The following is a 144,179-nucleotide window of genomic DNA, read 5'->3' on the forward strand; positions in this document are numbered from 1 at the left end:
AACACATACCTGCTAAGCTTGACCATGACGTACAGCAAAACCCATTTGCTCCAGGGAGCAAGATGTATACAGCAAAAACTAATTTAGGGAGCAGAACACTGCAGCTGGAGGACAGTCACTGTCAGAAGCTCATATTAGTCCAGCAGAGAAAGATTGGGCTGTACAACACAATTATGCCTCTGTCCCTTTCACTTACTATTTCAAACTGGAAAAGCAAGCCGTATGTTCACATCAGTGGTTAGAATGAGAAGGGGAAAAGGGACACTTCAATGTGGTCAACAATTAACTTGACTGCATTAAACCAATCTGCTGCAATGATAGCTTCAGGTGTTATCACTATTGTGACAAATACCCTAAAGCCAAGTCACCCAATGCTGACAGAAGACACTTCTGTCTATACAAGTACTGCTCCTCTTACACTGCTCCTCTTACTCCTCATGTCTATCAGTTTAACATTCTTGTTGTTGAGGTAGCAAACCCCTTAGCTCAGGAAGCTTTGAAAGCTCTGTGCTGCTAGCCACCTGACCTTGCTCTTACAGGGGGTGGGGGGGAGCCAAGTTGACAAACTCAAAGGGAGCTTAACCCAAACTGTTCAATTGTCCGTCTTTCAAAATGAAGCACGCCCTTGAGCAAGCAGCCTGTAGAGGAAGGAGGGAATGCAGCTGGAGAGGAACAGTTACAGCTTTTAGTATGTGCTGGGAATGTGGCTGTTCCCATTGGCAGATGCTGGGAGAATTTGGACTGCTCATCTGTACCCTGGTGTGGTTGTTATGGCACTGTGTCCTGTGCTGAGAGCTGTAGGCATTCTGTCTCATCTGGGCATCCTTCAAGGTCATTCCTACGAGGCCACTAATTAATGGCCTCCTGACAAGGCAGCTCTTTCTTGGGTGGAGAAAGTCTTTAACAGGAGTATTTTGCTTAACACATGACTTACAGGCAGCCATAGGGAAGACAAACTAACTGCTAGCCAAAGAGTTGGAGTGGAGGAGGGAAGGAATAAAACTTGCCACTTGGGCCTGAGGATGGGTCATTTAATCCAGCAGCAACCATTGTGAAAGAGCATCAGAAACAGAGCAAGTACAGTGCACTCTTTGCTAGCTCCCAGAAAAAGCAGCTGGGAACAGTGTGAGTCAGATACTGGATTTGGTTCAAAACCTACCAATGGACCTAACTTTACAAACTTGTCTGTGTTACAAGTATTGCTTATAATCGTCTCCACAGTACCATGTAACAGCAAGTTCCATGATTTAATCATGTTACATGAAATACTTTTGATTCTAAACTTACTACCTGACAATGTTGCTGAGGGCTGCTGGCTCTTCCAGTATGAGAACAGTAAATAATGACTCTTCCTGGTGATTTATCAGTTTGTAGTTTTCTCTTGTCCCTCCTCCCCCCTAGTCGTTTTTCTTCTCATCCTTTTGGTCTCCAAACAGCACATATAGGCCACAATAACATCAATGTCCTACCTTGTCATGGACTGAAGCAATGACAAGTGATCTTGTGTTTAAATACTGTGTTATCTTGAATCTTTCATGCTGGGAGGCCTGCTTGGATTCTACAAGAGAGCCTACTAAGATCAGAGAGTCCAAATAAATACAGATTAAGATATAACAGCCTTGGGTGAAGGTGACGCCGTGGATTCTGAGCTGAGGCAGAGGTTTGTTCCTTCTAGCCAAATGGTGCCTTGGGTGAATGTCAGTCCATTTTTACTCACTGTAAATGGCATTACAAGGTGGCTGGTACATTATAGCCTTAAGGCTAACAAGTGTCTTGTACCCAGCTGTATGGAAGAGTCACTGCATATGCTCTTCGTGAAGCAGCAAGTTAGGATTACCTGAAGACAACAGGATCCATAAAGCTTTTTAAGATCTTAAAGCAGGAAGGAAAAGGGAAAGGGAAACAACAACAGCCTCATTCTTGTCTCTAGAAGTCACGGCAACTGTGTCTGTACTTCACAAGACAGCCATACAATCTGAGAGGCAGTTTCAAGTAATGTCTGCATAGAGGTCTGAACATGACACAAGCAGTGCTCCTGAGATGGTGAGTGCAACAGCAGAGTAAGCTGTGACTAAACACTGCCATCAAGACAGTTCTGCTTCCAAGCTGCCATTGCTGAAATACTAAAAATTAACAGGCAGATTTTTTTTTAAAGACTCATTACTCACTTTATAGTACCAGCCTCTTCAAGATCTATAAACTCTTAACTTGTACCGTCCATCCTTGTTATCACAGGACCTTTTTTTGAAAGTAAGTATAAAATGCCAGATGGGTGAGCACAAAGGTAAAATGTAGTTAATGAAGCTCTAAAGGCATCCACAGAGTAGCTTCACTGATTTAATACTTCAGCATAAAGACAAAGCAGTCTGTGCAGGGACATAAGGTGGGACGAATACCTGGCAGCTAACACAGAGCAAGACTTCTAATGACATCTTCGCCAGACTTCAGAGATGCCATTGTGCCTTTTAAGCCTCCTTATCTGCTGCCTGCAACCTATTATTACTGAATGAGGCTCTGGGAACGTGAGTGGAAATAACCACCTACACAGGCTGGCCTTTCTACCTTCCTGCAGCTCACCTCACTGTCATGATGCTTCTTAAATGTGTGTAAAAGAATGACCCAGCATTTAACCCCTGGAATCCTGTACAGCTGCTAAGAAACTGCAGAAACAGCTGAAGATCTTTATTTTACTAATCCTTCTGGTAAGAGATAGATGCTTTTCCTCTCTGCATCAAAAACTCTCCAGGAGTTATGCTGGAACATGGTTCAGCAGCTCTGATCTAGCTGATTAGCAGGTAAATCTTAAAGAAAAAGACCAGACATCCAGTTCCTCAGACAATAGAAGCCCATAAGAAAAACATGGCCAAAGCTTTCTTATTACTACATGATAGTAATTCAGGGACTGGAAGTTAGAAAATATAGCATAATAAAATCTTTTCCACTCAAGTCACAAGTTGTAAAGGTAGGATTTTAACAGAAGTTTCTTTTCTAACATCTCATAACTGTGACTGGGGAAGCAAAGTGGTTATTGTGTATGTTCAGCTTGTAAAAGGTAAAGGTTGAATATTAAAAAAGAAGTCATGTACATAAACCCAGTTTCTATTTCTAATAAAGTCTACTGTTCATTAATTCCCCACACACCACTGCTCTTACATTTCATACTGAAAACAAGATTAAAGAACTCTGAAAATAACAAAAATTGGAATTCTCTGAGGAAACCAGAAAAGGCAACCTGAACAAACAAACAAAAAAAAAGAGGTAAAACTCCCCAAATCTCTAAGATTTAAGACAATCTTGAGCACCAGCATGGCCTGCATGAGATTACTTGGAACAGCAGCACCATCTGCTGCCCGCATGGCAAATGGCACCACCTGCAGCAACCACCACTCCGGTTCCATCTGGGAAATGGGAATGGAACTCACACCACAACACAACGAACTTCTTCACTGTAACGGTTCCCAATCACTGGAATAGGCTCCCCAGTGAAGGGTGGTTGAATCCCCATCCCTAGAGGTGTTTCAAAGCAGCAGAGATGTGGTGCACGACTCAGTATCAGCCTTGGTAGAGTTAGATAATGGTTGTACTTGATGATCTTAAAGGTCATATCCAACCAAAATGATTCTGTGATTCTATCTCCCAAGGCAGCACTCACACAAACATGGGCCACAGATTTTACTATTCACAGAGAAAGCAGGGGTGGTCAGACTCTGTTTTCTCTGATTAGTTCAAAAGGGAATTTCAAACACTTTGGCACCATTTCTGTCTCAAATATTCTATGTACAGTGGGTTTAATTTTTAAGTAGCTTCTCTGCATCTGGATTCTGCACCAGTCTCCCTCATGGACAAATAAAAGTGGAAAAGTTATGATAAAAACTAATGTTGTAAGGCTCCTGTAATCTCAGGTGCAGTTTGTGACCACAGGCACTAATCCAGAGCAAGCCAGTTCTCACCCTGCACATATTCCTAGACCTTCCCTCCACCAGTAGCAGTCCTCATCAGATGTCCCAGAGGTGGCACTAGACAGCAGCTGCCTGGATGGATTCTGCCAGTCCAGGAACCTGGGTCAGGTCACCCGAAGAGTCAGGAGGCAGCAGAGGTCTGACCAGGCTACCTGAAGAGGGCAGGGCAGAATTACAGCAGCACCATTAGAGCACTTGAAACCATGATGAGATGTAGAACACATCCATGCCATCCTCCCATACAACAGTGAGAGGGAAGGATTCAGCAAACTATCCAGGAGGAGCAGAGGAAAACACTTAACTCAATAATTTAAATTGATCAGCAAATACAACCTGTTCTGCTGGTTTAAAGTCTGTAAATCTTACATTTGGACAAGAAGCAGGGAAGAGTAAGAGTGCATGAGCAGGAAAAAGTGAGAGTATGTGTGGGAGAGAACAGAAAAACAAAGAAGGCTGTAGAGTGGATTAGGCTTTAGTTAGCAAGCTTACTCATAAAAAGAGCTTTTATATTATACATTGGAAACCAAAGGCTTGTTGTCAAAAGATTGTAACAGTAACAATGCAGAATTGCACTATAAAAAATTAAAACTCTACATTTTTTCCATATTAAAGTTTTAAAGCTCTTAATAATCTGTGAAGAATCAATTTCAAGCACACTATTACAATGTGCAGTTTCTACAGCTGATGTGTGACTAACCAATCAGCTAAATTTAGAACCATGGTGTTTAGACTTAAAATGCACGAAACAGGAGTCTCTTTATTCTCCTTCACACACATCACTTGAACTTTCAGAGCCTGTCATAAATGCTGAACTAAAGCAGTGAATTTAAGGCAGCCTCCAGAACAGGCAGGTGCTTCTCTCACTAAGCTTTCCCTGCTAACCTGATGAGAGTGCTGCTGCAACCATCTTCTTTGCACCAAGTATCCCTGAAATACAGACCACTGTCTTCTTCACCTGCTTCCATCTCAGAAATCTTCCACTGGTCCTGCAAGTGAAGTGTATTTGCTCTGCTTCAGCACTGTGCAAACAGCGCTCCTTCCTTCCCCCAGCTTCGGAGAAGGAAAACAGAAAGCAGCACAAAATGAGAATGCAGTGCCCAGCAAGTACCAGTAACTCGTTATTCCAGCTATAGTGAACAGCAGCATCACCACAGCACCCAGATACTAGATGGCACAGCAAGATGTAGAGCTGCAAACCATCATACACACTTCAAAAGCTGCATAAAAGTAGGAAAAATGAACGATGTTTGAAGCAGTGGAATCATATGAAAGGGAAAACAGATCTTTTAAAAGAGCCATTAAAAACCACATACAACTGTGCTGAGAGGGAAAAAAATTTATTGGTCCTTCAGATTTGCAATGATTCCTTGCATTCTGTTTAGCAAATTCATTCAAATATTACATACCAAGGACATCTTTTCTTCATTTGCAGTGTTAAAGCTGGCTTAACATTCAGTGGAAAGGTAAGGAATAAAAGCAAGTAATAGATAATCTTGAAATATTAGTAAAACACATGATTTTTTTCCTTTACTTCCTATTTCAGCAAAATACGTGCAAAGAACGGGGCTCTGTGCTCAGTACCCATCTTCCATAATGATGGCTCTCACAAACAGAAGGCACTTGAAATTCCTGGAAGTTGGGCTGTCAGGAAGAGGAAGGATCAGCTATTGCCTGGATAACAATATGCTCATTTTAATAAGTGCAAGTATAAATCCAAACAGCCACAAAGCATTAAGATACAAAAACTTAGCTAGACATGCTAACTGACGGGCTGCAAAGCCAGAGTACAACAAATCCTTCAGGTCACCGTCACCGTTACTCATCGTCTCCGCCACAGAGGAGCAGGAGTGCTTTCCTGTAGTCCCCAGATGTATCTTTCTGTTAATACAACAGAGCAGTCACCATGAGTCACAGCCACAGAAATGAAAACAGCAGCCAAGGAGGACTCCACAGATTATGTATGTCCCACCCACAGGAAATCCAGTTGGATGACTCTCCACTCAGGAATGATGCAAGGAAATTCTCTGTCTCTTATGTTAGAGCTGTATTTACACAGACCTTCAGAAACACTAAAAAACCTCTGAGAGCTCTACTAGAACTTGAGCATCCCATTGTTTATTAGAAAGCATTTGTCTGCAAGTTGGAAAGTCCAGACAAAGGAGAAGCCCAAAGCAGCACCTACAGCAACAACGTTTAAGGTGCAATGTATGCTTGGCTGGCACTTAGAGAGGCCCCAGCCCAGCTCCCTGTAATTAGTGGAAAACACTGCTGCTAATCCCACAGGACAGATGCATGGGTCCCACTCAGAGTCAAAAGCAACCCCACCTAGACTATTTAAGAGACCATGATGTCAGGAATGGTAACAGAACATAGCAAAAAGCAGCAATTTAAAATAAAACAAAGCACCCAAAAAAAAAATCCAAGGAAGAAACACATTTTGGCTTCAACTCCACAGCAACAGCTGGCTCTGGATTTCCTGCTGGCTTTCCTCTCCTGCTCCTTCCCATCCACTCAAAGGAGATTATGATTCAGATGGATTCCACACTGAAATGCTTTCCACTGTGAAATGGTGCGAAAGATTCCACACCACAACCTAAGATATAAACTCCAACCTCACAGTAATTCACTCTCCACCCCAGAGTTTCTCTGGAGCCAGCACCCTCGGAAACACTGAAAATCAGAAGGAATCCAGACAAGAAAAAGGAAATGAGGCAATAGCTAAAAATGGTGTCTGAGTAACTGTAATTTCAGAAAACCACATCTGCTCTCCCAGTGATCACTGGAAAGAAACCTTTAGCTTCTCATAGGAAGTGCCCCCCTGAAATGACACCATGTTGTACTTCCCAAACTGCAGACCAGCCACCCCTGCCCTCAGTGCGTCAGGCTGTCCAGCTTGACCCACACCCAGCCCCTCCTGTAAAAATAGTGCAAGCAGTGACACCTCAGTCACCCCCCTTTTCCCTGACAACAGAACAGTCGCTTTTACCTGAATCATGTGATGCAATGATTTTGCAAAATTCTTCCTGAACTCCTGTCTGATATCCAACAGATCAATTTCACTTCTTGAAACCATGACTCTGATCAGAGTATCATCATCAGTGCCAGCCCCCTGGAGAGAAAAAGTTAAATAATGTTAAAGAATGAGTTTGTTCTGGACAAAAAGGTACAAACAGGGTGCAACACAAAAGCACCAGGTGCGATATGAAAGCACCAAGTGCAGCAAGTGGTGTGGCAAACGCTCCTGAGTTGCATTTCCACTCCAAAACAAAGGCAGGATTCACAAGACAGTCACACTGCAGTGTGGAGAACCAAGATCCACTATGCAAGGTACACTAATTGTTGGACTTCTTTGAAGTGCCATCTGGTCAGACCTCTAATTTCATGTTTTATCACTCAGGATCCAGTCATACATGTCCATACCCATTTAAAATAATCCAGTTCCAAGATGACACAGCAGCAGTAGCTGTGCACCACAATCAGAACCACATCCAAATCACCTTTCAATGTGGTCTGAGACTACAGACTCACAATCAGCTCTGGAGCTGGGTACATAAACCCTAACAATGACTAATACAGAGCATATCACACCATACAGCAGGACACAGGCAGAGCGACTGATTCCACAAACTATCCAGCTGTTTATTATAGAGGCAAACTTCATAAACCCTTCCCAGCCATGCAAACACACTCCTCTTTCAGTCAATCCTCAGTCTGGATTGACTGTTCTAAACATCTCAAGCTGCCGTGCTGGCAGGCTGTGCCAGACTAATGTCCTGATCCCTCCTGCTCAGACAAGTCAGACTCTGCACAAGCTGAAGCAAGACACATTTTCACATGCTGACCTGCTTATGCACCTCAAGGAAGGACTTGGCAGAGCCCCCACGATCATCTTCAGCCTAATGTCCTTTCAGTGGTTGTTAATATTCTTGGATTACATCTAAAAATGCCATAAAGCTGCTCAAAAGTGATGCCATGAGTCTGTTGGTTTCCAAGTAGGATATGACATTAGAATCTGGTAAAAGCCAGGCTGTGCCCTGCCTAAAATAAACTTTGTCACTCCACATAGATAAATTAGAAGTGCAAACTCTTCTGCCAAAGGAATAATTAACGAAAGACTTCCTTATTTGAAGTGTTAAGGACTTCTATTTATACTTAAACATGTAATTGTGAATCTCACCAGCAGACGTTAATCAGACCCCTTGTAACAGAAGTGTAAAAAGACTTCAAAAAATATTTTCTACTGCATTATTTAGAAAATAAAAAATAATTAGATAAATAAGAAAAAATAATCCTGCTCATACAGCTCAGCACACTGATACAAAATTTTGTATTTTCCACCTGAACCTTATTTGAGACTAGTATCTAGAAAAGCAGTAAAGCAGCTTTGAAAAATGAAACTGTCACTGCTTCTCCTGCAGATACCTCATCAACACAACCATCTGGTGACAAACTTACTTCAGTGCTTTTCAGCAAGAGGAAGGGAAAATTCTTCAAGGGAAGCCAATAACTTGCCTGAAAACAAGAGACTACCTGCCTCAGTTTTAATTGCTATTAGCCATTGTGAGTTAAGAACACAGTTCTCCCTGCTTATCTCTTCCCATCCAGGAGAAGGTGAACCCAACAGAAACAGCTGTGTCACTGATGAGTTTCCCCCGCAGAATATTTCATCACTCCTTTTTCTCCAACGAGTTTTCCTTTTCAAAATGGGATGGATAGTCATCAAAACGTGTTTCAAAGCTAGCTACACCTTCAGCCTGTAAGTATCAGACCCAAAATGAAAAGCACTAAATCTGTACAATCTATAATTAAGTTTTTGGTTATCTTTACTCCTCAACAAAGCTAAAGACACTAGTTTTTATTTAGCTGAAGGTACCCAGTGGATCTAGCCAGACAATTTCCAATGTAACACGACCAAGTCCAAAAGCAGCTGATGAGAGCAGTGTTCCCTGTAAAAGATTTATTGTCTGACAAACTTATGATGAACCCTGAGAAAAGCTCATGAATTGCTAGTGTTCTCTCCCAGCTCTGCATTCCCCCAACTTTTTGCAGATGCTCAGTGATACAGTATCCTGTTGGCATTCACAGTGACAGAAGAAATGAAGAAGAACTGAAAGGAGAGGAATTGCAGCTGCGGGAGCTGGAAGGTGCTGTATGGAGGGCACATACATACCTTCATGGAGTAATAGAGAGTCTCAGCAAAGTAGGCAGGCACGCTTCGGATGCATTTCACTGCAAAAGGCAAAGGATGCTGTTACTGGTTGTCAGTCAATCCAGGACAATCTTACACTGTGTCAAGACAGGATATGTGACACTGGAGAATTCTCTCCAGTGTAGACAATTAAGTACAAAGCTGTCAGCTAGCCTGTTCCACTCCAACAGCTCTTTGAGTCCTAGGAGCTAGGATGCACCACAGATTTAAGAGAAAAGAGACTCCACTAGTCCAATTCTACTCTGTTACAAATCTACTGTGACACTGTCCTATACAAGATACAAATCAAGGCAGAGTTTTGCCTCACTTTCCGATAGGGTGCACATGATCTACCAAAATGCAGGTCAGCTCCACCCCCTGAGCCCACTTCCCCCATGCCTCCTTATCTCTTAAAGGAAGAATAAAGGTCTGTTTTCCAGATACAAAACCAGATCCCAGGTAATCAATTTTACAAAGGAACCATGCTTTCATGACACTTCCTGTAACAACTGCAATTTCAGGAGTCCTGGCACTGAGTGAAGAGCAGTTCAAGATCTGTTAAGATTTCATTACCAACTGCCAAAAGCAGCTTCTCCAAATCACCAGAGGTTTCACGGTCAATGGTCTCTTCGATTTGGAAGCCAGAAATGGTCATGTATTTGTCAAACACTGCAAAAGAGAAAGTGTGCTCAGTACCTGTACAGCCAGCATCCTCCTCAGCACAAGTTCCTGCCAGCTCTGTTGGGTTCATGCCAGCTCTGCCACATTATCCACAGCTCAAACGATATCTTCTGCTCACTTCTTGCCTCTGTGCAATTTTAAATACCTATTTCCTGATGGATTGCTACTGTACATCTTCCTGCACATGCTGTACCCCATGCATCCAGGACATGCTGGGGGTCAAACAGCAAAGGAGCTGGGGGTCCTAGTGGGCACCAGGTTGAACACAAGGCAGCAGTGTGCTGGTGTGGCAAAGCATCAAATGATGTCCTGGACTGCACCAGGAGGAGTGTTGCTAGCAATCTGAGGAAGGTGATCCTTTCCCATCCGCTCAGACCTGGTGAGCCCACACCGGAGTGCAGGGTCCAGTTCTAGGCTCCCCAGTACAAAAGAGATATGGAGCAACTGGAGCAAGTCCATTGAAGGGCCACTAACACGATCAAGGGACCAGAGCATCTGTCCTATGAAGAAAGGCTGGAAGAGCTGGGAGTGTTCAGCCTGGATAAGGGAAGGCTCAAAGGGGAAGCTCATCAATGTCCACAAACACATGAAGGGAGGGCGTAAAGCAAATGGATACAGGCTCTTTTCAGTGGTGCCCAGATTCAGGACCAGAGGCAAGGGGCACAGGAGGTGCCCAGGGAGGTCATGGAGCCCTTGGAGATGTGCAAAAGCCATCTGAACACAGTCCTGGCCAACCTGTTCTAGGCAGCCCCGCTCAAGCAGAGTTAGATAAGACAACCTCCTGAGGTCCCTTCTGCACCCAACCATTCTGTGATTCTGTGAACACATCCAGGGAAAGTGTGCAGGGAGAAGAGGAGAAGTTTTAGGGGATGGCAAGCGTTCTTCCCAGGGTGCAGCAATCATTTAGCCTGAATCTAAGATCTGTCTACACTGGGCTTCTACGTAAATAAACTTCACACAGACAAACTGGCCTGTTGCCAGCCTATTCAAGTCTGTGTTCATGAATGTCCTTAAGACCTGAGTTTCCTACAAAATCTTCCATTTCTATCATGCTAAGTAACTCTTGGGTGAAGAAAAACAGACTTTCTACTACAAGCTGGGTAATAGTAAGACTTCAGCAGAACTCTTCAAGCACACATGAACAATGCTACCTACCCCTCCTTAAATGGGAGACACTTCGGGTTCCCAAGATGGTGATGAACTTTTCTTCATCTGTTCCCCATTTCAGCTCCCCAGCTCGAAACAAAACCTGTTTTAAATTCCAGAGTTCAAAACAGCACCATTTGCTATGTGTTCACCCACCCTGCTGCAAAGCTCTATGGGTCACACTCTACGTAGCATTAAACTTACCACCAAGCTACAGCTGGAGAAAAAATAAAATTAAAAAAAAAAATTAAATAAAATAAAAATTAAATGGCCAAGCCCTGAGCTGACAAAGGAACAAATCATAAATTTTGAACCTGACTGTGGAAGCATTTACATGAGCAATAGTGCTTACGGGCCTAAAACTGTGCACACACTCCCTTTGCAACCCTGAAATCTTTTGAAACTGCAAGAATACAGGAGTTAAAAATTCTTCCCCCAAACTCTTATTTTCTGCCTTTTTTTTCTTCCTTTCCCATTTTCAAATCAGACCAGCAAAACTTTATTACATGATGACTCACAGCAATGGGAGAACCACACTAACTTGGCCCAGGACGAAGTTTTCCAAAAAGAAGAGGAAAATGCATTTAGAAGTTCTTGGAAATGGGTTTGAGGGCTGCTAAAGTCTGAGTCATACAAAACCAGATTTTAATCCTTTTAGCATATTCATTGCTCTTCAGGCAAGTCTTTCTTCACTGCATCAAGCGAGGAGAAAGGCTCATACATACCGTACCATAAAGTATTTTTCCTCCCTCCTGTCCTGTGAGCAGAGCACAGGCAGGCAGGTTTCCACCTACCCTCAGCCAGTCAAGTATCTCTTAAAATCCACACACAGGTAAACCTGCTGCACAGCAACACTGCTGGTCATCTGTCTGTCCATGCTGTAAAACCTGAACAGGGGTTTAGGAATTTCCCATTTGTTTGTCCCACAATCCTTTCCAAAACACATCTGTGACTTGCTGCATGCTCTTTTTCATATCAATGGTACAAAATACAAAAGGACAGGGTTAAAAAAACCCAACCAAACAAAACAAACTGTTAAGGTACTGCAGGGAGATTGAGTTCAAATAATATATGTCAAGCTCTTCAAATAAATACCAGCACTCTCCCTCCAGTAGAAAACATGACATTCCAGCACAGCATTCAAAAATAGTAGGAATGCATTTATTTAGAGACACTCAAAGTTGTGCATGACATTTCTGTGAGGTCTAAGTTCTTACCTGCCTTACTGCTGTGCAATACCCATAACTTTTTAAAAGTGAGGGTCACAAAATCTCTTCCAAAAAAGTTGAACTTCCTCCTCCAGGCATTTTCAGAGAAGTTTTGCAAGTTCCCTGCATATTCATGCTATCCCGCGCTCATTCCTCAACAGCTTTGGATTTATATTTGGCAGCCAAAAATAAATAAAAGTCACCACTGGGCAAAAAGGTTGCCCTCTGATGTATCAACTCCTTCCCAGAGTATCACATTAATTAAGAGAAACATTTGGAAGCCAAAAATAGTTTTACATATGCAGCCACACACCTCAGTCGTGACCATCTGTACCTGGCAATAAGAATTAAAAAACTCTCTGAATCTGTTCCAGTTATGCTAAATGTTGAGTGTAGAGATATCAACAGAGAAACGTAACAGAACACTTTTCTGTCTGGGTCCCAGCTCAAGCCAAATGTATGGAACAAACCACAGAGACCATTTAGAAAACCAGACCTTTTTTAAATGTTTAGGTATGGTGCCTCCTAAATGTAGATACTCAATTGAACTCAATGAAAGAGGCCAAAAAGAATCTATCTACCTACCAGGGCCTGTGGTTCATGGGTTTCCTCAATCACATAAGCTCAATTTCATGAAACAGTCTAGCTTATGATTCAAACATTTGCCTCACTCATTTTCAAGCTCCAGTTTCCACAGAATTAATATCAGGAAAACAACGCTTTCTGAATTTACATAACAAAGGACAGCCCTGTGCCAGTAAAACACATTTTGACAGTCTGTCTTGCTCTGCCATCAGGAGAATGTTTTATTGATCTGGCATTCTGCTTTTGCTCCTTGTCATTTGAACAACCCAAATACTCTCATCTCAACTGACAATTTATGAGAGGAATATGTCTAGCCCAAAGTTATCTGAAATAACCAAGAAGAAACACTGATTAAATGAGTTCTGTAATCTAATTTCTAAGATGTTGGCCCTCACTACAACCCAAAGAGCTATCAGCAGCCAGTAAGAGACTGCACCAAGGATACCAATTAACAGCTGGCTTTCCTTTTCCTGAGAACAGGTTTGGTGACCAGTGACAATGTCACAATGGACAATACTCACAAAGGGCAATACCTGAGTCCCTAAAGGCAATTCTTAGGCTGTCATCTGGTTATGGAGTATTTTCTCTTTTTTTTCACATTTCACCCTCTATGGAGGCTCTCTCACCAAACAGCATTAACATTCTGCTATGACACACACGTGACACAGACGTTTGAGTCAGTTATGAAGGACCCGTTAACATCTCTGAGTTTTCCAGCAGTGGATCTCTCAGCAATCACAACTCTCTCTTCCAGTGATCTAATCACTGTTCAGTTCAGGCACCTCATCAAGCCATAAGCAAAATAAGACATTTCACACTGAAATGTGAAAATGCCAAAAAACTTCATCCCAATGTTTCAGGTTTTGACACTTCAGAATGTATAAAAGCACAGAAAAAAAGATTTATAAACCCACACAGAGAGAACCTTAAAAATTTGTCTCATGTCAATTCTAGCTGCATTGTGTCTGTGCAAGACAGCTCATAGAAATGTCCCAAATCCAAGCCATTCACCCACCTGAGCATCCTGCTCAACAAGAGCATCATCAACTCTGCCATCAGGATCTCTGTTGGCCTAAAGAGAATTTTTAAAAGTTGTTAAACTGAAGAATCAAACATTGAACCAAAATCCAAGCTTATCTGTTATATTGTGCCAGTAAGAGTTACTGTAAGAAGTCATGACCTAATGCATCTTCATAAAATCACCTTGTTTCTCCCTTCTGCTTGCACATGTCTTCATGAAATAAACATTGTCTTCCTCTATTGCCTCCAAAATCCCATGTAGCAGGCCTTCTGCTATACCTATGAGCACTGCAGAAGGTTTTCAGTTCAGTATGTGGAAATGACCCATAACAGAGCTCCAGACTGATGCTGCAAGTCAGGGGAGGCAACCTGAACCAATCGTGCCTATCATCAGGTCTATCTAGAATCCCAGCTTAGGAAGCAGAAGTGAAAGCCACACACATAGCTGCATACAGAGGGATACTGACCTGCAGCAGGACCACCAGCAGTCTCTGAAAATGGCCTGATGTCTCTCCTGTGATCTTATCCTCCAAGTTAGCCTCATACTCTGCAAAAGAACAACACCCATTCACCACTTTGCAGACCACCTCACTATTTTGAGGAGAAAGCAAGGAAAAGCAAGAAATTATTTTGACTCCCAGCTTGTAGAATCATTTCTCTGAAACAACTTTAATAATTAGGACGTATTCTGCTCTCACAACCTAACATTATTGTAAAAGAGGTGAAACGATAACATCTCACACTTAGCACCAGGAGCAGATTACTCAAAATACTTTGAAATACAAGGTGATATGCACAGATTCGCCTCTTTAAGGATCTAAAGAGCATGCAGATCTGGAATTAAGCTAAAACGTAGCAGTCTCACAACTGTACAACAACTGTGAGCACAGAAAAATCTAACTATGAAGTGAAAACCACGAAAATTTGTAGTCATAGTCCTGAAATAAAAGCTATTTTAACTTAAAATCCAAACTCTAGTTTATTTCAACACGAGGTTTCATGACAAAGCAGAATGAAATCCCACTTATTGGGCACTTCCATCAGTTCAGGTCACCCTTATTTGCAAGATAAACTAACCCCATATTAAGAGAACCAAAAGGAGACTCTAGAACTGTATTTTATACAGAACTTTACCTTGCTGATAAACCTGTTTAATATTCTGTACTTCTGCAGGTGTTCTGGAGGCAAGAATTTCAGTCAACACTTTCTCATTGGTTCCTGCTCCCTGCAGGGGTGCAAGTGGCAATCAGTTGATGGAATAAAAAGAAAACACTAATTCTCTTTAACAATCAAAAGCAAGCATCAGCTTGCTTACATTTGGACCAAATAAAGAAAAATTATTTTCTTCTTTCTGATATATTGGGGGTGTTTGGAAATAATTTCCAGTTCTGGCTTGACTGTTTTCAAAACCAAGCCAACACTCAATAAAGGCTCACTGCTGCAGGAATCAGATGAGTCTTTCCATGTTCAAGCACACCCAGATATGTTTCAGTTCTCCACTATGACACACTCAGTGACCTCAATATGTGAATGAATGGATTAACAGCTCCCATCTTATCACTATCCATACACTGTCTTCCATCAATCAGCACACAGATAAACAGCCACTCAGCAATGATCTTTACCATTCTATGAATCGTGTTGTTCAATCCACTCTCTCTTCTACTTCAAATACACACCTACAAACAAAATTGCCAGTCCAGACAGTTTAAGCTGCTGCACTCTAGTTACAGCAGGCACAACAGGCACCTTTCACTTTTACAAAGTTAAAATTAACAAAAGCCAAGCCAGTATCTTGTTTCCACAATTCTGAGTTTGCTTTGCCTGTAAGAATAAGCCATTGCTCTTTACACTTCCCAAGGAGTCATTTCACAAAAGCAGCACTGAAATACAACACTCTGCATTTTTCATTTCTGTGTGTTACTTCTGACCTTTCCCATAAGGAAAATCCAAATGCTGGCTGCATACAAAGATATGCCACCACACACCAAGATATCCAAAACCCCAGTCTGCCAGGTTACATGTGGTAATTCTCAAAATACAGACTGTTTCAAGAATATGTGTGCAGGTATATTGGTTCTAATCTAAACAGCAGCAGTGAAAATTGATAGGGATAATCTTCAGCACAGACTCAGTGCTCTTAGCCAAGCTGTTATCTTGCACTGAAGTCTCTGCTCTCACATCTTCTTTACTGGGCTCCCCAGTTCAAGAGAGACAGAGACCTGCTGGAGAGAATCCAATGGAGAACCATGAGGATGCTTAGGGGACTTGAGCATCTCCCCTATCGAGAGAGACTGAGATCCCTGGGGCTGTTTAGTCTGGAGAAGAGAAGGCTGAGAGGGGATCTGATCAATGTCTATCAATATCTGGGAGGTGGGTGTCAAGTGGAGGGGGCCAGGCTCTTTTGGGTGGTTCACAGTGATAAGACAAGGAACAATGGGTTCAAACTTGAACATAGAAGATTTCACCTCAACATGAGGAGAAACTTCTTTACAGAGCCCTGGAACAGGCTCTCCAGGGGAGTTATGGAGTCTCCTTCTCTGGAGACTTTCAAAACCCACCTGGATGCATTCCAGTGTGGACTATCCTAAGTGATCCTGCTCTGGCAGGGGGGTTGGACCGGATGATCTCTTGAGGTCCCTTCCAACCTCTGATATACTGTGAGACTGTTGCAGTCCACCTTGGCTGAACTGCAGCTGGTATCAACATCTTCTCCTGGGCAGACTCCTTCTCTGACACCCGATGATTGTGTGTTTAATATCATTCTTTTAAGTGACGAGAACAAAACCACTCCTGTTTCACTATCTCTACTTCTCCTCCTACACGCATCTGTTGTGTCATTTCCTTCTCAGTCTTTGACTCCTAAGGCAACAAGAATAGCTTGGGAATACAGCTTTTCCTTTTAGTCACCGAGGCCTTTATCAGTTTCTTCATCAGGTACTATCTCCCCTTCCACCACTGCATATAAAGACATCACAGAAAGTTCCCAGAATTGATGTTTCTGTTGTCTGAGACACTATTTACTGGGTCACCAGCCTGCACTGTTGACTAAAGCCTACACATTAACCAGCTGGTCCGCAAAGATCTCAGGAGTTTAAGTATCACCCAACCAAGCACTACCTGACACTAGTTCAGTTCAGTGTCCTCTACTCTGATCAACAGATTATGTGAATAACCCAGGAAACATCCAATTCCTCCATTTGCACAGACTGATATCAGATAGATGTCATAGAGGAAAAAATAAAATAAGACCACCTGGAAGAAAACACACTAAAATATTTACACAAACAGACTGCAAGTGTCTGTTTACCTGGCCTTCCCAGAAAGGCACTGTGTTCAGTGAACTAAAATTATTGGAAAGGTAACACTGACAGGGCCACCAACTCTTCCCTCTGTGTTACTGGAGGCAACTTTTAGGACAGTCCATTCCACAGATAATACCTGTTCATAATTTTGGTGGATACCAGTTTACACAAATATGCTAGTCCATTAGTTTTGGAGTTGTACTGTTAATCTGTCAGGGGCAAAACACTCTCTGACTTAAATTAACAATCGAGAAGAGACATAGAAATTATATCACACTTTAATGAAATGCCTTGAAGTAATTTGCAGCCAAGGCATACAACTGTTTAAGTATAAAATAGCAGCTATGCTGCTCACAGTAGAAAAATCTAGTGTCTACTGGGCTCTAGCACTGCACTTGAGCAGCTAAAAGAATTTCAATTTCAAAGCAACATGCACATCTACTCATGCTATTTAAATCAGAAGGAACAAGTCTTGTACTGTAGAGATTTTAATTTGCATCTACAGCAATGCTGTTCTCCAAAGATAACCTAGTTTCTCATTAAAATAATTTCACATAAAACGTTACACAGACCAGGTTTCTAAAACAGAAGTTCATTCCTAAACAACAATGTAAGCGCAACAATCATTTCATATGCTGTATTAATTCTTTCCCCTCACTCCTCTTACCTTGATGGCATGCTTCAGTGCATGAGCATCAAAAATGTATGTTGGTCTCATCAAAGATACCATCAGTGTTTCGAATTTGCCAGTGAGTTCTGATTTCAGGTCATCAACAAGATCCTACAGCAGAACAAAGAGTGCTGTAAAGAACAAGGACTAACCATTTTAAACAGATGTGTGCATGTCTGCAAACTGGAAGACTCTGAAGACTCATCAAAAAGACAAGGAAAGGGCTCTTTTTGTTTTAATTGGTACCTAAACCGAAACAAATGTAGCCAAGTAAGGCAGGAAAAAAGGTTATAGTGACATTTGGAAAACCAGAAAGAAACTTTTCTTTTTTTTTCAATACAGGAATTCTTTAGACACTAGTGGTTCACTGCATTTGCTATTTGCAACACAAGTTACCCAACCACAACACTGAAGGATCCAACAATGCTGGAAGTTAGAAGCAAGCTCTCTTTGCTTTGAACTGCCTTACAGTTTTATCCACCAATCTCTTTGGGGTTGTTCTCTCCTACAGTATTCGGCTGCTTTATTTCTGTCACGTTTTCCAGATCAGGAAAATTCTGTTCCTGCTATCACCTTACATTGCAGACCTTGCCTCAAAATACTTGATAACTCTTTCCATACTGAGCATGAAGTCAGGACTAAAAGCAGACTAACAGGAAGCTACAGGAGCTTTTACACACAGACCCATCTAAGACATATTGGACTGAAAGACAGGAAAAGGAAGTAAATTCCTTGTGCCTAACCAAAAAGGAATATTGTAACCCAGCCAACTATTACTGCTATGGCTGGGTAGGGTAAAGAAGTAGAGAGAAGCAAAACTAGTTTTTTTTCAAAGGAATCTTTTATAGGGAGTGTGATCAATGTGCCTCACTTATAAGTCATCACTACAAGCCACATTCAGCTCATTTTTAGAGATATTTTTCATCTTCTCACCCTGCCAAATAACGTTTTAAAGGCAGATGCAATTTCTTGACGCTGACTGTTATTTCTGCTGGTAAGGATCTTCAGAATAGTTTCCTCATCAGTCCCTGCAGTTAGAAAGAACAAAGAGTTACAAACACACTCTACAAAACAAACAGCAGTGGCACAAACTCAAAAGGCGATGAAAGATTCTTTGAAAGTAATGGTCTGCTGACCAACAGCAGAAGCATTTAAACAACAAATGTCATGACAGCCCAAGCTGAAGCACCAACTCTGGTGTTCTGCTGTTGCAAAAACATGACTGGAGACCTACATATTATTTGTTCTCCATCAGTGTTCTGTTCCAGACACTGCTCCCAGCACCTCAGGCTTAAGCTGTAATATTTAGCCACAGTCTGTATTATACATAAGAGCCTTTGGGCTCACCATGGGATTTACTTTAGAATAAACAATCTGCCAACTCCTTCCAAAGCTCAGTCTAGTAACCCCAAACACTCCAGAATGCAGAAGAGTGGAGCTGTTGTTCATTCTATATATGGTAGTTCACACGGTAGCCCTCACAGCACAGCACCTTACTGAATTTGCCAGCAGGCTGAGGTGTATCACACTGCCCTTCTTCACGGCCCTCGGCTTCTTCCCGCAGGTGGCCTCATAGGAAGTATCAAATTAGGATTTGTTCTGGGAAGATTTGGGGTGGAAAACTACAATGTGAGCTTACAGATCACTTGTTAGCCTGCACAGGCTGTGTGCTGGTATGCTTTGCTCACAGTAACTGTCATGTGCTTATGCACTTCAGACCAAGGGGGCTGCTGTACATTTTTACAGGCAGCACAGAGCTTCCACTCATAACTTTCCACATGATAACTTTCCAAGGCTGTCACCTGTAAATACCCAGTCTAGCTCCCTCTGCACTAGAACTCCGGGTGGAGAAGCCTATGGAGTATCAATCTTTAATGGGGCATGTGCAAGCCACCTTCTTTTTGCCTTATGCTAACCCAAAAATAAACACCCTTGAGAGCAGCACAGTCAAAAGCAGGACACACCCAGACTGGTGCAGTGCTGGGGTTGTCATTCCATGGCGTGTGGAATCATGTCCTATTCTTAACTGCTAATACTAAAAAATGAGTTCAGAAAAGATATTTCTCAAAGCAGTGAAAGCCCTTTCCTTTTCATAAAATACATTACACTTACCCATTCCCTTCATGGCCTTACGGAGAGCTTCTGCATCAGCTCTGGCATCAAAAGGAGAGAAGGCTGTCACGGTGCCTCTTGTGTACTAGCAGAGGGATAAGGGATGGAGGAAAAGGGGAAAAGCCATGAAATAGAAGATAGCATCTTTCAGTTCTCCATACATGAGCTCAGACTACATTTGAATCCCCAATCCAGAAGATGATGGCATTTTTCTTGCAACTTTCTGACAAAATAGCAGTCAGTGGGTATTTAAGCACAGCTGACTCTAAAGGTGGTACTACAGTTTTACTCAGCAGTACACCAGGTAAGTTCAGGTATATTCACACAGTGGTAGTTTGCAAGATGGGTACTTACAACACCAGAGCCTGACTGCAGGAAAATGACTAAGAAATCATCATTTTTTGAAGTGATTGGGGTAACTAACCTAACAATCACATACGCTAGAAAAACTGCACAAAGAATCAAGAAAAGTTTGGAAATGAGGACCTCCTCTCCTTAAGAAAATCCTACTGGAGCTCTCAACCAGTATCAGATAACTTTTTCCATCAGGTTGTAAATGACACCTACTGAATTCTGCAACAGTCTTCCATTTTTCATCACTTTTCTTTTGACATGAGCAACTTTTTAGCCAAGTGATTCAGTTACATTCCTCATAGCAGTTTACAGCCAAAAAGAAGTAAAAGTTCAAACACAAGGATAAAAGATCAGCTTGTCAAAACACAAAAATAATCTCTCTAGATTTCCAGGGAACATTGCTCTTCAGGGACTTCCTCTTCGGTTCAAACGCAAAAGGATATTCATTGCCCTCATGGAAAAATTTTGCCTTTATTTAAACTGACAGTGCAAGAACCTGTATGTGTGCAGCAGAGTAGGTAATTTATCAGCTATAGAAGTCAAGCAGTGGCCAAAAGGGAAACAGCTGGGGTCTGGGAATAGGGAGGTTTTTACAACAGTTGGAGAAGGGAAATTTCTTGTAAGCATCACTGTACAGAAGTAGTAAGCAGGGCATTTTTCCACTCCCAAGGTGTATGAAAGGAAGTGCCAAGAGACCTACTGAGACTGGCACCAGCTTATTCCAAGGCAGCACAGCCACCTGGCCTCTGTGATCCAGCCTTTCTCTCAAGACAGCAATTTCAGCCACACAGTGCTTTCATTTCAAGTCAGCTTACTTATCCCAGACAGGTCAGCCAGAAGAGCACAGAAAGAAAAGAGCAGGCCAGCACTAACCAGAAACTGCCCTGAAGCACTGCTGCCTCCCAGCCACTTGTGTCCTACTGCCATCAGAGCCTATCCACTCCTCCCACCCCAGAAGCAGCGAGGAGTCAGGTTTAACTCAGCTGTATTTCAGAAAATCAGAACACCAAGTATCACAGTGCTTAATAGCAACAAACTTCTGGTAGATGCTTGCCAATACCCAGTAGACTTCAGAGGCATGACATTTCCCCTGAAACATTCTATTTTTCCCATTACAAGGAAATTTTTAGGCAGTACTTGAAATTTAGGCACAGTAATATGTACTTAAATGTCATTTCCCCAGTTAATTCCAAAGGTTATAATGAAAAAATCTCAGACTTGGGACTCAATTTTATAAACTTAATTTTGTAAAGCAGATAAACTGAAAATCCTTTGTATTCATCCTCCTCCCTTTTTACAATACCAGGGATTATTTAAAAGTATTTCCTTCTGCTTTGCTTTATATCATCTTAACGTAATTAATACTGAACTACCACAATTCTCCTTTGGAAATGGCCAAAGGTCAACAGGTCTGAGAGGAAAGAGATATGGATCTAAAAAGCTAGCTTTCCTTTGCTTATCTCTTCAGAAGCAAGTGGAATTCCCCTTCACAGTTCCTAAGTCTTGTGACAACCACCCAGCATTCCTCTGTGGCTGTTTCAGACAATACATGCATGAATTCCAAGTGCTGGATTAAATCTCCCTCTACATCGTCCTTCTCATTTTTGTTAACTATGAAGAATCCTTCCGTAACTCTCTTTTCCAAAGCACACTGTGGAAAGCCTCAACACAGACTAAACTCAATGAACAGTTCCTGAAATTATTCTGGTGCCACTGCAGCCTAAAAGAGGTATCTTGGTGTCTGGCCACCATGTGCATTTCCCTTCTGGACAGTGTCAAGCCATGCCTAACTTTTACTCACACAGCTTTTAAGTGCACTGCAGTTTGGACAGGTGATCAGGGTATGGCAGCAAATACTCAGCCACACCATGTTTAACAACCACAAGCCCATCTAAACCACCCCACTGTCCAGAAGAACCCTTATTAGCTATTCCAGTCCCCAGTTCTCGTTTGCACATCAATGAACAATGGCAGGGAACCCTGCAGGGGTAACAAACTCAGTCCATGGAGGGAAAAGCTGCCTCCTCCTTCCCAAACATGGACCTTCTGGCCAGAGAAGGAGAGAGCAAGAACCTGTTCTACACCACCATCATCACCGGAACTGCTGAAGTCAACATCATTCGGGTAAGGAGAATGAGAAATAGGAGCTATGAGCCAGACATTCCTAACAAAATAACAGATCCATACACAAGGGTTTCTGACCAGACCCAGACTTTCATTTATGTTTCAACATACATACAAGCTACAGTTTCAACATAAAGTAAAGTTTAAACTTTACTGAAACAACCTGGTTCTGACAGATGGATCACAGCATCTGGCAGATGGATCACAACATCAGGACTGCTACATCATCCTGACCTAACATGGAGAACAGTGAACTGAAAGACAACTATTTAACACTCGTTTACAAACTTCATTAACTTCTATAGAGGTAAATAAATTATCTTGATTTTAGTATCTCTAAAAATGTTCCTTGCCATTTATGCAGACAGATGCACCACAGCTTGTTTTTCTTTTGGTTACTAAGTTTCTCACCCAAGCACAAAAATGGCAAAGAGAAAACAGATAGTCATTGAAATAAATCCTTTTGTAATCTGGAGTGATCCTATAGTAAAGAGTAACACCCTGCCCTGGGCAGTAGAATGTAAAGAGAAACACAACAGGCGAGACCTCAGCACAAAGAATATCACAAGACTGTAACACTCAAACTTTTTCTTTCTGTATTTTTCAGGACACTATTGTTAAGCAATCATGTAGTGCAAGTAGAATCTGAGATTATATACTAGAAATAAACAGCAGCTTCCCTTTTCTCCAGGCACCTACCAATGAGACCAGTGAAGCCCCCAGAGAGACAAAATTAACACAGAGAAAGGTAGAGGGAAGAAGAAAAAAAAAAACCTGAAGAAAGAAAAACAAAACAAAAAACCCCAAACTTCAAAACAAGAGATGATCTTGCTTTGGAACTGATGTCCCTCCAACCGAGGAAAGTTGTTTCCTCTTATTTTTGTTTATTCTGTTCTAACAAAAGTTTGCAGAAGAGAAGAACATGCAAATCTCATCAGGTGAGATATTTCTAACCAGCCTGAGCTACATTAACTTCTCCCAAGAGACAACCTGGCTTCACAATTTGTTGTCATGTAGCCACATATCCTGGCAACAGCATTATCTGTAAGATCAACAATAGCCACTTAATGAGGTACCTTTTAGTTTTTCCTACCAAGCACACAACAAATTTCCCAACTACAAGATCCCACATTCAGCCACTGTTAAACAAAATATTCATTATCAACAAACAAAAGACCATATTTGAACTGAGTCAGGTTTCTTCCTGGCTACCCTTCCTCTGCACCCACTCACAGTACGTTCTTAGCAGTCAGATTTCCTACAGATGAAGACTTCTTTCTTTCACAATGCTGCTCACTAATTTGCCACCTAAACTTGCAAGATGGCACAGGAAAACCATGGGGTGGTAAGAATGGAAATAAAGAATATTTTCCAGCACACAGGTTAACACAAACAAAAGATGTGCTATTTCCAGAAGACAGCTGAGAAGGAAAAATTGCCTTGAGACTGCTTACACAAGAAAAGGCTTCTTGCAGATAAAGCACAACACAGCATTCTGTGGTAAACTGAAAGCCTTTGTGGCCATTGAAGAGCACAGAGAGATCCTAGTTCAAGCTTTGCTTTAAAAACTAGCACCACATAAGAAATAATGATGTATTTCACTTAGATCCTTACCATTATTTCAAGGGGAGCAGGACATAAATTACTTCTGGAGTGGATGACTATAGTTGCAGAGCTGACGCAAACGAGCAATTATAAAGACACCTCTACAAAACACCTAATTTTAGTCATGCTTCAGACTGCCCACTGAAATGGAAGGGGTAAGCTCTGGTCAGCAGACTGCACTCACATCTGCCCCACTAAATTTAAACTCAGGGGAAAAAAAAAAAAAAGTACTTACACAACATCTGTGTTGAACTCTGAGTCAGTACACTGGAGATACCAAAGGCAGGGAAGAAAGAATGGAAAAAACAGAAAGAGAGGGAGTGAAAAAGAGAGAAGAGCAAACAGCAATGTAGGAACCAATGCAAGGATATTCACAAAAGCATTCAAAAACCCATCCTCATAAATAACCTCAACAGAGCCAAACAGCTGCTTAGGACCCAATTCTGAAAAAATGTTTGTACTTTGGAATGTGACACCTAATCCTCTGAGGCACTGCTGGAGCTGCAGATGCTACTGCTATGTTCCAAGCCACCCGTGCAGAACAGAAACTCCCAGATAAAGTGCACAGCAGCCACACCTACACTGGCAGTGACCAATCCCTTCCTGCCAGTTTACAAATGGATACATGAAATACTCCCAACTTCACATTCAGGGAAAAATTTGGGAGTAGGAGACCAAACCAGAATCTACAAGCAGAAAATACTCTTGTGACTTTCTTTACAGATTTCTGAATTAGCAAACACAGGACTGCATTTCCAAGGCTGCTTGTTCATTGAGCAGGGGTACCATGAGCATCCCATGCACTGACAAAGACCACTATGCACACAGATGTGAGGAGAGGTAACTTGTCAGGACAGCAGTGTTCCTCCAAAGACAGCAGACACACACAGGCATGGAGAGAACAGTCTGCAGAGCACATAACCACATGCTGTAGCTTTCCCACAAAATGAATGAACCTTTTTGTCCTGGATATGGAACGCATAAAATCCCTCATGTCTCAGGGTAAAAAACCAAAACAAACAACTTGCCCTAAGTGAGCAAGAACAAATACTTCAGTGATCAAGACTCCAAAGATAACTTACCTTCTTCAAAGGTTTTAGTCTTCAGTGATGCATCTGGACTAAACTGGACTTGAAAACAGCACAGAGATGCTGTGCAGCATTTGTGAACTCTGAAGCTTTAGTGGCACATATAAGTAACAACTCTCAGTTGACAGTTGGCATTAATGACTGATAAGCATTTTCATTTCTCACCATCACTTCATGCAATAAGTCAGAACAGACACCTGCCATGAGGAGGAGGGCTTACTCTCCAACTTTGTATTTGCTTTATGAAATTAACCAAAGGCAACAAAGCTTTAACACTCCTGGTCTTTCATGGCTGCCTAACTGCACAGGCAAAGAATATTAGTAAGTGGAAAGCAGCTACTGATGTGGAAATATTCTGAACGTGGAAACTGAAGGACAAGGCCTACCTACTACAGAAGGTCGTAATTCCAATGACTTAAACCTACCACCATCCACCACAGTTGTTAACGTAGCCCCAAGCCCAAGTTACCTCAGGCAATAGGAAACACATGAAGACAAGAGTAACTGGTTTGGACTAATGAAGAATGAAATCTTGCCTTTTACAAGGATCAAGAACTAAGGTTTGGGTGTCTGTGGAACAGACAAGAGAACTGCAAGTTTTTGTGCTTCTACTAAGAAGTTACCCTCAAGCCTACAAGCAGTGCTACATATACCATAATCAAAGGCTGCCCAAGCAGAACTGTCTGCTCAGGTGCCCTGCGCTGGTATGGATAAGGGTTCCCATTTTCCTAAGGATTCTATAAACCAGGCCTGACATTTAAAGAAAGAAAATTCCCTCTTTTTCCCCTCAAAAAACCCTAACCCAAAACGTTGATAGTATTCCAGTAAATCCTTAAAAGCAAACACCTCTTTTAATGACATACCCTTTCTTTCTATTAAGACTAAATCCAGACAGCATGAGTATGTATTCAGAAGAGTATGGAAACACCACTAATCATGCCACTCGCTAAGTTAAAATAATGAATTCCTACAACATTACCTGACCTTTGGAAAGACACCCATACACCTTGATGGCTTTCACCTCCTACAGCGATACAAACGCTGCAAGTGAGCCATTGAACTCATTCTACTTTTTAGAGCACAAGTATCTGATGCAACTATAGAAGCAAATGCTGGAGTCCGCCCTTTTTCCTGAGCCTTCAGCCAGACTCAAACCACAGCAACACAAGGGCCTCAAAGGAAAAAAAAAAAAAAAAGTCACCATCCAAAGGTGCTGCAGGATGGCTGAAAGGCTTCCAGAGCAATTTAAGTTAGATATGGGCAAGCTGGGGATGAGAGTATGGAGCCCAAAGCCACTGTGGGACACTGCCACGGTGGTATTTTTTGTATCCTTCCTCCTCCAGTGGAAGGAGCCTCCACCCAGGCACAATATAAACACCCAGTACCGAAAACTTGGCCAAATTAGTGGAAACTGGAGGGAAGGAAGGGAAGGAAAAAAAAAAAAAAAACAAAAAAAACACGAAGGTTTTGCCTGACGTTCGCCTCACATGATGAGCTGCTTTCGCCGGGCCCTTCCCCGGCCTTAAGGACGGGTTAATTTAAGGCAGAACGACGATAAATCAGTGAGGAGTAAAAGCAATGAGGCAGATATAACTAGGGTGTCCCGGGAGTGGCCGCGGCGACCCCGCCGTTAGCCCGACGCCCGCCTCACCTTCGCCATCTCTGGGATTCGTCGGGTCGAGGTCGAGTCCGAATCTGCAAAGAGAAGAGGAAGGGCCTGTAAGCGCCCGGCCGGCCGGCGCCCCTCGCCGCGATCTGCTGCGCAGAACCGCCACCGCCCAGAGCTGTCGGGAGCACTGAGTGAAGCAGGAGGGAGGGCACCCCGCCACCGCTTGCCTCACCCGGGGGCCGGGCCAGGCCCCACCCCGGGCGGCCAGCCAGCCGCCAGCCACGGCGGCCTCCTGCGGGTTGCCTGTAGGCCGGGCTGCCGGCGGGCTTGGGCTGCAGGGTTCAGCGGTGCTGCCCTTCGTGGCACCGAGTAAGGCAGCTGAGCTCAGTAAACTTCCGAGTAAGCGAGGTTAGCAAAGTACGCACAGGGCTGGAATAGAATGTAGTTCTAGACTATCAGTACAGTAAGCAGTGTGGGTGGTGATACTCTTTACATCTTAGCGTCTCACAAAGGGTCCATTTCACTCACCCAGATACAGAGAAAATATTTTGGGGAGGGGAGGGAGGATGCAGTCTGCACAGCTATTCAAATAGCATTTCCATCTAAAGCTGAAGACCTGCTCCCTCACCCGTACCAATGCAGTTCAGCATTGTGTCAGATAAGAGAGGGAAAAGAGACTGCAACACAAATGGAATTTAGGGTCTCTGCCAAAATAAGACACAGACATAACATGGGAGCATTTTAACATGTAACGGTCACTTCTGTTTTAAGGGGAGTTGTGTTTACCTCTGGAAGAACTGGCAGAAGCGCAGGTCATGATGTCAATTTACATGTTTTGTCCACCATTTTCTGTTGCCCCAGAAGTGCACATACAGGTCAGCAAAATCATGAGATCCACTCAAGCTGGCTTCCTCTGCAGGACCAAGGATCAAATGGTTTGCTAAAACAGCCTGATTTACTTATTAAAGTCTAATCTGAATCCAATCCATGGAAGTGGCATTCCATACATGCTCAAAGATACAGGAAGGGAATAGTGAGTTGCTCATAATATGCATGTGGAAATGCATATCTGGATTAAATGTAGAATAATGGGTTGTTCTTTTTTTTAAATGATGGGTTACAAAATGTTTTATAAAATAGTGGTTGCTCTTAGTTTAAGCACAACCTTGTTTACACACACCCACCTCTTCCTGCAAAAGTCTTTTTCTCCTTACACATGATATCCAGGCATGCTGCAACCACATTTCAAGCTTTAGCCTCAAGAAAATGCACACACGCACAAAGACAGCCATGCAGTGGGACCTAAATCTGCCCTTTTTATCACACTCTCCAATTCTGTTGATCAGACCGAGGCACTCAAAGAGTGGTAACTGCATGCCGAGCACCAAATGACAAAGGTGTGAGTGCAGCCAACTGGAATTCAAACCTTGTTAGTGACTCAGATATGTGATAAGGGAAAGTTATTGGGCAAGTTGAAAGTTTAAAAAAAAGGCTCTGTCAGTATCATGTGAACAATTAATAAGATGTCTGGAAATTAACAGAGCTGTGGTCCTCCTCACTTGGAATACATTAACAGAATCTACTACAGTAAATGCCAGGCACAACAACAGGTATGTTACTGATATAAATGCATCTACTAAAACAAACTCTTCAATAATCTGGGAGAAGGCATATCTTCATCTAACAAATTCTTTATCGTTCACGCTGTGACCATCACTGCACTGCCTTGAATACAGCAGACCTTCTGGTTCCCAGTGCTGCAGCTACCTTTGGCTTTTGGCTACCTACAATGCCAAGCACCCTTTAAACCTGGCAGTGTGACACAGTTTCTGCCAGTTTAATGAAAATGTTTGTAGTGTGTCATGTGTGTGATACCACATCAAGAGGCAGGGGGGAAAGCTTGTTTTCTCCCCACCTCTTCTCATACCTTCTGACTTGTGAGGATGGATTGTAGGAGGTTTATTTCCTATGCCTTATTGAGTATCCTTACTATTTATAATTTCCTTCGATTTGAGATTTGTTATCAAACATATCTTTAACTCTATTTTTCCCTTTAAACTCTGTGTTGGAGGTTGTGGATTTGGAATCAATGCATGCTTTATATTCTACAGTATGTCTTTCTCTACCCTTTGCTTCTCATTTCTAGTAAAGGAAGTCTGCCTTCTTTCATTTCAAGGTGTTTGAAAAGGTTTCCCACCCTTCTACTTTTGAGCAGCTTACTCACAATAGATTGTTATTCAAATCTATGTGCACAGTCTTACCCTAAGCCAAACATGAGGTAATGTTCACTCAGTTGAAGATGACCTCTGGGTTTGGAAAAAAATCTTGGATGTGAAAACACAGAATATTTTCCTGCTCTGGAGGGGGTCTGAAATAGATGATCCAAGATGAACTGCAATGGTAGGAAAAGGTTAAACAGAGAAAAGACTGATCTTCTTGACAACACATAAAGTTAGGAGTAAAATCTACTCTAGTCAATTAAAATGTTATCAACATTTGTTTAAGCAAGCAAATATTTGTATAACTTTATGAAGTAAGGAAGCCTCGGAGCAGGGGAGGGGGGCACAGAGGAAAACATTAGAGTAAAACCACGTGAAAGATTTACCAGTCCATTTGGCAAGAGCAGATGTTTTGAGGGGAAAAATATTAAAAACGCCTCTCCTGAACATCACAGAATTTCAGCCTTTGCATTGATTTGAATGCAAAGGGAAGAGGCAGAAATAGCTGTGCCAGCAAATCCAGAGTGAACTTGAAGACATGAACACATAATTGGCAGGAAATGCACATTGCACTGGAACAATTCGTCAGGCTAAAACGGTTACAGGTGGTGACTCATAACCATCAGATACAGGACCTTCATGGTCACCACGGGCAAGTATCTAACCTAACAGCAGCTGTAGAGTTCAAAAGCGTTTGTCCACAAGCCATAGATAAGCCTCTTGGATTTAGTATAATTCTTTTCTTCTTTCTTTTTTAATAATTTATTTTTTAAATGAAGCCAGATTTTCATAGAAGGGGAAAATAATTAAGAGAAAGCAGTTTTTCCCTTTTCCAAGCCCCTCCCTGCTTTTTGCATCTTCAAACACTAGCAGAATCATACCAGGATGTAACAGTCTGCTTTCCAGTGCTACAGCTGGCACTTCCAGTCCTTCTTTAGCACAGGGCTGCCAACACCTGGAACAACGGAAGCAATAAAAGATTATGAGAAACAGAGTGGCAGTGCCTTAATGCTGTATTTAGCCCTGGCACAAACTGTGACTTTTTAAGCAGGGACTTGTCAGTTCCCAGCCTGCTTCAAGGCACAGGTCTCGTCCATACAGGGTAAAATTCTGGAGTTGTTCTCCAAGTCACCCTAAGGAAGGGAAAAGCTGAAATGTCATGCTGTACCCAAATGTGCCTTGATTAAGCAACCATGAAGTGTTCAGCTGCCACAGTAACCTCAGCAGCACAGATTACATTAGCAACCTTGCACTGCCTTGGGAGGCAAAGATGGGATTGCATCCATTTGGGGATACACTCCAGGGTTAGTTTTCTACTCTGGACATACGCTGGTTAGTGCTGCTGTGTCACAGCTTACACCTCCTCTGATCTAAGTGCTTGAAAAGATTTTAAGAGCTACCCATCATGACCAAAAAAATGGAGATGATTCATCCACATTAGGGCTTGCTTGCTGCACATTTCTCCTCCTCCTTACAAGGTGAGGACCAGGGAGACACATACCTAGCCCAAAACTATGCTTTATAGGACTTCATAGCATCTTCCTGCAGAGGAGATGACACGAGAGAAGAAAGGAAGACTATCATGGGGACCCATTTTCATTTGTGAAACACTTCTCTGCTTTCAGGAGAACACAGGTTTTGTGGTCTCCCAAAAGATGTGCTTCAAGCCACCTTTTGTTCTTCAAAGTTACTGCTCTGTATATTGTTTTCCTCTTAAAAAAAAAAAAACAAACAAACCTCAGTATAACCTGCACCTCTTGGCCTGTAAACAGGACTGCAAGTTCCAAAGGACAAAATTAGTATGTACACACTGCCTAAAGAAGCCTGATCCCAGTAAGCCTTCTCAGTTCTGTGTGAAATTCAGATATGAAGGCAGATCCAGGCTTATTTATTTAAAATAAATAAGCTAGCAAATTTTCCCTGAGCACCAGCTGCAGTATAAAGTCCAAAATTTTTGTGTAACTGGTGTGATAGTGGAGTCATTACAGCTGCTGAAGGGAGGTAAAGATTGCCTACAAGAATTATCAGACAGGTGAAATAATTAACTTGATATGGGCTTCCTAATAAGGGGATGGAAAACTTTTTTCAGTGTGTGATTGCAGCACTAGAAGACATCTGCATGTTTTGCCAGAAACACTGTGGAAGCCTTAGGAGATGAAAAGGAAGCACAAAAGCAGTTCATTTCCAGAGCATACTCTCTTGCAGTTGCTGTCAGGATGAGGCTGCTAGATCACAGAAAGACAAGCAACTTCAATTTTTTGAAAAACAAATAAAGAGAAAGATGGATGGTTTGCTGTATCAAGACAGTCTTCCAGAGGCTGTCCTCATCTCCTGCCCCAAAGCACCATAGATCATTTTGCTACCAATAATATTTCTGAGCTACTATATGACACCACAGAGCTGCCTTTAAGTGCATCACAGAAGAGAAAAAAAGACTAAAGCCTCTACTAAAGGTAAGTTTCCTTCTGCTGTGTATCTGATGGCAGTGGAAAAGGGAAAGGTCCTTCAATATGTCTAACAGAGCTGACAGACAGTAATGACATTAGAGCTCTTTTCACATGATATAGAAAGGCCAAGGACAGGGAATGTTCTAGTTAATACATTTTAATGCATTTTATCTTAAAAAACAATTAAAATTCTATTGCAAAATATTTAGAAGTCTGTTGTAGAGGCATTGAAGTGCAATGAGCTTACTAAGGGAAATTTTCAGGCTTGGGAAATTTCAAGGAGCAGACAATTTCCTTATGAAATTGTAACTAAAGATCAGTCTTAAATGCTTTTCCACACTTTAGTGTCCCTTTGGGAGCAAAACAGTCACAATTGCTCGATGAACCACAACTTGGAAGAAAAGGTGAGGGAGGAAAAAACCTGAGGAACTTCAAGTTCATGTTTTGATTAATTCTGACAAGGCATAAACAGGTTCTGTTCCAGACTGGATGCCAGTGGATGGAAATTGTTGGTGCCTTGTACAGGAGGACAACAAACAGTGCAGTTGTCGGTATCAATGAAGAGAGCTCTGTGCTGCACTCTAGACTGAGCTAGCCCAGATATTGTCGGTGTGGGATGGGCATTTCAGCTCTCACACTGTTACACACCTAGGTTGGAAGATAGGCAGCAGACACTAAGCAGTAACACTAATAAGGCAGAAGAGAGGAGGGCGATACTGGCTTACAGGCAGGGTAAAAAGTTCAGATTTTGATATTAAGTTATAAAATTCTTTCCATGCTACATGTGCCAAAATCAGGAGGCTGCTGAAGAAGAGACTAAAAGTACAAAATAGAAGATTTACTTTTTTTTTTTTCAAAGCACTTTGAGACATGCTTTGGAGACTAAATATTGGTTTATATTCCAGCAAAGACAACTTCCTGTAAGTGATTCATTACTTCTAATCCACAACCCATTACAAAGCAGTACTCTGTCAGATTCTTGATTTCTCTTGGGACACCAGTACAATGTGGAAAAGTTAATAGAGGCTAAGAACATTTATACCAGTTGCAGTATCAGGCAGCTGAATTCATCTTACTGGAAAAAATACTCCTTTTAGTCAGAGGAGGTGCAGGCTTCTTCAAAGAAAGAAAGATGTGTCTGTAGAAAGAGACACATCACAAGGATGTCTTCAATGCAATAATCTCAATTTAAACAAAGGTAAATCTCTTGAGTCAGATTCCAGTACTTGTCTCAGGTCCTAGGACAGCTCTGCAGCACTACACTAATGCAGGGCTTCATGTCCAGGCTGCCTAATTCTTCCTGAGAAACAAAATGTGCATCCCTGCTGACTAGTGATATGGACTCCTCCTCCGGGGCAAAGAGAGAAAAGGAACAGGAGCTTAGGTTATATTTCAGTATTTCCAGATGTTCTGCATTACAATTTATCTTGACCAGATCACTTAGTGTTTAGATGGGACAGCCCATCAAAACCAGCAGAACACTTGTTTTGTGTGAAGAATTTAAGAGCCACTGCAAACCTCTAAGATTGCACTAAGTAACTATCAAGAGTAATCAATGTAAGAAAATACATTTCCCTTAAGCAGTTAGGCCATTAGCTCTACTTAGGAAAAAGGAGCAGAGAGAAAAATAATTCAGTTCTGTTAGCTTAATGGAAATTGGAAACATTTGAGGGAAGAAAACAAAAATCATCCAGTAAGAAGTTGTCTCTCTCTCAGTAAAGAGAAAAAAGAATCAACATAGCTGAAATGAAGTGGCATAGCATCACTAAATAAGTCTGGCCATCACATTTATTATTCCCAAATACTCTATACCAAATTTTCCCAAATACCCAATACCTCTAACTGAGGTCCCGTAACAAGATCTGTTTCTCATCATGGGACTACCATTAGCATCCCCATGAGAGTCTTGAGATCCAGGAACACTATTATCCTCATTTTCAGGTGGAGAATAGACGTAAACTGAGGCTCAGTGGTTTCCCCAAGGTCACTGCTGGTTACTGGTAACTGAACCCAGGTTTCAGTTACAAGCTGCTGGCTTTGCACTGCCCTGTTCTTTCTCTCTTTGCTGAAGGGCCTCAGTGTCACTGAAAACTGCCTCCTTGGTTTACATATTCAGTGGTGAAGAAGAAAAGAATCCATCAATTATTCTAAAGGTGCCCAGATAAGAAGCACCCTCCCACCTCTGCATGGCAGTTCTCACCTGAAACAGCACAAGACTTGAGCCCCCATAAAGTAAGAGCAGAATCAAGCCCAGAAAATTTTGGTTATGAGGAATTAAGTCTGGAGGCAAAACTAAACAAAGCTTACATAGACTCTTCTCTTCAGCCTTTCATTAAGTTTCTGCAGCTTGTTGATCTCAATCTCCCAAACCACTATTAACTGAAACCCCAAATAACAGACTCCTTTAATGGTAGACTATTTGCAGCCCACACCAGCTTAATCAGGAGACTCTAGAGTCTTACAGAGCTTTAACAACTTCTCTGGAACTTAACTTACTTCCATTCTTTCCGTCCATAACTTTACATATTCCCCCCTGATGTTAGATGTTCAGTGCTCCTGTAAGCACAAGAAATATTTTTAGCACTTAGCTCAAGGCCTCTAAAGCCCCTTTCAAACACACTTTTAAATAGCATTTTTGAGCATTCTCTTGCTCCCACCCTGATCAGGCACAGAGGGTTTCTTCGTCCTCCGTTGATTGCTCACCCAACTGTTCAAAAATAGGACCAGGCTTCAAGTAGGATGATATGCAATTCTTTCATAATTCTTTAACTTGTTCATCATTTCTGTATAAAAACAAATGCTGGCTATTTGGGGCTTTTTATTTATTTTGCTCCAATGAAAGCAGAGATTTCCAAGCGATATGATTCAAGGAGTCCAAGTTTGACCAAAACAAGGCTACAAATACAATGGACTTCTGAAAAATTCTGATAAATAAGTATGTAAATTTTTATATTGCCAGTAGTTTCAGCTTCTCACTCCCATCACATTTTTACAGCAGGCTGTATGACAGAATATTTCTATTCTTCCTAAACTAGCTGCTTGTCTCAAAATAAATGATTAGTTTGGGAGAAATGCTTTTTTTAAGCCTCAGCACCTCTGCATCTCAGAGACTATTGGTGGAGTTCTAGTTACCTTAATTTGTGTTTTCAAGCATAAAACGATTGATCTAGCACAGCAACAACTTCTAGTAGCAGTAACCACAGCAGATGTTTAGGCAAACTAGAGACAGGTTAGGGTCCAGAACACTGTAACAAATCAAATCCTAATGCAATTTGCAGTTCTGTTTACTTAAAAGAGTTCCCTCCCTGCCCCCAGAAAAAAAAAAAAATCACATCTATTTAGCTATTATTCACATATTCTTAAGGGCAAATCTGGTTTTCTTGATCATACTTGCAGCTTTCTGTAGTGCTTTTTTTTCCAGAGTAAAAGGACAAATTGAATGTCAGGGGCTGTGAGTCCTTTTCAAGATCCACTGTCAAGCTACTATGAAACCCCAAGTCTCTTCTTTCAGGAGTGATATGGTTAAAATCACATTTATTCATATTTATTCTTCATAAATTTTCTTGACAAAAATCTCTACACCAGAACTAATAACAAGCACTACATCCTATACTACAGATCAGCAATGTTTTCCCAGTGTGCATATAGCTACTGCCACATATCCTAATCCATTACCATACCAAAATCTGGGCTTTTTGGCATTGACATGCAAGAGGATGAACACATTTGAAAGAGGAACCACATTCTGTTAAATGTCATTCTCTGACTCCTCATTGTATGTCCCAAGCTCTTAATTTTGTTGCATCTCTTTCCAACCAGTGGTTCAAATGACTCCCCATGGCTTGCCTGCCACACCATTTGCCCGCCCATATCCCAGGTAATCAAAAAAACTTCCCCATAAAAAAATTGCTATTACATTTCAGGTCTGGAGGTCATTGCTCAAAAAAAGCAAACACCCAGATACAGGCGTAGAGCTAAGGAAGAATGAGATGATGTGACTGAGCCAGCCAAATCATCTTCCCAGAATGAGAAAACAGAAATACTCAGACTTCACTATCCCCTTGCATATTTGTCTGCACTGATAGGGGCAGATGAGCAAAACTGAGGTTAGAGTGCACTAAAGCTTTTGACACACAGCTCTTGTAACATGGCAAATCAAGCTCCTACAGAACTGCACACCTCCCAGCTCTAGACTGATGAGACAGAGGAAAAGGGGAGAAATTCCTGCCCTCCACCACTCTTTTAAACCCCTCAGGGAGAGGCAGTATCTGCAGCAGCAGGCTGGGAACTGTGAGACAAAGCAATGTGGCCACATCTCTGCAAACAGCTATAGGTAAATCAGCACATACAAACTTTGCGTCCAAACTGCCAAACATGAGCAGATGCATTTTACTCAAATACCTAACTTATTTGCTTCCTGGTGTTATACTATTTGCTGAAGACAGCTGCAGCCATAAATGACTTTTTCCTTTGGCCAAAATAAATAAATATTTATGGATAATGAGGTCTTGCCTTTCATTATTGTGAGTGTTCACCTGACTGAACTGCTGCAACAAAAGGCAATGCAGTAAAGGTGAGCAGCCAGAAATGGGTAGCAGCTGCTGTGTCTCTAATCACTGGAAGAAACCAGTAAACACACAGACTTCAGAGCAACACCAGCCTCCATCTGCACAGTCTTTAAAGGCATGGTGGCTCTGTGGGTCAGAGCTGCAGAACAGCTTTGGCACTAACTACAAGGGGGCTCAGGAAAAACTTCCAGGGGTGTAAAGAAAGAGGATCTAGAGGCCAGACACCCATAGTACTTTAGTCTGCCCAGTTTTTGGAGTCCTGGTATATAAAACCTGCATGGAAGCAGTGGTGAATGTCACCATGTGAATGTGCATTGGTAGTATTCCATAGTAGAATTCATGGAAGGAAAAACCCAGGTGCAACACACAGCATAATTCATGCAAACTTTGCCTCAAAATTATTTTTAAACCAAAGAAACACACAAGAAGTACTTTATGCCAAATACCTCCCACTGTTAGCAGCTACAGAGAAAAGGGTTTGGGTTTTGTACAAGGATCTCATTAAGAGGTATAATCCAGCATAGCAGCATTTTCATACATTCAAAACCGAGTTACCCCAAGTTATTCTGCTGAATACAGCAACAGAGAAGGATGCCTGCATTTTGTCAGACCCACGATCCCAATCGTAGCCGCTGCAGGAATTCTAGTTAAACCACCTTAAACAACTCTTAGCAGCATATTTTTCGAAAATAGCTACCGTAATAGTCAAAAGGGAAGTGAAAACGTGAATAACGTAAATGCTGACTCGCTGAAATCCTTTCCCTAATTTCAAGCACAAAATGGTAGGGATTTCGACAGAAGCATGACCCCTAGAGAAGAGGCGCCGTCTAGTGGCACTGCACAGGGACGGCGTCAGGCAGGGGAACGTCTCTGCCATCAAGATCGTGACAAAGTAAAGGAGTAACAGTGACAGCACATGAGTACTCCAAAACCCTGACAGATGGTACAATTTTATTACAGGAATTCACGCAACAATTTCCCTTTCTAAACAATTAAAAAACCCAAACAAACCACCAAGTGATCAGGCAGGTGTTCCATCTGATGGGATTTTATCACACACTTGCCCTTTGCTTCCCTTTCTTCCCTCAAAACAGCCAAAAAGTTTACTGATGCCATCCTGCCATATCTGAGTTGTGGAGTCACCCTGCAAAATACCATGGTTTTGATGTTATTTATGGTAAGTTAGAGAGGAAAAAGAGAGGCTTTGTGTCACTATCCCCTACACATCCTATTGTTTGATCCAAGAATACTTGGTTTACTCGCCAATCCCAGCAGCTGTAGGCAGATCTGCTCTTTACAGTAGGAAACCACGAGATTTTTGTAAGTAAACTTCTTCACTCTGATAGATAATCTCGTGCCAAGAGTTTGGCTTTAACACAGGAAAGCTAATTTCTGAGCTGGAAATGGGCCCGATACAGCTGCAGCAGGGGCAATGGAAAAAAAAATAAAAGGTACTGAGATTTTTTATTTTATTTGTCCTTAATAAAACTTTGCATTTAAGTTTGGATTATGTGTTACACATAAAGGAAATGTATTTCATGCCTGAGAAACTGCATACATCCCACAGTAGTGATGAGGAAGTAAGAAGAAAATAGTAAATCTTGTAGATCAGTCAGGTTACTTCAGTAGAGACTGCAAACACCACAATTCATAGAAGTATTTCATTTCTCCCTCTGCACTAGCACTGAAGAGAGTTACAGAACTTTCTAGCATTTAAATAACTCCCTTCAAAGGAAAGCTTAAGGGAGAATAATTTTCACAACAATGAGCTGTCTGTACAGTCAAGTCAAATTTCAGTCAAGCAAACCTTTTTAAACCTCAATATTTGTAAAAGATGTCAGACAAAATGGCTTTTAAATGATAAATTAAAAATCTGGTCATGCATTGACTATGCTCAAAGGACTAAGCTAAACTGGATTTAAACAAAATTTGTATTTAATTTCTCTTTAAACTTACATTGCACTGTTGCATGATTACACATTTACTTTCAAAGCTGAACTATTTCTACAGGAGCTCCCAGGTAGCATTTTGTTTCTGAGAACTGCAGGCTTGAGACAAGCCAACAGTTTGTTACACACCTTCTCACAACAGCTCTGCTCTCTCACAAGCATTTGTTGATGCTTCAGGTCTTTTACTTTCTAAAACGTTATCACCTTTGGGTTTACTTAGAGTGCTGGTGGCAGAAAGGGGAGGTTGTAAAGGAAATTTGTCTGGGCACTTAGTGATACCAGTAAAAAACACCAACTTGCGATCAAAAAGGAGGATTTTCATGGATTCTTTGAACAAGTTTCCTCAATGCATCTCCTAGCAAACAGTCACCCATGTGGCAAAACAAGCCCGCCTCACCTTGAGCATTCCTTTCCCCCAGAACGGTGTCAGCGGTCATTCACACAGCACAAGACCAGAGGGAAACACTGAGTTTTTCCTGAGCTGAAAGCCAAACTTGCAAGCTTTATTTACCTGGCATTGTCCTTTGAGTTTCTGACCAGCATTTAAGCAGCAGATAAGAGCGTCACCTCGGCCCACACTTAGGCTTTAGGAAGATGAGCCTGTGATCTCTACCAGAGGCTGGCATTGCATTCCTCCAGTTACTTAACTCCCTGCACACTCAGAACCAGTTCCCCCACCTGAGGAATCAGAGTAGCATCATTTTGCCAAATAGAGTGGCCAGGAGAGAAGGAACAGCACACAAACCGACCAGGAGCACCACATTTCCCTCCCAGCTTCCTTTAGCCATGTCCAAAATGATTGAATTCAGACGTGTCTGAATGAGTTACATGAATACAGGGCTAGTGTAGAGCCGAGGTGAATCATCTTTTCCTCCATGCTTATTCTTTGTATAATCATGTCTTGCAGCTCTCTAATTCCTCCGCTACACATCCATAATTTTCTGACAGCTGAAGATTCTCCAGGGACTTGGATTTGTATCAAGGCAGCAGACACAGACAGCTCAAAGTAAATCAGAACTACAAAATTCAAAGGCTTCTATTTTAACCAGCCTGTGCATTTAACTTGGAAGTGGTTTACATCACCTCAACTACTGACAAATTAACGTAAGTCACTCTTAACAAGACAGCTTTGTTAGAGCCGTATGAAAAGACCATTTAGTCTTTTTTTCCACAATTTTAAAGGAAAAGTGGCCATCTCACCCTAATGCAATATGCACCTCACTTCATCCTTATCTACTTCTTTTGACTCACCAAGGCATTCCAAGAGGGCATCAGTACTGCCCAGATCAGCAAGACATGGGACAATCCTCACCAGCCCTCACCTCCCTCTGGGAAACCTGCCCAGGCACCTGTCCTACTCCTCTTAACCTCTCTATTTCCATCCTCCCCTGCAAATAAACAAACAAGCTGGCCTCTCTGCTGACAACACCCATATTTCATCCTGCTCCCCTCCACCTCTTGCCCACCCTTCACTCTCCACGTCTTCCTCTGGCCAGCAGCATCCCACAGAGCCCACAGAAACAGCCCTGGGCTATTCCAAAGAGACATCAAGCCAGTGACACTGTCATAATGTGAAGGTCTGAGCTGGGCTTTGGGAGGCATTTATCAATTTCAGCATGGGAATATCGAATTTTCATCACAGGTCTGATGTTACATGGTATTCACATCATGTAGAAAGGACTGTTTTGAGGACATCAATCACCTCAAAGAAAGAAAATAAAAGAGGAAAAAAATACACCAGCTATCCTTTCTCACCCAGCAGAATAGCTACACTTGTCTTCAGCAATCAATCAAGGCTCCAGTAAAACCTGTTCTACCAAAGACAGATGATCTTTTGCAAAAGAACTGATACCTCTGAAAACTTCATTACCATTTGCTAAGACAAAGAGTTGGCTCTTAACAGTCTCCTTAATGCAGCATAAATTTTGATAAGGTGTGCAAACAGACCCTGCTGAGCTTTAGGAAAATAATTCTCTGTGTCTCCTTTTCACTTTTTTCCTGGTAGTGCTGAACATCTCTCCTGCTAATCACACACAGGAGAAACAGCAGCATGTGTGTGCAGGCTCCAGGTCTGGTGCTAAGTTTAGATCCATCATGCTCTTTCTAATAACCACTTGTCTCACATGAGCTGCCACAAAGTTGCTTCGACAATGCAGATTGCTTTTCTGAATCATTAACTGTGTACCAAAAACACTATTAAAAGGGGATAGTATTAAGGTGAGAAGCAATGGATATTTTTTTTTCTACAGGTACTTGGTAGGATAAGGAGATAAGGAAAAAACCTACAGGTCATCCTGTACATCTTAGGTCAACGCACTGATACTGCAGCCAAGCCATGGAATTAATTTTCAGCATTACATTTGTGCGGGTTTTTAATCTTGGTGTATTGTGTGCTATGGATCACTTTGTGCAAAAGCTTTGCTATAGCTGACATGCCTTTAAATTTTCCATAAACATTAGTACTATATACCATTGTAAAATTAGGACTTGTGCTGATTTTCTGTTCAATTCTGATATCTTGATAACACTCCTGCAACCTGGGTCACACTCAGGAGGGTCCAGTGATAGTTTGAGAGTCCTAGCTCCTGGACTTGGGTGGGTAGATACAAATCTCCTTCCCTTTTCAGAAAGCTCTCTAGATTCCACAATGCAAAGAAGAACTTGAAAAGGGAAGAAGGTCATAGATCAAGCCTAGATGTGCCAGTACACCGGAACTGAAAAGCTCTTTGGCTGAAGACCCACCAAGATATCTCAAAACAGGTGTTAAGTGATTCTCAGTTTTGATAACCCTCCACAGAAGTGGATTTTCAAAGTAAAATTTGAAAGACATGAAAGGAAGCAAAAGAATAAAGTGCTTCTCAGGAATGCAAAGAGATTAAAACTACTGTTGTATTTGGTAGAGTATTTGCAAATGCCTGAAGTAGGAGGTTTCTGGCATAAATTCTTCAGGCCTCACCAGAAATTATTTCGGTCTGCTGAGGCTTGTACCTTTTAATGTAGAAACAGGAAAAGAGGTGAGTACCTCTTCATAAAAGCAGAGTTTTATTCCCTCTTGTGCACTATCTAGATGTCAACACATAAATATTGAGCTTTGTGTGTTTTCCTTGGGAGATCATTTCTTGATTTAACACACCTTATCATCAAGTACTTTCTCCTGCTATTAATTTTACTAGTCCCCATCTGTACTCTGTGTTATTACATCTAGTTACAGATTATGCTAAATAAGTAATTTTCTTCCTTAGTGTTTGGATCTTTCAAGTGTTTGGAGATGATTGCCTTCTCCTACAGCTGCCAGTTAAGAAATATTTAACAATTTTATTCTTTCCTTCTGAATTCCCCAAGAGTTTTTCATTGCTCTTATCTGAATTCCCTCCAATTATCAACAAAGGCCGAGTAATGAGATGTCCTGACAGCACCTGGTATGTTGGGGCTGAGTGGAAAGATCTTACCCCCCCCCTCCTAGGATAGGACACCACTGCCTATGCAGTTTAGCAACACACAAGACACTTCTGTTGTTTCACAGACGCAGGATTCATTTACGACTAATGATCACATCTTGTATTTCTCTTACCCTGGAGTTTATCTGTTTACATCTTCCCAAGATGATTCATCTGGCTAATCTTTTACAGCCTTCGGCTTACTTCTGACTCTCATCACTGATTAAACAAAATGATGCACATCTTTTACATGAAGTTCGACACTGGGAATTCAGAAACTTCCCAGAAAAGCTCTGGTCAGTGGGACAGGCACTCTTAAGAGGTGTAAGAATTAAGAGGTGACCTGTCCTCTTCACCAAGCTAATGGACAAGGGGCTATCAGCAGCATAAATATTCACTTGGAAAAATGTGTGTTACATCAAACTACCCTGCTTGGCCTTTCAAATGAGCCAGAGCACTGCCCACATCCTCTGAGGAGGGCCTCTCCCACTTGCTTTCAATGTTACCCCTGCACCCTCAACAGGTTCTTCCCCCTGGTCTCAGGTTCACTGCCAGCAAGGGCTGGGGAGCCAGAACATTGTATAGGCACTGGATCACAGGATGTTAGGGGTTGGAAGGAACCTCCAGAGATCAAGTCCAACCCCGTTGCCAGAGCAGGACCACAGAATCTAGCACAGGTCACACAGAAATGCATCCAGACGGGTCTTGAAAGTCTCCCGAGGAGACTCCACAACCTCTCTGGGGAGCCCATTCCAGTGCTCTGTGACCTCTGGCCTCTAACAGTGGCCTTGTCCTAGCAGAATGCAGCCTTGCAACAAAGAAATGCTGAGCAGGTGTGAAGAGGGCAGATGGTGCACTGAAAAGATTATTGCTTTACTTGGCAGCCCTGCCCTGTAAAATACACCCCACAGCAATGCTGGAGACCCAGCTGCTGTCTGCTCTTCTGTGGCCAGACAACCCCAAACAGCTGCCATTTAATGTCACCTAAAAAAGAACCCTGAAGCCCCATGATTTAAACAAGAGTACCAACTCTGTAGTATTTCTAAAATATTTTCCTTTCGCCAAGCTTACTACACAGCTGTTAGCACCTATGCTTAGCTTCTTCATGTGCCCTTCCTGTAAGAACAAATCTGTGTTGATGCTTTACTACAGCGCAGAAACTCCCTGGAGAGCTTCACCTCCCTTCTCCACACAAGTGCAAGGTGCTTCACTTTGGTATCTGCCAGTTGCCATCCTGACGGTTCAGTAATCTCAAGCTTAATATAGTGCATTATTAAGCAGTTTGACTTTGCCTCACAGTGCCAGCAGCTATGTACATGCCATTCCAGCCATCAAAAAGTCATTCCCAAATCCTCCTCTCATAGTACTGATAAACACCGGAATGGTGAGAGGCTCTTGTAAATAAACGACTGGATCAAAACTTGTGTCATAGAAAAGAAAAATTGGGTTAGATGTGGTTACATTAAAAAAAGTCATTAAAAAAGGTGGTGGTCCTCTACACTGGAAAAGTGGTGGGGGTCAAACCCAGCTCTCCATATGCCAAAGTAAAACCAACAGAACCTCTTCCGCAAAGAAGGCCCGAGGGGACCTTTGCTAGGAGTAAAAGCCGCAGGACAAGCTCACCTTCACATTTCCCCTCAGTTCTGAGTGGCAAACACAGATACTCCGGAGAGCACGGAGAAACGGAGGGCGTTCGGGGGCAGCGCTCCCCGGGGAAGCGGGCAGAAAAAGAGTGGCGGAGCGCGTCGCACAGCGCCTTCCCAGGGGCCACGGGGAACCCGCGGCCTCCCCAGCGTCTCCCTGCCTCCCCAGCCTCTCCCTGCCTCTGGCTGCGCGGAGAAGCGGCAGACTCACCTGCGAGGAGGCAGCGGCGGGCCGCTCACAGCTCCCGGCACGCAGCCCAGGGCTGCCGTGGCGGTTGGCAGCGGCGCGGGGGGGTGTTGCCCGCCGAGTCCCGCAGCTGCCGGAGGAGCAGGCAGAGCAGCAGCAGCAACAGCAGCAGCAGCAGGAGGAATAGAGCCAGGTACAGGAGCAGGTTGAGCTCCCACTCCATGCTGAGCATAGCACGGCTCGTCTCCCCCGTGGACCGCCCGGTGCAGATGCCGGTGCCGGCCGAGCCGCCGCTCCACTCGCTACCCGGAGCCTCCTCCTCTGCGGCAGGGCGACTGGCGGGCGGAGAGGGGCACCGGGCGGAGGGGTTGCGGTTGAGCACCCCCTGAGCCAGTCCTGCCTTCAGCCTCTGCCTATGCCGCAGCTCCCTGTCTGGGCGGCTCTTCGGGGCTCGTGGTCCTTCCTTGAGCACAGGTACCCCTTTACAGCAGCAATGCCGAGACCATCTGTCGCCACCAACATTAGTTCACTGGGCTGACTCGCTTCAGAACGCAGCGTCCCGTCCAAAATGAAAATACCCACGAAGGGGTACCCGCAGGTAGCGTCCATCCTCCCCTACCTCCCCACCCCCACGTTTCACACGCGTCCTTCAGCTGTGAACTTCACCGCTATCAGGGAATGTCTCTTTCTTTGAAGACATTTAAGAACCAGGAGTGAAAACACTTGTCAGATACTCCATGGAATTAGAAAAGTTACTCTGATTTTTGGCCACTTGACTCAATTTAATAATAGTAATGGACCTGCCATGCCTTTTGCTTTGAAGGTGATGAGAAAACATACTTTAAAAATACCCTTTGTTCTGTTCTTTTGTTAACATTTGGCTGTTGGTTAGGTAACAGAGTCACTGCAGTTAGAGCCAAGGGACATACGAGGGTTAGAACTGACTCAAGTAGCTCCCACAACCACTTTCAGAAACGTTCTGCTCAGGGCAAGAGCCTCCAGACCCAACAGAGGTTACTGAGGAGCACAATTACAGCTGTGGCTCACTGGCTCTCTGGGGAGTGGCACCGATCAGGAAAAAAATCAGACATACTGCACATTCACAAACTACTGCATCTAACATGACTCCTCCCTGCTCCCCTAGGACCACGGGTGCAGAGGCTGCAGGAGAACAGAGCCTCGAGGTGAAGGGGATGGAGGGAGGTCAGCTTACTACCGTACTCAGGGAAAACTCTACTTGCATTCTGTGGGTACCATCTGTCCACACGATTTATCTCAGCTCATATCACATCCCCAAAACCTCTACAGATTCATCAGCATCATAACCAGAATTTCACAGAGTGAACATAGGCACTGCGGCAGATATTGCAAATTTTGTCACGGCTATAGAAAGTGTGTGACTTTCTGAAGAAATACATTCAAAACCACATAAATCCTGCTTTATAAAGCCTCCCAAATTCTTAAGTAAAAGCATCACAGTAAGTTTGAGCTAATTAAATAACTACATATTGAGTTACTACTTTACACCAAATCTTCTATTCTTATTGCATCTCTCAGAATAATACTTCATATGAATGCTCAATAAACAATTTGAAGCAATTTGGGAAAATGATCATTCACGTTTTCTTGAAGTGGCAAAAGCTCATTCTGCCATCTCCAATAATACTGTAAAAAACATTATCTGGCAGAAGGAGGAGAGGTCCCTTCCAACCCCTAACATTCTGTGTTTGTGATTTCCAGTGCACATGCCAGCACTGTATTCACTCAGGTACAATAATAAGCACCTTCACTGGTATTTTTAGTGAGGAATCGAACTGCTCAAAACACAGGTTTCTTATCAGCATTGATTCATGAGGAATTGAGAACTGGGATCTTTGGCAAATAATGCATAATTGACACTTGCATTTGGTATCCACCAGGAACTCCCATAAGGGACAGCCTGCTCTTGTACAAGAGACACTGGTGATCCGATGCCTTCTGAGTGCACCTTGTGCACAATAGCAAGTACTTCTAAGCCATGCTTTTAATCTTTAACAGTGACAGGTTTATGATATAATTGTAAACATGACATTGTATTTATTATCGCTGAATCAACAAAAAGAGACATTTCGTTTAGGGTTGTTTGTCGGTTTTATGACCAAAACAGAAACCCAAAATTTCTTGAAGCTGTATGGAAGGGAAATAGTTCATCCTCTTTTACGATTGAAATATTTTGCTTAATCCTATAACCAAACAATGCAGGCTGTTTCTTACTGTATGACATGCAACCTAAATGAGCAGGAATGCTGGAATTCCTCACCAATCCTTCCTCCTCATATAAAGAAGCCCTACAGAACAAGGGCAACAAAATTACTCAAAAACAGCTTACACATGATTTTTCTACAACATATCTCCTGATTGAAAAAACACGTTTTAGTATCAAGACTTCTTAGTCTCAAAAGAGATTGTAGGTACAAAAAGACTTGCCTGGAGAAGATGATGACTTTCAGTGTTTCAAGTAACCAGGCAGTGCAGATTAATTTCTCGTTCATAATAGATACTGGAAAGCTGAATAAGCAGAAGAAATAATTGAAAAGAACCATTCTGATTTAATGGTTTAACTCAATCATTTATTATTTATCCCCCTTATCCCAGGGCTAATACCACTCTTCCATGCTGTCCTAATATGGTTACAGCTGGCAATGCTGCCTGTGCACAGTCAGATTTTCCTCACACATTTGTAAGCAAACATATGGATTTATTCACTCATCCCTCTGAGTCACAGTGGTGCTTTGGAAAATCAGGGAACAGAGATGATACTGATTTGTCAGAGCTGCAAAGCTGGGCAGATACAATTAATAGGCAGCAGAAATCCAGATCATGTTATCTGAGTTATATGATACTTCCACCAGCACATCACCAGCAGCAAAGCTAATAGAACTATAGATGAGAGAAGGTGAGCACAATGCTCAACTGAGTTATTCAAAACAATCCAGGTTTCAAAAGAGAAAATTAACCCCCCCATTTCATAAATGCTCTATTTTCTCCTACTGATCAGAGGAGACCAATCAGCTTTTCAGTACCCTGGATTTCCTCTGTGTTGCAAGAGTGGGACGAGATTACACACCTGTGGTATCAGTCAACATTTTCTCTCTTCCAATCGAAAAAAAAAGCACATTGATATTAATTTCAGTTTCACACTCCTGAGTTCTTGTATCATTATTTAACCTGTCTGCCAAGTAATATCCAAGTAAGATTTAAGATCAAGTTATGAGAAAGTTATTTTTTTTTACAAGAATTTTCATTCATTTTTACCTACACTACATGAAAGTCACAGGTTGGACTTGATGATCCTCGAGGTCTTTTCCAACCTTATTGATTCTGTGTTTCTGTGAAAGCAAACCATGTTACTTTAACATGACCATTTCTTACTTTTGAAGAGAATTTAAAGATGTTTCTAAAAGGTCTGAAAATCTTAACACTAAAATTTCAATCCAGACATTCATTATGTTCAGAGCCTTTAACTTCAGCTGTAACAATTTTGACTTAATATGACATTTAACTCAGCAACTGTTGTCACTTGACTCAGTAAGAATCTTGAACGCAGTTTGTCTGGAGACAGTGAAATTGCAGGATGTGGAGAGAGCAGACCTCTTGGTATTCAGCTGTTGCGCTGAGGCTCCAAGCTGCAGATGAATAAATTGCAGTCACGGTGGCAGGACATCACTTCAGCCATTTCAGTAAGCTCTTGGAAGGCTACAGAGTGAAATTGGCAGCAGCAGCAAAAAGAAGGAAGGGGTGTTATTTCTTTTCCCCCACCTTTATTGCTTGTCTAGAATCCAGCCTTGCAAATACTTCCCACTTTCTCAAAAGAATTGCTGAGAGCTGTGAAGTGCTGAATGCGGCACTGCCTATAGGATCACAACTTTTGGCAGGACTCTGGTACAAAAAACTCTTTCACAGGAAAGAAAACTTCTTTCACTTAAAACCCAGATGATGTGAAGGCTATGTATGGGTGGAAACAGCGAGAATATTTTGGGTTTTGCTCTGAAATCTGTCTTACTAACAACGATCAAACATTCAGTGAGTAAATGAAGCAGAAGTAATTACCAACTTGCTTTAAGATGGTATTTGGATGATTTGCTGACAGTTCCAGGTCCCTTTTTCTTTTGTTTTGTTTTTAATAAATTACTTTAGCATATATATTAAGCCGCTACTTTCCTAAATTTTAGCTATGTAAGCTGTGACATGGTCCTTCTATTAAGAAGGGACAAATGTACTTTATGGCTGCGCTTTGAATAAAGAGCTTGTGTAAGTCCTTCTCTGGATCAAGGCCAGAATTCCCTGCACCTCACTGCACAGAGCTGTACCCCAGCTGTACTCTTTATACCTTCTGCCAGCTGCATTGCTTGCATGGAAAGCCTATCCTTCTACCCATGTAGCACTGTGTCTGCTTCAAAACCTCAGAGCCCCTCATAAAAATTATAAATTATATTATTACATTCCTGTGGAGCCTTTCTTAGAAGCTGATATACTGTATACATCACATTGTGCATGTGTGTGTAAATGTGTATAGTAGTGGCACTGGAAAGCAGGACTTGGAGCTGCCCAGCAAAGACACATGACAGTTAAGGCTCCCATGGAAAGAGAAGATCAAATTTTATTTATTTTAATTTATTTTTATTGGGCCATAAAGGGTGGTTACTGGAAGCTTGCTGTCAAGATGCTGAGATTCTGATACAGTCTGTTCTTTTTCTTCTGTCCTCAAATGTGATTTTCCCTCGTGGCTCAGTTGGGTAAGATAATCTGATTCAAGAATTTCAGTCTACAGAGCATTTTTCTCAAAGGAAGAAATGCCGCTGTGTGGGCCCAATAGATCCTTAGGCTCTTTTTTCTGACAGTTCCTGATCTAGCCTAAGTGCCTCTGATTTATTCACTTATTTATTCACTTGGTAGTGTAAAACATACATTTCTATTCTCTCTGGTTTTGAACACTCAGAGTATTTCTATTACTTAATTACAATTCTAACTGCCTTGGACTATACAGAAATGCAGCAATCGCTCAACTTCTATTTCATTAACCTCTTCTATCGACCTTATTTTCCATGTAGCTTGGTTCAGATTTCCAGTGCTGTGATTTTATGCCTCCATAAAATACTTTGTCCATGAAATTCTTTACCTTTCCTAGCACATGCGCACCACAAACATCTGCAAAGCAGACTTTGTGCAAAGGAGATGGCATGAATCAAAATACAGAGATGATTTCCAGTGCCCCTTCACCTTGGTTCCCTGGAATCACACCCATCTCCTCCTGAAGTTCACCACCAACTATTCTGTGGTCTTAATCTTGCTCAGGACCAGCATCAGAGGCAAAAATTCACCTTAACTGTCTCCCCAGCAATAAATGTATTACTAGCACTTCCAGAAATGTTTCTGACAGAACACGTATCAGTGCAAGGAAACCTAATGCAAATGGCAAGACTCTTTAATGTTCTGGTTTAGTGTCAAAAAATGTCACTCCTTTGAAAATACTATTTCATCAAAGCTATTACAAAATTCCTTAAAAAAAAAAAAAGCTGTGCTTTGCTAAGCAACAAGATTGCAACTCCTCCCCAGCCCAAATAGTCAGTTCTTCACCTCTTTGGTAAATTCATAAATATTCTTTTACACTACTTGCGATGATATTCACATATCCCAGTCTGAAAATATAAAACTAGCATGGAAGATTCAGACAGCACTTGTCCTCACTTGTAGACTTGAAGTTTCTGAAACCTGACTCACTTTTTAATTTGCACTAAAACTTGTGTGTTAACAAGGTTTAGAAATACAGCGTAACTGAGATATTTGAACAGGTTTTGGTGAGAAAAGTCAGACTGCAGGGTTTAAAACTGGCGGGAAGATAGAGTAACCGATTTTCTCACTTCAGCTCAAGCCATAAAAGCCACTGGTAAAGGCATTTTTACTCACAAGCAACACGCGAACAGGAACGGGTGTTCTTCAGACAAATCAGAAAGCAGTAGGAAAGGATTTTCCTCTGGGAAATTGGAAGCTTTTGCTGCATTGTTGCCTACAGTTTTGGTCCCTCTACCAGCCTAGCTGTTTTCTAGGGGGTGCAGGAGCAGGCACGTTTTGAACACCGGGCACTCCAATAGCGTTAACCACTCGTGAATGTCTGCGACGCAGGTGGGTGGTTTTTGGGTTTTTTTTGTTGGTTTGTTTGTTTGTTTGTTTGTTTTTGTCCCAGAGGGCTTCCACAACGACGATCGCTTTGGCACAAGCCCAGAGGGCCTCCGTCCCTTCGGCTACTGAAGAGCGCTGAGATGGAGCGGCTACTGCAGCAGCCCCATCCTTAAGCGGCATCTACAGTGGTGGAGGCTCCTGTACTCCTCATTTAACGGGCTGTAGCGGACGATGAGTGAGGGTGGGCCCTCAGTGGGCACAACCACGCCTGACGGCCGAGTAGACCCCGCACTAACAGCACCGCCCGGCCCTGAGGTAAGCGCGCGGGGGCGGGACTGGCGGCGCGAGCTCTGTGCCCGCGCAATGTCACGCCTGTTTGTCGCGCGGCGATGACGCTATCGCGGCGCGCGGCGGTTTGCAGCAGCGCGCGGAGCGCTGCGGGTGGTCCGCCATGAAGGCGACGCCGCTCTCGAACTGCGAGCGGAGGTTCCTTCTGCGCGCCATCGAGGAGAGGAAGGTGTGGGGCCGGACTCCCCTTCCCCGTCCCCTTCTTTGCGCTGGAGCCGGGGGTTATCGCGGCTCTCCCTTGCCGCCGCTCGGCGGTAAGCTAGAGCCGCCCCCCGCCGGGCCAGTAATGGCGCATTAACTCGTGTGTGTGTCTCTGGGCCCGCAGCGCCTGGACGGGCGGCAGTGCTATGACTACCGGAACGTCCGCATCTCCTTCGGCGTCGATTACGGCTGCTGCATCGTGGAGCTGGGGAAGACCAGGTGGATGCGGAGAGCGCGGGAGGATCGGCTTTAAAGCGTTAAGCTTCCCAATCCGCGGAAGCAAGCGGAGTGCCTGGTGGGGGGTGTTAGGGGACTGGAAACCACAGAGATCACAGTGAACAGGTTTTTCAGGTGCCTGAAAGTTGTAGCAATTTAGGGATAGGGACAGACAAGTGGGAGGAAGTGGGAAGACGTAGGATTTCTGTGTTGGTGGGGGGTTGTAAATACAAAATTATTATAATATGAAGTCTCGTCTGGAGTATTTTGTCCAGCTCTGGGGTTCTCAGCATAAGAAAGGTACAGACCTGTTGGAGTGGACCCAGAGGAAGCCACAATAACGATCGGAGGACAGGAACCTCTCTTCTCTGAGAACGGGCTGAGAGAGTTCAGCCTGAAGAGGAGAAAGCTTCAGGGAGACCTTATTGTGGCTTTTCAGTACTTAAAGGGGGCCTGTAAGAAATAAGTGGACAGGCTTTTTTAGCAGAGCCTGTTGTGGCAGGACAAGGGGTAATGGTTTTAAAATAAAAGAGGAGAGAATTACATATAGGAAAGATTTTTTTTTTTCAGTGAGTGTGATGAAAAACACTGGCATGGGTTGCCCAGAGAGGTGGTAGATGCCCCATTTCTGGAATCATTCCAGGTTAGGTTGGATGGCAGTCTCAGCAACCTGATCTAGTTGGAGATGTCTGCTGACTGCAGGGTGGTTGGACTAGATGATTTTTAAAGGGCCCTTCCAACCTAATAATTTTTCATCCCTATGTCCACTGCTGTCACATTGTACTATGTGTGTTTCCACAAATCAAACAGCTCTTCTGGTTTGTGGAAAAGTGGAATATGTGCATTTACATAAACAGTTATAGATTCTTATGTGTTTGAATCCTATTTTTAATCGTAACAGGAGAATGTTCGAATTTCTACATTTTGTTCTCTCAGTGTTGATTAGAATTTAAACATGTACAGCAAGCATTGAATGAAAAATTGTCAGGAGTGAGAAATAAAGCTGAAAGCCTAAAGGCATGCTCTTTTCCAAGTATGTCTTTTGTTTCTAGGGGTAGGAGTTGTTTTTTTTCCTGATAAACTCCATGACTTTGATTTATTTGCCCTTTCAGGGTTCTTGCACAAGTATCATGTGAACTTGTTCCCCCCAAGCCAAACAGGCCTACAGAAGGTATCCTTTTCTTCAATCTGGAGCTCTCACCAATGGCTGCACCTGGGTTTGAGCCTGGCAGGTAGGTAGCTTTCTTTAAAAGGCTAAACACAGACAGTGTAAGAGCCACTGTTTTGATACCTGTAAGTATATAGCATCATCCTAGTCACTTGGGGTTAATTTCGTTTTAACAGGCAAACTGAATTACTGGTGAAAGTGAACAGACTAATAGAGCGATGCCTGAGAAACTCCAAATGTATAGATACAGAGTCTCTCTGTGTTGTTGCTGGTGAAAAGGTATGAAAACTTGCTAATTTCAAGTGGGTTTTTAAACTAAATGACACCTGTAGTCTGGTTTTAAGATGGTCTCTGTCTTGTTTTGGAAACTAGAAGTTCCAAATGTAGTTTAAGGTAAGGATTTGGCTTTACAGATATTTTTAACTTGCATATCTCTATAGGCTTTCTGAAGTAGCTGGGACCCTGCACACTCAAAGATTTCTTTGCAGAATAAAGTTGAAATTGTACTTAAGTGTTACAGAATTTGTCACAATTAAATCTAGCACACCAGGTGTCATGGACTATACAGAGATCTTTCACCTTCTTAAGCAAAGACCTGAATCATATGTGCTGGTTCTTTTTTTTTTTTTTTTTTTTTATGGTTCAAAAAATGAAATTGTTTTGAAAAATGAAAGATTGTGTAGGAGCACACCACAAATCACCATGGAGTTTTCTGTCCTTTTTCCCAGGTTTGGCAAATTCGCCTGGACCTGCACCTGTTAAATCACGATGGCAACATTATCGATGCTGCCAGCATAGCAGGGATCGTGGCGCTCTGCCACTTCCGCAGGCCCGACGTGTCCGTGCAAGGAGAGGAAGTGACTGTGGTAAGTTCTACCAGGTCATACTAAATGTGGCATCGCAGGTGGCTGGGTCTGTCTGTCCAAAAGGGAGAAATGAACCAGATAAACTCCAAAATACTGAAGGTTTGGGATAGGTGCGTTGCTATTCAAAGTGTGAAAGGACAGCATGGAAGCCTGCTGAATACAGAATTTTATCAATCTCAGTCTATGGAAATGTTAATTGTACAAGTTAAGTATTTGACAGTGCTTTGACCAAATCAAATACAAGGCTGATGAACATGCTCCATCTATCTATATAGGTAGAAACACAAGAGTAAAAAAAAAAGATTTATTTTTCCCCCCCTGCCCCCCAGTATTTAGATGACTAAACATGTTAGCTTTTTTTGTCTTTGTTTAAAATCAAATGTTTTATAAAAACTTGTCTTCTGGGCCAATTCTTTTCAAAGTACACTCCTGAGGAACGTGATCCTGTCCCCTTGAGTATCCACCACATGCCTATTTGCGTCAGTTTTGCCTTCTTCCAGCAAGGGTAAGATTTTAAGTATTTTTGACAAGAACAGTTTATTGTCTATTCTGCAGAGCAGGTTTTAAACATAGAGGGGTCCTAAAGATATTTATATAGACAGCTGATTTTTGTAAAACATCTTTCCTGCAGTGATGGCATGGGGAGGTATTTGTGTGTTCTGCAGTGTGGCTAACCAGCAGCTTTCCATAGAGAGTATAGAAAACTTTCTGGGGACAGGGCACCTATAATAACTATTACGTAAGGCAATGCCTTAGCTTAGTTGTTTTAAGAGTAGTAACTTGCCTCCAACTTTTACTGTTGCTTTGTATGTAAAAAAAAATCTTCATTTTAGGACCTATCTATTGGTGGATCCAAGTGAACGTGAGGAATGCGTCATGGATGGCGTCCTTGTAATTGCCATGAACAAACATCAGGAAATTTGTACCATCCAGTCCAGTGGAGGGATCATGCTTGTAAAGGATCAGGTAAATCTTTGCCTTGATCAGTTTCTCGCATTTAAACTAATTCCTGTGCTGTAATCTTTATATTGAAATATCCTTGTCATTCAGAAACTAAGAAATCAATTACCTGATTTAATTGGGTATTTTTAGTTCTAGTGGAAAAGCAAAATCACATTGAAGAAGAGGTGTAGAAAAGGCAGATGGCTTGATCAGATTCCTACTTTTTCCCCTATGATTTGGCTGAGGGCATCTCTGAATTAATTCAGACTGCACTCAATACCTAGAGGCTGTCATATTAACACTCAGTGTGGCCAGTCCCTCATAATATGATGCTGTGTTTCAACTGTTTGTGACTCCTATGACTCATTCTGTGTTTTAGTTAAAAACATCTTCCTTTCAAGATTATAAACTGTTGTTGCCTATATAACAAACAGGTTCTGAGGTGCAGTAAAATAACAGCTGTGAAGGTTGCAGAAATGACAGAACTAATTCAAAAAGCCTTGGAGAATGATCAGAAAGCTAGGTGAGTGTTCTCGGGAGGAAGGGAAATGGGGATTTTTAAGAAACTTACTGAAAAGTAATGTCAGCCTGTAGTTTGATAAACCAGTTGTTTTCACTTGTATTTGTTTTAAATAGCAAGTATTTGTATATTTGAGCTTGGAAAGAGAAAGCATTTTTAAGTGTGAAACATCCTGAAATGATCTCTGTCATTGGCTGACTAGGAAAGAAGGTGGGAAGTTTGGCTTTGCAGAATCTATTCCAAATCAAAAGATCACTGCCTTCAAAATGGAGAGTGCTGCTGTTGATACTAACAATGTGGAGGAACAAGCAGAAGAAATCATCACTAAAGCTGACCCTCCTTCAGAAGTGTATCTTTTCTGTTGGGTTATTCAGACTTTCCCATACGCTGCATTATAACTGCCAAAAGATAAACACACCTCCAAGATGCCTGGCAGCCTTATGGCCTTGAAAGGAATCATCAACATCATTCTGCTTTTGGTTCTAATTGCTTTTAGGTAGCTTAATTCCTAGCATAAAGTGCAAAACTGAGGTCTGAAGTGGCTGATTGTTGTAGGAACTGGGGAAGTAGTTTCTCTCAGTTCCTCTTTAACGATGTTCTCCTCTGGGGGAGAAAAAACCAGCTTAAAAAATGGCTTTGCTCTCAGAATAAAACGTTTACAGCAAACACCAAGATTTTTCTTAACAACTTCAGTTTGACCAAACCAATATTGCACACTCCTGGGACAGCCCAAATTGGGGAAGGAATAGAGAACTCCTGGGGAGATCTCGAAGAATCTGAGAGGGAAGAAGCAGTGGAAGAGGAAGATGAAAGCGAGGCTGAAGCTTTTGAAGCTCAGAAAATGGAAACTGAGGAAACAAGTACAGTGGAGGAAACAAGTACAATGAAGGAAAGTAAGGGTAGGTATTTATCTTGATACCACATGCTTATTATACCACTTTTAACAGTCTAGAAGTAAAATGTGAAAGAGAGCCTTAGCAATGAGAACCATCATAGTTACTTTCTACTTGAGTTACACCCAGTTGCTGCTTTCACTTCAGCTGATCACTTCTATTTTCTTCAAAAAAATGGATTTCTGTAGTAGCTGGGGGGCTCCCAGTTAAGCAGTAGCTATGCTAAATGTTTCTCTAAAAATGCTGTGTTATTAGTTACAATTGTACAAAACTTACGACCAGTTCAGGGGTTGTTTCAGATGAACCTATTGTGCTGTCTGACAGTGAAGAGGAAGAAGTTATCATTCTGGAACCACAGGAACCACCAAAGAGAACAAGGTAACATCACTTGAAATTAGGAGGGGAAAAGAATAGGTAAGGCACATATGTAAGCATAGGATTTTGGCAAGGCCAAGAATGGTCTCATGTCATCCAAGGGAGCTACATAGCCGAGCACAAGGAAATTTAAATTTGGGCTAGTGTGCCTAGTCCTAGGATGCCAGTTACCCTGGCTGACCTGATAGGACTAGGGGGAATGAAATAAAGCTGGAAGTGGGGAGATTCAGGCTGGACGTGAGGAAGAAGTTCTTCACCATGAGGGTGGTGAGAGCCTGAAATGGGTTGTCCAGGGAGGTGGTTGAGGCTCCATCCCTGGAGGTGTTTAAGGCCAGGCTGGATGAGGCTCTGGTCACTTTGATCTAGTGTGGGGTATCCCTGCCCATGGCAGGGGAGTTGGAACTAGATGATCCTTGTGGTGCCTTCCACCCCTGACTGATTCTATGATTTTATCTGAAACCATTACTGGTATTTGGCTCATTTTCACCATTCCAAAGGGAGCTATAGTGGAAAAGTTGATTTGATTCAGCTGCTCTTCAGATATGCTGCATGCTACACTATAGCTCATCTTAAACTGAGATTTATTGCTGCACCACTGCATTAGCTATAGAAACCCTTGTGCATTTTATACTTTCTAGAATTAAATTTGAACTCTGCCCTGAGGCTGGTGGCTGCTTGTGCTGTTACAGATGACTTGTCTGTGTTCTTCTGAAATAAGCCCATTCAGTACCATTTCTTTGATACAAATGTTGTTTGCTCATAGAACACAGACCAGCTTGAAACAAGAAAATACAAGTAAGAAAACTTTTAACAAAAGGAGAAGAAAGAAGAGAGCTGCTTATTAAAGCCGTCATCCCTCCTTCAGAAATGCTGTACAAAACCTAATTTGGTCAAGCATTACTGAACTTAGTGTTGTAGATAATTTTATTTCTTCCCACCCCATATCTGGTCCTGCTTTTATGTATATTTTAAACTACTGTACACAGCTTTAAATAAAAACATTTCGCATGTAAGTGAAATTCCTTGCTTAGCATCCAGCTGCAGCAGAAACTCACTAGTTCAGCTTGAACTGACTGTTCTGCAAGTTAAAGTGTGGAGGGAAGATGCAGTCCTAACACAACAGCCTCTGCCCTGACTGCCATGAGGTCTGTATAGGCAGACTTCAGGTGGTAAAAGGAATTATGGCTCAAAATTAATACCAGGAAAAGCTGCTTTTGATTAAGGTTGCTATCACCCTACCCTGGAGTGTTCTTCACAGGTGAAAAGGGTATGCTATGCCCATGTGACTCCACATCCTATCTTTCAGTGAAGCTGCTCTGTACAAAAATGAACAGAAAGGCTGGTACTTGCAGCAAGAGCACAGAACTCCCACAAAGCTTTCAGAGAGAAGCAACTCAAACCAGTAATAGAGTTTCTTAAAAAAGTTTAATTCAATACTATATGCAACAGCAAGCAATGCTCCTTGAACTACAGTGAAAGAATTGTGTTCCAAATTTAGAACTGGGCAAACCACAGACAAACAGGTTTCCAAAATAGCTGACCTAGCTGTTTTGTTCACACACCAAGTCGAACTGGAAACATACACATATTTACAAGAGCAAAATTGGAGTATATTACATGTGGCCTTAGTATTTCAGAAACTATGAACAGGAAAGAAGTTACTGTTACGGTTATTACATTTCCCCAGTCAGGTTTAGAACCATGTAAAAAGCCCTAAACCTGCTCCCAGCCGAGTAAAGCTGTAGTCTGCTTGTGCTCTCTCAGAAAGGAATAATTGCAGAAAGTCCCATTCCTCCAGGAACCAAACCTGTGCTTTTTCTTAGTGTCAGTTCTTCGAGCAGCAAGTCACTTTCTTCTTACTTCTACAGTACCATGAGGCCTTCAGCTTCTTCAGGAAAAAACAGTATTGTTTGCTTCTCCTCCACATAACACCTCATACCCTACATTCCTTGGAGACTTTATTTTGAAAGGACTTGAAGGTAAACTGGATAGGCAGAACAGTACAGTACAACCTGGGGTGTTTCATTCAAAGCTTAGTAGCAAGAGCTGGGACCATCCCATATTAACTTGAGCAGTTAAGAAGGAGAAACATACTGGGCAGCCCATGACCGCAGCATTTTTTTATGCTGTAGGGAAAGTCCTATCACAGTGCTGAACACAGAGGTCAGGGAGCAAGCAGTGCAGCATTTTTCTGTGTGCTAGGGGAGCAGTAACTGAACTTCATTGACAGCAGAGCAAGGAGACAGTTTGTTAAACAGTAAATTAATACTATAAGCCACCAAAGTCCTTTCACTTAAGTCCTGCTCTTTACGCTTTTCTGGGAAAAAGAATTGCTTCCTTTGAATCACTCTTCCAAAATTTCCAGCATACATCACAATAAAAAGAGGGGAAAGCAGAACCCTGTTTCTCGAAGGAGCTGTGCTCTATTATCAGTTGCCAGGCAGCATTTTGAGTTGCCCTTCCAAGGGTCACAAACTGATGTCACAACTGGAGCTAACGTTTTCCTGCATATGCAAACTCCCTCTTCTGCAAGGTTAGAACCTTTCCAACACTCAGCACCAGACATGATACACAGCAGTTTCTTCCCTAACTAGTTCGAGCTTCCCAGTGGCAACCTACTGAAGGTTTTTGGAGAACATGGTGAAGCAATGAAATAAGGTTCTTCATTAAGCATGTATAAAAAGGTCAAAGTACCCTAAAAAGCCCAGATTGGCCAAACAAGGCAGCCTCTGCTGCATACTTCTCTCTTGGCTGGATAAGTTACCACCACTTCACAGTTTTGTAACCAAGTTGGTTGATGGAGGGCTCAGACTGCAGAGCAGAACAGTGTTACTCAGTCAAGACAGGCAAGTTGTCTCACATATGCTTCACAGGGGGCTGATGTTTGGGTTTTTTTGACATCTGTTACAAATTTGTACTGTGACCTGCTGTATATCCAGATAACCAGATGGTGTTGAAATCAGCTTCAAGTTGAAGTGGCACAGGTTTCACAGGGTAGCCCCTGCCAAAATGGCAGTTAACTGCCCCTCAGTGCCATTAAGGTATTGGCAAGACCACTAACATCAGATGTAGAAATTGTTTATTAACCAACCTGCAAATGGCTTAAACCCACACCCATGTACTCATTGCTTTACATGCAAAGAACAGCAGGTACAGGCAGCACCACTCCATTTACACAGATTGATGGTAAATGTCCACTTGATCTAATGCCAATTTTGTCATAGTTTGCTCAGTAACAGTTCTAGAACTAAGGAAACATAAAACCAGTTGGTCTATGTTTTTGCTGCACACCACAGAGGAACCCTTTCCAAGTGAAGGGCCTGTACAGAATTCATACAATCCTGTGCATAGCCCATCCAAACCAGAAGACATTCCCTCCTCTTGAGGACACAGCAGTAGTTCAATCATTACACCACCTCTAAAAAGGTACTAAGTAAGCAGGCTGAGAACTAGAATTTTTTTAGTAGATATTGATGGGCTTTTGAGACAGCTAACGTCAGTGGGAACTCAATGGGTTTGAATGTCCATTTTACACTTTGACTAGAAGAAATATATAGCAAGATCATTTTCTTTGTACTGGAAGAGAGAAGTATGAATTGGTAACACTAGTTTTAACCACACAGTGCCTGCAGCAGAGCATTCAGTCTTTAACCTGATGAAGATCTGGCCATATGTTACATAGCAAACAAGGCTAACAGCAACTAGCACATCCTAAAGACCTGCACAAGAATCAATTCCACCAAGGTGTTCTCCTCAGACCTGTATAGTTTCTTCCAGTATTAGAGCCCTTAAGCCACATTTTGGATCTATACTAAGCCTCAGTTTAAACTAGACAGTATAAAAATGCTACAAATACTGCTGTGGAGTCCAAGTCACTCTTGGAAGGAGAGAAAGCCCTACTGTAAATAATGCACTGCTAATGTTTAGTCTAGAATTAGGTAAGCAGTCTCAGACTTGACTTCCTCTTCATGGTTAATTCTGTGCTTGAAAAGAACCTTTTCATAAAACTCCAGCTAAATATCTTAACAAGATTGCATGTACAAAAGATTTACATTAAAACCACATAAAACTAACCTCATAATTAAGCCCATCAAAACCTGTATTACTAGTCAGAATGATCACATCTAGACTTCTGAACCACGTTTAAAACTGTACATCATTTTCTTGCAATATACATCTTATTAAAAGAGCAGTCTCTTGATTATGACAATAAGTTTAGTGTCTCTGGTGGGTCAATAAGCGATACGCCATGGTACCTAGAGAGGGGGGGAAAAAAAAAAAAAGGATGTCACTGTACTCAAGTGCTCTCTGGTGTAAAAAGCAGCATGTACATACTGCAAAGCACAGCACATTTCTCATGAGGCAGGAAACATTCCAGTGCTTGTCAGCTGCCATCCCAACATTTTTAGGAGCATTAGGTACCACCTCCTGCCTACCAGCTGTAGGAACAGAAGTTCTTCCAGTTTCTACCTGACCACTCAGGTAGTGATAGCAGACCTTGTGGTGAACACCAAATATTGCTCAATGAAACTATACAAAAACCTGTGGAGTCTTGTCACCATTTGACTTATGTAGTAGATAGATTTGGTTAGTTGAGTCCAGCTGAAGACTCAAGATACACCCCCACCCTGTTAAGCAGTTACATGCTAGGACAATTCAGGCATAACATAGCAGCTTCTTGTACATCTCTACAGATACTCACTTTGAACTCTTGTATTTTTCCCTTATGGACTGCTGTGTGTGCTGTGCAGCTTTGAGGTAGGTCTTGTGTAGGTCCATGAGGCAAGGCTTGATATCATCAAGGGTGTAGCCTGTTACTTTGCACAGGGATTCATGCTGAGGGGGAAAAAGAAAAAGGGACATTTGAACAGTTCTGTTTGCTTAAGCTGAGAACCACTACAAGAGTTTTTGGCTGTTTATTGGTTCTAGCAGGTTGGCAGAGTATAGTTTTCTCAAAGCAGTTTAATATTCACTGCTCAGTTCATGTAGATTTACAGTAATCCTGAAAACCAGCATATTCTGAACAGGTATTCCTTGCCTACAGTGCTTAGCCTTTCCTGCCACCTACTTCATCACAAGGAAGCTGCTCACAGCTTTAAGAGGGATCACCAGAACAGAGTGCATCAGTAGATGGCTCTTCCCTTACAAGAAAAGGTGTTTGTCCCCAGTTTTTTAAATTAGCAATCCCTAACTAACAGCCTAAGAACACATGAGCTGTGACTCCTGCAGCCCATGCCCACCACTCTGAATTGCACATGAAGACACTAAATGTGCACAAAGGTGCCTGAAGGCTCCAGTGTCAGTGCTACATACCCAGGTTTGTCCAGTGATGGTGTAGTCTGCTAGGTGAAATGCTGCAGCAGCAATAACTGATGGCAAGTATTTCAGGTAAGGATCAGCATCAATTAGGCTCAGCTCCCCCAGGTACTGCAAGGGAAACAAGATAAAGGGAATCATCTGTTTCTGGAAGAACATAAAGGAGCATTTAGCAGTTGCACCAGAACTTTAATTGAAGCTTCCAATCCTGCCATCAAGGAGAGGAACAGCTTTTAAGAGTTTCCACTTACTTTCTCTTTTAGTACATACTGTTAGCTACTGTCAGTGTTCCCCCCATGTGCTTTCTGAATACATTACATTTAGAGGTATACAAGATTTAAATGGAAGAGTGTAGTCAAGTCTGGCCTTTACACAAAGAGACAAAAGCTTCTATTTAAGAGCTCTACCATAGTTAGGATTGAATACAGCTTCAGCAGAAACGTTATCTGTGCTCTGCTTTAGAAGTTAGCCTCTGATTCAGAGCTTGCTACTTGTTGAGGAGAAAACCAAAACAAAAATCTTTTAGCTAAATCATGTAGGTAGCTGTGGCAGTTTTAGATAAGAAAGTGGGAAACATTTAGCAGTGAAATGACCTCCAAATGATAGTTCAGCCTGCTCTGAGCAGGCCTGCATGCCTGAGCCTGGCCACCTGCCAGCCTGTGATAGGAATGGAGCATCCCAAACAAAGTGGGAGTGGGAGTGTTAGCTTCCAGTGGTGTGGCACCACTTCTGGAGGAGCACACAGCCTATCATAGGCACTCTCTAGAAATCTGCCAGAAAGATAACATTTGAAACTTGGAAAAGGCAGAGAAGCCTAGATTGAAGAATTCTTCTGCCTTTTCTACTGCAACCAGGAAACACTTTGTAAAGCGCATCAGAAGAAACCGAACTCTGTAGTTCCATGGCTGATCTAGTAATGCTCACTTACCATGGATAAGCTCTCCACTTTGGCATTTGTCTGCTCATGGAGGAAATACTGAGTGAGGAACTGGTTGATTGTTGGAGCTGCCAAGTCAAATGACAAAACCTTCAAGATTAAGTGCTCCATCCTTAGAACTTGCTTCTTTGTATAGGTGTCATCTGTGATGTAGACAAACTCTGCTACTTCAGGAGGATAGATTTCTTCAAACTTTCTGCCAGGAAAATAATTATGAGCAATAGAACACTAGATAGCCAGATAACCAGCAACATCTGATAAAAGACTGACTTGTGAAGTAGCTGGGCAATGTTACCACATAGGTTTGCTGCAGTTGGTTCAGTAGCACCTGAATAAGAATTGGAAACGACAGAGCTATGATAGCCTGATGTTTTAGCACTAAGCAATTTGGGACTCAGTTACTGAAATTCCAGAAGAACCCACTAAATTGATAATCCAAGTAAGCAAAATTTGCTTTTCATATGTCTTGTGCATATTCCTCAAATACTGTTCAGAAACCTGCTGCAGCAGCTAGAAATAATGGATCCTCATGTTGGGGCAATCTAAAAAGGTAGCCTAGAACTTTGAATGCCCAGCTTTTAGGTGGAGAACTCCTAGTTTTAATTCATGTGTGAAGAGGCAGGCTGGCTACAGACAAATGTGATAGCCACAAGATTTCCATCTATATGAAGCCAGAAGGTAGGATTTTAAGTTAAGCATTTTTACTTACGATGCAAGCAGCATAGCTGCAGTACCCACAAGCTGAAGTTTTCCTCTCAGAACAGACATTGAAGAAAGAAACCTATCAATGTAATTTACAGCTAAGTGCAGAGTTTCATTCTGTAGTTTATATTCTTCTCCAACTTCCACCAGCCAGTCCACAAGAATAGCCCGCATGTTGTTTGTGATATCAGGCTGCTTCTTCATGTAACCCATTTTAGGCTTGCATTTCACCTGTGGGTTTAGATGACAGATGTGATTAAGTTTGGACCAAGTGCTGAGAGGGGAGCAACTGTTTAAGCTCCATTTACTACAGTTTAAACAGATGAGAAGCAAACACTGGTGAAATCTAAGATCAGCAAGTTGTATTTCCATAATCTTGCTTTGTAGCTTCTGTTCAGGGCATGGACACAATCAGCTGTATCACCAGAAACCAGACTTGTGTTCACAGTAGTGGACACAGCAGCTTAGTTTTCTACTCTAGCAAGCTTTAATTGCTGTAGTATTGACAGACATTTAGATGTTTTTGAACCTCATATTTCTCCCCCATAAGCTGTATGCAGCTCACCTCCATTTCCCTAAGGTACGCATGGATATCGCTGACGTAGTCTGGCACATTATGAACATTTGGTTTTTTCTCTTCGGTTTCTGAAGTTATTGTAATGTCCATAATACTTGGAGAATCTAAGCAGAAGATAACAGGCATGTTAAAATGGGCACCGTCAGACCACCATTCTGTAGCCTGACTGTGGTGACTTTACAGGACTGGTGGGTGTCTTGGCAGGCAGTGAGGGCAGGCTATATACTAGAGCTGGAGCTGAGGAGGCCTTAGGAAAACCAAAATGTTGCTGCAACAGAGAAAGCTTCCCATTCCTCTTTCCTTCCAAGAGTAAAGGAAACGGAAAACTCTCTTGCAATTATATGGTTCTCAGTGTTACTTTGTTACATAGATGTGAGTCCTGTTAGCACACCTAGTGTGGTTCCAACCAGGGCTGGGGTAGCAGAGCTTTTTGTGCAAAAGCAGGCCATGATGAAATGGCCCCTCATTCATGCTTGTGCTACAGAAGATGGAGGTAACAACTCCCGTTTCTTAGATACCGAGAGGAGCTCGAAACACTTGTACCAGTACAGAAAGAAAAATCTGTTAACCATCAGGATGTGTCTGAGAAAAATCCCTTTCTAACTCTATAGTGGTAGTAAAGGCTTTAAAGGCTGCTCTTGACTGTGATCTGGTTACTCTCATGAGGTACTAATAGTTAAGGCTAAAAGGATACAACTGCCCACAAAGAGCAAGGGCTAGAAATGAAGAGGCTCAAATAACTGATAGCTTAGCTGGACTGAAAAGCTGATGTGGCATAATGACTGGTTCAAAAGAGTCTTGGCAGCTGAAAAACCATCTTCTGTGCTGAACCAAACCAATCTATGTCCCAGACATCTTCTGGATTTAAGTCCTCCTACAGTTTGCTCTGGAAATTTTTCCCTGAATAACACCTTTCTTGGTACAACCCTAGTCACCTCCGTGCTTTCGGGGCCGGGGGGGGGAAGGACTCTGCTGATTCGGGCGTTGCCCGGGGCTACTGCAGAGGAAGGAGCAATGGGCTGAGGCCCACAGGCGCCCGCCAAGAGCCCAGGGCAGCATTGCCTACAGCTCAGCTGGCAAGACACCGCCGAGCCCTGGGCAAAGGGTGCTCGGGGGCTGCCGGAGCGCTGAAGTCACGTACCGAAGCTCATGTCCGTAGCGTTGCCTAAGGGCACCAAGGGCCGCCGCCCCCCGAGAGTGCAGACGGCCGCACACAGCCCCAGGGTCGCCTCCTCCTTCTGGGTCGCCTGACCGTTCCGTCGTCGCTGTTCCCCATCCGGCTCGTCCACATGGATGGTGAAGGCCTGCGGTCCGCCACCCAGCCGCCCTGCCGTCGCGCCATGGCCCTCGACGCCGCTCCGCGTCGGCTGTAGGGAGAGTGGCTCGTCACCGCCGCTGAAGGACCTCGGCCGGGCTCCGCCGCTGACAACCACTGCTGACAGCTCCCGCCACCCCAAGATGGCGACCCCGCCTTCCCCCAGCGCCCTCCTGCACCGACTCGGGCCCACAGGATCCCCTCCACCTCACCTGTTGCGGGATCCCAGGCCGCTGCTGGGCGCCCCGCAGCAGTCCCAGCGCCACGCGGGTGCCCGCGAGGGCGGCCGGCAACGCTTTACCGCCCGGGGGAACGTTCTCCTGGTTCTCCTGCTCCGCAAGCATGGTCGCAGGTGAAGGGCAGGGCGGAGCCAACTGGGAGAACAGAGGAGGTGCCGCCGGTCAGGAGAGCGGGAGCGACTTGTGCCGGCAGCCACCAAGTCCCGCGCCGCGGCGCCGCTCTGGCCGTTCAAGTAGCCCGCGACTATTGAATCGACCAATGAGACGCCTCTGCGCGTCACGCGGCGTACGGCAGGCGGCAGGGGCCAAAGCGGAAGGAGCGAATGGCACAGGCAGGGTTAGAGGTGAGGGGTGTGCCCTGCTGGAGGGCGGGCGGAGAAGCGGAGGGGAACACCTCTTTTGCTGCCAGCGGCGTGGCTTTGGATGCGGGAGGCTGGTGCACCTCCTCTCCCACTGCCATAGCCTATGCCTGCCTGCTTGAGGTAGAGAAGTGCCTTGCTTTTCTCCACTAGAAAACGGAGCTCTCCTGTTAACGGATACAGTTGTTCTTTTTTACTTCACTTGGGAACAAACCGCTGTATCCACAAGCCGGTTCATCTTGTCTAATTTTAAATAAAAATCATTTATAAAACGGTTTAGCTTGGAAAGGAACTCTACATCTAGTCCAACCCCCCTGCAGACAGCAGAGACATCTGCAACTAGATCTGATTGCTCAGAGCCCTCTCCAACCTGATCTGCAATGGTTCCCGGGATGGGACATCTACCATCTCTCTGGGAAACCTGGGCCAGTGTTTCACCACCCTCACTGTAAAAAATGTCTTCCATGTATCCAGTCTGACTCTCCCCTCTCTTAGATTAAAACCGTTTCCCTTGTCCTGTTGCAATAGGCCCTGTGTTTCTTACAGGCCCCTTTCCGTATTGAAATGCTGCAATAAGGTCTCCCTGGAATTTTCTCTACCCCGAGCTAAACAACCCCAACTCTCTCAGCCTTTCCTCACATGAGACGTGCTCCACCCCTCTGATGATCATTTTTGTGGCCTCTTCCGGACCTCTTCCAACAGGTCCATGACTTTCTTATGCTGAGGGCCCCAGAGATGAAAACAGCACTCCAGGTGGAGTCTTGCCAGAGCAGAGGGGAGGGGGAGAATCACCTCCCCGAACCTGCTTTCCACACTTCTTGCAATGAGAACTAAGGTGGAGTTTTGAAATGAAGAACAGCAACATGGGAGAAGGATGGATGAATTTTAATACCATCCACTCTCTAAATAAGAATTAATGTGGAGCTTTAAAAGTAGCTAAAAGACAGTTCTCACCTTCCTATGCACACACAAGGTGGAGAAAGCCTGGTGAGGCTCCTGTATGATTACCCAGTGCAGCAGGCAAATATGCACAGTTGAACATGTTCATTTCTTCTAAACCTGGTTAAGTCTCTGAAAACCAGTTTCTTCATACATTCTTACACCTGACAAATACACTACTGCATGTTGTCTGCAACAGTGCTGCAAATATTTTTACAAAAAGGGGATTTGGTATTTACATCTGCTTTTAAGTTTTCTTTCACTATCAAGAGCACTATGTACACAGAAACATTCAACATAAACGCACAAAATAGTTTATATGAACTGAAGTTGACTGCCTGTATTAAGCATGGTAATAAAGATGAATAAAACCTAAAGATCTGACAGTACAACAAAAGAGTAAAAGTATTGTCCTAGAAAATTGTTTTGGACTTGACACTGAACTGCCTTGATTTAAAAAAAAAAAAAATTACTCTGCTTTCTCCTTGTTAAGCTGCAGCTTCAAAAAAAGCAATTAGTCCGTCTTGATCACAGCCATCCAGAATCTCCAGGAGAAGAGGAACTTTGGTTTTCACATTGGTGCCTTTAAATTTAAATTTGTCTATGAAGAGATCTGTGATCATACCTGCAAAGATATAATGACAGGACTTATTACGGGCCTTGTTTCCATTATGAGGTATCTCTATTTTTAACTATTTATGTACCAACTATTCTACTTCATGCTGGGTTTAGAGACAAGACTCTTTTTAAACTTTGTATTTTAAACAATTATTTACTTCTAAAAGAACCCCAAAACACTGTTAAACCAGTCCAGATTTCAGCCTCTTTCCAAAGTGTGTATTTCTGCCTTAGAATTGCCACATCAGAAACACTAAAAAGAGAGATGGATAACGAGGGCTCTGCTTCCACTGTATGTACATAGAGTTACCGAAGCTGGTGTCTAGCAGAGATTCTCTATACTGAAAACTGTACAGGGGACATTAGAGAAGGTTACAGAATTTTCTTCACTAAATTAGATCAGCTTCTACGAGTCTCTCTTCCCACTTCATGTGCATTTTTCTGGTTTGGTTTGGTTGGTTGGTTTGATTTTTGTTGTATTTGTTGTTGGTTTTATTTGTTTGTTTGGGATTTTATTGTTGTTACGTTTGTCTGTTTTGTTTTCTCGATGTTTTGTAACACTGAACCACTCAGAAGTTAAATCTTTTTTGTTAATACCAACTTCATAACTATTTTAGTCATGTTCAGCATGCTCTCTAGATATGGAGTTGCATTTAAATAAAAATTTGAATTAATCAACAAACCATAAAGTCTCTCAAGATGGGCAGGTTGTCTCTTGTATTCTTCAAGCAGCTGATCTGCTTCTTCCAAAATGCTACGGTATTTTGGTAGCAAGAAATCCACATTTCCTTCATGGACTTGTAATTCCTCAAAGACATTTTAAATTGTAACAATTAACAGCAGTTAAGTATCATAAGAGCATAAAAGAGTAAAGAGAAAATTAAGCTTGCATCTGACAGGACGAAGTACTTCAGGAACAAAACAATTCCCTTCTAAACTAGCAAGAGTTATTTTCTAAATGCCTCGTTTTCTGGTCTAAAGAAACGTCAGTTGTTACTTTTCACTTCCTAGAACGGCTCAGGTTGGAAGGAACCTTAAAGATCATCTCCTCCAATTTCCCTGCCATGGGCAGGGATGCCTCTCAACTAGACTCGGCTGCTCAAGGCCTCATCCAGCCTGGCCATGAACACCCGCAGGGAGGAGCCACCCACAACCTCCCTGGGCAGCCTGTTCCAGAGTCTCACCACCCTCATACTGAAGAACTTCTTCCTAAATCCAGTCTAACCCTACTCTCCCTCAGCTTCAAACCATTCCCCCTTGTCCTATGGCTAGACACAATTAGAAATAGTCCCTCTTCAGCCTCCTGTAAGATCCCTTCAAGTATTAGAAGGCCCCTCCAGGCTCTTCTCTAGGCTGAACAACCCCAGCTCCCTCAGCCTATCCTCACAGAAGAGGTGCTCCAGCTCTTGGATCATCTTTGTGGCCCTCTTCTGGACTCGCTCCAACAGCTCTGTGTCCTTTTTATGATGGGGACACCACAATTTGACACAGTATTTGAAGTGGGGTCTCATAAGAGCAGAGGGGAAGAATCACCTCTCTTGAGCTGGCCACACTTCTCTTGATGCAGTCATAGACAAGATTCTCAAAATCCTGTATATTCCAGCTTCCAGCTCCGAGTCCTGCCAGAGCTACACCACAGCACAGCCCAGCCCTGTCTGACAATACAATCACCCATAAACATCTCTCCACAGAAGTCCAGATACTTACTCTCAAAGCATCTATCAAGTGAACCTTCTTGGCCAACAGCTGCTGATATTCTAATTTAGGATGGATAAGCTTTAATGTGTGCCTCACAGATTCTTCATTTACATCTAGTAGGAAGTAAAGAAAAATAAAATCACAACAAGGAAACAAATAATACATATTCCACTGAAAGAATAGAGAATGAAGTCAAAGACAGCAAAATGGAGAAGGAAGTTTTACCATATGATATGCTGAGATTGATCTTCCTTTTAGTAGCCTCTTTGGAAAGCACATCTTTTAGGATGGATATTGTAGAAATGTTGTCAGACTTGAAACATCCCTCACCTTTTCTACAAAGGAAGAAAAATTTAAATGAACAAACTTACACCACCTAACTACTTTCTACATTAGGAGCAGACAACATGTATGGTAAGATGGAAACAGGCTGGAATCTGTATAATTATAACAGTTAATTTTTCCATACTTTACAGTTCCATTTCAGATGGACACATATCTTCCTTCAGAAAGTTATATAAGTGATTAATATGAGAACAGAGTATTAAATCTTACCACTGAAATAGTATTTGCCTAATCTAAGTTTCAGGAAAAGAAGATTTTCAGCTTAATGCTTATCACATTTTTGTTTGCATGAGTATTAAATGCTTTCTAAGTTATTTCTGCTCCTCAATAAAAAAAAAAGGGGAAGTTAGAAAACAACAGGCATTGCACAATATTAATCAGCTATGTTCTTTAGTTCTAAAAGCAAGCAAAAAATCTTACAAATATATCAAGCTTTTCCTCCCTGGCAACTTTGGGTTTTGGACCAGCTTCAAGAAAAACCCTATTCAAGTTCCAGACTGCATCACTGAGGGATAGTGCTCACCCCTGGTAATGCCTGACAATCCTTTTAAAGAAGATTCCAGGTTCTCTTTAATGGGAGTTTTGATGGGTCTGAGGGTGGAAAGGTGAGCATGGAGTATGTGTATGAAATGGTGCTTGCAGACTGATCAAGAGTGAAAAAGACAAAAGCCCCAGCATAGTCACATTGATCTTCAGTCACTGTATTTTACCTGTATGTACTTTCAAGCTGTGTACCCAGGAAGGTGTTCTGAAAATAGAAGGTGACGCTCTCTCCAGCTGGAGTCTTTTCAGGCACTTCAGGCAGGCAAAAGACAACCCAGGAGTGAATTTCAGCGAAACTGAACTGACCTTTGAGCATCAGTGTGTTCATGGGTCTATGCCATCAGGAGATTAGAAACAAACAGTTAATAGTTGTGAAGGAGGGGCACTGTCAGTGCACTGGTTATCCATATGAAAAGTTTAGCGCTGGTCTCCTTTTAGTCAACACCCTATAAAAAGTCAGGTCTCTTGCTAAGCAGTTACATACTGCAGACTACAGCTACCTTTCTGCATTTCAAGACAAAAAGCTTTGCATACATTCAGGTTATATCTTCCAGCAGGCATGTCAGAACTGGATAAGAAATGAATTTTTGACATAGCCCATTTCAAGTTGCTAAACCTGAAACTTATGACAAAGGTAAATAACTGACAACACAGCAAACATGACTAAGAGCCCCAGCAGTTTGACATGCTGTAACCACAAACATAACATTTACATCAAGAACAAGGCATAATTTGCACATTAAGTGAAAGCAATTGGTATCATTTCCTCAATCTTTCAGCTTTATTTTGAAGCAAGCAACACTTCGGTGGCAAAGCAAGATGTTAATTGAGGCTGGGGAAAAATCAAGTAGAAAGTGCCTAAAATGCTAAGTCCCTAACAGACAGATAAGGGACCAAAGAAGTCTTGGCTCAACTTTACAGCCAAATTAGCTATGGGAAAGAATTACATTAAAAGGGTGGAGGGGAGAATGAGGTTGAAAGTGAAAAGACTGTGGTTGTCAACACAGGAGAGTTTCCTCTCCACCACACCCTCAGCTCCAATAACACATGGAGCCACACTACAGCCCATGTCAGTAAAATGAAAAATAATCTGAAAACAAAGATGAAGGATGGCAAGGGGAACCCGTAAAATCCCTATTTTCTGTCAGAAAATCCATAAAATAGAACTACAGGCTCAGAATTGTAGGTTACGGGTTAGGAATGACATACTTAAGTTTACATAGTAAACATTGTTTCAACTGGATTGTGTTGATTTTTCAAGAGAAAAGGGCATAGATTTTTCTTTGCAAATACCTGTCCTGATCAATAGAATGAGCTCTCTGATGAAGAGAAAGTGGTTTAATTTGGTATTGATGAACTTGACAGGTTTTTGGTTGAATTCTTGGAGTTACATATGCTTGAAGTGTCCCATATTGCCCTTCAATCGATCGAACCTGCAGAAATCAGAGCAGAAAAGGGAAAAGATTAAATTTATGATTATTTGGAAAAATTGGCAGATATTCCAAACATGTCAAAGACAGACTGTAGTACTTCAGAAACATGTAGACTAGTTAGAGGACTCTATTTACTTCATCAAGAATGTTTTAAAACTAGATGAAGTAGTTCCCTGTGAAGTCCTGCTGTATTAGACAAGTGAAATATTAGGAAACTTACCTTCTGATCAGTTAAAATAAAAAGTCTGTTGCTTGCTTCAAATTCTTCAGTAGCCTCATTTACTTATATTTTTCATTATGGAGCAAATACATTCTGCAGCAGTTGGCAGCAAAGAATAGGTCAAAGAACTTAACAGAGTAAAATTAATTTCAAAATCTCTTTGTAACAAAGTTCTTCCAGAACTAGTTTTGGAAAAGTAAGAGGCCAGATTCAAGTTCAAGCTTTAGAACACCCAACAAGTAGGATGCAGACACATTCAAGCATGTACTCTTCACACCTCCATACCTCAGAATGCATCAACCACTTCTGTGCTGAGACCATTTACAGACTGCACTAAGAACTTTACCACTCACACAGAACTGACAAGAAAGTGTCCTACCTATAGCACCAACACATCTATGAAAGTAGGCAGAAGAGCTGCTGAAACAGCTTTATACAAACAGAAGGGCAGACTGCAGTTCCTGAGTTCCAAGTACAGAGTTGCTTCATAACCTTGATTATGTCATGTCTCCTATTTTATAAAATCTCAGAACTCCAAAAGCAGAGTTGTACAGGAAGAAAACCACTCCAATTATTTTAATAAAAGTAAGTGACTCAAAAACTCTCTTTGGAAATCAAATCACCAAGACTCAGAAATTGTATTGCCTGTATAAGCACAGAATGCCTGAATTTGCTTCCTCTCCAAAACACAAATCTAGACTATATTCCCTGGTTACTTTCCAGTGTAACTTCCTTCAAACAATTCCAAGGACAAAGAGTGCTAGAGCTTTCCTTCCCATGCCTTCCTGCACTTTAAGTTCCACACCCTGACTCCAAAATCAAGTATTTTCACTGTGATTTTTCCACTGCTTTCATCTTCAAGACACACGAGAAGGACTCCAGGCTCTCCTGTAAGCCTTAGAAATCCAACAGACACATATAAAGAAGCATAAGCCCCAGATTATAAGGTCCTCAGGAAACAAGCAGCAGTAGAAACTGGACTGATCACTCACTTAGGTTAAGCAGTCAGTGCAGGCAGAGATCTCTGTTGCTAAGCAGACATCTACATAACCATTAATTTATTATGGAAAACATATTGGAGCATTTTACCTTGAGTTCCAGTCTTGTAGTATTTGCTTGGCATCGGTAAGTGGCAAGAAGAAAGTTGCTATTTGGCTGTAAACAGCAAAAATTCAGAAAAATAAGACAAAACAAGTCTGTGGATTCACAAGGTCTTAGTACTGCTCTGTTGTAACTGCAGACATGTACAGTAAAATGTTTTCTATTTATGTACAGCTATTTTAAAAAAGTTAAACACAAAATGGTAATGTTTGGTTCCCTTGAGTATTCTAATTAATTTTAATGATGATAGAATTAAAAAAAAAAATCTCCATATAAGGAGCAATCAACTGAAGACTCTTACACTTGTTCATACCACCATAAAAATTAGATAGTTATTTTTTGTCTGAAGAATGCATGTCAGCCTGCCCCACTCATCTGCAACATTAGTCCAACATCCAAAATCTAAACATCAGTAAGAAAACACACCAAAAAGCCAAATTAATCCTCATGAATTACAGGAATCTTAAAATAAAATATTGATTTCTGAAAGCTCCAGGGTAGAACAATCCTGTGCAAATTGAGTTCTTAAAATACTCAGAAGAATGTTAGAAGGAAAATGAATTCACAGAAGATTTTCATAATGCTGAAGTAGTTCTGGATTTCCTCTCTGGCTCTAAGTACCATTAGTAATTCTATAAATATTTAATTTAATAATTATTGCCTTTAAAAATGCACTTAAACATATGAGTCCCCATGCAGCAGAATCTTCATGTTCTAAAGTAAGAAATATGTTCCTCACCTAAATTAGTCTGCAGTAAATACACATGATACTGGTAAAACCCAGAAGAGAACAGTGCTGAATGTGCCTTTCACATTCGTGGTCAGGCAGGAAAAAGCAAGAGAGCTGTCACTCCTGGAGCCTTTTGCACATCTTTAGCTTTGCCTTATGTCACGCCCTGTCACTAACTTGTAATTCTGCAGTATCTCTATTGAAGCTGAGCTCTCCAAAAGGACCAAATCAATACATTTCAAAGTACAAATATAAAAATCCAAACTCTGGTTTTAATATATAGTATTAAGAGGTTCCATCATGTGATCTCTATAAATATCACCTCTTTTCTTTCCCTTACCTCAGAATCACAGCTGCTAAAACTGACAACAGCAGAATTTTTATCCACATCCAGCAAGTCTACTGGGACATCACTCTGCAGAACATGAGAGGAAGGAAAAATAAAGAGCTTAAATTCCCAAGTAGCTTCTAGTGCATTTATTTTCTAACTGTCATCAATTGTTTTAGCAAAGGAGAGGCAATGATTGCTACGTGCAAGAGGCAAAAGCCTAACAGACACACAGTTTACTACTTAATCTCAGAGTAACACGATGATCTTTCTCTTATTCTGTCACGGAATCCTGAACTCTTGTGTGGCTGCCTTACAGCAACTTTAGTATAAGCTGTGTAACTGCTTTTCAGACATGAAAGTGTATTCACATCTTTCAGACATGAAAGTGTATTTCATTCATCTGCATGGAGTGTTTTAACAATTAAAGTGTTTCCTTGTTTTAATAGGGGGATTACAGTATTCATTCAGGAAACCAAGGATCAGATTACATAGTGATTACTGATCCTTTTACTTCTTACCTAGAGGTGTCTTCACTGGAATTAAATCTAATACTGGTTTAAAAATGCAGTTAAAGGGTATTAAAAAGGGTACTGCTTTAGAACTTCACAAAAGTGTCAAGAAATGTTGATAAATATACAACATACCACCTCAACCAATATTTTATCAGTTTTCTCAGAGCAGAGGAATACCAGATACTGCTTTATATATCTTTAAAGAGAAAGCATAAGTCCTGAAGGCTACATTAAATTCAGGACTAGATTAAATAATTTCCCTATTCCTCAGTTAGCTATGGAAACAGCCATTACTATAGAGCTGCATATTAGCTGTAGCTTAATACTGCTCTAATAACATCCTTACTAAAAATGAGATTTCTATTGAAAGGTGAAAAAGAAAATCCTACAATTGATAAGTGCTGCTTAAATAAGGGAGAACATGCAAAGGCAAACACTGAAGTTATATAGAAACCTGCTAGTACAGCAGGCATTTCGATCTCTTTTGGTGGTGTGCTATTGCTCTGTTCAATACAAGTTTGTTGTGTTTGTTTCCTAACAAGCATTTTCAACATTTACTCCAACAGTGCAACGCTGGACACTTCAATTGCCTCTTAGAACTAGTCAGACATTTAAAATCCATTATACTTAAGATACTATACCTCAGCTTTTTAAATCAGAAAGCATCTGAATGTTTTATTTACACGCCAAGTGAGCCAACAAGAAGAAAACCATTCTCACCTGTACCAGGACATTGTCTATAGCTGTCTGCACCTCCAAGATGAGGCTGTAGCTGGCATCATCCTTATTTAATGTAAATTTATCATTTACACTAAATGCAGGTACAGATAAAACAGCACTACTGGACTGAGAAGACTGCTGGTATTTTTCACGTTCCTGATGTACTTTCATCTGTAAGTGTTCCAATTCACTCCTAGAAAAAGGAAACCACATAGAATGTCTAAAAAAACCCCAAATTCCAGAAACTATACAAGCTGCCCTAGAAATTATGTAAATTAAGCTTGCAAGGCAATCATCTTCTGTCCACAATTTTCCAACCAGAAGTAGACTAGTGGCTTCCCTTCCACAATGATGGCAAAGATCAAATATAAACTATGTCATGTGAAAAATGTAGATTTCTCTACCTTGCCAAAAGAGATTTCTAGGAGTCACAGGAAAGGACACCTGTTTTCCTTCAAGAGTACAAAGCATTCTGAACTAGATGCTAGTCACTAGATTCCTCCCATCATTTAAAAGCTTTAAGCAGCGTGAAGGAGGGAATTTTATCTTGTTGATACTGAGGAAGAAGACCCTAGACATCACCACATGAAAGGAAGATAAAAAGAGACACTGAGATGAGGCTGCTATTCATTTCTACTTTGAAAATGTTTTACTTCTAGATACATTAATGACACAGAAAATCCAGTAAGATGGGAAGGAGAAGTGATATTTCAGCTTTTAACATTCCAATTCTTCCATTTAAATTTCTTCCTAGTGCAATTACCTTAAGGATGAAATCTTGCTCTGCATTTCTTGACTTAATTTTAGTTCTTCACCTGATCCACCTTCTCTATGGACAGGTTCTGTAGTCAGTCCTGTCAGCCAGCCTAAATCAATACATGAAGTTTATATTCTTTATAAGCTATAAAGAAAAGTCTATACTCAGCTTTTGTTATGAGTGGAGTGATCTGTGTTCCTGATACTGGGTAGAGAGAATCTTTGGAGGATTAATCTAGACACTGAGCATGATTTTTAGGAGTTTCATTCTTAATTTACAGATTGGATAACATTACTTATCCTTTTTCATTAAGTATTTTGAGCAATAAATCCTCTGTAGCAGTTTTTAACTGAGCACTTCAATTTTCTCCCACCTCTAACAAAATCCTGAACAACTGGCAGTATTATAGCTGAAAACAAAACAAAGCTGTGCCACGGGTTTATAGAAAACTGCACAGTGTGCTTTCAGATTGAATGCTGCCAGCTGAAGTGAAAAGCAATAGAAAGAAAATAATCTTTTTGTTTCCTTAATTACATTTAGTTATAAAAGTAAGTACTCACTGATTATAGTTTGAATGGGGGTTTACTGCTCTAGCTACCTCATCTAATGCATACAAACAAGTAAGACAGCATTATTAAAAAACAGACCATAAAAGCTGACCTGTCCATACTCTTTCACATTCCTTTACTGTTTCAAGTACCAACAAAGACCAGTAAAGTACCATGAACTTAAAAAAATCCACCACAGTCCTATGCTACCAGCCTTCAAATGTAGCTTTTACTGCTCTAAGCACTACTTTTCCCCATCTGCCAAAATCTCCCCAACTCAGTCTACTGCACATCCTGCTGGAGTTCACCTTGAAAATCCACAGGTGAACACGGACTTTTGCTTTTTTCTTTATGATTCATGGGTCTTTACAAGAAGCCACAAAAGAAGGCCACAGTATTGTTGTAGCCTGTCATAACAAAACAATTCATATCAGATGAGCTAGAACAATCTTTTAATCATTCAAAGACTACTTAAAAGAGGCACTTGAGCACCATTACTTCTCAATGACTGACTGAGAATTGAATCCTGCCAAAATAGATGATTCTGAATACAAGAGGTTTCAGTAGGCTAATTTTGTAGCACTGAAGATAACCGAAGATAGAGAATTAGCAATGTTTTAACCCCCAGCAGTTGCCATATGTGGCATGTTTACCATGGCCTCATGTTTACCATGGCCTCATGACAGTCAGGCCCACAGCTCAAATCCTACAGAGGGGCTGCACACACAACAAAGTTTTATTTTCTGTTAAAAGCAATAAATCCCATTTAAAGCCCTGTGGAGCTGAAAAGTAAGGAAAGATGGGAATCAATATATGTAATTAAAAAAACCATGATAAATAATCCCTTTGGACATATTCATGATTTCATCAGTTAGGCAGCAGTCCACATCAGAGAAAAATCAACTGTGGTATTACAAAGCAGAACACATTGTGAGTATCTTAAAATTAAAACCACGGTTTATGGATGGGAAACATTATTTGAAGTGTAAATATTAAATTAGAAGTGACCTTTTCCACAAAACATCATCCTGGTTCCAATCAACAAGAGATGTGAGCTGCCCTAACATCATAGCCTGCTTCATTTTTACCACATCACAATATGAGACATTTATCAAGTCAGTGATATAAAGCTTACCTGAGTATGTGGATGCTAAAATTTCATCATACCCATCTTTTCCGACACAGCCACCCTGGACTGATGCAATGCTCTCTGATAAGGCCTTCAAATAAATACATTCAAGCAAAGGGAAATATCACTGTACTCATTTTAGAAATTTGAGAGGTTTGGGGGAGGTTTTAAGTGTTGTGCTGCTCCTTTTACCTGCATCACAAAATACCTACAGAGACCCACAATACCTAGATCTACAAAAGACTAAGCTAGCTGATGACTACCTCAGCTAAATCAGGGTGTTTTAGATGCATTCTTATTCTACTCTGCATAACAAAGACATTAAAAATCAGTTCAAAGCAAGGCACGGATGGACAGTATTTTTCCAACAGGAACTCCCAATTTGACTGAAGGGTGCAATAATCACTGTGGATCAAATCTACTCCTTTAAACAATTCATAACCAAAGGTAAAAGCCTGACATCTTGCATTTATTATTTGACATGTAACAGAGAGTACACACAACATGGGGTTGCTTTTTCATTGAGAGAAGCACTGTATTAGGTTTTACTGAGGAGAAACTTCAGTAGCCAGAGTCAGAACTTTAACATACCCACTACACTATTTTAATTTTTGCTCCGTTTTCACTGTCTTGTACGTAAATATCAGAACACTGCTTTGAAGCTCATATTGTCAACATTAGAGCTATTCAAATTAAAAATAAACCCACATTTAGTGGTAGTGATCTTATAAATAGTTCTAAGTTTTGAAATATTGCTCTTCAAAAAAACCCATTCCTTTCTCCCAGCAAACAAGAGCATAATGAATGTGGGCTTACATGATCATATCGAAGGACAGGGTCATCTGCACTCTCAAAGTTATAGATTTCTAGCATTCCATCATCTCTTCCAACAAGTAGTTCTTTAACTCCATCTCCCAGAATGTCAAAACTATCAACACATAAGATACCTAATGCAAAAGAACACAAAGCTGTTTACTTCATCTTCTTTCATGTATGCCACAGGCTGCATTCAGTGACATGGAAAGAGATTACTGGTCAGCTTTCGAGATTCTATTAATGGTCTTTCAGGATGAGTCCAGCAGAGGGCTGAAGTCTCTCACCTCTGCCTGAGGTTCACGATTGTACAGTGGGTTTTACAGCCACCAACTCCAAACCAAACAGTTCCCTCCGTGGAAAGCACTCAACAGAGACTCCTTGTAGCATGCTTCTGAGGGGTTTAACCCTCCCTCCCCAAACTGTCTGTCCATACTACTGTAACTGTGCCAGCTGAAGCAGCAAGCACTCTTTGTTTCCTATAATTGATTTAAATCTACTGGTAAATGGGCTACTAGGAATTCTGGGTAGGGTGACAGAATGAAGGACTTACTTCAAGTAATCACACGTGAATCAATACTGCTTTACAAATGTTACTTTAAAAACACCGTAAAAATAAAAGTATCCCAAAGTACTGGAAATAATATGAGCAGAAAACCCAAAGCAAGGCAAACTGTTTAGAACTGCTTATAAGAAAATCAACAGAATGAAAGAGAGCTTACTCATATTAATATCATATACTGAGTAAATTACAATATGGCTCCAAAGTAACTATGAGTAAGATTTTCTGATTATTATACTGATAATAAAGCCTCAGATACGCTGGAGAGCTAAAGAGTAAACAACTGAGACACCTACCTCCTCTCTTTTTTTCATTTCCAATTTCCCACTTAGGTATAGGCTTCGCACCAGTAATTTGAGTAAGTCCCAGTTTACCATCAGAAGTTCCATATACAACTTCCTCTCCAGAATCACCTGAACACATAAACTGAATTTAGGATCGATAAAGCCAAGCACACCAATTTAAAAGATTTGAAAGTATTGTGTATCCCTCTACAGCCTCAGGGATAAAGAAAATCCCAATGTTAGTGTTGTGCAACAGAACTGTCAGGCTTTGAAATTAAAAAACAAATACATAAAACACCTCATCAGGACACCTGCTCTAACAATTTCTCCATGGCTATCACTTTTCTCTGTATGAATGCTTCCCTGCACTGGAGTTCTACTTAAAATCCAGTATTCGAAATTTCAGCAAAGATAGGGTATTAAATTGTCTTTACAGAAGAGAACAAAGAGACTGATTCAGAACATGCAAACAATCATGAATGTTGTGCCCAAGACTTAAGCACATAAGAACTGCTTTTCCAAACCAGCTCTGAATGCTGCTGTCACACAACCTAACTGAAACTAAATTAAGCATCAGATCAACACACTTAAGCGATTTCTATTAGGTTACAACAGATTAGCACAGAGGATGATCAAACTATTTTAGGATTGATCCTTCCACAGTCTTAGTTTATGTGAGCTCTACTCAATATTCTCATCCATCCATGGAGGGATGCAGCTAGAAATTCTAGTTATGGAAATCCATGTGCAAAAGAAACCCAAACCCAGAACTTTGACATGGCCCCCAAAGGTCCCATATGTAATTACACAGTAAGACCACCTTGTATCTAACTGAAGCTTTCAATTAAATGTGAATATAATTTAGAACTGTCTAAAACAGTCATATTCCTGTGGATATATTCATTTTTATCGAAGAAATGACTCTGCATAGTCAGTTTGCTGCAGCATTTTTAACAGTAGCTTAAAGATCAAGACAAAATGTCACTAACAAATACAAGCAATATATTTTAATAATACACTAAACCAACATTTAGTTATGTGTATATTGAAAATCTTGTTACCCCCATTTCCATTGTTTAGTGCAAGAACAGTAGGTGGTCCAGGAACTTCTACCTCATACAGTAAATCAGATCCCTAAAGACAAAGAGAACTATCTTGAATGAGTTGTTTGGTTTCTTAAAAAAACAAACACAAACAAAACCCCCAAACACCTCCAAAATACCAACCACAAACCAAACCCAACCCCCACAAGCATAAAGACAAAATTATTATAGGTAATAATAATAAAGGATATGCTTCACTCACACAAACTCCTACTACCTACAGGAGAACCATCTGTAAGCCAAAACAGGATGAAGTTTATATAACTAAAACACAGGACTCTTGAAATGAGTTATTATTAAAAAGAAACCTGTATATTTGTTGGGAAAATAAATTTGTTACACCACTTAACAGTGCTCAGACTTGTTGCAACAGTAATTTGCGAGAGCAAGAATTTCCAAACTGAGAAAGACCTAAACATTTAATTCCCTTATTGCTTCAAAGGGACCAATTTGTTACATACTTCCACCCACGAATTCCGAAGCCTGTTTATAGTGGTTTTATTAATCCCCATTTTTCAAGTTTATAATAATGATTTTTCTTTAAAAATAAATGTAGCAGCATTACAGACAGTAACCACCAAGTAAAATAAAATATGCTTATACTTATGTCATTTAAGCCATGCTGATAGGCTGATTCCTGTAAGAGTCAGCACAATTCTGTGGCCTCAATACATAAAACAAACAAGCGAGTATTTTAACCTGTAAAACTCTGAGAACTCTATCCTGGCACGCAAGGACTGGTGTAATGCAGTTCACTTTATCCACAGGAAGGCAGAGAACATCATTGATTTTATCTCCTGATAGGTAGTAGTGCTGGTCTTTGCAGTCACAATAATGATTATAGATGTAACTTGCACAGAGAAAGAGATCTGCTCCTGAAATATGCCTGAGAAAGAGAAAACACTTCCTGTAGCACTTTTCCAGGATAGCTGCAGTGACAACCTTTTAGCCCCACTACATTCATGCAGCAGCACTTGCAGAATCAAGGTACTTAAGTACCTGCAAGCACACAATATGGTAAAAAATTATTTCATAAAATCATGAACTAACAATCGGCTATGACAAAATGCAGAATCTCACACATACATTGCCTTGATGCTTTCAGTAAGGTTAGTTTCAAATGTAAGAAACTGCTTCCCTCTTTTTGTGAAACCTCTAACTTCTGATCCTGTAGCCACAAAAATTTTCTCTTGTGGTGTATTAAGAGCTCCTCCCAACTCCAATCTTGCGATTTTTTTGCCCGGCAGTGTCTTGAACACTGGCTGTCAATAGAAGAGGAATTTTAATCAGCACACTATTATAGCAACGGTAATCTTTTAACATAAAGGATAATACCTTTACTTTACAATTTCTGGCAAAGCTAAAACGCTATGGATTAAAAGCAGACAAAACTAACCTGTACATTTCAGAACCACAGTGCAATCAAGCATTTTTTTTAAGTCAATAAATATCAAAAGCTATATGTATGCTTTATTATTTCAGTGGTATTCAACCCAGCATGTCCTCATCACAGCTAGCTATCACAGCTAGCTAAACACCTTCCACAAGCATCTTATTACCCATCTCAATTGAAAAAGACTTTCAAAGTTCACTAGGAAGAATATTTTAAAAATAAAGTTGTAAATGAAGCATTTCCACTTACCACAGCTTCCCCTTTTTTTATGCCAAAACACGTAATAACTCCATCCTGATCTCCAACAACCACCTTCAAAAGTACAACACTTTGTTATTTTTTTATTACATGCACGGATAATTTCAAAACAACACTTCTGCTATGTTATTTATATTTCCCTGTATTCAAGTATTTTAAATTCTACAGCACTTAATCTATGTATCTGAAAGGGACCTCAAAGATAATCTAGTCCAATCCTCCTGCAGTGAGCAGGAACATCTTCAACTAGATCAGGTTGCTCATAGCCCTGTCCAACCTGGTCATGAATGTTTCCATAGATGGGACATCTACCACTTCTCTGAGCAACATGTGCCAATGTTTAACTATCCTCATGGTAAAAAAATTCTTCCATATAGCTAATCTAAATCTATCCTCTTTCAGTTTAAAGCCATTACCTCTTGTTCTATCACCACAAGCCCTTGTTCTAAATCCAGCCTTCTTATAGACCCCCTTTAAATAGTGGGATGATGCTCTAAGGTCTCCTGGAGACTTCCCCAGGCTGAACAAGGTTAACTCTCTCAGCCTGTCCTCACAGGGCAGATACTCCATATTAAGCAACAGCAAATCAGAAATTGATAAACATCCAATCTTTGTGGTTTCAGCAATACTTTTAAAAATTCCTTAGAGATTTTTTCTACTTTTTCCAAAAGTTTTCCAATAAAGTTCAAGACTCTGGTTGCAAAGTTTTTCCCTCTAAGGTGCTAACTAAATAAACTGATTAATGACGTTATCATCACAATACAGTCCTCGGTCATAAAGTGACTCGGCCGGAGCCCGCAGCAGCCACCACCTTCTGCGTCGCCTTTCGCCCCGAAGCTGGAAGAAGCCTCATCGTCTTCTGCGCTGTCACTCCCACCTGTGGGAAGACACACTCGTGAGCTGGGCACCAGGCGCCGGAGCCAGGGCTGAGGGGAGGCGCGACGGAATGCTGCCCGGGGAAGTGTCCTAGCCCTGATGAGGCGGTTCTGGAGCCGCGCGCACCCGCCGGCCGCGGTGAACAAAGCGGGAAGCCTGACCGGTCCCGGTCCCACCGAGGGGCGCTTCCCCACTCGCCGAAAGCACCACGACCGTCCTTCTCGACGGCACCGCCGCCCGCACGCAGGGCTGCCAAGACAGCTCCCCCTCACCGCCCCGCGGCCCCCGGCCGCTCCCACTGGCCCAGGCCGCTCGCCGCTGGTCCGGCCCGCTCCCCTGAGGTAACGGCTCGGCAGTGCGGCACTTAACCCGGCCTACCTGCAGGTAGTCCACTCGGGTCAGGCTCAGCTCCATTGCGGCAGCAGCAAGCGGATCCGGGCCGGGGCCGCTGTCCCGGTTCCCGCACGGCTGCCGTTACCGAGGTAACCTCCGCTTGCCAACCGGCATCGCCCGCGGCCGCTTTCTATTGGCTAGGCCTGATGGCGAAGGAGCGCAGCCTGGCGAGGCGCGCACTTCCATTGGACAGTGTCCTAGAGGGGGCGGGCCTTCGGAGGCCGCTGGGGGAGCCATCGGCCGTCTGCAGTCCCCGGCCTAGTACCTGGGAGAGCGTGAGCTATTACTGTGCTGCAGCACGGCTCAGGCAGTCGGTAACGGCGCAGTCCGAGAACGACGGCGCGCCCAGCCGGGGCGGTCAGGTACCGGCCCCCCCGACATAATCCTGGCTGTGGTGCCAAACACTAGGTCGTCACGGGGTATCAGTAAAGTAGGAATATTTTATTTAACAATGAAGCATCGGAGACATTTTTTATAACAGTGTAACAAAATACCTGACCTGCACGGAGTCTGAGATTTAAAAAAAACATTTCTACCACAGAAAGAGCAGATTAGGGCTGAGTTCACCTTGCCTGCCAAAGCAGGGGTTTAAAAAAAAAAACAAAATTGAAATAGGCCGAGTTAAGAAAGGGCAGGTATGGATACCTGTCCATACACATGCTAAACAGTTACAGTCACGCTTACCTGATTTTCATTAATTCCTTGTAATGATACTGTAAAATCTCAGCTTAAACACAGCACTAGCTCCATAAGAAAGAACAAAGATCTCAAGTAATCCTCCACCCAGCTCCAGTGTGGTACTATGAAAAATCCCGGTCATGCCCAGTTGCTGCAAGGAACAGAAGGACTACATTTTATCTGTTATTTTAATTTTTTTCTTGCTAACTTAGTGCAAAGGATTTTCAAGATGCACTCATAAACCTGTTAACATATCAGCAACTCAGACCATGATTCCATTTTAATGCATAAATGCAAAAAAATAATGATAGTTCTTGCTTTTAGACAATTGAAGAGCACAATCTTTTTGTGGTGAGTTAATAAAATTTCCTAAGACTAAATTCCAGAGAAGCTGTACATAAAGTTATTTAGTGCTAAAAATCTACAATACATTTTTCAAGTATAAGATACTGAAATATTATTGCCAATAAATAGTTGTGCTGTAGTCAAAGCTGTGGTTCCTTTGTCGACTCATTCACATCTCAACATGTTAGGATTTAGTTTCTCACTGAGTTTATGTATCAAAATGGCCAACTCTTCTGTTGCTTGGGACTTATCCTCCAAAAGTTCGTAGCGAAGACTGGAGATATCCTGCTTGATTTCCTTTAATTCACCTGCATTCACAATTGAAAGGAATACTTGTTAGCAAAGTCTGATATTAATTCAATACCACAAACTCACATCAGTGCATACTCCTGATTATTATCTCCCAATGTTCATGACAGCAGGTACCAGGGATAGGGCAGGGTGGCTTTACCTCTTCTTCATTCTCAATGAGATGTGCCTCCACCCCTAAACAGTACCAAAGGTATTTTAAGAGTCCGCTGAACTCTAATGTTGTGCTCCACGTATACAGAACATTGAAGAGTCAAAAAGTGCTTTACATAGGTTAATGAATTAATCACAGCAACACTGCTGAGCAGATGGTAAATATTAGTATCCCCTTTTAGAGAGAAAAGGCAGAGATTCTTTTCTGAAGTAAGGCGCCAAGATAACATAGGAAAAGTGTTGCAGAGCTGGCAGTAAAACTCACAGCTTCTGAGTCTCTCTCCTCTTCCTTACCAATATCCTTTGAATTAGAAAAAGTCATCCACTTTAAAATTATGTTGCAATTTGACACAAGAACAAAAATAGCATTTAAAAGAAAACAATTGTCAAGGCCAGGCTCATAACAAGCAACAGCATGTTTCCCATTATGGGATGTCAATTTTAAGAGCAGAAATTTTAAAGAAATATTTGAGTATTATTCTTCCAGCACGTGTGAGGTATGTGAATTCTTAAACAGCATCCACCACAGGAAACGATTTGTCACCTCTGAAATAAAAGACTATAAAAGAACAACTAAGTTTTCTAGTGATGCAAACAGGGAAAAATCTCTAGACTTACATTTAGGACAGCTGCAGCACATAAGAATTCAGAAGTTTTCTATATATAACTTGGGTAAGCATTCCTAGTGCAACAAAACCAGCTAAACTAGTCCAGACCAGAACTACTTATGCTAAGCAGGTATGTTTTTCTGGTGGCAGGCACACAGATCTCTTACTGACTGAACCATGATAGTTATCACCTCCAGCATATGGGGAACAAAACCATAGCTGGGGTGTTGCATTAGCCAGAGTGTAAATACACCCGATGTTGCACTCACTCCTGTTATCTTGTTTGTGAACCTGCCCAGAACTCAAGAGTTTCCTTCTTGGCCTGCGTTTTAGTGCTGGAAAGCTGGAGAAAGGAGGACAGCATTTGTCTTAGTCTCATCCCAGTGACTGAGTCAGGATGTGCACCTGGAGAATGCACTCCTCACTGCTACTGAGGGAAGTTCTGAACTGTCACCAACCACACCATAGTCAGATCCATCATTTCTCAGAAGACCTCTGATTGTACACTAAAACAGGGGTTACAGTTGTCACTTTTCTCACCACGCAGCTAACTATGCAGCTTTGTTTAATGATATGCAACTTCATGGATGAATATTCCACAGAGCTTTATGAAGGAAGGCAATACAAGTAGTTCATCCTGTAAAGTGACAAATTGTGTGTTCAGATGAATAAAAAAGATGTCCTACAACTGTGACTAGGACTCTGCAAATGTGAATAGTGGCTTCATTACAAATTTCATCTGTAACTGTGCATCACGTCTGTGCTCTTGTTTTCCACCTATAAAACGGGTCCCACTTGATTTCTCCACTTGATTCTACTCGTTCACTTTCGTTGTCACAGCTGTACTTCCAAGTAGTATCTGAGTTCAATGCATTTGAATTAGAAATAAATCCTCTTTTTACCTGAAACCTCCATTCACCACCATAATACTGATTCCTAATATAACATGGCAAAAATTATCTCTGAATATTGCAAATGCAGTCTCTTTCTTACCTTCATTTACTTCATCATTTTCTTTGTCCACTTGTGCTTTCAGAACATAACGTTTTATCAGTCTTTTCATTATTTGCTGCCAGATTAAAACAGTTATATAATCAGGTGAGCATATATAATTAAACACTATTCACTTTTCTTTCTTAACTATCTCTCTCACATCTGTTTAAGTGAAAGAATGAAGAGGCCCAGATCAAGCAGTTCCCTCATATGGCCTTTTTTTGGTGGCATGATGAGATTCATCATAGCAATAAATGATCTCTTATCCAATTACCTTTTATTTATAGACCATCACAACATCTTATAGGGAATAGAACAACAGGAAAATGTCTCAAGACACCCAATTTAGTCTTTAAGTGGCTTCAGAATAGGTCTATTTTGTTATAACTATCTTTTTTCCCAGAAGCATCCTGGAGTTTGAGTTCTACAGGAATTTTTCTTTACCTGGTGAGGGCAAAATGTACTTGAAACAAAATTCTGCTAGTGCCTTCACACAGTTCTATTACTTACAACAGTGACCACTCTGTGAACTTACCTGATAGCGTGTTGGCTGATTGAGAATGCTGTTAAAACTGTGTGATTCGAAAACTCGAGAGTTCGACTGAGTGAAAAGGTTTAACTAGGAAGAAATAAGACAAAATTAAACTACATGATGGAATTCACGGCTCCATTTTTTTCTTGGAGACATCCAAGAGTCACCAGTCACTATATCAGAACACTATTTTCAGAGGAAGCGGAGATTGCTTTATTTGTTGGGTTGGGTTTTTTTAAACACTGATCATTTTAGCCACCCTGCTCACAGCACAGCTTCAAAGCAAATGTGCTCACACAGCTGAGGAAGTAATGAATTAAGACTTGCCACAGCAAGGAGATACTCTCCAAACAGGTTTTAACAAAGAGCTGTTGTGGATCTACACTCTTCACCATACTTTACTAACTACAAATGCATGCTCAAAACCATTTCCGCTCAAAATCTTTTTCCTACGTACCATTTTCAGGAACAGTAATACATTTAGAAAAATGGTCATTGCTCAAGGATCACAAACCCATGAGATCCCAAATAATTTAATTTTGGTACTTTAATGACTTACATTCTAAGTATGACAGTAAGTACTGCTGTATGATAGGTAAATGCTACTCAATGTTTTGTTAGAAAAGTGTACCTTAGGGTGTTGGGGTTTTGTTGGTTGGTTGGGTTTTTGTGTTTGGTTTTTTTTTAAACATATCTTGTACAATGACTGGCAAGATCTAATGACATTCAGACACCTGGAGTACTGGAGGGCAAAAGGTGAGCAGTTGGTACCAAAAAAGTGCTTCTAGATAAATTAATTTTTTTACAAAGGTGTATCTACTATCACTGCCTACAGAAAACTGGAGAAAAATGTTTTCTTTACAGAAGACTGGGTACAACTAACAGCTCAGAAATCCTAGGCTCCAGAGAAAAGACTAGACTTGACATTTCTGACAATTTATGGTAAAACAAATATAAATTATCCTTAAGGTGTTTCTTTCAGTCTTTGAAATACACAGGGCCTGGAGTCTAACTTACAAAAAAACCCACAAATGTATCCTCTTCAACCTGTATGTGGCCCAATTTGCCATTAGTAAAACAAGAGGAATTCTAACATGGGCGCTGTGACATTTCATTCCATTAATATTTGTGAAGACCATTTAGATATCCAAATCTAGGATGCCATGAAAATGCTATTATTTCAAATTCCCCTATTTTCCTTTTGAGGATTGAGAATATAGCTCTTTACAGTAGAAAGTGAATATCATACTGACCACACTTTTATCTTTCTCCTGTCCTAGTAACACATTTTCTCTCCTTCTTCCATCCATTTTCTCTTTTTTTTTTTCTTTCCTCCACTCTGCACTAAAAGTCTTTATAATGGAAGCTGAAAGCATCTTTATTAAATATTTAGGTCATTCCTTGTGGGAATGATTTGTGTCATTGAATGCTCAGTTATTTTTGTTTAACCGTGCTTTTCCAGTCACTGAACCTTGTTGTCCTAATAAATTGGTAGGTATTTCTTGGGTACATTTAGAGAGTCTGAAATACAGACCTATGAACATGAATGTTTGATTAATTACTGTACTATCACCAGAAGCACATGTTATAACCTAAAGTTTAAAGCAAATCAGAATGCTGGAACACACAAGTCTTAATTGCAATGAAAAGAACTCAGTACATACCCTAGATTTGGAATTGCCCATTCCCATTTCAATGTCCTTCTGCAGCCGTCTCCTCCTGCACTTAGAGAAGTTAATGATCCTCATGATGAAATAGACGAAAGATTTGGGGCTTGGTACAAGACTGAACGGTGGAGGTAATGTTTTTCCATCATCAAAATACGATAACCAAAGCTTAGAACGAGCAAACTTCCACTCTACATCACTGTCATCCTGTGTTAAGAGATAAAAACAGTGCGTGCTTTGCTTTTATGAAATGCAAAACTTCTTATTTACTTAACTTTTTATTTACTTATTTACCAAATTTAACTTCTTTTAAATGCTAACCCATTCTGGTTTTACACAAAACGTTACTTAGTAGTAAGGCTCCCAGTAGTACTGCAAAAACGCAACCACTTGATCAAGTGTATTTTAAATAGATTTCAGTTATCTCTTCATGACATCTCATTGACAATACTTAGTTAAAATATGTGAACCATTTAAACAAGCGTTATTTTTGCACTGAGGGAAAGCCAACATATAAACTCCTTGATGAAGTGGAACTTTTGCGTGGGAGTTAAAGTCTTGGTTTTCTCATTAAAGCAGTCACATGAATTTGGTATTCACACAAGTGACCAAGTGTTAGCTTCCAGGAAGCCATAGTTTAAAGTGGTAGCACTCGCAGCTTTTGCATAACCATGAAAAGTAACTCATTTATAACAGAGTACAGAAAATACAAACTTTGTTGTCATGAAGAAATTGTGTTAAAACCTGGCAAACTAATTTAGTCCTTATACATTCTTAGTGCAGTATTCCAAGGCCAGACATAGTTTACTTGAAAGGTGAGAAGTTTATTTATTAAAACAAGTTTTCTCCTGCTGAATTTCTTAGCATTTCTTAGAAGTCACTGAAAATGACTCTATTTTAGACAATACTTTTTTTTTTCCCCTGCTAGTATGTGTGCCCACACCTATGTTAATGCAGCATTTTTTGAATATCATGGTCTGGTAAACCAGCACTATACATATATTTTCACTTTCATTTCAGCAACTTGGGATTTAGTTTTAAAACCCAAGTATCTTCTCTAAATTTCCTGGTTTGTTTTTTTTTTAATTGGAGTTGGATACTAAATAAGTAATTATCGTTAACAATTAAGATACTTTGTCAGTAGAATTAAATTTAAATATATGTTTTCTAATAAGGAATGCAGCCAATAACTTGGGGTGAAATTCAGGGCGTCACTCAACTGAGCCATTTGGCAGATTTGGAGAAATGCTGCCACTGCATCTGCAGAGCATATGGCAAAGCTCACCAAACCTACAACCAAGTTTTAAGATTGTACCTAAAGCGGAAAAAAACCATAAATTATAAAGCATGAAAGCATTACCAAATGTGATTTAGTCAGAACAATCTTGAAGATAAGCACCTGTATCATATTCCATGTACAGACATTGAAATGTAATAAAGAATGTCCATGTATCACTGCTGTGTGTGTCTAAATCTACACATTTAGCTAAAAGGTTTGAGGATTGGAACTAAAAACCAGATTTCCATCAATCTGTATTTAATTCATATCATAATGATTTGCTACAGACTGAAGTGCATTAAAGCAGCATGCAATAAGCACCGTAAGGAAAATGAGAATTGACCACCCATGTCCAAAATGTGATGCCCAGTATCTATTTTCTACTTCACAGCAGTCTTCATTTGAATATTACTTTAGATTTTAAGAGTTCTGGATGGATCACATCTCCTTAGATGCATATTTGTAGCACAACATGAGCTACTTGTTCAGATCCTTACCAGCTGCTGATTTGCATACAGTCAGTCCTAGGAAGATGGCATTTTTTGTGGTCTCCTTTACTGGACTTTCACATATCAAGACATGCTCAGTGAAATAATTCCTAATAATTCTACCCTTTTTTTTCCAACACAACAAAGCGAACAACTTGTAGAACAGAGCCCACCTCAATTTCTTGATAGGAACTGTTGATCATAGCAATCAGCATGTTGAGCAGAACTACCACCATCGTTACATTGTATATGCCATAAAGAACATAACCGATGTTCTCTATGAACTTATGATCATATTTCAGGACAACAGAGGTTACTTCAGACAAGCCAAATATTGACCAAAATAAGGTCTTGAAACTTTCTTCCACTCTGTAGGGGAAAAAAAAAAAAAAAAAAAGAGGAAGGCATTGTTACTGCCTACAGATATAAATATAGAAGTTGTGCTTACAGTAAATGATAAAAAAATCTCAAGTCCATGACCTGGGTTTGTAAAGCACTGATCAAAACAACAAATAAAAATATTTTTCACAGCCTGTTCAATTTCTCAAAGAATACTTGCAAACTAACAGACCAGGAATTAGAAAGGTATTCTACTGCCAGATTTTAAGATGAAGCATAGTCTCATTATTTTCCAGCCTAACTCTGCAGGGGCAGACCCTCCCTTTCCTAATAACGTAAAAATGGAGCTGATGGGAAGAAAGCTGCTGCACCCCTTTCCAGCGCTTCTGACTGACCCTTCCATTAGGAAGGCTGCACTCAGAAGTGGGTGGCAGCAGGTTCAGCAACAAAACTGACAGAACAGATTTCACGGGATTTGCTCAAGACTTGTTCAAATCAGTAAAAATCAGACATTTTTAGCAGGGGACAGGCACCTAGAGACCCTTAAGGCTCTAGGACCAGGACCCACAGCCTCTATGCTCATCTTCATCCCAAAGTGAGGATGATTCCTGAGGAACAACACTGCCAGAAAGCTGTTCAAGTCTTCAAAAGAAAATTATCTGGAGGCCTATTACTGACTTCTAGGCTAAATCCCCCTGTGTATCAGTTAGAGCTCCCAGAATCTATTTAAAAATGACAACTCTAGTGGCTGCTTCAGGTAAATGGCATTCAGAAGGTGTCATTAATATTTTCGTGCCATTGATTGTCCACAAGTCTGTCTGATTAAGATAATATACAGGTTAAACTATTTTAGATTGCAGTTAAAGCTTCCATTACACAAGTAGGAAAGAAGTGGTCTTCGGTGTTCCACTTTCTAAGGTTCTGACATACCTAATTTCTTCTTCAGTTTTATTATAATGCTATGAAATAGCATACAATAATTCACAGATTTTGTTACCTTAATGCAAAACCTGGAAGTTACATATCAGCTTTTAAGCATAACTTCATACTTACGTTGTAAAGGCTGGGTTTAGTTTAGCTCCAAGGTAGTAGGAATACAGTATGAACATTCCAATCATAAATGCAAGAAATACCATAATAAAAAGGACCATAAACTTAAAGATGTCCTTAACAGTCCTTCCAAGTGAGATCTGCAAGGGCCCAAAGCTCTCATTTGCAGGCAGGATGTATGCAATCCGAGAAAAACTAAGAACAACAGCAATTGCATAAAGGCCTTCAGATATTATCTGAGGATCAGATGGCAGCCATTTATCTCTAGCTGGAAGATAAGAAATATAGGGATAAATAAAAGGAGTGCTCATTTATCACAACGTTGAAAACCAAATCTTGATAGCACTTTTCGATGAACATGTCTGAACTTAGTTGAGACAAATACCTGAAGGCTCTAGTAGTTGTTACTCTATTTCTATTGCTTTTCAACTGAGAAATGATGAATGTAAGTTGCATTGCCTTTGGCTAGAAGAAAAACTGTACTGGAAGAAACATGCCATTCTCTTCTACAGTTTGCATTTTTTACCTGAGCTATATAACAATAAATAATTCCTTATTGCTTTTCTTAACACAACTGTATTAGCTACCTTAATAAGCACTATGCTGCAGCCAGAAATATATTCATATTTTGTGTTTTATTTAGTGGTGGTTGATGAACAATTTCATTTATTAATCACATCAAGCTTTTGCCACTGCCACAAGTTGAGAATATAACCTAGTTCCTATTGAAATTATGAAGATTTTGGCTGTTTACCTCAATGGAAGCAAGATTGTGATTTTCACACATGATATTGAATTATAAACAAACAAGAATGAAACAAGTGAATTATATATAAACGAATTAATGGTTTATTACAGGTGTTAGTGCACCATCCTAGCAAGAGAACACTGTTAAAATGTTTCATACCAAAACACCATGTGTTTCTAAATATGTCTTTATATATGTACAAATTCAGATTGATTATATAGCAATTAACAAACCCTGCCTGCTATTATAATACATTGAACTTCATAAAGCATATGATAAAATACACCCTCAGCAGCAAATACAGCTTTTGCTGATATTGCAAAGAGATTCATCACACCTTTAATTACAGCTTCTGCACTGCAGTTACAATTAAGTACTTTTATACTGTTTCAGGTCCTTACTGGGTCAGCATCCTTCCTTAAGCAAGAAGTGCTGACAGATCTTTAAGAATATATATAGCCATATCAAACATCTGAGCCAGACAAAAAAATTCACATCAAAATTTTATCTGTTGGGCACTAAGCCAGGAATAAAATACAGTTTGCAAATATTTAAAATCAAGAGGGTCAAATTTAGCTCTAAGATAAACAATTACAACAAAATTATGGACAGCTACATTTGAACTGATTTTGTCTTCATGCTTATTGTTTGGGTTTAATATATTAGCAAGCTTATTTATCAAATTAGTGTCATAACTGTTGCTTAAATGGCAAAAAACCAAAAACATTGAGGGAGAAATGTGCAGACAGTGCTATGAACACAAACACATACAAATATTCATCTTACAGCTTCAAAATGCTTGGGCATCCTACCAGAATTTCTGTGTTCAGATCTATGTTGCAGAAAAGTCAAACTCACCGTAAGTAAAATATTCTATTTCTGGAGGAAGTGTGACCTCAGAGAGATCATCCTCCACGATGTAGTTGTCCACATACTGTTGTGCTTTTGTGGCCTGCAGGAATGCCAGAAGCCTCGCTGTGAAAGCAGCAATGAAAATGGACAGCATCCCAAAATCCAAAACATTCCATAACTGCAAAATATATTCCCTGGGTCCTTCTAGCCACAGCTCTTTGCATTCTGACCACATCATACCTGCAACAAGAGATTAAAAAAAAACAAAACATAGCATGGTGACCAATCTCTTTTCACTTAAACTTTCTGCTTTTGCCCATTTCATGAAACCTAGTGGTACCAGTGAAGCAAAAATACACTTATTGGCAGTGTCATAGAATCACCACACAGCCTGAGCAAGGCTTAGTATATGCTAGGGCTACCAAAAGGCAATGTACAAGGGATATGCATCTCCCTACCCTACACAGTTTAAGGTCCCTGAACGTATTTAAAAGACGTATACACGTTGTTTAGTGACATGGTTTAGTTGGTGAACTTGGCACCATTGTGTTTATGCCTGGACTTAATGATCTTAAAGGTCCTTTCCACCCAGAATGGTTCTATGATTCTATAAAGCTGTGCTTAAACCAGGAGGTTCAGGAAGTTCAAAAGGCAGAGGGAGGCACCTTCATGTAGCAGCCACAGTGACACTTCCTCTTCCACAGCCTATAAAGGCTGAGAACGCAACGTTATCATGTGGCTGACATTTTGATACATAAAGCACCTGACTGATGAAGTGCTACACAAGACAGCTGTTTCTGCCATGCAGAGTTTCAAACAGTCTGATTGTGAAAAAAACAAACAACAAAAAACCCAACCAACCAATCAACAAAAAAACCAACAACAATCACCCAAACAAAAAAAATCAAATAAACAAAAGCCCCAAACCCAAAACTGAGTAACAAAAACTGACTCATTATAACCTCTTGATGCTGATAGAAACTGTGATCTCCTCAAATGTGACGTAGGCAGCAATGCCACGTTAACACTGGGCAGCAGGAACTTGTGACCTTCTGGTGTGTACAGTAGCATAGGCTGCCTGATACCATTTAAGAAAACCAATAAAGTCTCATGTCTGTGGTGTTCTCTTCAGCAAACCTGCACTCCTGTCCCAAATGCCAGGATAACTACAGTGAGGCAAACCAACAAATGTTATCCCATGCTGCAAGAGGTGCTCTGAACTATACACCATTATCTGCCCTACGGGTTTATTCTAACCAAACAGCAGCTGGAGCAAAGGTCTGGGACCTGGGCTTCTTTCTTTTAGAATTTACACCTGCAGGAAAAGAGTTGACATAAAGATGAAGGGGCAACATACGATGAAGGGGCAATATACCTACCAAGTACCCATACCATGATCAGCATTTCTGTCCAGGTGAACTGGGTAGTCTTCACCCTGAAGATCTGCTTAGGATAATCAGTAACAGTGACATTGGGTAGCGTTGTTATACCTTCGAATCTGTCTGAAGCATTGAACACCAGCAGGCCTAGGAAAATAATGAAGGATGCTGCATGTGCCACAAATTTCATGAATGGACTTCGAAGAATTCTTCCAAGCTGCAAAGGCAGAATAAAAGTAGTCATTCAGTTTACTCAAAGGAAAACTCTTTCATCAGGCATTCCAGAACCAAAAATGGGCACTCAGAGCTCAGGACAACCCAAAACCTACTTTTTAAAGGATACTCTTCTAAGCACACTGAGCTGTGATACTTTATCATTTCAGAAAAAAGTTTCCCAAAGGCAGCTTCATAGATTATGGTATCCTGTTAGTGAGCGTTCATGTTATTTCATAAACTCTAGATGGCAATGTTTGAGGGGAAAGGGAAACACTCCATGGAATTACAAATGCACAATGGCTGTGACCACAAAGATTTTGATCTAATGCCCACAGATAGCAAAGGTGGACAGAAGCAAATCCATAAAAAGTAGATTTGAAAAATAATTTCAAACCCCCAAACCCAATCTCCGAGTAGAAAAATGCTTTCCCTACCCTCAGGAGCATACTATTAGCCTGGCTCTGTGGCTCTAGGAAAAATTACAGACTCATCTCTGGCTACTGTATTGCATCTGCAGAATATATCTTCAAAGCTCTAAGTGTCAAATAAATAACCTTTGTCTACTAAAAATAATGAGTGTTGCATCAGAATGGACTAAGAAATATTTTCAAATACATTCAGCTGATTTAATTCACATCTGCACCCAGCAGAAGTACAAAAAACCGACAGCACTCTTGTCTGCACCAGAAGAGAGGAGCAACTGCCTCCAGAAGACCACACTGGAAAGAGCAATGGGCCTGTTGCTGTTACTCACTGTACGTAACAGGAAAGTGTGATCTCACCAGTAGTAGCCTTATCCTGCAAGCCAGTGTCAGAAATGCCAAGCTAGAAGCTCACTCTTCTGAGGGCAATACTGCCAGTACCCTTTATTTAGGCACTGAAGGTCTCATGTGGCCAGTGCTGCTGCAATAAAGGTATCACTGAGGCTGCACCACAGCCAGCAATCTGTGCAGTGGCTCAGGCACAGAGGCTGCACCAAGATGCCCTAACAATGCTCTTCAGAGACCATGCACATGTAGTTTTACTTGTTCTTCCCAGCCTATGTCCCTTGGGGTGCTATATGGAATACATCTCCCTTCTGTGGTATGAGCAGGACAATGCTTGTCCAATCTCTGCACGAGGTGTGACGTAGCTGAAGGTTTCCTGTCTCCTTCAAACGCACTGCTCCTCACATGATACCACACCTCAAGTAATACTAACACATGGTTCTAACGTGCTAAGTTATCACACACCACCAATGTGATGCAATATTCCAAAATCCCCTATGATGACACGGTCAGCAGAAAAACACTTCAGTAGATGGGGAACTGAAAGTAGTTTTCTTATTTCAAGGAATGGTTTTCTAGAAACGAGGTCAGCCACTACAAACCAGCAGACCAGCATACATACTACCTGTGCAAACAATACCAGGTGCCCTTCCTTGCTCCTGACCTTTAGAAAGCATTTTCAAATCACTGTATCAAACAACTGATCTGAATGTCCAGTACTTTTATTTGACATGAGCACTAGGGAAAATGTCAGATGCTTCTGAACTGGGATTTAAAGCTCAAGGAGAAAAGTCACTTTTCCATATTAGACACCAGGTAAAAATGTATTAATATGTTTCTATGATATGGAGCTGTGATGAGGAATATTTTACTACAGATATTCATGAAAAGTGACATTTCAAAGAGTAATGAGTAACAATTATACTGTTTTTATAAAGGTTTTAGGAAAGCTGGAATCACCCAAATATTTTCATTTTCAAGAGTTAATATATTTCATTTTCAAGAGTTAATAGTTCATGGTTGCACTCTTTTGCAAATATATGCAACCACATGGTAGGAATATTGCATTTAATTTAATTTTTGCTCTATGGTTCACCTGATAAACAGACATCCTGGGGCAGGAATAACAACTACTTTACTTAAGATTTAGCTCTGCATCAGTGAGATCAACAGATGTCCTGCTAATGGTTTACATGGGAACTGCATGACATCTTAAGATGCCATCAGAGAAGACTCAATACAGACTCTTGAGTTGTGACTTTCAAAAAATCCATGTAATTAATGCAAATACAGTTACACAGCAGAGACTGAGGAGAGCAAGATCTACAGAAACATAAAAATAAAGAAAAAAAAAAGATCTTAAGAGAGATTTTTTTTCTTTCTTTCAACTTAAAACCAATTTATTTTCATGCTTCATCACTGTGTTCCCCTCCTTACAGTGCAAATAAAAATGAAACAGCATCTTTTGGCTCCAGACTTGAGATTACTAAAAATATCATTAATTAGATCACATTTGGAAGCAACAGAATTAGAGGTACAATACTGCATTTTGCATCTCAGAAACTGAACAACAGCTCCCAGAACAGCACAAGACATGTAATTTATAAAATTCAGTACCCTGCTACATGGTGCAATCCAATAACCAATGGCTAGAAATGGAAGGCCCAGTGCCACAACCAGCACAACCAGACACTTGATAGCTATGGTCTGCTCCCGTAATCCTGAGAGATTTTCATACCAGATAGTCAGTAGCTGTTGCTGACAGTTTGGATGGGCCACAAACTGCAAAGATAAAGCAAGAAAACCAAGACATATTAGAATTTATAAAAAGAGTTATGTAACTGACACATATATGATTATGATCACTTTAAATATCTGGTGTTCATTTAAACCTTAAGAACCATGGGTTTTCACCTTTCCTTTAAAATACAGCTTAATAAAGAGGAAACTGTTGAGCTTGTTTAAAGCAGCACTTTGGGGGCAAGGCTGTGCATGTGACACCCGTGGCTGACAGAAGCCTTTTATGCATTATCAAAATTTCTTTGTGCACCTCACTGGATCCTGAGTTTTATCATTTTTGGTCAAGCTTGTGAAAGGGCAAGCACATAATGCTCTATTTTAAAAGCACTGTTTCTTTAGGATGAAGCAACGTGGACAGAGGAACCTGTGCAGCCACATCAGGAACGTGTCATGTAATCAGCAGCATGTAGCCCATGTTGAGTGCTGCTAGTGAATGAACATAAGGGGCTGGAGGGAGGAATTCTATAGCTCCCTGTACTTTGGCCATTGTATTTACATTTCTGGTTAAGTTAATTTCTAAAGTGTTGTCACACTCATCATTACCACCGTAAGTATTAAAACGTCCTGTGAGACTGCCACATCACAGGAGCATGTGGGACATCAGTTAAGCACAAGTGTAAGCAGGCTGCTTATCACAGCAATTTGAAGCAATCTGCTAATATACTTGTCACACTGGTTGACAACAACTAGTAAATTGGAGTACAGAACACTAAGCAGTTTCGCAGGAGGATTTGAAAGATCACTCTGATAACTCTGATAATCCGTGTTGGATTAAGAGTGAGATTTGACCTGACTTGCTCGTAGTTAAAAAAAAAATACTGCAAGCCTTGGATTTGCATTTTATTATCCTCTGTACTCTGTTGAGATCATAATGTACTATATACACTCTTGTTTGCCAGGTTGTGCCTGCAAAACTCAATTTATGTTCCAAATCTCATTAAAAACTGCATACAGTAGTACAACAGGGCAGACTTAAAAAGAAAATCAAATAAAATCACTGGCAATGAAAACAGGGAACTTTAAAACTCTCAAGAGGAGGAGTCTGAAGCTGTTGCATGCACTTTAAAAAGGGAAGCAGTCCCCATACTTTAATTCTAGTTTTGGAGCAAAATAAAATTCCAAAGTATTTTGCTGTGTGATTCAATACGCGGCTAGATCATACAATAATGCAGTTTTGCAACTATAGCGGAACAGCCAACAGAAATTTAAAAAAAAAAAATTAAAGGCCTTTTAAGAAGTTCATGTCAGCTTGAACTATGTTTGCATTCTTTTTATTAGGCTGTCGCCTTTGAAGCTTATGCAGAACAAAGCTGCCAGCCTGGCCCACTTGAAAAGAGAGAGACTGTTTTTGGTGCATTGGTGCATTCTGACATACACCCTCGGTCTGTTCTTTTTCTCGGGACATGAAGGGACAAATTGCACAGCAGATTACTTTTCTGTCTTTGCCACAGTTAAATAGTTATTTCAAATTACAAAGCGGGCTTAAAACTGTAGGGAGGAGGGGAAGAGAGCAAACACCCACATGATTTCTGGGAATGGGAAAATTAGCCCATAAGCCCTCCTGCATCTCACTGCGAGCTGTGTCCTGGTTTATTCCTCCTGGTCTTGCAACATTTTGATCTGGTGCTAAGAGGAGATCTGTCTGAGCTATAATTTTCCCCAGCAAAGGGAGGAGTTAGTGAGTAAGATGACAGAAGCTATGATGAGTTTTTCTCTGGCAGTAAGTCTAAGGGCTGTCGACAAGATCTTAGCAACTTATTTAGCTGTTGGCAACTGCACAATGCACACTGCTCCAAGCCCCAGGAGCAACTCATGTCACTTCTCCCATCCATAAAAGCTCTGAAAGTCATCCTTTTCTCCAGCTCTGCTGAAATATTTGAACTTACTATTTTTATTATTTGCAGCCAACAGAAATAAATAAAAATACACTCAAGGTGGTGTTCTGTGTTTTTCCCTGCCCTGTATATGTATCTTCCTGTCAGCTCCATCTCCTCCAAGGAGGAGGAATTCACTTACCAATCACATCATCCTACACCCTTGTTCCTTCCGCATTTCTCTTCTCTCATCCTACCCTTCCATGAGGTTTCTTCGCTTTCATTACAGGCTGATTCTATTATCACAATTATCAATTACTTTAGGATTTAGTTCAAATCCCAGTGAACAACAAAGATGCACTAGGACAGTGGTCACTAAAAAGATCCCAATTTTAACTTGGCTGCTTTTCCAGGCATAATTGACTGTATCACTTCAGCTGCATTCAGTTTCATGATCATGAACCAAGTATTCAGTATGTAAATATTTTTCCATATGACTAAGAGTGATTCTAATATTATTTATTCCTAACATCCTAATGACTGAGTTTAGACTTAGCAAGAAGAGATCCTGGCACACTGTTATACACAAACACACAACATACAAAGAGAATTTTGAATCTTCTTTCTCATCATTTCAAAATTTTGGTGTTTGAAAATCAAACCCTGTGATGTTACTCAAACTCTTATTGATTTCACTTGGAACTTCCACTTTGATTTATATCTCAGCAAGAAATGGGCCTTGTGCTAGCAACTCCACTGAAGTTTTATTGACAATCTAAAGACATTAAAGCACCAGTGCAGCCGCAATTCAGAATAAAGCACCACACTACTTGTTCTAAATAGTTTTTCTTTGGTTTTGTTTTCTTTGGGTTTTTTTGTGTGTGTGGTTTTTTGTTTGTTTATTTTAAAAATTTCCTTAGTCCTTCACTATTGGGGCTGAGGTTTCAGTCTGAACCTTAGCTTTGAAATCATAGCCTGTTTACAAGATGGGCTATATTTCAACGCAGTGCCTGAAGCAGTAAGTGCAAGAGTTTCATTACTAATAGAATTAAAAACTCCATTCCCCAGCAGTAAACTTCTGAACACATTTGGTCACTTCTCGTGTGTTTTTCCTGTCTCTTCTCCCTCTGAAAAGAGCATACAGCTCATTAACCATTTCATGGACCTGCATTTCTTTTTGACATTCTGTATTGTTTGCAACAGTGAACTAAACTTTAATGTAGTTGACCCAGAAGTGCAGCTAGAAATCTGAAAGCTGAGAAACACAAGCCATATCCATTTCTTCTTCCTCCAATTTCAGGGTTGAAAGCATCCTGTGTAGAGCTCCCACATCCAAATCTGTTCTACAGTCAGAATATGACTACAATCTGCCACATCTCTAACACGGCCAATCCCAGCATGAAAGGACCACCAAGGCAGAGACAGTTCCCGGCTTGATCCTTGTCATGCCTTCTGTAATGGCCATTTACAAGGAGCAGCACATGGTAACAACTCTTCATCATCTGTTTAAATCCTTACAGCAAGATCATTAGTCTTGTAAATTCTGAACTGGTTTTGTCACAAACTGGAGTCAAAACCTTGAGTTTGTCTACAAATAATCTCTTGCAAGAGAAGAGAAGAGAAGAGAACAAGTTTGCTGCATGGAATTGTCTTTTTTTTTCCCACTGTGTAGGTTTTTGTTACTTTTAACAGACCTGTGTGGCCCTTTGCTTGGCAGTGAATCCCATCAGCGACAGTGACCTCTTAGATGACAGACAGACTTCAGCAAGAAAGCTGAGACAAGTTTCAGAAAGGGTTTGGTAACATGAACATCAATCAGCCTATAGAATTCATGTTATTTAGATATGACAACATGCCTGTGTACTTTGAGTCTTTCCCTGTTCCATTCTCTTTAATTAATTCGACACTTGTATATATTTACCTTCCATTCTGCTAATTAATACACATTCATCTGCTGTAGACCAATTCTATATTGGAACTAATGATTTGCTGTTTGGGATTTGTGTTTACACTTCTTTTGTTAACAGTCTTTTGAGGACATAATAAACACCAACATTTCCCAGTTCTTCTGGCAGGTTGTTTACAATTCATTTTCTGTGGCAGGTTGGCTCAACAGGTGGCCACAGAAGACTGTTATTTATTCTGAAAGACACAAGACTTCTTGCAGAGATGATGAATCGTAATTGCTGTTAAGAATGGAAATGATGGTAACCATATAAACAGGTAGCTGTAAATAATACATCAGCATTGCTGTATTTCTTAAGTCCTCTCACAGTAGGACACAGTATTAACTATTTTCTGTGTTAGAGTAGTGCGATCCTGCAAAGAACAGCATAGTTATGTACTGAAAACCGCTACAGTAAGCAGATATGCATTCGGTCAGCTGTCTGACACTGCTCCATTTTCCAACATCTGATTCACAAAATAACTCTTCATTAGAAACCACTTCGAGACAGGCATCAACCAAAAACACATTGCACTTCACAGAGCACTGATAAATACAGGTGCAAAGACGAAGAACTGAAATGAACTAGTCACAAACATATTCCATATTTGTTCGGGACTGAATTTTAAAAAATATTTTAGAAGGAATGCACATGGAAAATCATGTACAATCTCTCATTACAACCCACACAGTTGCAGATGTGCTCTTTGATTTACTGTCATATTTCAAAATAAATTAATAAAATAATATACTGACTGACAACTTTGATGTTCTCTTTTCCTTTTTCAAAGTAGTGAAAGGAAGAGGTGGGGTTTTTCCCTTCCCCCACCCCTCCAAAAGACCTATTCGTTGTCAGGAAGACTAGTAGAAAGCTCCAAGATTTACTTCTCAGACTTTACTTGTCCAATTAAGTTACTTAAAGTAGAAAGCAAAGGCAATAACAAAAAGAACAAATCAGTTCTTTTCAACAGTTAAAACCAACACTCTCACAAATACAGCCTTCTCTTTGGATTAGATATTATCACACAGACTGGCAGAAAAGACACATCCCTACTTTCATTGAGTTAAAAACTGGCTCCACTAAAACCTCTTTTTTTGGCTTAATCAGGAGAAAGATCTGATTAACTGTGTATAACCTTGCTATCATAGCTGATTTATGCCATTAAATTCTCCTGCCAATTCTCAGCTGTGCAAAGTAGATTAAACTAAACTCCGTCACTGTTGTCCCCTTCTGCCAGCTTCTGCCTTGTGACAATCCTGATTACACAAACTCTGTCTCAGTGATGCAGCTGAGCACCAGCTCATGGCACCTGTGGAATAACGCCACCACGTTCCTATGACACTGACAGCACTGGCTCTGAGGAGTTACCTTTTTGACTTCATACTTAATGGCCAGCTTCACACGGCTCAGTGATGCTCTGTGTCTCTGCGCTTCAACTGGCTCAGAGTTTAGATCCCCGTTCAGAATGGCCTCCACTTCTTCCGAGTCTCGGCAGAGATCAAGAACACCAACCACAAAATCCTTGCACTGCATAGACAGCTTGCGATAGTCATTCTGAAACAGAAGGGTCAGAGAAGATGGCCCATGATGAAGGTGCTTAAGAGTCAATGGCAAGGAAAAAAGAACCTGTACAAGTCACTACAAATTAACAGCATTTGACTTTTACATAATAAGTCAAGTTAGGAGCGTATGGGACATGACACAGCTCGTGTAGTGAAATAATTTCTCCTCTGACACAAAGTAGCCACTTGAACAGAAGATGATGACAGCTGTTTAATAGAGTGTGGGAACAATACATAACAGCATGATTAAAGTCACTCAGATGCACAGCAAGAAAGGGTTGAAATGACACATGAAAATTGCATAAACAAATAAGGACTAGAACTCTTGAAAAACTAACCTCACTCTTGGAATGTATCTTCCACTACATCTGTGACATGAGCTGTAAGCTCTTAGCTTATACCTATTTCAGTAGAAACCTTGGTCTCAATTTACGTGCCCATGTCCTCTCAGCTACATTTCTAGGACTTCTTTACCTGAGATTTCTTTGTATGAAGCTATAGTTGGAGGAGAAACCTGCCAATTTTTCCGTCTTGTAGCAAGTGTTTCAGTGCCTAAAAATAGCATAGCCTTCTTTTTCAATTACTCCACAGATTTTTTTCTCCCACTAGGCCATCAAAAACCCAGTCTGAGTCCTTCATCTCTCCATTTTTGTGTGTTCACTGTTTATTTTCAGACTTTGGGAAGCGCAGATTTTTCCTCCGTGGTTCCTGCCTTCACAAAAACGCTTCCTTACTATTTCTGCCCTCATAATTTCTTCATTTTATTTTTTTCCCTGAAACCTTCACTTTTCCCCACCCTTGCCTAAGTAACTGCTACCTCTATGTACTGCTAGTTTTGTTACATTTTCAACTTAGCCATCTATAAATTGAGAGAAACGAATGTGCTCTCAGTAGTTTCCATTTATTTGGGGAAAAGATGAGAAAATGGGCTACACAGAGTGATTGCAAGAATTAGTTATCAGTCCCATAGGTGAGATTTAGACATGGATCAAAATGAAACATTACTAGAGACAAATATTACTAGGAATTGTATTATTTTGGAAGGCTAAAGTCCCAGGTACAGACTTGAAAACAACCAGTCCTAATCATAGGCCTAAACAGAAGCCAGTTATTTCCTTTGGTCATGGATGACAGATTAATTCAGTTGTCAGTGAACCAGCAGGATGTAGTTTATTTTAGATTTGTTTTTGGTAACCAGGGAGAACAGTACAGAAGAGCCAATTATAAAAATAATACTGGGATGCATGATTAAATTCAGTGAAAGGACAAGCAAGCACATGTATGGCTAACATTTAGGACTTTTTAAATGGCAAATTCTCATTAAAAAGAGCCAGTGAAGGGAGTGAAATGTAAGCATGGAGGTCCAAATGCAGGGAAGGCTTTAAAGTAAAAGGTGTGAAAGTGATTAGACATCAGATTCTATGAGGATAAAAACCTTGCAGAAGAAGACTCCAGAATGGTCACTAGAATAGCAGCCTTCGAAAAGCCAGAGCAACAGTGTTTCTCGGCAGTTTAGTCATGAAAGTGTCTAAGTATAAACTGCTAGAAGTAAGCCTTGTGGAGGGTATTAAACAAAACACAGAGGCAAGACAATGTAAAAAGCAGAGATTTTCTTCACTGAAGACAAAATAGAGACTAAAGGCAAGTCTAGTAAAGCCAAAAACATCATGCCATGAGTTTACTACAGTCCTGTGTTCTCTGCAGGGGAACACCAGAATAAGGGACCTGCTTATACAGTGGGGTTCCTTGCCTCTTTTTTTTTTTTTCTTAATTGTAAAGGGGCTCTGCTTCCTTGATCAACAAAGTGCTTCTTCAATTAATTCACAACCTAACTCAAACCATTATACACAGCTGTTTTTACTGGCTGTATCATCTTAAATGGTATGTCTCAAAAAAAAAAAAAATAATGGTTATAGAGATGTTTGTAACATCGAAAGCATCAGCCTGCATTCTGCATTTCACAGATACCATAGATGAGGCTGATACATCATGGACAACTGATAAGGACTGGAACTGCAGCACTGTGTCCTACAAGCAGTTTCGGAGGACACTGGCACACATCAATGGTTGGACCTCAGCCAGCCCAACTCGCATATTCTGTTCTCACTCTAAACATTGAAGCCTACCTGGTGAGTTCATCCAGAAATTCACAAAGAACGTTATCAATCTGTGTCCAAAGAATGAAGCGTATGAACAAAAAGTCTTTGGCTGGTTTCACTCACAAGATTTTTAACTACTCCAAAGGAAATTTATACTGAGCAATGACATGTACATGAAACATATAGGTCTGTTCTCTCTTGTAGGAGAGCCACACTGCTGCAGGCACCACACTTTGTGATTATGCATCACTGTATAACCAGTTCACGCCCATTATATGGAACCATAGATTCACATTGAGTATTACCTATTAAATGGCCATTTTTGTGAGCACATATATAGTCAGTTTACATTTTAACTACAGGAACTGTATATGCAAATCAAGCACATAATTGCACTAATGGTTATGGATCCGGGCCCTGTCCTTTTAAAAGCTGGACCTAAGCGTAGATCAAGCTTGAACACTCTTTGTTAGTTCAGCTGAGATAACACTATGTAAATTCACTTGGAACAGTGACAGATTCTGCTTTTAGATGCACGTCCACATCTTCCGTTGGCTTCAGCAGGAGCTTTTACCAAAACTGGCAACAAGGATTTATCCTCTCTACAGCATGACTATGATCTTTTTGTTCCTTCTATGATGGACCAATTTTTGCCATGGTATCAGCAAGCATAATTTCCAGTGGGAAAACTGAGCTGGCATGTACAGGACAGTAGTTAGCTGAAAGCTGGTACACTGAGACTATCGTGACTTTTCAGCTACCTTCTATTTTTTTCTGCAGCAACTCTGAAGAAAAGTTCCACCAGATCTTCTGACTGCTAGAAATTCTCTCATCACTGTGCAGTAACATTTTTTAAGTTCTCAGGGAGGAGGGTAAAATATCAATTAACTTTAGTAACCTACAGCAGCCACAGTAGGGACTGCTATAAACAGAAGAACAAGAAAACATAAAAATTTGGAATATTGGTATTGCCAAGTATTTTGTGGTGCTACTGGGATTGAAAAATATGATTCTCCAGCTATGGTAATGAATATTTTTTTTTACATTAAGATAACAGTTCCAGACTGAGCTTCCCTAGCCAGTCTATTAGGGGCAAAGCAGTACACCTTGGAGATGTCCAGGCTCTTAAAGACAGATGCAAGTAGGAGGCCCCTCCATCTTTTTCTAACTTAACAGGTTTCATCCTTTCCAACAAAGGAAAGGAATTGAACCAGCAGATTTGAGACACTCTCAAAACACTTTCTGAGGTGCATTTTATAAATCAAAATTGGTGAAGAAGCCTAGGATGAAGTAGAGCTCCTGTTCTGCATCTCAGAACATCAGCAACGTTGCTTTCTTTCCAACTACTTCTACTACATATACAACATCCCTAAAAACCTGACAGGACAGAACCTAACCAGCTGCTTTTTGAGACTGAAATGAGGTGTGAGAGCAGTAGGTATGGAAGAACAAAGGGGTTTTTTCACTATTTGGTAGCAGTCTTAATTCAGATAAAACATACTCAAATTTCTGATGTCATATAAAACCCTGCTGTCAATCCCAGAAAAAGGGACGAGGATCACCAAGGAAAATAAGAGAAATACAGTAGTTCCTGGGCTGACCACAGGGATCTGAAGCTGCTAAATGATGGCCACTAAAATGATGCCTAGCTGCTCTGACAGCCAGGCACAGATAATTTCTGCTGTTCCCTTAGCAGGTTTCCGGACCTAAAAAGGAGTTGTCAACATGTTAGACATGACAGATACACTTCACCAGGACTAGAAAATGCAACAAAAATCCTAAACGGAAGAAGATTAGAAATTAGGCAAGCACTTAGAAAGGAGAGAAAAAAAGATGGAAGAGATCAGAAAGAGCAACAAGAGCTTAGAATAAAAATTTCACAAAGGTACAAGAAATAGGGCAGCTTGAGGACAACAGAAGCAGAGTGAAATGAATCACAGAATCATAGAATCAACCAGGTTGGAAGAGACCTCCCAGATCATCCAGTCCAACCTATCACCCAGCCCTAAGTAATCAACTAGACCATGGCATTAAGTGTCTCATCCAGTCTCCTCTTGAACACCTCCAGCGATGGCGACTCCACCACCTCCCTGGGCAGCCCATCCCAATGGGCAATCACCCTCTCTGTGAAGATCTTCCTCCTAACATCCAGCCTATACCTCCCCTGGCACAACTTGAGATTGTGTCTTCTTGTTCTGCTGCTGGCTGTCTGGGAGAAGAGACCAACCCCCACCTGCCTACAACCTCCCCTCAGGTAGTTGTAGACAGCAATGAGGTCACCCCTGAGCCTCCTCTTCTCCAGGCTAAACAACCCCAGCTCCCTCAGCCTCTCCTCATAGGGTTTGTGTTCCTCAGAGCTCCAGTTTCCCCATCTGTTTTTACTCATTTTCAGTACTTTTTTCAGCCACAGGTCTTTCATCCTCCATGAACAATGAGGGTTCACTGATTTCTTTAAATCCTTTCTTTTTACTTGTGAAGGGAGTATTAAAAAAAAAAAATAAACATCAGCGTAATTAATATGTTTAATATTCACAAGTAACTGAGTCATGATTAAATGTCCTAAGCCACTTTCCCACATTTCTAATACACTTGCGTAGGCTCTAGTTTGCACACTAACAGCAGATTTTGCTAGCATAAATGACAAGTGATAGAGACAGCCTGGCCTTTGCATAAGAGATGTAAGGTTCAATTCAGCAAGCATTTACTAGGAAGCTTTGCCCTCAGGCATTTTTAAACAGGTTCACCCTACAGTCTTCCTCTGTGGGAAAACAACCTAGAAAACCATTTTCTGTGCAAGTGCTTCACATCCAGGAAACGCACTGCTGTGGGAGTGCACAGCAAATGCTGCAGACCTTAATGTAGCATGGATAATAGGAATATCATCAAAACTCCTTTCAAACAGACTTGTCTATTCTTTTGTGGGAGATGAACTACTTTGTCCATTTTTTCTTTACCCTGAAATAATTCTCCTCAGTGTTGTGCTACAGACTGAGTATGATTGGAATACTTAAGCATTTCCAGTGACAATCCTAAAAGGAGGGTGCAGCAGAAGTCTATCAGTCATTTGTCTTGGAGGGAGCGCAAATGCTGGACTAGAAGCCTTCTCTGGGACATGCTAAAACACAGAATTAGTAGCAAAATGTACATATAGAAACTACTGAAGAGGCAGCTACAAATTCAATTTATACCAAGTATGGCAAGCTTTGTTTGCTGTAAGGCATAGAAGTGCTGCTTGCTTTCTCCTTGATCTACCTCTACAGAGCTCTTGGTGTGGCACCTCATAGTACATCCATGGTACAAGCAGCCCCATCCTACGTGCCCACAGTCCCACTGTGGAATGCATACTCTCCTCAAGAGCCACATAATTATGGCCCTTCCTGGACTTGGATTAACAATGATGATAAAAATTTCCTTGCCTCTTCTTTTTCCTCCTCCCTTCTCCCCAGGAAGGGCAGCCAACCATCAGTGCCAGAAGAGAACAGACAGCTCTCCTACCAGGCTTGGTAGAAACAGAAAGAATGTCCTGAGATGCGTAAGAATCAGAAGAAAAAGAGGCAGATATGACGTCAATGAGGAAAATAATTGTTTCATTGGAACGTTTTGATGTTGATGAGAAGCTGGAATTTCCATGCTAGCTAGCAAGAGGCCAAGAACAGTTTCTACTGTAGGTGCCAGAAGTGAATTATCTTACACCTGGCAAGGTTAGCAGCCATTCAACTGCTATCCAGAAGGACTGAGATCTGTGAAAATAGTAGATTTCTTGGGTTCTTAATCATCCTAAAATATCACTGTATAGAGACTAAACAGTTGAGGAAAAAAAAAAGGAAGAGAGAAAAATTTGCAAACCATAACACTCCTTCACAATTTAACATTTTAAAACTGAAGAAATTGTTTTTAAGTTCAGGTTTGAAATGAGAACTCTGACCCAAAAAAAGAAAAAAAAAAAATCACTTCTTCTTCTCCAAAATGTCACACTATTTGTCTGATGAAAGATACAGGATATTTCCATGAATTTGTATCTCTACTGATATTGTTCTATTCAGCCCTAAGCATTTACATCCTCCCTTTACCAACCCATGATACAGCTTGCTTTAATTTAGCTTTTGGTGGCATTGCATTTTGGGTTCTTCGGAAGCTGTGTCACACTTAAATTGAGTTCCTAAGCCTGAGCACAGGTATAACAACAAAGGGATGGTTCCGTTTCTAAGGGGCAAACTCAGAAGTGATGCTCTCTCTAAGAAACTGTAGAAGGGAGAAGAAAAAAAAAGGGTTTTATCTACAGCCACCAAACCCATAAACCTCTATCTTGGGTACACAATTCTGGACACCTTATGGCTCTCAGGTTGTTGGCCTAGTCATAAAAGAACTGAAGATAAACAGGTCTGAGTTGTCCACATTAGATATTCATCCTTCTACAAGAGTTAACTAATTCATTGCATGAAGCACACAAGCCAACAGACTCTGTGCACATGCTGAAATTCTTTAATTCTTCAATTTTACAATGACCAACAACTTTCCCAGCTCAGTACTTTTTCAGCAGTGCAAAAAAGAAAAATCTGACATTTTTCCTATACTGCTGAATAAATACATTGAGGAAGTACCTAATCACTTTGCCACATTACACAACACACAGCCTAGTATGAGGCTGGGGTTCTCCAGCAAAGGAAGCAGAGAAAAGGTTTAAGCTGGCTTTTACACTTCATTAGCCTGTGGTGTATCATAATGATCCCTCTCAGCACTGAAACCTTGGGTTTAAATTCTATTTTAACTCACTCTGCTGTATCTGGAGCTATTCTTTCTCAGGAGTCTAAAATGGTTTCTTCCTCTTCCGTTTAAGTTCACTTTATTAATTTCTGCCTGTGTTCTTCCAGGTTGTTGCATATTTCTTCCCAGTCCTCCACAGCAATAGCAATGATTGCTGTTGTTTGAAAAGGTTAATGCATTTTTTGCTTCTCTCAGATCATTCACAAAGATATTAAACAAACAAACCACTGACCCTGCAGAACATCATTAAACATTTTGCTAAAACTACATACAACGCCGTTAATGTCAGTACTCAAAGAGAACTATCTGTCGTTCCCCAAGCAGTACATGTAGCCTACTTGGGTTTGGTTTTTTTGGTGGCATTTGATCAGAGGGGAAGGGGACAGGCAAGGGGGAAGGTGGGTGTTAGTATAGTTTTCAAGGTATTCAAGAGAACTGCAAAAGCATTTTTAAAAAAGCACTGGGCAGTCAGTTATGAATTCAATGGTAGAAAAGTCAGGGCACTAGCATGCTAAACCAGATACAGCTCAAAACCAGCTAACAGGAGCTACATCTATAATCGGTCTAACAGCTGGTTTTGAACAAGTGACATTTTTAAAAGGTCTATCAAAAAATCCACTTTCTGTATTCTTAACAGTTTGGACACATCATTCAAAACTAGTATGAACGGAAAACAGGGAATAAGGTCAATGCTGCACTATGCACCACAAAGTGTAACATTTTCTTTCTGTGCTATTACTCAGCATCTGTAACTACAAATGATCTTTGCTGCAGCAAACAAAACAGTTTTCCAGCTGCTGCAAAATTGTCAGACTACAAGCTGCCCCTTTTTCCAGCTTTCTCCATAGGTGCAAACACAATTTCATGTCATTAAAAATTCTTTTTCAACAGCTTAGGTATTGAAAATTCAAAATCATGGACAAAAGAGACAATAAATAGCATGAAAGCATTTGCAATCGAGAAAGTAAAGACACAGGAAATACAGCATCTTAAGGACATTATGAAGCAGCAGCAACTTTAAAACAGCAACAAAGACAGAGAGAACACCAAAACACAATTACCTTGAATTCTTTTTCAATGTTGGCCAACTTGGCAAGTTCATTGCTGAGTTCTAGAGCAGTGAGTACTGGATCTTCACTGGAGAGGGACAGATAAGCTGGACTAGCCAGTCCTTTGTATGCATTTATTCTTGACCTAGAGTGACTGAAAGAGTCATGCTTTTGCTTCTCAGTACAGTCATTACATTTGCAGAAATAATCATGAGGTCTTTCTATCCTTGCTCCTTTCATCAACAGCATGTGCACGACTTCGTATTTTTGGCAGTGGGCAGCTAAAATTATGGGAGTGATATCTGGAGAAAAGCGGGTACCGTCTTCATCGTAGGAGTAAAAATCATCATCCTGCAGCTCCTGCTCACAGGGACTCAGAGTCAGTCGCTTATTTACTGAAAACCCAGGATGATTCAAAATTGCTTCCACTATCCTAATGTAGCCCTTGCTGATTGCGAGCAGCAGGGCATCTCCAATCCGTGCCAAGTTCTCTTTTTTCAACAGAAGTTCTGTCACTTCCAAATGTTCATTCCCTACAGCAAGCTGCAAGGCGTTTTGGCCCATGTAGTCAACACAGTTGACATTCAGTGTTTTTGACTCCTCCAACATTTTGCGCACCACAGGTATGTTCCCATACTCTGCTGCATCTAGAAAACGCTCTTCCTCAGCCGTAAGACTGGTGCCCCTGTTGTTGAACATGAATGCTGGGCCTCTGATGGCCTGTCGCCTTCCCTTTTCCCTCATCATCGTCATACGTCTCAGAGATGGGCTTTCTTCAATGTACCTAATGACAAAAGCATCAAGGTAACAGAATTTCACTATGTGGGTTATTCGTAGCTTCCACTTTTCCTGTGGCTACAAAAATAATTACTTTTGTGCCTTTTGTCCCCATCTACTGACAAGAAGCATTCTTATTGAGATCTTACTGCCTTCATGCTTTCTTGTCTGCAGTCTAAAGGCACTACAGGCTCAATGTCACAGGCCATTTCTGTTTTGTTAGCATAGCTAAGATTTTTTTTTCCATTTTCTGCAACACACCTCTTCAGAAATTCCTCCTGACTCACTCCAGTACATAAGAGAAAACAAACCCACACCTACTATATTACTACCAGCAGTAATTAATACTGTCTCCCTAGGCATTCAAGCTGATGGCTCAAGGCAGGCAACATTTCTGCTTACTGTATTCTACTTCACATAAACAAGAGGTGAAAACTTCTACAATGCTATGGTTTATGTTGGGACTATTTCTACTACACATCTACCATTTCAGGAGCTGAAAGGAAGAAGCTGTCCAGGGTCATGACATGAGGACTTTTTCTGTCAAAGTCCTCATGCCTTCTCACAATACGATCAAGAAAAATGGGAAAGTAAAGAGCTACTGAATGAAAACCAAGAAGGCAAGCTGCACCTGCACTGAGAAGTTTAAACCTGGATGTAGGAAAGTGAGACTGTTTTGGAAAGGGAACTGAGAACCAAGGAAGCTGTGTATTCACATCAAAAACTGGTTGCAAAAGCAGAAAGATAGAGAAAAGAGAAGGGGAACAGAAGAAAAGGGGGAGCAAGCTAACTGAGAAAACACTGGAATTAGGAACCAGTGAAGATACTGGCTGAGAGCAGCAGGGAGCAAATAGAAATGGGATGAGGGAACAGACAGATCAGATGCTAAACTGGATCTAGCTAGGTAAGAAAAGAAGAGAGGGAAGACTAGGTTCAGAGAAGCAAAACTAGGAGCTGCAAAGAAAACGGACCTCAGATGAGAGGCTGAGCAGATGCTACCTATCTGGAGAAAATAGTAACAGGAAACAACTGCCTGTTGAGGTCTGAAACAACAGAAGAGATGGGATCAGGCTGAAGTGGTGACAGCTGAGGGAAGAACAGAAGCCTGCCAGAGCACAGGCCAAAGGTACTTGGGATATCACAACCTTCCTCCACTACCATCTGCAAATAAATGTGAAACCCATCAGCAACCTCTCTTCCCTTTCTAGCCCTGCTCAATATTGAGAAAGACAGCTTCCAGCTGCTATCAGTTAATCCATTAGCTCCAGGGATAGAGATCACTTGAGCTGATTTGATGGGCACAAAGACACCAGTGCCGCTGATAAACAATGTATGAGTTAATGGAGGGTGTGCTTTGAATACACATAGCACTGTACATATGCTGCATACAGACAAACAGCCCTTATACATTTCAAATTTGGTTCTTACGTCCTACGTGCCTCTGTTCCCCTTCTAAAGAAAAAGAACAGTTGGCTCCCAATCTACAGGAGCATTGTGAAAATTCATTTATTCACTTCAGCAAAAAACTCAGATACAAAAGGCCAGACAGAAGAATTGAAGAGGAAATTAAGCCTTCTACCCTCAGAGCAAAGGCCAGGTAATGCAGATTAGAAGAGATGTGGGTCCACATAATGAATGCTGAGGGCAAACCAAAACATTAAGCAGCCCTTTTTAAGCAAACCCCCATCAGGATGCAAAAGGACAGAACCAAGGGAAAAATGCCACGTGCACCTTTAAGTGAACATAGTGGAACCTGCTTGGGCAGCTTCAAAAGCTGCCTATCCTAATCACTGCAACTTCAAATCCACAACTGGAGTGACAGCCTCTTAAACACAGGCGTGGTTTTCCTTTTTGTGTGTGTGATCTTTCAGAAATGAGCTTCACAATGCTATCACTGCACAAAAGGTGCTCACTTTCATCACTGAATCTCCTCAGCCTAATGGTTTTCATTGTGTGTAACTAATTCCAGTCAGATAGTAAGGATATGTCTGGCCTTCCAGCTGTCTGCAGCTGTTGTAATAAATTCAGCAAAACGTAAAATCTTAATCATTTCATCACAGCCACAAACATTCTAAAAGCTAGTCCATGCTCTGAACATTTCAGTTAATACAAATGGGTGGCTCCGTTGTGGATCAAGTGAAGACTACAATACTCATTACCAAGGTCTGTCCTGGGATGAAGCATTTGATCTTTTTACTTTCTGATCTGTGGTTGCCATTTCTGGTATACCAGAATGACCTGGGTGGCCCTGCAGTATGAGCAATGTTAAGTGGTATTCCCTTTTTGAAATACGTGCCCAAACTGCACTTTGGTCAAACATAACAGGATTCTTTTTTGTCAGCTTCCCTACCACTTTTAAGTCTCTGGAAAAGACTCCATAACAGAGAGGATTTGTGACTCTGTTAAACACAGAATTGATTTAATGTCCTAAAGCTCAGGCATATTTCACATTTGGGATTACTTTGATACAAAGATTTGAGGCCAGAGTGTACATGGTGAGCAGCCACAGTATAGTACTACCTTATTGCCCAATAAATCAGAACTAAACCCAGTAGTATTGTCTTTTTGTAGTTACCTCTTAAGCAAGATCTTAATGTCTGCTACACTGTCACCTTTCTATTCTTCTTCCACATCTGAAAACATACAGCTAGAGAAATGTAGTTGTTTACTGTAACACTATAAAGAAAAAATGTATGGACATTAAAAAAGACAAGAGACCAAACTGACTCATGTCAACTTACTGATTTAAGAAGACTCTAAACTGCCACCCTGAACCTCATTTATGCTTTATGTAATACACAACAATATGTTTCCCCCTATATATTTAGTTTATTTTTCAGAATATTTTGAAATATGACTTATTTTATGTTTCATCTATCTTTCTTTCCAAACCCACTGACTAAGGTGACTCATCTGACTTCTGTAACAAGAGATATGTTTCCGAAGATGTTGCATTAGACTATCTTCACAAGGAAGGTACCTTTAGCTATAAATCTTGTGACAGAAATTCTACACTTCAAGTGACTGCAGTGTCTTCTCAAAATAAAGATGAAAGTTGCTTGTTATTTTAATGCCTACAATATTGTCAAGACCTCCCAAAAAAAACAGAAAGCAAAAACTGTTATACAGCACCACATAGTCAGGAGACTGCTAGGTTCATCCATATCTGTCTCCTCTTCTTCCTCCCTTCCATCAGCAATTTCAAAGACCCCAAACCCAGCACAGCTCTGTTCAGAGTACTGCACACAAGAAGCATCAGGTACAAGGTCTCCCACTCTGTCTTCTTCTCTCCTGTTCTTCCATCTAATATTTCTAAGCCCAAGGGGTCTATAAAGCCTCAAGCCTCTGTTAGCTGCACAGCACAAGGAAGACAGATGGAACTGGAAGAACAGTAGTCCTGTTAACTAAAGTACACTAGTTCTACCACATCTGGACCTTTCACTTGGCCCTAAGCATGCATCTTAGGCAGCTGTTTTGACGAACCAAAAAACTTCACTAGCAAGAAGGAAGAACTTCACAAACTGCACGCCAACCTTGAGAATCCTTCATTTATCACTATAAAACAAGGATGACGTTAAGTGACAAGTTTTATTTCCTAACCATACTGCTGCCATTTGTCTAGTTCATTGCCTCTCCCTTAGGCAAACTCAACAACTCTAAAGATGGCAGCAACAAACATCACTCACTACAGGACACTTCGATTTCAGCTGTGCAGCACTCTCACCTTAGTGAGGTCACAGCTCCTAAAGAAGAATGCCACCTTTTATGACCTTTACCTAATCTAAGTATCACAAGCTTTCAGAGCAACGTTAGGCACACTCTGAACAATTAACAGGTTTGTTACATACCAGATAATGTTGTATGACACAAAAACCTATCCTACATTATAATGTTTATGTTTACCTTAAATATGTATCTAAAATGCATGAGCTTCATGTGCAGTAACAAAAAAAAAAGTAACATTTTCCCATTAAACCTGCTGTGGCCATTTGTCTCTTGTGTTTTGCCTCCATCTTCTTGCTGGACAGTTACTCTTACAGAATCACCCAGAATGACAAGCAGCACGGCAACTGCAAAGGCCTGGAGTAAGCATCAGGATTCCTCTGCTTCTGCCATGAATTGTTTCAAGTACAGATTTCTACTCTGTTAACCTGCCTATTCCTTTTAATCTCCAAAGTTTCAGAACTCTATCAGAAGGAGAAACAGTTGACAGGTGAATATCTTGTGTTCTGTTGTTCACCATCTCATCTACAGAATTCAGAAGATTATTAATCTTGTTTCCAAACCTAATTTTTAAACACTGCAAACTGCATAAGCAATTTTAAAAGAGAGAAGCTGGAGAAATAGAGATTTCATTCCAGACCCTCCCAGATCTGTAGAGCAATCTTCTAACATTTGTACTGAAGAACAGGCAGTTATTTTCCCATAACTACTAAATACAATAAAAGATGGCATCAATAATTTACAAGCAGTTTAGCCCACTGCTAACCTGCAGTATATGAGTGATCTTGATTCTATTCTAGCCCTGAAAAGGAAATGCAGTTCAGTGATTATAGACAGATAAGTACATCACGGGAAGAGTAATGAGCACAACTCACATGCACATTTAAACCAACTACACCAGAGTCAGCCACGCAGGAGATGCAGATTGCACCTCTTGTTCTGCCAAAAGTAACCTCTGAGGTCCCAGTTTTAAAAGTAAGGAATGCTAATTGCCTTACTCAAAAAGTAAGTGCTCAGACATGCACATACGTATATTCAGCATTTTAGCTCCTGACTCCTGAGATTCCTTAAACTAAGCCACCTCAAATGTTTGCTTTGCTACCATCACAAGAAAACACAGTGGTGTTCCATGTGAGGTAGCAGCTCCTGGCCTGTGCAGGGCCACAGATAGTGGCAGAGGGGCAATGCCCCAGACTCATAGCCTCTCCCACAAGATGATTTTGCTACCCTTCCAAGTTCTCCTACAGCCATGTGCCAGAAGAGGATGCTGGTAAATGTTTCTTCACCAGTAAAAATAACATCACATTCACGTATGTTTGCACAGAAGCTTGTGCATATTCCACACAACCTGGGAATCCCTGCACCAAATCTAAAATGTGTTAAATGAGGACTTCCTTCTCTCTTCTGTGAGCTATTGCCTGGGCTTTCCAGAAGAGGAAGGTGAATTCAGCTGAACAGCAGAACATCAATCAGGCCAGCTGCAAGATCTGACTCAGGTCTGTGCTCTCCCACTGGTCTGAAAGGACACAATCCATCATCCAAAATGCCCTCATGTCAGCTCACAGAAGTTCTGACTCTTAACTGGAAAGAATTAGTCAAAAAATGGAAGAAAACATGAGCTATCAGGAGGAGATGTACACATACTTAGCTTGTTCCTTCTCCTCCCACCTCATAAACTACGCAGAGCTTTTCCCTACCATTACTCTTCACTAACTCCTCAACAGAAAACACCAACCGTCCCAATTCCTGTGGGAAAAAAGACTGTATGTTGATAACAGGAGTGCATCAATGTATACACAGAAAAAGGAAAACATCTCACAATGAAAGAACCAACTTCACAGGGCTAAAGGAACAAAGAATTTTAAAGCTCCTTTTACACTTAGACTTTTACTTGTGTTATGTTGCTCCACTCAGGAAACTTAAGCTCTGATTTTCATAGGGACTCAGGAAACCGGCATCTGATGCCTACTATGTTTAATTTACAGGTTTTGTCCACATTTTTCCCACTGGGACATATAGTACCTTGTGAAACAAATATTACATCCAGCCAGCAGTCTTAGTGGGAATCTGAGGTTAATTACTTTCTCCAGCAATATTTGGCACAGGAGGGAGCCAGCTGTACATTGACAGACACCTTGTATGGGTTACAGCTTTCAGACATTTCTAATACCAACTAAGTGTATCTTCTTGTGCCAACTACTTCACATCATCCTGTCTCTTTCACCTTACACTGTTTGGCAGTACTGAGCATTCAGACCACAAATACTTCCAGTAAAGGATTGTCATGCTCACTCTGTGCACACTGAAGCCTTACATGTGTCAATCTGAGCAGGTTATGAGCAAACAGATGCTCATATTTATTATCTTAACATATGGTACAATTTTTAGGCATTAGCACCAAACACAAAATGTTACTCCAGAAGAAAAACTCCACTGCTATGCGAAGGATGACCATGAGAACATAGCACAGGAAATGGTAGCTGTCGCTCTTTTGCCTCTGTGCCCTGCCAATTCAATACATTCCTATTACACTGATGAATGTCAGCCCTTTTGTCAGCCCACTGACCAGGGGCTTGCAATCACTGCTGTCACAGACTCCCAGTACAGGATTCCAGGAATTCTATAACAGGTAGCAATTCCAACAGATGGAGCTCACTCCAGCCTTAAATGCCTATAACTGCACTTGAACTCATTTTATTCCCTGGTGGCATAATACCCATTTCTTAAAAAAAGAAACAGTTACAGAGGATACTAACCTAAAACAGATCCAGAAGTTTAGATCTTAGAGCTTACAATACATCTAAGATAGCTTCAACTGTATAAAAATGAAGTGTCTGACTCTAAACTAATCCTCTAGACTCTTTATGGTGAATGGAGGAAGACAGGCACCTCAAGGAGAAGACAAATGACTACTCTGCCTTGCCCAGTGCTATTTCCTCTCATCCCACCGAGTACAAAGGGAGCCTAGACAACCAACTTCAGCACAGCTAACTTACAGACAACTATAGATACGCAAAACATTTCCTTCACTTGAAGTCTGGATTGCTAGGTACAAGGTATTTGAGAAGAAATTCTGTGCTAGGATGGTAAAAACCACTTTTATTTGTGGTTATCCCATTTGAAGCACTCCTCTATTTCTGTGCTTCACAACTATCTCTAGGTTGATATTAATCACGGCTTCTTCTATAAATGCTGAATATATTACTTTAAAGCTCAAAATAAACTGTTTGTAATGTGGTAATTAAAATATTCAAGATCTACATATTGTCCTGAAAGAATAAAATGCTCAAGTAATCTTCTGACTAAACTGCTGTGTGTTATAAAAGTAACATGGACAACCTACGTTTCCTAAGTCAGAAAAAAGAAAGTTAACATCCTGATTAGTAAAATCAAATTTATTTCTCTTGTAGCACACCGAGTCACGATCAGCATTTTTGTATATATGATCACCTCTTAAAAAACACCAAGCTGAAATTTCCAAAGATAACATCAAACAGGGTAAGGTGCATCTGAAGAACCGAGACTTTTCTGCACAAGTGTCCTAGATTTCTGTGGGGCGTCTGGTTTTACCACAGCCTAGATTTGAAAAAATATAAAAAGGATGCATCAGCATTGCTAGTACAAAACGATACAACAGGTTCTCTACACCTTAGCTGAGGAAATAGGCTTTTCTCGGCAGCTATGCTAGTAGCGAGGAAAAAAAAAAGAAAAAGAGAGAGATGAAATCTCTCATGCCCTTGCCTGCCTTTTGCTGCATGCTGCCCCCACCTCACTCTGAAGGAGCAAAGCCGAGGGTTTGGAGAGGGGCGGCCAAGGGCAAGTAGCGACCGGACTGTCCCCGCAAGATACTTTCTCCTAAGTCTTAGCACCTCAGCCAAGGCAAACCGTCCCCGTCTCCGCTCGTTACACCGGTCACGCCCGTTTGCTGCCAGGCCGGGCGGCTGCGCTCCCGCCGCGGGGCCCGGCTCAGCAGGACGGAGCGACGCGCCCCGGGGGCGAGCCCCACAACTTGACGGGCATACGGCGGGTCGCGGCTGCTCCAGGGAAGTTGTTGGCTAGCACCTTCTCAACCTCCCCCCGGGCCCGACTTACACGGTGCTGGCAAAAGGAGGGGGCGGGTAGTAGCCGTAGGGCTCCCGAAGGGTTTTAACGGGTCTTTGAGGTGGCGGAGGGGGCTCCGGCCCCCCATTGACGCCCCTCCATCCGCGGCGCCGCCGTTGCTGCTCCTCTTCCTCTGCCCCCTCCTCATCCTCCTCCTGCTGCGAGGGGAAGGTCACTCTCCCCTGCTCCTTACTCTTCCGGCTCTTACTCGACATGGTCAGGGTCTCCTCAGGCGCCGACGGTGTTGGTGGAGGCGGCGGCGGCTGCTCCCGGCCGGCCTCGTCCGGCAGCGTGCGTAGCGGGGAAGCAGGCAGGAGGAAAAAAGCCCTGCCCGGCGGGGGACAGAGCACCTGGAGAGGACAAAACCCTCACCATAAAACCACCACCGCCCCTCTGCCCTCTTCTCCTGCTGCTCGTCAGAAAGCCGACGCGATGTGCAGCCCAGGAGCCGGGAAGTGCTGGGGAGGCGAGCAAGAGGCAAGGCTCCCGGCAGCGGCTTCTCTGCCCCTCTCCTCTCCCTGTCATCCTCCCTTGCTAGGACGGCATCTTTACTGAAGCGGAGGAGCGAGCCGCGCCAGAGAGTAACAGCCGCCTACCGCAGCGGGAGCTCGGGAGAGGAGAGGACGCCTCTCCGCCCGCCCAACGGCCGACTCGGCCCAGGGGGGCGGCGCGGGGGAGGCGCCGCTGCCACAGAGCCGTTACAAGTGTCCCTCAGCCGCCCCCGCGCCGCCTGTCAGGTAAAGGCTTCTTCTCTCCACACGTCTGATCTGCAGGTACCGCTATCGCCGCTGCTCTAAGGAGTTGTCAGGAGGTTCCCGCCCGATGTACGGTCCCTGCAAAGACGGTGCCGAGCCCTTCCAGTCATGCCTGCCGTGCTACGAGCGCCCAGGGCAGAACCAGGAGTAACGGCGTGATTCGGGGGTCTGCCAGCCATGAGGCAGTTTTCTCTGAAACGGCCCAAACTGAAGAGTGTTGCCCAGCCCGTGTAAAGCCCGGTCACTCTTTTGAGAAGTATTCAGCCCTTCACTGGAAACAATTGAAGTTAAATTTGTGTGTTAAAAAGAGAGGCTGTTGACTGGCTTACCGATCATAAAAGCGAGTCAAGATTGCCAAAGTGTTCCAGACGTCTCTGCCTCAGACTTAACTGGTGTAATTCTGCCTGGTGTCACACTAAAAATCAGTGGGAGGATGTTAAGACTCCCGTTGCATGTAATCAGAGCTAATTATACTCCGTGAATACCAGTCACAAAGATTCTTGCTGTACAGAGATATACTGCCTTTTTCCATGATGAGATTTTTGGTGCATTATGCCACAGGGAAGATTATTCATTGACAAAACTGCAATGCTGTTAAATTCAAGGCAAAGCATGCATGTTTTTATACACGGGGTATGCAGAAGAGTAGATACACAGAAACTAGGTGGTGATTTATGCAGTAAAGCTATTCCTTTGGCTAGATGCTGCTGAGATGCCATTTTTCTCTGTGTTAAACTTACTTGAAGCATTATATGGCTATCAGCATAAATTCACATGAATCAGTATTCAGAAATACAAGTCCTACTGAAATTGAAATTCATGTTTTTCCAATTACTTCAGAGAAAGTGGACTTTGAATCCACATATGACTGCTTAGATAGAATTCTCACTGCCAAGCATCATTAATTACCTCACAGTGTAGTTTTCAGTGTCAGTCTTGGGTTTGCCTTTGTTTTTATCCGTATGTACAAATGTTGTACTCATGGAGCACAGGAAAAACTAACCAAGAGTGTTTCACTGAGATAAATTAGTCATCTAGAGCTTTGAAGAAAGAGCTGGGGTTTGTTTTCATCTGTTTAATTAGTTTGCATTTTGAACTATTTAGGGAAGTGGTTTTTCATGTCATTGGTCAGCTTCAGTGGAATTACATACATGGTAGAGCAAATTTTGCTTTCTAAGAAACTAATATAGTCTGTAGGTACTGACTTTAACATACTTGGGGTTTTTCATTTAGGACAGTCTAGGTGTCTAACCTAATTATACATACTGTATCAGTGTTATGTATTTTAGAGCACCACCATGCAACAATCTCTTTGAATCAAACCTTGTGTTCTTGCAGAGAAACTTTGACTTAAACAATGCTGCCCACATTGTATTTTTTTTTCATAGATACAAAATAAAAAAAAATCATCTGTTGTTACAGTGGACTACAGGAATGGACTTTCAATTGCCTCTAGAATTTCCCTTGAGAACAAAACATAGAAGTAGAACTTAAAACAGATGAGAAATGCTCTTTCTTCCCAAATGTATGCTCAGAGCAAGGCTTCCAGATATAAATGTTTATTTTCTTTTCAGAAATAGGTAAAATAGGGTTTTAATATTAGTTCTTAGTTTTAAGAAAGTTGCTTTCTTGCTTTTTGTGTTGTGTTTCCCATCACTAATTTGAATTACATGTTCTGTGAGCTGAGTTTTTACTGATTTAAGTATAATCTAAATAGATACTGGTTTGCTCTTTCTACAGCTAATGGAAGGTAATGGCTACTGTCTAGTCAGTTATCCAGGCCTTGATGATACATCCCTCCCGTTTGACGGGTAAAATGATGATAACTCTCCAAGTAATTACAATACTATATATTACAGTATATATCTCATGCCACAGAACCATCACCTAAACTGTTTCTGTCACTGTAAGGACAGAGACTGAACAGAAGAGCCTGAAAGATTTACAGCAGTGACACATAGCAGATACTGTATTATATTACTGAAGGTAATTATTCTTCATCCTCTTTTTTTTAAGGACACAGATTTAATGGCATAACTATTTCGTGTTCAAGTTGGATTTGCAGCCAGAATACAACCCCTCATTCTTTTCACCAGACTGGTTTGCTCAAGACAGGGTGGAATTAGATTGGAGCAGGATTTTGTTTACATGGATCACAGGATGTTAGGGGTTGGAAGGAACCTCTGGAGATCTTTGAGTCCAACCCCCCTGCCAGATCAGGACCATATAATCTAGCACAGGTCACACAGGAACACATTCAGATGGGTCTTAAAAGTCTCTAGAGAAGAAGGTTTCACAACCTCTCTGGGTTCCAGTGTTCTGTGACCCTTACAGTAAAGAAGTTCTTCTTCATGTTGAGGATCAACTACTCTCTGATGAAATTCTTCTCTCCTCAAAATTATGACAAATACATGATTCAGATTTTAAAATGTCTGTCATCAGTAGACTTCACGTGGAAGGGATTGGTCAAAAAATGTATTTTCTAAATTGAAAGAAGGAGTCTAAAGAACCCACAATGTTGTCAAAATTATGAGTTCCGTCTTTCCCATTTTTTCAGCTTCTTTATGTTAGGATAATTAATGGAGTAAAGATGTGAAATATGAAAATAGCACAGCTGGCATCCCATCTACAAAAAAGATCAGGAAATAGACTCAGATTCTTAGACCAAACTAGCATAGCAGTAATAACATCCAGATCTATAAAGCACCTGACTGAGTGGATACGCAAATCGGTGAGACTGTGACAAGTGATGGGGAAAAAGGTCATTTAATGAGTATATTCTGGGGTTTTCTCATAACAGAATTTCTCCGAGAGGTATGTTTCACCAGTGTTAATTTGAAAATAAATCAAACCAGTTGAAAATTGGATTGCTGACTTTAAGACCTTCTTGTTGAAGCTAAGTGATTTATATCGGCAAGATCCAGGAAACTTCTAGTAACAATTTCCCTTGCAGAACAACCTTCCACATCATATGATTATGCCAAATGCTTATTTTCCTGCTTTATAAAAGAGTAAGAATGTAATATTTCAGGAGACAAAACTGGTTTTTATTTGCTTGAAGTGACGGGTGAAGAGAGGCAAAAAAACACTCATGGCAATGCCAGAAATAGAATCCAGGTCGTGCAGTACACTGAACCCTTCTCTCACGTGTGTGCACTACTTTAATGAAAATTGGGAAGTTGGTGGGAGTAGCAACAGTGTAATGAAAGCAAAATTGGCCTTCTCTGCCTCATACTGGGAATTTGCCTACTTGCCAGCAACCCAGTGTTTTCAAGGACATTTCACTCCTACATCAAGGACTTCTATGAAAGTCCAAACAGGTTAATCAGCATGAAGAGAAAAGGAGGAACGATGTGATGTCACTGATCTGTAAGCAGATCTCAGCCTCAGAACTAATATTGTGGTTTAACCATTTTAAATGAGAGGAAAAGACAAATTCCTGACACCTGAGCCTGTAATTCCATGCACACCGTGTAGCCACTCAGGCCCATGCAAAGTGAGCAGGTATAAACTGCTGTCAATTCACCTGCTGGAAAGCAGGCCCACAGAGCTGGGTGTTGCAGTTGTACTATGTGGTCTGCTTGATGATATTAAAAAGGCCATTGAAGCCTCCTGCCAATAAAACCATTAGATAGAAACTGGCTACATTTTCAAAGGTCTGCAAAGTGTCTGTCTAGACAAAATGGACAAATACTCTGAGTTGGGTTTTTTTGGCATGAAGTGGCAATTGTGTGTTTATTTGCATATTTCCACCTCTTATTTCCTTTTTTCTAAGGTAAGCCAGATGTGGCTCTAAACACATCCAATATGTTTGCACACTATGGAACAAATCCACAGGATCCTAAGCCTATGCAAATCAAGTTTTATTCCTCTCTTTTCATGCATACTACTAGAAATTAGAAGTTAAGAGAAGTACTTCCAGGAAAGGGACTACAGAGTCAGTTCCCTTATCTGTACATTGCTCTGTGGACTGAATGGAGCTTGTAAACTTTAAACATTTCACTTTCATATGATTGCTGTGCTTATTTATATATAAGGCTAGATTTCTTCCTTAAATTAGTCTCCCTGTCCCCATGTCAGTCAATACTCCTTGAAAATTTAAATACAAATCTTAGCCTGTTGCTAAATGCTGGCAACAAATAAGTAAACAAATAAGTAAACAAATTGCTAAATGCTGGTAAAATAAGTAAATTTGCCACAAAGCAACATCTTTAAGAACAAAGATTTCTTTTTGACAGAGCTTCACTTATGGGTAGGTGAATGCAATGCACCCAACTGTCCCCTTGCTGGCTGAAAGAAAAAATTATCCCCTGGTTGTATTCAGGCTTTCAGCCGATGAGAGTAAGAGTTGCAATGGATGTATGGAGTACAGAGGAGCTCTTATTTTAGCAAATTAGCAATGATTTTGGTCCTGTGCAAGTAATTAAGTCTGGATATATTTGGACACAGTTTGATCTTTCTCTAATTGGGGGAGGAGGATTTGAGTCACTGAGGGGATCAGAATAGGAGAAGCAGGACATAATAAAAATTAACAGCAAGAGACAAACAGGTCATGTGATGAATTAAAACTGTTCACAATGATTTTTAAACCCAGAAACAAGCATATTTGTCTCATTGTTTTGTGAATTGATATTGTAATATATTTTAATTTGTGCACACATTCTCTCTTGTGACACAAGCAGAAAGAAATTTAAGCAGCATCTTACCCATATGAAAGACAAATCTGAGTGACAAGCATGGCTCCCTTAGGAGGAGAAAATCCATCATCCTAGTTTACACCATTCAAAGCTCCCTTGTTCAGGACGTCTGGTGATTTTGACTGAAAGATTACCTGATTCTGTCATAGTTCAGAGCCTAATTTTCTTAAATCACATCAGAGCCCTTGGATAAATATCATCTGGTACCAACTACTTTCTGTACCTCAAAAGCATCAAATTCCTCTTGTTGGACAAAGAGCAAATACCAGAGCATACATTGCTGATTGAAATTGTAATCTTCCCTTCCACGGGCTGCATGTGGGATAGGTGATAACACTGAGCCACAGGTGCTAACTACTGGATTGACAGCAACTCAGTGGGTCATCCAAAACCACTTCTTTGCTATATGTAGGAAATAAATTTCTTAGGATATGCTCAGAAATGTTCATTAGGAATTAATCAGAATTTACATGAGAGGCACAGTGAAGCTATATACTTCTCTGATTAAAGCAGCCATGAGATGCCAACAGCCTGCTTTCACACAGCACACAACTCATTTAACTCGTGCCAAGTTCAGCTGTCCTACAAGGCTGGGGATCCCATGTACATACTCTGTCTTATTAAATGAAGAATATACTTTTGTTACAGTTTTACTACCTTGTGTGTAAGAAGTATTTGTGAATACTGTCAATCTGCTGCAAAAGTAGAGCAGAAATAGGAGATGTAATGAGAATGAATGTAAGGAGCATTGTACACAAAACCAATTGACAATTTGAGAGAAACAGACCCAATCAAGAGCATAAACATAGCCTGAAATATTATTAAAGTGGCACATTAGGTCATTCATGCCACTTGATTACATTTGTAACCATATGGGACAAGGACTTGACATGAAGAATGGAATGGCTTGTGCACAATGGACTATTCAAATTGAAAAATTGGCCAAGTGCATGACGGGCAATGTGCCTTCTTCCTTTGAAGTATCTTGCATTTGCCAAGCAGAATGGAGAATATTGGCTCTGATGGATCATTGGCTTAATGGAGCATGGCAGATCCTATTAAAACTGACTGGCAGAGGGCATTGTTCCAAACACAAATTCAGTAGAAGTAAATGTATATATTCTTCTGAGCTTCCCTATACTAAAAAATTACAAGTTCCCTGATTTCTGTTAGAACGTATTAATTTTATGTAGCCTGATTTTTTTACTGCTGCACTCTGATTTACAGATGACCTCAGAGTAACAATAATTAATTATGAGACTGAGTGAGAAGATAAAGAGCTATTCTGAAGTCTGAAAGTAGTGTTAGTGAATTATTTCACATTTCCAGCTTACTTTGCTAGATCATGTGAGAGGAGGCTGTTTTTCTAAATTACAATGTAAACAAGCAAGTAAGGTGTTAAGATCTGTGTAGTTGAGAAATGTGGTGGTCTTGTGACACAAGAAGCACTTTGAGCTAAAATTAAGAGAATAGTCTCAGGAAGGCAGAAATACAATTCAGTAATTCTTGTCTTTGTTATCTTACAGCAAGTACAATGCCTCAAACCTACTTAGTGCACAGCCATAAAACCTCTTATCAGAATTAACCCAAAATTAAGAAATAAAAAACATTTAAACCTTTTTACAGGTAAAAGCTGGGCTGGAATAGATAAGTATCTCAGAATGATGTCATTCTCCACTGTCCTCTTTGTGGCAGGTCCACACCTTTAGAAAAAAGGCAAGGCAGAGCATCTAGTGTGGTTGACTGGCTGCCAGCTAGCGTTACAAAATCCTCTCCCTGAATTTACAAGAACCTGTCTTGAAAGCAGCTGGGTGTTTTTCCTCCTTCTCTCTCCTCCTTTCTTAGAAAACTATTGTAGAATCTTATCTCTTTGTCCAAATAACTCATCTTCCATGGCTTGTCCCCCACTGAACACCAGTGTTGTGGCAAAAAAAAAAAAAAAAAAAAGCTTGAAATTGCTTTCAGAAGTAGTCATATCTGGCAGCTTTAAAGAAAAGATGATCACTTCTCTTTACAACAGCCAGAGAAGACACAGAGAAGCTGTCACAAATAACAACTTCCTTTCATAGGACACACAAGATTTTTGGGAGAGGTGGAAAATGAGCAAAGTGGTAGCTTTTCACACTGATCTTGGGCACAAGCGTAAGTCATTTCTCAAAACCCTGGTGATGAAATTGGAAATAACAAAGAAAATTGTGGGTAATAAGCCAAGACAGTGAGATGGCTTCTCAAACTGCCAGGCCTGATGCCTTCTATGTTTCTTTAGAGTGTGTAGGTAAACAGTTACATCCTTTGATGCTTCATATGCCTGCAAACGCCTCCTGTCTTCCAGAACATAGTTAAACAAGGTTTACTACCGCTTTCAAGTTGCATGGATTTATGAGAAGCTTGCTCTCATCTGTGCAGTTCTGTGCAGACAAGGAATAGGAGATCTCAAGGCCTTTCCTTTTTGTTTGAACGAAACCATCAGTTTTATAAGCTTTTAAGTGAAGCATTTGCAAAAAGCAAAAAAGGTTACTTGATATAAAACATGCATACATCTTTATCTCCACATGAGAAATGAAATTGTTTTAATTAATTTTCAAGGATAAAATGTAACTTTGACATATATTCAAAATCAGGATGGGCTGGGGACAAGGAAAATAAAACATACTGTGTGAGAGCTGATCTCAAACAACCAGAATGTTAATTTCTCATTCACTAATTCACGTCTCAGGAAAATTTATAAATATGGGTCATTGCCCAGCTCCTTTTGCCCTGAATTTGGATTGGCCATCTTGCTGCTTATTAGCAGACACTGCTCTCCTCCAGGGAACGCTTCTGGGAATATATTTTTGTATTTGGTTGTGATAACAGAAAATACAACTGGTCTTTCAGGTAATGAAACACTGAATATGTACAGTTCACTCCACTTAGTGCTGGCTGCTTTTTGAAATGTATTTTCTCTCCTGCCTTTTTAGACAGTGAGGTCAATAGGTTGGCCACTGTGATGAGAATTTCTTAGTTAGGTCATGGAAAATGCATGTTAATGTACAGCCATTACTAGTGTACAAAATAACTCATAAATTATGCATTGAACTTTCTTATCTTACTTACTGCTGCATGTCAAGCAGTGCAGATTCCACAAATTCTGTAGGTATTCTCTTCTAGCGTTAAAATGTTTTTAGAAAGGTCTTCCTAAAATTTAAGATGGATTTTTCCATTGACATAAAGAAAGTAGGTTAATTCTTATTCAGTTCTTGATGCCATGGGCATCACATACCTAAGGTGTAGCTCAGGCAAGAGCCAAAGATGAAGATCTTGAACATAAATACACCTTCTAAGTGAAGGAGGAAGCCCTGGTGTGGCTTCCCACATCTCCCTCTCACCTAAGCCTGACCCAGCATTATAAGGCTACGGGTAGATGGCATTTCAGAACCAACCTGCCTTTTTCACCTGCCTGTGTGGATGGGCAGTCAGCTGCCTCAGAGGAGCGTAATAGATTGCAGTCTCCTGGTACACAGAGGGACCTGACAATGACTGGATTTTGCTGACGTATTTCCCTTCTTTTCCCCTACTATTTTAAATTTCATTGTACAATACTTAGAATTAAAATGCAGTTTTTCACTGAAACCAGTCTGGCCTAGTTTGACCGCAGCCATGGCACTTTAACATTACAGTCTGCTGAAGTCCTAGGCTCAAGAAGAGTTTCCCTAGGTCGCCTGCATTGGTAGGGCTTATCCACTTGCCCCTATTTCAATAGGCTGGTATATACATCACTACATTCACACTAGATAGGCTATTATATTTCTATACTCCAAGTACTCTGATACAGCTTTTACATGTAGGGGAAAAAAAGAAGAAAGGTACTTTTAAGTCTCTTCAATCTTTTTTATCCCTCTTGCCTACAACTCATTTTGTAAGTATGAGCTGCTTCAGTAGCTCCAGGCAGATAATATAAAAAGAGAGCTTCTAAGTGGTCTTAAGAACAATGAAACAATTTTTCTAGTCATTAATAACAACTAAATCATCACTGAGTTGTTGAGAATAGAAGATCTAGCCTATTCAAGCATCACTGGTATTGTTTCAGTTCTAGCAGCTTGGCATTAGACTACTTTGCTTATGCATTGATAAACAGTTTTGGAGGCAAGATCATTGTTTTAGCAAGAAAAATATTGTATGTTTTCCTTGCAAGGATGCAATATTTTTCACTAAGGAAAGACCATATTACCAGGCATGGGGTTGAATGTACCAACTAAGATTAACAGTAAAACTTTACCATCTGATAAAGCTCTCATAAAGATTTTTGCTAACCTGCTATCTGGAAGAGATGCAAAATATCTGGCCAGATAGAATGCGTGCACACCCTCTATAGAAACACACGAAAGAAACTTTTACTAAAACAACGTTTCTTCAGAAGCCATCTTGGAAGAGGAACCAGCCTGCCTTGATAGATACACAGAAAGAAGGAGGCATGTGAGGGCTGTCGCCTCCTCCAATCTGGCTGAAGATATTAGTGACAAAAAGTTGTTACCACCAAAACTGTTAATTGTCTAGTTTAGTTCTGTGTGGATAATTAAGTATCTTACGAAGGTCCCAGACCGTCTGCTGGCAACTTCAGTGAAGCAGCTGAGTGCCGTGGTGTTTAATCTGCTCTCCAGTACCACGTCCTGGTGGTCTGGAGACCTGCTGGCAGGGCACAACCATGTGGGGCTAGCTGCAGCACTTTACCTACTTTACCTGCTCTACCTGCTCAGGAAGGGTGAAAATTGAATTGGTTTCCAGAACTGTTAGTTAGACCTTTCAGAATTAGTACATCCACTCCTCCCCATTTCTGAGAATAAGTGTTTGCTGGGGAGTTTTGCCTCATTCTTTCTTCCTGTTCTGCCACCAAGTCTTAGTGATGGGCTGAAATAACGTCAGTTGTCCTGATAAGAAATGCTTATTTCCTTGCCACTGTGAAGTAAAACAATAAGTTGTTTTAAGATAATATTTGCCTCTAACCACACTTAGACAATGCACTGACTTTCCACTGAGAGGCTAAACTGATGCGTGAAACTCAGTTCCATGGGTTATTTATAGATCCTCTGCTGGCTGGTGATAATGATCCTCCTCAGGCTTAAATCATAGGCAGAATAATCCCCTGAATTCAAGACCTTTTGTTAATCGTTCATATATTTTTGCTTTGTGGGAGGAAAGCTACGTCCTACCTGCCTGCTTAAATGTTATTAACAAAACACCTCAAACAGTGTATTGTATTTTTCCAAAGCAGTCTTACCTCAGAGAGCAGGGACTTGTAGTACTTTGGCTTCTGCAAACATAGTCCCAAGAAAGAGCGCAAGCAGTGAGCTGTATCTTGAGATTATACTTGTTCAGAACCACCATTCCTGTCCTTCGTGTGCCCACAGCTGCAACAGTCAAGAGTAGCTGGCTCAAACCATACAGTCAAGCAGCTGTGTTGTCTGAGGTGTTCAACAGCGTAGCATACTAAAATAACTATTTCCCTCTTTTTTTAAATTTATTTTTCATTAATTTGGACAGTAGCAAGCACTAATTAGATAATAGGAAGGATTGTTCATTATTCATAAAGAAACAGACACAAAACAAATGCTCCCTCTTCTCTAACATGCAAATTGGAGCAGGGAGCCTTATAGACTTAACAGGGGAAGAATGATGAAGCCTTTGCCATAGAGTTCCTTTTACCTCTCAAGAGACTCTCTCAGGTCTCTTCCATGGGGGTGCAATGATTTCAAATTATAGAAGAGTAGATTTAGATTGGACATTAGGAACAATTCTTTACTGTGAGAGTGGTGGGACACTGGAACAGGTTGCCCAGAGAGACAGTTGAGGTCCCATCCCTGGAGATACTAAAGATCAGGCTCAACAAGGCTCTGAGCATCCTGATCTAGTGGAGGATGTCCCTGCTGACTGCAGAGGGGTTGGACTAGACGACCTTTGGAGGTCCCTTTCAACTCAAATCATTCTGTGATTCTACGTCCTTATGAATGGTAGTAGCAGATGCTACACAGGGACTTGAGAGCAGGAGTGAAAATGGCAGCTGGAGTGGCCACTACCTCCTACTGCCACCACAGTGCCCGTTTGGGTGCTGGGGCTTCAGGCAGGTCTGTGGCTCCCACAGGTGCAGGGAGACCAGGAGGCTCCAGAAGGCATCAGTATTTCCAAGTACTGCAGTGTCTGACCCCTCATATTTCTTCCAGAATCTGCTAGAAAATGGTTAAGAAATTAATTCTCTGCTGATATTTTCATAAGGCATCTGTATGTTTCTAGGAGGAAAAGAATATTCTTTGTGCTGATTTATAGAAAGAAGATGGATTCTTTGTTTGCTGCTTTTTTTGTTGTTGTTTTGTTTAAATATTTAGCAAGGTTTTATTTTCACAGGAATAGCATACAGGAAAACAGATATTTTTCTAAGTTATAAATATTGTCATAATTTTATTTCCTCCATCCACTTTTACCCATGTAAGCATGGGGGGAAAGAAAAAGCACGACATGAGAATTTTGAAGAACATGGAAGCCTTTGAAATATCTTTGGCATTGCAGATTCCTTACCAGCAATTCGCTGTGACAATGCAATGAGAAAGCAACTGAAAAACATTTCCTTCCACTTTCCATGTTTCTAAACCCTACTGAGAGTTACAGGTGAGAAGTAATATCATAATGCAATCAGTAAAGACAAGCCATACTGCAAGCAGTAAATACTGCCCCACAAATTAAGAAGGATCAAAACTTTCACAGAATCCTAGAATAGCAGGTTGGAAGAGACTTCAAGGATAATCTGATCCAAACTTTCTTGTCCAAAGGTTTTGTCATAAAACTTTAACAAGTTTTAGTGTAGTGTAAGCCACAGGATGGGGAGATGACTAGGACTTTCCAAGAAGATATATTAGCTTTATTTTAATACCAAACTGCATCATTTTCCCTGTGTTCCACTCAGAGAAATAGCAAAATTAAATTCTCACAGCGAAAAATCCCATTAACCTTACATACAGGCTATGTTAGCAGCTGAAATTTCATAGAATTATAAACAGATGAAAACGAACTTTTCTGATAAGAACTGTTGGATATTCTTAATACAGGTGCTGCTGATCTTCAAAGTGGTATTCACCTGTGCAGGTGTGTGCATATTTACCTAAAATAAACACACTTTCTTATTTTGCTTCCTGCAGAATGGAAGATGGTGATTTCTAACAAGAGTAATATTTAAGAAAAGAGATCAGGAAGACTATTTAGAATAACTGAACAATGGAGACTGCCAGAGTAGGTGACACGTTGCAAATACTTTGTATAGACTACACAAGATAGCATTGCATAGATATGTCTACCAGTTGACCAGATGTTTATGCTTAGAAATGAATATTACAAAATAAATTAAAACTCCCATATTTGTAACCACATTTGCTCTATTTATGTTAGTTTCCTGAGACTCATTGATACATATGAAAAGGAATCACATAAGCAGCCACCTCATTTGATTTCAAAGACCTAACCTAGTAACAATAGAGTGAACACAAAACACAGTTCTGCAAAGTATCTGCAAAATAACTCGCTAAATAAAAAACTGGAGATTTTGTTAAAATCCTTCAAATGAGCCTACAAAACAACACTTACCACAGAACTTCATTAAAGAGAATTAATGATATGTCTCTGTGTTTACTTCTTCAGAACAATTACTTGAGGCAGGAAATCTTTAGATAAAAACCTCTAATGATGCTAAGTCTCCTATCTAACCTCCTTCCCGAAAACATTACAGTTAATGATGACAAATTCTTTCCTTTTGTATCATAATAAAATTCAGTCTTTATATGTGGTTCAATAAGAATAACAGACTATTTGGCTTCCTTCTTTCTGATTTTAAACTGAAACTGGTAATCAACTCATGAGAAGTTTACAAAGGTGGAAAAATGTTTTTATTCTTTTGTTTCTATAGTTTTTATTTGTTCTGAACTTGCAAAAAACAACAGATCAATTTTTTTAAAGGCCAGCAAATTCAGAAGTTTTAGGGCACAGTGACTGAGGAACTCTGCATGTCTTTTTCAGAGGCTGCAGAGAAAATAAGACAAACCTACAAGAAAGAGCAGGCCAGGTCAGAAAGAGTAGGACAGGTTAGAAGTAAAAATACAGCTGGAAGAAAAACTACTAAGTTCCACAGTAGGTAAAACTATAACTGTATCAAATAAGATATGGTGCCCCTGAAGTGATGATAAAAAGTTTTCCTAGAGCTAACCAGGCACCCCAAAGCAGTGAGGTCATGCCAGAGGAAAGCATATCTCTACAGCACCCAGGCTTCCATTCTCCCCTGTTATGAGCTGAGCTCTGAGTCCCTGCAAACACCTGTGTCTGTGGTGGCTGCCGTGCTTCGTGGGCTGGTGGTGTGAAAGGCAGGAGCTCTGAGAAGAATTTACAAAACAGAAAAAGGGAAGGGAAAGCAAACTGCCAGTTAAACCAGGGTCTTTCTGCAGTGCATTGCTCTCAAGTCTAGACTGCGGCATGTAAGTACTCAGGCGGCAGAGCTCATTTCCAGATAATAGTATCTAAGGGCCACAGCTAAATGTAATGTGTGTTTATCACCAAATTTCAGTTATTGTGCAAAAAATTAACTTTAGCCACTTCTACTTATATCTACTGAGAAGAGTTACAGTTTAGCAGAAGAAATGATGGTGATAGGGGTTATATATATGAGTAACGATTGCAGTGCTGTTCATCAACTTAAACATGGGAGTGGAACATGTTCCTTATGAGGAGAGACTGAGGGAGCTGGGGCTCTTGGGTCTGGAGAAGAGGAGACTAAGGGGTGACCTCATTCCTGTTTACAAACATGTAAAGGGTAAGTGCCAAGAGGATGGAGTCAGGCTCTTCTCAGTGATACCCAGTGACAGGACAAGGGGCAATGGGTGGAAGTTGAGGCAGAGGAAGTTCCATGTAAACATGAGGAAAACTTTTTTTACTGTGAGAGTGACAGAGCACTGGAATAGGCTGCCCAGGGGGGTTGTGGAGTCTCCCTCTCTGGAGATATTCAAAACCCACCTGTGTGACCTGGTACAGGTGATCCTGCTCTGGCAGGGGGGTTTGGACTAGATGATCTTTCAAGGTCCTGTCCAACCCCTAACATCCTGTCATTCTGTGATTTTGTTTCTGAGTCTACAACAAGTTCTATCAATACTGTTAGTGACAATGAGTCCTCTACTACTTAGGGTATTTGCACAAACCTTTTACCCTTTAAATTATCCATCATTAGGAATATGCATGTAGAGAAGGCTCTGGAAAATGCTGGTACACGATGATGATACCATGTACTCCTGATTTTAACTGAGGCTAAAATCCCAACTGTAATTTTAAGCATTTCCTGTATTAAAGCTGTGATTTGACAATCATTGCTGGAAAGGTGGTGGCAGCTTAAGACAAGAGCTATGCACAGCTACTTATTACTCCTCTGCCAGCAACTACCCTGAGCAGTTCTGCTAGTGGAACAAATCACTGGAGTGCTCATCATCAACAGCATTGCGGAGGTCATCCCATCTAATTTAAACTGCTGCCGTGGCTGGGTAAACTAACTTGCCTGATTTTACACTAAAGTGGGTGAGAAGAGCTCATGTTGTCTGTTCCCTGGCGGAATTGTGGGGATCTGACTGCCTGCAGATAGCTGCTGCTGACAAATAGGAGAGACCTTCTGCACAGATTGCCTGATAGTTGCCTAACACCACTGCTGCTACCTTTGGAGACCAGAATCAATAACAGTTGCAGTAAAGACTCTCTATCAGTCTGGATGAAGCCAGAGACTCCCCAGAAGCAGTGTCTTAAATGCCTGAAAAGCACAGAGCTGATCTTTGAGACAGAGTAGGTCTACTGATACTGGGAGTCATTATGAAAGCTCTTACTGAAACAGTCAATGAAATTATGCAAAATACTGTGTCTGAGACTGCCCCTTAGCACTGTACAGGCAAAGGGGGAAAAAAGCACATTGAATTTAATTCTGCATGTCTTTTTCTTTTACAGGAACTGGGTATCAGTAAGGCAATGACAAAGTTGTTCTAAGGCCATCAGGAAATTGTTAGCTGAACAGAAGGTTGTAATAGTCACTCTATTGCTGGAACTTATCCAGGAGGGCTGAGGAAGAACTTTCACAGCTCAGAGAATTGCTGATACTTTTTTATAGGTCCAGCACAGAATGTAAAATAATATATAATGATATTTTGAAGTACTTGCTGAAGCTTTCTACTTTCTGAATTTAAAATACACAGCAACACAGGTCAGGCAAGAAAAACACAGCAGTACACACAAGAACGGACGCTCCTGCCTCAGACTAAAATGTAAACAAAGCACACTCCCAAATAAAAACCCCCTCATATCCTCCAGCACCCCAACAGCAGCCCTTCTGAGTATACTGAATTTTGATATTATCTACAGGTGTTACCAGATTTTTTTACCTCCTTCTCATACTCAAAAGCAAACATGATGCTTCTTAATTTTCAACTCTCAGAGAACTGTCTTTCCCATCTTATCTAGAAAGAAGTATCCAAAGAACTAATTATTGCTTTAAGACACCAAAGCTCTGTTTTGAAGTAATTTTCCATCCCCATGTGGTTTTCTACCCTATTTGAAAGTGTGGGAGCCTCCTGCTCTCCTCACATCACAGTTGCAGGTCTGGGGTCAGACATCAGAGATGGTCAGGGAAGCCAGCAAGAAGCTGGATTCTCACCAGCTCATGGTGATTAGGTTTCACCTGGGAGATCAAGGGCTGCAGCATTTGTGCGTACTCTCACCTCATCCCAACTGTGTACCAGGCACAGCCTTTCTGGGAAAGAAACTGGGGTATGTTGCACAAAGGTGAACCTAACGCTCACGGTGAGATCCTTGGTTGTGACTGGTAGATCAGTCTACTAGGCAGAGCAACCATCATCTCTAAGTCCTAGGCAGATGCAGACTGAGGCAACTGCCTCTTGAAAGCAGGAAAGCTGCAAATACCCCTGAAAGGCTGTGTCAAGGTCCCAAGCTGGGATTGTTTGTTCAGAAGACAAATCAACCATGCAGCTGGCAAATGTCCAGGATGCAGCTCCCCAGCCCTTTCCTCATCATCACTCTTCTCACCTTCTCTCTGAGTTCTGCAGGAGCTGCATCCACTTAGCAGTCCTGAGAAGGGGAGCAGGGGCTGCCAGGTCACTCCAACAGAACTTCACTGCTTTCCCAGGGTACACTTTCTCCTTATCCCTGCTCTCTGCCACTCAGCATGAACCTTCTCCGTCTTCAAACCTCACATATGACCACAGATGCCTAGAGCTCTGGTGCTGTGGAATGGCTGGTGAGAGATGCAGCAGCAGGAGGCAAAGAAAGAGTCATGAAGAAAATGGAGAGCAAATTAAAAAAATAAACCAGCCTTCAGGAGGATTTTGTGATTACAGATAGTAATATCAAATCCATCACTTCTGTCATCATCAGAGCCTATCCTCATTGGCTTCAGTGGGCTTTGGATTAGATCTGGAATCAATATGAAGTATTAAAAGAGATAATTAAAAAGTAGCAACTCCAGGAGCCTGGCCAGTTAAAAAAGTGATCTTGGTGCTTGAATGATGCACTCTGCTCAGCAGTCAGCTGCATCACTCTTGGGCTATTTGCTTTTATAGGATATGTTTGTGGGTGACAGTGACAAAGGGAAATACATCTAGGGGACACCATTTGGTCTAGAGCTACCACAGGGATGCTCCCTGCCAGCAAGAGGTGACTTAAGACTGATGAAGATGTTCATTTTAGATTGAAATACTAAGTTGGCATCTACAATGCAGTAGACCAAAAGAGAGGAGGTCTGCTTTTTTGTGGAATTTGTGCTGAAGCAAGCAGTTCTTTTTGCTAAGGCTGCAAAAGCAATGACTGCCATGGTCAAAAGTAAAAGGAATATTGTTAATTTAGCAGCAGTTTGGTTTCTGAAGAATTCCAAGTCAAATCTGGTAAAAGCACTTGTTTACATTGCACAGTTAATACTAAAAATAGATCCTATGATAAAATTGATTTTCAGGTTCTCTCCTTCTCCATCCCTTGTAAATGTAAATTTAAGAATAAAATGTAAACTCAGTAAATATGTTTCAAAGCAAAAATCTAAAAATCTCCAGTGTTCCCCAAAACCTGATTGCACATCTAGTCCTCTAAGAGAAGTTTGCTTTAGGAACTCCCCAATGAAACATACAACGATTAGGAAATAAGTCTGCAGACTTTTGAATAGTTTTCTACCAATATTTGACTGATGGCAAATCTGGTATTTGTTGCATTTGTCTGAAAAGCCTAGGCTTGACTCACAAAATAGTCAAGGGTTGCATTTCTTTAGCTAACTATTGGGCATCTTAGGGAAAACGTGTTAAAGTTTGTCACATTGCTGTCACATTTGCCACAATGCAGTCTAAAGCACAAAGAAAATCTCTGTGGAAGTATAATACTATTCATTCCAATGCATGGCCAGGTAGATGTGTTCATGACAGCTCACAAATGTTTCTGAAGAATACTTGAGAAAGAGAAATGCCTAAACACAGGTAAAAGAAAATATCTCACAGACTACCTCTCCTTTTACAAACTATTGAGCTTGGTGCCATACTAGGTTCAGAAACTGTTCTGCATAATGCTTGGGGAAAAAAGCCACAAACACGTCTTCAAAAGGCATTTAGACACTTCCCAAAGTATTACTGACTCTTTACATGCTTAAAAGAAAGCTTTCTGGCCATCACAGAGAGGAGGGAAGGGAGCAAATCTATATATAAACCCTTCTTTCCTGTGCACATTGAGCCTGGGAAGCAGGATAGCCACAGGCCAAAAGGGAAATTGCACAGCTCCTTCTGCTAGAAGATAGCCAGCGCTTCCCTGTACCTCCCCACTGGGTTCAGAAGATGGGAAATGCAGGGATGCTGGAGCTGCTGGAGAGAGCCCAATTCAAGCTAATCAACAGCACCGTCTTTTCCTTTCTCAAATGATTTCAGCAGCAGTTGGAGTTTGGTTAATGTCCTTCCAGCATTAGGGAATGAGCTTGTGGTCAGAGAGAATCCCCTTTGCCCCAGGCTGAAGCCTGCAGCCCTAACAGAGGTAAAGCCATTTTCACCACTGCCATTAGAAGCACCCAGCATTTGAAATAACTTTTGAAACAGCAAAAAAAAGAAATGGTTACAAGTTTTGTCTTTTTAACGACAGTTTAAATAACTTTCACCCTTAGCTCAAGGATACTTGCTCGTGTTAACTGTTTTCAAGGATGGTTTAGGACCTTCAGGTGGACAGAGGACAGAAAATGTTGAGCTATCATTTTCCAGCTGCACATGAGAAAGAAAAAATGAAGAGTATTTTTTTTTAAGGCAAAAGCAAACTCAGTCTTGCACAGTGGCAGACAGCAGGATAGCACAGTCAGAATACAAGCAGGGAAGCTGTGTAGTTTAACAAAGACAAATGTGATAAATTGCTTGTTTATGAATTACTTAGGGCTTGTAAATATCATTGTGAAGTATTTATTACATACAAACATCAAAATCATACGTCCCCAAGGTTGTGATCTGTATATTAGCAATGACAGTCAGATTATTGCTAAGTGTTACCACCGGGCAGTTTTCATAATAATATTTTATTAGCAATAACAATGTATTAATTTAGAAGTACTTCTTTGTGCACTACCCAGACTAAGTGGGATCTGCAATGATTACACCATGGATGTGTCAGCAATACATCACCTGGGTCTCTGGGAAATGTTAAGCGCATGCACTCTGCCTCCACAGATCCTGTGGTCTAAACTTTAAGCAATTTCACTGAGAACAGGACTGAGCCTTGCACATGCTGCTCTGCTCTCTCTCCTGATCTGATCCTGCTGTGTCAGGCTCAAAGTTAAGGGCTCAGGAGCTCTCTCCATGGGTCATTGTGGTAGTTTTAGACTATGCCTATGTCAAAGCTCCATGGCTGCTTCTGGCTCCTTAATTCCCTAAATGCAGGACACCTCAAAGTGCTTCCTCTTCTATTTCTACTGCAGCTTGTTATTTTAGTAAACATCTTTTTTAAGTCACCTTGCTTATCCTTAAATGTTGTGAGCCTTGAAGGTAATATGCAGTATCTTTCCATTACGACCCTAGAGCCTTTACATGGTGGAGGTATCCACAGTGAATTAAGACTGTCCTTATGGCTTTGATAGTGCTTCACTACATTTTTCCTATTTATGCTGAAAGAGTCTCAGAAAACATGGAAAATGCTTATACAGCAGTTGCTTCACCTGCTCATAGGAGCAGGCACTGCTCTAACTGAGTGTGGTCACCTCTGAGGCCTTATGTACAAGCAGCTATGCCCACAAGATCAGAAACAATAACATTATAGATATAAAAAGTGTCAGAGGATCTCCTAGGTAACTTCCAAAGCCCTTGGTCACAAAGGGAACAAGCATTTCAAGCACTGAACATGGGTAAGCTGCACTGCACAATAATTTGTCCCACAGCCAACTGTCACTGTCTCCTGTGTTAAATAGTTCACCATGATTACAATTTTGAGAGCCTTTGTCCTGTTGTTCTCTGCCACAGCTATTGCTTTTACAAAGATATCTTTCTTCTCCTTCCAGTACATGGTTGATTTTGTTTTAATTTTAACTCTTTTTTCACCTCTAACTCATTTCCCTAAAAACTGCACTGAAGAGTGATTGTTCCCTCAGTGGCACAATTACATCACCCCTTAAAATCCATGTTATATTTGTGCATGAAGAATTCACTGTTGGATTCCCCCACTCTCTTTTTTTTTTTTAACTAAAAATGAACAAATAATGAAGGGAACAAACCCCCACAAAGTCTCAGTATTATCCTGCTGCACAGCAGTCATTGAGACAGCCAGTGCAAAGTGGCCTCTCCAACAAAAACGCTAGAGGAGGTTAAAAGAAATGTAGGTGGGTATTTGTCATTACAAAAGGCTTATTGTACAGAGCTGGTATTAACCATGGGGTGACATCCTGTGTGTGTCTTTATACACCCAACCTTCACGTCTGTGGGCATTTCTAAAGTGCAAAGAACACTGAACCTAAGCCAGAATTATTTGTAAACATTGATAGATAAGATTTATATAACAGGCTACTATAGATTTATGAATCCAGGAAAGGAAATAATTACAAAAGAAATAAAAATAGTTATGAACCACCATAAAGCCTGTGCTTTTACCTCTTTCTCTGTAACAGGTTGTTACACCCACTTACTGTGTGCCAGTTCATTCTTCTAGAGAACTAGTAGGGCCAGGAATGGGGTCTCCAGTTTAAATAAGAAACTTGGTAAATACTTCTCATTGTATGTCCAAAATAGGTTTTAGATTGCCTACAAAAAAGGCTTATGCAATTTGCCTATACATCTAACACAAAAAGTCTTCTAATAATGTGTTTCAGTACAATGCACCTCTTTTGAGAGTAGGAATAACTAAAAATAAGAGAAATTTAAGAACAAAAACTAAAGCAAACCTACCACTTAATGACATTTAATACCAGCAGAACATGTAATATGTTGTTGATAAAGAGATGCTGTAGAGCTGGAGGACATGAATGCTGAATGAATGGACATAACTACTTCTAGTTACCCCACAGACAATTATTTATAGAGCTAAAGACATAGTAAAATCCAGCATACAACAATTAACACAATTAGAAACAAAATGAGGAGAAAGAGTCAAGATGTGGCTCTCTAGTGGTCAATATTGCTGTTGCCTGTGGGACCTGTGGTGGCACTGGGACCACGTCAGTGAGCAAGGAGGATGCCTGGGGTCTTCAAGGGCTTGTAAGTATAGACCCAAAGTCAGGCACAGGTTTTTAACAGGGAACAGATCATAGGAAAATACAACAGGCTAAGGGAAATCTCTGTGACTGTAATAACAGTGATAACTTCCTTAATAGCAACAATTTCCTTAAAAGTAAGGAAGTTATACTCCAGACCAAAAAAAAAAAAAAAAAAAATCCACAGCAGAAAAGGAAGCAGTTACACAATTAAGTTTCATGCGTGCAAATCTAGAGAGTGAGTGGGGGACAGGTGAGAAAGGTGAGTTTTAAAATGTTAAGTGAAGGATTTTGTGAAAAAACATGCAAAGGTGCAACATTAAGGACACTCAAGTATGTTTTAGTAATTGTAAAGATACACTGATGGGCTATCATGGGATCCCTGCCTGTTTGCATGTTTCTGCTTGTCATTTTCTGAAATTAAAAGTTACAATTTTTAATGGAAGTAGGATTTTCAGTGCTGTCTGAAACCATTCTTGCTAGATGAATTTTAGTAAGTTGTTGGTAAAAGCTTTTGGCTTCTACAAGCTAAACTCTGGGCTTGCTGAAGTCAGTGTTCATTTTTTGTAGCTTAATGCCCGTTTCCTCACAGGATAATCTGTGTGCAAGAGGTCTGCTGGATGATGTGCACGAGATCTTTCCTGTGCGTTTGGCTAAACAGCACATTAAAAATCGCAGATTTTATTAACAGCGTTAAGTTTACAATCACACTCACTAATCACATCAGAAGGGAAAGGTTTCTACAAATGGCTGAAGACAAATAGAAACTAACATGTTTTGTTAGCAATTCTCATATACCCTTCTGACTGCTGATCCAAGTGAAAACTATAATGTTTAATTTGGAGGAACTATGACAGCATAGCCTTTATAGAGGGTAAATTATATTTTCCTTTAGATTTTATTTAGGGATTTAATGAAGACTAGCTTGACCCTTCTGTGTTTTTCCTACATTCACATAAGACCTAGGTATACAGAGCCAGATACCAATAAACTACTCTCAGAGCAAGAAGGATTTGTAATGCTTTTTTCCAGCTCAGGAGGAATCTGTTTGGGAATCAGTTCTAAGGTACACCATAATATGGAGAACTTTCATTAAAAGACCAACAAACTTCAGCAGGCCTACTTAGATAAATATGTTTTGGAAGCAAAATAGCACTGCAAGTACTGAAAGGTCAAGCATGGAATAGATTAATTCTGTAATGGATAACAAATGACTTCCAGTTCTGGCAAATTGTGTACTTAATACAAATTACTAATAGCTATTTGTTTTCTGAACCGAGTGTCTGTGATTTTATCCTCAGATGAAAAGACAAGAAGAATTTAAGATTTTGCCACTAAGCTAAAAGGACATGGGTGCTTGTGACCCACTAGCTGCTGGCTTAAGTTACAGTGTTTTTGCAATGTCACAAGTATTTTGCATGAGCAGTGTTTATATTTATTTATGTCTAAGCTCAGTGTTTGTTTTTAATGTTATTTAGAATGATCTCTCATAGCAAACACGGATGTTATTCAGAGATAGCATAAATCAACCAGTACTTCCATTTATATACTCACAACTCCAGCAACTTCAAAGCACTCAGTAAACACAGCTGAAGACAGAGTTTAGTTTCATCATATAGAGTGGTAGTAACAAGCTTTCTTCTCTTTACCTGTGATTGTTTGCTCAGAGATGGGAGAACAAGGAAAAAATTTAAATTAAGTTGGTGACTAAGTTGCTGCTGGTCCACTTGAGCTGGAGCCCAGCCTAAAGTGCCAAACACCCATCTCTGCACTCCACAGCCTCTTGTGATACTGAACACAGCACCAGGAAAACATTTCCCCAACAGTATCATTAGAGCTCTTTGCAAGAGGAATGCCTGACAAGGACTTTTCAATCTGGTAAAGACTGTGAAGGGGGTCTTTATGGTTTCCTGTCTCACAAAGTGATGCTAGTGTATCAGTTTGTGAGTCTGTGCTGGTGAATGATGCTGCTTACTAGGGCTGACAGCAAATGTGTGATCCTGCTTACTTGGTTGTCAGGAGGGCTGCTGCAGGAGCCTAGTTGCTTCAGGTGATGCAGATGGAGCATGGTGATAGGAAACGAGGAGAATGGGAGTGGCAGAAGGAAGTGAAGGCTCAAAGCTCTGCAATCCCATATGAGGTTGGGCCCTTGCCTGCTCTCACACTGCTCAGGGAGGGGATCCTGGACCATTGCAAAAGGATGTAGCTGAGAGTGGCAGGCTGAGAGAGAAACAAGATCCTTGCTGCTTAGAGCAGTTTAGTAAGACATTTCTGGCTTAATTGAAAGAAGAAAATAATTATTGATAAAGGAAGGCTTTCTGCTGTGTTAGCAAAGGAGGATGTTAGGAAAAATTTCTGCACAGAGAGGATTATCAAACATTGAATTGTCTGCTCCAAGGCAGTGGTGGAGTCACTGTCCCTAGAGGGGTTTGAGCAGAAAGCGGACCTGGCACTTGAGACATGGTTAAGTGTTGCTCCTTCAGTGCTGGGTTGAGGATTGGACTGGATGATCTTTGAGGTCTCTTCCAAACAATGTATTCTGTGATTCTGTGAGGAGCACTGATGTGACCAAACTTGATTTTGAGAGGGGTTGTGCCTATGAGTATCCAGGTAATGTCAGCTGGAGTGGACTGCTCCATTCCCATGGAAAAGGCCAGGAGTACACAGACGGCCCAAGAAGGTAGATGGTATAAATTTGTGAAATAAGAATGAATGCTCCTGTTAAATGGTGCCATGTACTCACCAGCTTCTAGTTCTGTATACATAAATTCTGGCAGCCTCATCATTAGCTTGACTTTGACCCTTGACTGGCATCAACCAAAGATAAAACATGAGTTAAAAGACTTGGGAGCTTTTAGAACAATGTTCAGAGAAGTGTCTTCTAGTGCAAAACAGAGGAGGTATAAATAATTTAAAGATTATGCTTTTACTCAACTACTCTTCTTTCATTACAAAGAAACTCTTGGAGATACAGGCATTAAAATAAACATTCAGGGGCAAATGGGAATTCCACCTGATGTAAAATAATTTAAAGTGTAGAGGACAGGGTTGTAATTTTCCTTAACTTGAAAGAGATATGATGAGACAACGTTTAGAAAATATTTTTTCAATTCCCATCATCATAAGTAAAGACACAACATCACACAAAGAATTAAGGATAACTAGTCTCTGTTTTCTAGGCTATGAGAAAAATGTGGGTAAGCTTGAAAAGTTATATCCCAGGGGCAATGTTCAAACTAGTGTTCATGCTGCATGCATGTAGAGTGCCATTACAAGCTGCCCATTTCCTCCTAAAAATCAAATGAGCCTCTATACTACAGAGTGGTCAGGACTGAAAGAACCCCTGATATAGCTCCCTGCCCTGAAATGTGGATCTAGGTTTGACAGCCATTATGTTAATCTACCTTTAAGGTATTGAGTTGTATTGCAGTATGATGATCATATTAATCTCTTAACCTCAAGCCACCTTGAGAGTGTCTTGATGTGTCAGAACAGGCTTCAGATCTGAATCATCAGTTGGATTACAGAAAACAATCAATTCTTTTCTCTTATCACCTGAACTTTTGTGGATAACACATCTTGAAGCTTTGATTATTTGTGTACCCTTTTAGAACTAATTTCTACAAATAAATGTCAAATATCAAATACATTTTATTGTCTGGCATCAGTGTAGAGAAGGAAGAGCTTAAAGAAGCAATCCAGCATCATTACTTATTGGGAAGCAAATTAAGGAAAAATTCCTTTAAGAAGAGAGACAAGAAAGCAGGAAAGCAGAGGGAAAATATCAGAAGCTAATTTGTGGACACTTCCCAAAAAGGTCATGGGAGGCAATGGAAGGAATGAAACTGGTGATGGAAATGAGCAACACAGACAAACATCCCCAAAAACGCAATCTTCAAAAAAGCAGCAGGTGATCAGGCTGGGGTGCTGTGAGAATCCACAAACCTCTTATCAGTGCAACCACCAGCTCCACTCTCTGTCATACCCACACAACACCTTTGCCTCCAAGGAACAGAGGCTCACAGGCTCAGAAACTCCAACTTAACACTGAATGCCTGCCTAAAAATGAAAAGCCTGGCACCCGAGCCTTCTATAGCTTCAGGCTGTGTGAGACCCCAGTTTGGTGAGAGCCTGCAAAGTTCGAATTTGTTTATACCAAGACAGATGATGCTGCTGATAAAACAACTCTTAGGTGTAAAAAAGGAGTGGTCTGAAAACTGAACATATATAAATCCAAAAAGAAATAAGACTGTTGCCTCTCATTGCTAAAATTACTCTTTGTGCAGTTTTGGAAATAGTTCTTATTGCTGCACTAGGGAAGAAAGAAACCAAAGACATTTAGAACAGCCAGCCTGTTCTAAACTGAACTGAACTGAAGCATGCTGCTGGATTGCTACAGATACACACACATCCTAATTTTTGATGCAAACAGAGTGGCATGTTGGACTTAAAATGGCTTTTACTTTAAAATACTGCATGGACTAACTTCTATCCATGATTTTATATGTTGCACAAGTACACTCAAAGCTGCTGCATTTCCTCTCCATCACTGATACTGTGATAAGACCCAGAATTTCAGCAACCTCAGGTTTTCCATTTTAATCCTGGTAAATTTAAATAGTAGTGTTACACTAAGAACATAAACCATTTCACCCTCTGCCTTATTTTGGTTGTTCTAGGACACATTCTGCCCTGTAATTGATAGTGTTTAAAAAGAAATCTATTCCAGCTATTTCAAACACAAAAATATTTTTGAGAAGAAAGTGCGTTTTTGTTTTACAGAGAAGGTAAATAATAGTGCCCTTTGTGAAACAAAAAGGTTCAAAGTCGTAGAGAGGTAACAGAGGAGTAAATATTTTTCCTCACGTTAACTCCATATTTCAATTTTCTAGGCAGGCCTGTATCAGCATTAAAGGTTTTCTTGCCATCTCTTATACCAGGCAAAGGCCCACCTTCTGCAAGCTCTAGTGCTAGTTTTGAGCTAAAATTCCCTCGTGTAACATAGCTGCATGGTCCTCATCAAAGCCTTCAGGCACCATGTGGATAAAAACATTTGGAAGAGCCTCCTGAGACCCTGAGCATCAATCTCCTCGGCACAGCAGGTCAGAGCATCGCTGGAGTGCACAGCTCTAGCAACAGCAGGGAATGAGGTGGAAAGGGGGACTTCATCAGAAGTATTTAAACAATATTTTCCTTACTATGCTTAGTATGATGAGAATGTAATAAAAAACATGAAGGACAAACCTTGTTAGATAACACTTGCTTTGATGGTAGTTCATCTGCTGGGTGGAGGATGCCTGAAGCTGTTCTGAGCACAGCACTGCCCAGCTGCACTGCTGGGGTGCAGCTGGGGAGAGGGTTCACCTCTGGTTGGTGGCTTTGCAAGATCACTATGCTGCTT

At 41.1% G+C, this 144,179-nt stretch overlaps 5 protein-coding genes across 7 annotated transcripts; 1 reads left to right on the forward strand and 4 right to left on the reverse strand.

Moving 5' to 3' along the window:
• Window positions 1–5,294: 5,294 nt before the first annotated feature.
• ANXA5 (annexin A5) lies at window positions 5,295–26,812 on the reverse strand. Its single transcript, XM_054392194.1, has 12 exons — window positions 26,697–26,812; window positions 19,875–19,959; window positions 18,696–18,790; window positions 17,760–17,873; window positions 14,922–15,012; window positions 14,255–14,334; window positions 13,783–13,839; window positions 10,984–11,077; window positions 9,721–9,816; window positions 9,130–9,188; window positions 6,946–7,068; window positions 5,295–5,837 (listed from the first exon to the last, which is right to left on the reverse strand). The coding sequence occupies exons 1-12, from the start codon at window positions 26,703–26,705 to the stop codon at window positions 5,775–5,777; spliced, it is 966 nt and encodes a 321-aa protein (XP_054248169.1). The 5' UTR covers window positions 26,706–26,812; the 3' UTR covers window positions 5,295–5,774.
• Window positions 26,813–49,714: 22,902 nt separating this feature from the next.
• On the forward strand, window positions 49,715–55,789 carry EXOSC9 (exosome component 9). 3 transcript variants are annotated; one of them, XM_054392342.1, is made up of 12 exons: window positions 49,715–49,780; window positions 49,937–50,031; window positions 51,141–51,260; window positions 51,373–51,475; window positions 51,925–52,062; window positions 52,485–52,567; window positions 52,896–53,028; window positions 53,439–53,527; window positions 53,727–53,873; window positions 54,218–54,423; window positions 54,717–54,795; window positions 55,556–55,789. In XM_054392342.1, exons 1-12 carry the CDS (start codon window positions 49,715–49,717, stop codon window positions 55,635–55,637), a joined length of 1,341 nt encoding a protein of 446 aa, XP_054248317.1. In that variant the 3' UTR covers window positions 55,638–55,789. The 3 variants fall into 3 exon arrangements, with proteins under 3 accessions (XP_054248317.1, XP_054248318.1, XP_054248319.1); XM_054392343.1 differs by having other exon boundaries at window positions 54,218–54,402; window positions 54,705–54,795; XM_054392344.1 differs by having other exon boundaries at window positions 54,218–54,402.
• A 3,204-nt stretch (window positions 55,790–58,993) lies between these two features.
• On the reverse strand, window positions 58,994–63,983 carry CCNA2 (cyclin A2). The gene is made up of 8 exons (XM_054392222.1): window positions 63,852–63,983; window positions 63,466–63,691; window positions 62,313–62,428; window positions 61,755–61,978; window positions 61,037–61,241; window positions 60,106–60,219; window positions 59,495–59,628; window positions 58,994–59,048 (listed from the first exon to the last, which is right to left on the reverse strand). The coding sequence occupies exons 1-8, from the start codon at window positions 63,981–63,983 to the stop codon at window positions 58,994–58,996; spliced, it is 1,206 nt and encodes a 401-aa protein (XP_054248197.1).
• Window positions 63,984–65,664: 1,681 nt separating this feature from the next.
• BBS7 (Bardet-Biedl syndrome 7) lies at window positions 65,665–81,564 on the reverse strand. Its single transcript, XM_054392157.1, has 19 exons — window positions 81,529–81,564; window positions 81,086–81,151; window positions 80,266–80,328; window positions 79,710–79,885; window positions 79,323–79,509; window positions 78,582–78,654; window positions 77,533–77,649; window positions 76,678–76,808; window positions 75,868–75,952; window positions 74,191–74,293; window positions 73,428–73,620; window positions 72,205–72,279; window positions 71,123–71,188; window positions 69,674–69,813; window positions 68,548–68,712; window positions 67,718–67,827; window positions 67,502–67,605; window positions 66,478–66,601; window positions 65,665–65,801 (listed from the first exon to the last, which is right to left on the reverse strand). Exons 1-19 carry the CDS (start codon window positions 81,562–81,564, stop codon window positions 65,665–65,667), a joined length of 2,151 nt encoding a protein of 716 aa, XP_054248132.1.
• Window positions 81,565–82,731: 1,167 nt separating this feature from the next.
• TRPC3 (transient receptor potential cation channel subfamily C member 3) lies at window positions 82,732–117,796 on the reverse strand. The gene is made up of 12 exons (XM_054392156.1): window positions 117,573–117,796; window positions 108,993–109,764; window positions 100,875–101,060; window positions 95,564–95,728; window positions 92,964–93,180; window positions 91,591–91,824; window positions 89,988–90,252; window positions 88,769–88,964; window positions 86,826–87,035; window positions 85,165–85,248; window positions 84,630–84,705; window positions 82,732–82,874 (listed from the first exon to the last, which is right to left on the reverse strand). The coding sequence occupies exons 1-12, from the start codon at window positions 117,794–117,796 to the stop codon at window positions 82,732–82,734; spliced, it is 2,772 nt and encodes a 923-aa protein (XP_054248131.1).
• Between the last annotated feature and the right edge of the window lie 26,383 nt (window positions 117,797–144,179).

The sequence above is a fragment of the Indicator indicator genome, chromosome 25, assembly GCF_027791375.1.
Source record: "Indicator indicator isolate 239-I01 chromosome 25, UM_Iind_1.1, whole genome shotgun sequence".
Classification (NCBI taxonomy): domain Eukaryota; kingdom Metazoa; phylum Chordata; class Aves; order Piciformes; family Indicatoridae; genus Indicator; species Indicator indicator.

Excerpts from the sequence above, each read along its gene's own strand:
- ANXA5 (XM_054392194.1), bottom strand. Across the intron at positions 17,874-18,695 it reads TTAAAACGTTATTTGGCAGG|GATCTTGTTGATGACCTGAA; the intron begins GTGAGAAGATGA and ends GTTCTGCTGTAG. Across the intron at positions 14,335-14,921 it reads TAAACAGGTTTATCAGCAAG|AGTATGAGGCTAACTTGGAG; the intron begins GTAAAGTTCTGT and ends GTTCTTTTGCAG.
- CCNA2 (XM_054392222.1), bottom strand. The coding sequence starts at position 63,983 with ATGCTTGCGGAGCAGGAGAACCAGGAGAACGTTCCCCCGGGCGGTAAA. Across the intron at positions 61,979-62,312 it reads CGTACCTTAGGGAAATGGAG|GTGAAATGCAAGCCTAAAAT; the intron begins GTGAGCTGCATA and ends CTAAACCCACAG. Across the intron at positions 61,242-61,754 it reads GCAGCTATGCTGCTTGCATC|AAAGTTTGAAGAAATCTATC; the intron begins GTAAGTAAAAAT and ends TTTTCCTGGCAG.
- BBS7 (XM_054392157.1), bottom strand. The coding sequence starts at position 81,564 with ATGGAGCTGAGCCTGACCCGAGTGGACTACCTGCAG. Across the intron at positions 80,329-81,085 it reads GGCGAAAGGCGACGCAGAAG|GTGGTTGTTGGAGATCAGGA; the intron begins GTGGTGGCTGCT and ends GTACTTTTGAAG. Across the intron at positions 66,602-67,501 it reads ACTTGATAGATGCTTTGAGA|GAATTACAAGTCCATGAAGG; the intron begins GTAAGTATCTGG and ends AATGTCTTTGAG.
- EXOSC9 (XM_054392342.1), top strand. The coding sequence starts at position 49,715 with ATGAAGGCGACGCCGCTCTCGAACTGCGAGCGGAGGTTCCTTCTGCGC. Across the intron at positions 51,261-51,372 it reads CCTGGGTTTGAGCCTGGCAG|GCAAACTGAATTACTGGTGA; the intron begins GTAGGTAGCTTT and ends TCGTTTTAACAG. Across the intron at positions 53,528-53,726 it reads GAGAATGATCAGAAAGCTAG|GAAAGAAGGTGGGAAGTTTG; the intron begins GTGAGTGTTCTC and ends TTGGCTGACTAG.
- TRPC3 (XM_054392156.1), bottom strand. The coding sequence starts at position 117,796 with ATGTCGAGTAAGAGCCGGAAGAGTAAGGAGCAGGGGAGAGTGACCTTC. Across the intron at positions 95,729-100,874 it reads TTAAGTATGAAGTCAAAAAG|TTTGTGGCCCATCCAAACTG; the intron begins GTAACTCCTCAG and ends TTATCTTTGCAG. Across the intron at positions 87,036-88,768 it reads GTTCCTATCAAGAAATTGAG|GATGACAGTGATGTAGAGTG; the intron begins GTGGGCTCTGTT and ends CTCTTAACACAG.